Consider the following 144,179-nt stretch of genomic DNA (forward strand, 5'->3'; position numbering starts at 1 on the left):
CAGAAGGCTGGGAAAGCTTCATGAAGTATCGACTGTAGATTGAGAACACATCATTCCATCTTTCTTCCAGGCATGCATTCACGCAACAGTTTTTGCATGTTACTCTCTGCAATGCCCTGGTTTTGGGAAGGCAGGGAAATGCCAGTGATCGAATCACATAGATCAACACAGTCTGTGGCTTTATAACTCTCCCAGCTACTCTTTTTTGTGTATGAATTGGAAACAAGCAGGGAGTGCCAGGACATGGAGCTGAATGAGCAGTGGACAAGGAAGCAAGACAAAACTCTGAATTAGAAAGAACTGTGTCTCTGGACCAAAGCTCTAAGCACAAAAATGCAGAGCCCTATCAGAAGAAACCTGCAGGCATTCTCATCTAGTTGTCTGCTATATTGTATCTTACCCTACCAGCTACCAACAGTAGCACCTTGAGGGTTTGGCCTACCACAAGCCATTCAACTTGTCAGATCCTGTATTGCCAGTACCCACTCCTCAATTACCCATGCCTCCACTGATGTATCCGTTATCTGAGATCAATACACTTCACTCTTAAGCACCTTGCTCACATCTCAATGTTTACTGATTATTTCTTTTCACCTTTTGAATTGAAATACACATGCAATCAGCTATATAAATATTAATTGTACATTTTCAAGAAATTGACAAATGCTAAAATGTTGTTACCATCATTCAAGGTCCCTCCTTGTCCCTTCCTAAGCAATTGCCTCCTTCAACCAGAGGCAAGTATTTTGTAAAGTGTTTCCATTGATGGTTAGTCTCACCTGTTAATGGAGGTTCAAAATAAGTAGAATCATGAAGCATGAATTCTTTTAGGGAAGCCTTATTATTCTGAGATGGCTAAACAGCATTGCCTTAGAAACAAAAACACTGTGAATGGGCCAAAGATGTACATCTGCCTGGAAACAGCTCCCCAACCAGGTGGATCTCCAGCTTTTCCACCAGGCTGTTCCCACCTGGTGTCTTGTGTGTTCTATCTAGTTCTGTAGCAGAAGCTTCTATAGATCTGTCGTCGACTGCTCCTGACAGATATGGAGAACACAGGCGCTCTAAATGAAAACAAACTGCATGTTTCACTAGGTGTTTTGTAGTTCCTGATACAAAACAATCATCTTGCTATACAGTTCTTTTTTATTATTGAGTGCTTTCAAAAGAGATGGAGAATATTACATCACTCTAAATGCACGTGTTTTTTCAATGAAAATTTTATTGGGCACTTAATAAGTGCCAGGCATACTAAGGCTGGAGTATAGTTCCCAAAGTCCCTGTTCTGTATATGTTAGCTCCAAAAGAGACACATTACAAATAATTATATATGAGGGGATGTTAAATTCTACAAAGAACAATAAAACAGATAATTGGATACATATATGTATATATGCACATATACATATATTTGTTTTTTTGAGAAGGGTTTCCCTGTGTAACAGCCCTGGCTATCCTGGAACTTGCTCTAAAGAGCAGGCTGGCATCGAACTCAGAGATCTGTCTGACTGCCTCCTGAGTGCTGAGGAGGCATGCAGATTATGCATATATATTTTATATACATAAAATAGATTTCTTTTGTGTGTATGCATGTACATAAGTGTGATCATGTGTGTATAGATGCACATATACATGTGTGTATATGTATGTGTACATTTGTATATGTGTATATATATCACCACACCTGGTATTTTTGTAAATCCTGGGGATTGAACTCGGGTCCTCACACTTGCAAGACAGGTGCTTTACTAAATGAGTATTCTTCCTAGCTGAGAAATATTTTTTAATCCCATGATCCTACTTGTACATACAGAAGGGATTTAATGTGAGGCTTCCACACTGCATATAGAGTACTTTGATCATATCCATACCTCCTTTCTTCCAATTCTTAATCCTACCATCTTGCTCTAGTAAATGTTACTCTACTTTGAGGTTAGCTTTTGTGTGTGATGGCGGTTTGAATAAAAATGGCCCCCATAGGCTCATATATTTATTTCCTAGTTGGTGGACTGTTTAGGAAGGATTTATATGTGTGGTCTTGTTGGAGGAGGTATGTCATTGTAAGTGGGATTTAAGGTTTCAAAAGCCCAGACCAGACCTAGGCTTTTGCTCTCTCTGCTTCCAACTTGCCAATAATATGTAAGCTCCCAGCTACTACTCCAGCATCATGACTGCTTGCCTGCCACCATGCTCCCCACCATGATGATCCTGTACTCATCTGAAACTGTAAGCAAGTTCCCAATTAAATGCATCTTATAGGTTGCCTTCATCATGGTGTCTCTTCAAAGCAATAAAATAGTAACCAAGACAGTGTGCATATAGCACATTTTCTCAATCCATCCACTTGTTGATAGGCATTTGGCTAGCTACATATCTTAGCTGTTGTGAATAGCATAAACAAAAGAAATGGGTATGCCCTTTACATGTCAGCTTCATTTCCTTTGGCTACACAAGCAGGAGTGGAATAGCTGGATCCCATACATGGTCATTATACAGATAGGGTTTTTTTCCAGGTACCTTAAACTCATTTTCCACAGTGGCTACACTAAGTTCTCACTGACAATGTATAGCATTCTCTTTTAAAAAAGATTTCTTTTATTCAGCCCAATGTTTTCAAAACTCATCCGCATTCTTGCAAGTATCTGCAGTCTGTTTCTTAGCATTGCTGAGCAATACTTTGCTTGCTGTTTTCTGACTATTAGAGATCACATTGTTGTGAGTGGTATTATAGAAATCCTCTTCAGGTTATGTGTAGCCCTTTTCCTTAGGTAAATACCTAGGGGTAGAAATTTTAGGTTGTAGAAAAGATGTGGTTTAGTTTTATAAGGAACTGCCAAACTGGTTTTGAAAATTGTTTTATGCTCCCACAAGTAATGGATGGGGAATTCAATCACATGGGGTTACTTTTGCAGCCTTCTGCTTCATTCATATTCACAGCCCTGTCTTGCATCTATGAAATGGATTTGCCTTCAGACTTCTAAGGGGAAGCCTGGTTTTAGTTCTTAGCTGACCCTAAGTCTGATGATCACTAAATGAACATCCACACATGTGCTAAAATGTGAGCATCATCCCTGTGGAATAATTGGTTTTATTGAACGTGCATGTGTTAAGCAATTTCCATGAGGAATCTCAGTGAGTCTTTAATGACAACTCTGTGCAGTACGCACATTCCCACTCTATATGTAAGGAATCTGCAGCCCAATGGGTGAAGAAACTAGGATAGGAAGTAACTTCACAGATGGCCAATCTGAGCTTTGAACCAGATCTTCATTACCATAGCTTTATAATACTGCTATCTATTGTCTGTGTACAAAGGATAGCAGGGGGAAAGCATTTCCAAGTATAAGGTCTCATGGGCCTTCTTATTTTACATATAGCTGAGAAAATGAAGGCAGAGATAGAAAGGACGTAAGTTAATAGGGAAGCCACCAGAATCCAAATAAATCATTTCCCAGGCAAGAAATAGTTCCATTCCACTTCACAACCTCCTTCCATGCTTTGGGCAATTCTTGATTTTATTTCTAGCTTGTTAATAGTGAGGAGGATCTACAAAGCATGTGGAGATATTTGAAAGAAAGGCATGCCTCTTAAAGAATGAAGACTAACCTTCCGGAACTTTGCGGAAGACATAGGTCATAAATGACATTGTTAGATTTCTGCCAATTCCTGCCTGGGCATTATCTGGAAAATGTTTCACCTACCCACCCAGTCTTCCTTGAACAAGAGAAGAAAATGTGTGGCTACTTGGAGCATTCTGTGGGAAAGAGTGGGAAGTGGGAGGGTGAGGAGCACTTTTTCTCTTGGAGTCCTACAGCGCCATCTGGTGGCGGACTGGGGTTTTCACTTTCTTCAGTTTTTTTTTGTTTGTTTTATAACAAGAGCCTAGCCTAACCGTCCTTTGAGAGGCTCCACTCATCAGCTGACTGAAACAGATCCCAACATTGGCTGGAGCTCGGAGACTCTTATAGAAGAGTTGGGGGAAAAATTAAAGGCCCCAAAGAGGATGTGACCTCCACAGGAATAGGGGGCTCTCAAGACACTGAACTACCAACAAAATAACATATACTGGCTGGACAACAACCCCCTCTCCGCGCGCCCCCAACATATGTAGCTGATGTGCACCTCCATCTTCATGTGAGTCCGTCAACAACTAAAGCAGGACTCTCCCTAAAGCTGTTGCCTGTCTGTGGAGTCTGCTCCCCTAACTACATACAATGCCTTGTCTGGATGTGCCTCCCCTCACAGAGACTTGATGTGCCAGTGTCAGGAGATATCCAAGGGGGCCTTCACCTTCTCAGTGGAAAAGTGGGTATGGGGGACGGGACTTATGAGAGGGAACCCGAAAGAGGAATAGCAATCGGTATATAATGTGAAAAAATTTAATTGTTTTAAATCATTAAAAATATAATTGAAAAGGAAACAATATTTCTAGTCACTAGAGCCCAGAGAAAGGACTTTCTCTGGTCCTGCTATGATATGGTTCTTGATATGATGAAGCTAAAATTCCCAAGAGGGCAAGGAAATGGCAGATGCCAGCCTGACCATTTTAACAAAGGGGCACGCTCAGAACGCTGGCAGAGGTCTGTAGCAAAGCACGGCAATTAGGACTAACAGATTCAGCCAAGCTGTGATGGTGGTGCGTGGCAGCATTCTGGAGGAAGACACAGAAAGAGGCAGATGGACCTCCGAGTTTGAGGCCAGCCTGGTCTCCAAAGGGAGTTCCAGGACAGGGCTAAACATTCTCTTCTTCACGCGATGGCGAGAACCACCATGCTTACCACGGGAGTCTGAGGCAAAGGCTGAACACGCAATAGCCTGGCTCAGAACACTGTGTATGTGGCTGTGGTTACTTCCTTCTCAACAGGAAGGCTGTGGGGCTGTGGGGCCAGGAGGGAGGCTTCTTACTGAACCTGGGGGAACTCAGAGCATACTGCCCCCAAAGGGAACAGTCACTTTCAACTCTTACCAAAATCTAGGTGTTACGCTAACTCTTGAATCTCCATGCTGATCCTGGGGGGTGGGGTGGCGGGGACAGGGGTAGGTACTAGTTAATACACCTGCTTTACAAATTTGAGAAGTTTAGAAAAGTTAATTACCTTTCCTGGTGTTACCCAGCTAGTAAAAAGACAGCCCATAGGTTTCCCTGGGTAGTATAGGATCACAGCCTAGCTCTATGCACTGTACTCTTTTGCTTACTTTAGCAGGTGATGAAGAAAGACAAAAGACATGGGCTCTTGAACTGACTAGCCAATGGACTTGCTAATGGAAACTTCCAAAAGATGGTGCCAGCTACGTGGCATATAGCAGAGAGTGATCTAGCTGATTCTGGGTCATCTGTTTCCTCCTTGGTCCTGTTTGTGAAGGTAGTGGACAGAGGATTTTCGAGAACCTGCCAACACTTGACACATTCAAGAAACATGCAGAGGTCACTTGCCTTCACTCTCACATCAGCAGGGAAAGTCTCCATGTTGCGGTAGCCGGAATCTCGGAGTGCTTTTGAGTTGGGAAATGACCCAGGAACATTTAGGGATGATTGAAATCAGGCCCTAGACCATGAGAAAAATTGTTCCCGCTCCACGCTGAGAGAAAATGAAAACCAGTTGTGTCAACTGCCATCAGTCTGAATTTGGACTTTGTTCTTAGACAGTAATGCTTCAGTGGCTCCTGAGTCAAGCCAACAGTGTGTTAAATTGTGATGGGGCTTGATCGTTTGCCACTGCCTCAAAACATGGAACAATTCTGGCTGCCTCTGCTGCTCTCCAAACTGCCGAGGACACAACACGAGCAGATTTGATGGTACCCCTCCCCTGGAATCTTTAACATGCCAGGCTACCCACGCTGAACTCAGCCTAAGTCTTACTTTCCCTTATATATGTTGTGTGGCCAGCACAGATGCAACTGTATATGAGACCAGCAGAGTGCCAAGAGCCTATGACAGCCTGCTTGGGACCACAGACCATACATTATCATGCTTTTCAACTGGTGTCTTTTTTTTTAATGGCTCAGTACATGTGATAATAAAAATTGATCCCCTGGGAAAAGTGGGTAAGAATGCAAGCTGCCCAGGAGTCTGGGCCACTCTGAAGGTAGAGGTTATCAATATCTCAGGTACATATGGAATCTCTTGGAGCTTTTTGGGGTATGACCTCAGTCCATGTAGTCCTCCAAGGCTGTTGGCATTGAATGTATATTCCTTGTTACCAGCAAACTTTGAGGAGATTCACTCTTGCCTCTTTTAAGTTGGTTTAATACCAGAGGTTTTCCCGAAGAGTGTTAACAGATACTGAACTACAAAGGGTCCTCTGCCTTTTCCAAGTTCTGACAGGCAGAATTGTTAGCTCAAATAGTGCCTGTTAACATGTGATGAAATCACAAGACATTTTGTCTTCTGTAGCATCTAGCAGGCCTAAACCAATGCTTGGGTATACTTCTGAAGTGGTGTGACTTAAAACAAAGGAAATCAAATAGGTTTGGAGCTTGGTGGGACTTTAAAACAGAAATGGTTTTGTTTCCTAAAGCAGTCCAGTGCTGTGCTATGCTGTACTTCTCTTTTAAAATGTTTGGGGATGGGGAAATAGGGGGGTTAATCCTAGCACTCATGAGGCAGAGGCAGGTGGCTGGTCTAGAGTGTTACATTCTATAGCAGCCAGTGTTACACAGAGAAACCCTATCTGGAAGAAAAAGAAAGGTTTAGCTATATGTGGTGGTGTACACCTATAAGCCAAGGACATGAGGGGCTGAAAGAGGATTCTACATTTGAAGCCAACCTGGGCTATAAAGAAACTTTCCCACCAAAGGGAGGAGAGACAGACCCTATTTTCCATCCTTAGCACTAAATAATAAATAAAATTTTAGATGCTACATTTGAGTAATGCCCAAAGTCACCAAAGCAGAGTTACAAATAGAGGTGTGCGTGTGCGTGTGCGTGTGCGTGTGCGCGTGCGCGTGCGCGTGCGTGTGCGTGTGCGTGTGCGTGTGTGTGTGTTTTCATCTCCATACACCTTACATGTATACATATATGTATGTGTATGGAGATGAAAACACACACATATGTATATATATGTATATATGTGTGTAAATATTAGCCTAAAATTATTAGAATTTACCAATAATTACACCCTAACTATGCCTTGTCCCACAGTTTCCATGTTACAAGATATTCAACTCACTGTATTAAAATAATAGTTCTGAATTCAAATAAACCAATGTAATGAATACAATTTATGAAAGATAAGTTAACCACTTAATTCCAGATATCCAAGCCGCACTACTTAAAAAGCCTAGGTAACATTCAAATTTATAGACTTTTTTTTATATTGACATATAAGAAAAAACAAACTGGCTTGATAACATGGGTGGATTTATTTTTATAAGATTCAAGTGCAAACTTAAAAATAAGAACAAAGAAAGCTTTTCAAGAGTCAACACAAAAATCTAAGGAACAATCCTACAATCGTGCATTTTAACAGAAAATACAAATATGAATATAAAATGTATAACTACATTCAAAATTAAAATGTATCTCTCCAGTTCCCAAACGCCACACAATCTTTTAACCTGTTCTCAGCTTCTCACTGTAGAAACATTTGTCATATGCTACCAGGAAAATATAGCCAAAGATATAGTCAGTCTCTATGAATAAAGAAACAGGATTCTCCCTCGCTTTGGACTCTATGAATCTTTCATCTGTATTTCATTTCTAAAAAATCAGACAATCATACCTTCAGTCTACTTAAAAAAAAATGAGTACAAATATCAAAGAAATAAAACCCTTTCGTGTAATTAAAGCAAAAATCATGAGTGTTCAACTTAGAAATGCACACACTTATAATCAATAGTAAGCACAGCTTTATTTGATGGCTAACATGTAATAATTGTGAACAATTTAAATAGTTATAAAAATGGAGATCAAAATCTTTAGGCTCAAATACTTAAAAAGTCACTATGAATATGGAAAATAGTTCTGTTTACATAAACGTGTCTATTTTTGATGAAAATTCAGGGGGGCAGTGGCATCTCCCTGGTCCCTTAACGTGTTTGGATTTTCATGAAGAATTAGCAGCACCCAACCTTGTGTTAATTGCGTGATTCTTAAGGACCTAGTTGGCAGTGTTCCAGCTTCGGGAGATGGGAGTGGGTGGGGTGCAAGTATCTTAAATAAGATAGTATGCATGCACTCACATTTTAAGATCACCATTCCAAATGGGATACATATATTGGAAAAGCCTTAAAAAAAAAAAAAAAAAAACACCCTTGAAGGATAAACAGTGCACTAGGAGGAAGTAGAAGCTGAATAGTAGTCTACTTGATAATTAATGTCTTTTCACGCTTCAAAGGCAAGATGGTAGCATGAGAATACTCACATATAACTTCAGGGAAAACTTGCCTCAAATTTTATTTTGCAGAACACTGAAAAGAAACTTTTACAAAAACCTTCGCTGTTGCTTATAACACCAGATGATTTTTTTTCGTTATTACCACCATATACATAACATTTAAATAATTTCTTTATAAATATTTTAGAGCACAAAGAACTCATTTTGTTGTAGTGGTGGCCCACATCTGTACAACGCAATGGAAGCAACATATATATATATATATTATATACACACATACACATGTGTATGTGTGTGTGTGTGTATAAAATGATTATGAAAAAGTGCAAAGAATAACAGTATTAAGAATTTTTGCTTTTTACAGTAACTATGGTCCAAGTGCGAATATCTATCAAGAATATATAATTCCAGACTTTAGCTAAAGATTCAAAAAGAAACTCACACTCCAAGTTACTTCACAGACAGTCCTTAATCAAGTAACTCTGCCCTTCTCCCAAATCTAGCATTTCCAGTTTCTAAAACTCTTCACAAACAGGAAAAGTGGTAACAGTGTTTTCTTCCCTTTAACTTCCCCAGGCTCATCCAAGACATTTAATCACCCGTAGGTTTGAACAAGATTTTGAGGAAGTCATGTATCATAACCCGCTTTGCTGAAATTAAAGCAAAATGAAAGGCTCTCTGAAATGCACACTACTGATCAACAATCAATCAGCAACAGCAAGCAGACCATAAATTACAAATGTAATTTAATACAAGCACATTTGAAAACCAAGCCCTGTTATCAAATTTAAATTCCAAGTCTAAATCTCTTTCCCAGGTTCAGTGCTACACAAGGATCCTAATTTTGAATACGTAGGATTCCACCAGCGTTCTAACAGAAAGGCAATGAATCTTGTTGAATTCTGATTGACTTTCTAACACATTCCCATTGGTCTCACTCAGTCTTTAACCACATTACACACAGAAAGGTCACTTTTAAAAAGTGAACATTCCTTTTAAGACATTTAAATAATTACAGATGCTGGCTTTAGTTCTCAGCTTCCCTTCATTACATTATGAGATATTTTTGGTAGGTGTGTGTTGTTTTAGTCTTAACTTCAGGCACTGTAATTATTCACAATATTGCAATGACTCTATGTCTGACCTATATGACAATTATGATCTTAAGATAATACCTTCTAAGATACTGATACCATACATTATGACTGATCTTTTTTCCCTTCAAGATAAATGGTTGGAAGAGGATTTCAAAGCCTGGTGGCGCTTCTGCTTTGAGTAGTGTTAATACATAATTTTGTCATCATTATTATAGAAACTTCTGAACTAGGAAGACATAGACGCTGGAAGCTGTAAATTTCTTCAATTCTATCTATTCCAAGTCCAATTTCTTTACTTTAGCATGGAGTATCTTCTCTTCATAAAAACAAGGGTATATAAGGCTACTTTTAAAAAACAGAATTTCTGCTCTAAACTTAACACAGCTAAAGGGAAATGTCTTTGCAATCTCAGCTTCACTAGGACTATGCAAGTTAAAGTAGACTCAACTATTTTAACGACTTTTGGTTGTTTTTATTTCATGTCTTTAGAAGATACACCTTATATTCTAACAAGGAGATCAACAAAGGCTTAAACTCTAGAACTAAAAACCATCAGGCCACCTCCTGTGCAAATGGAAATCAGAGAGCCGCATTTTATTTGCCCCCATACATTCGCTCAATGTCTTTGAGATAATGGTTCTTCAACTCCTTCCTTTTCAGCTTGAAGGCATCTGTTACCAAACCAGTCTCGGGGGTCCATGGCTCTGGGCTTAACCGAACCTTGATCGGAATTTCAAATCGCTCCAATTTCACTGAAATAAAAAAAAAGAAAGAAAGAATGGTAGAAGAGAGGCAGGAAAGAAGTAGAAAGGAGGAGAAAGAGAGGGGGTTAGAAAACAATGAATCCAATATAGAATTTTCAGAATTGATGGCCTAGGTGATGCAATAAAAGAAAGTTTATTTATTTATTGGTATGTCAATTAACAATATGCACACTAATAGGCAGCTTTGCTTACACACATGCACACCCCATCTTCCTCTTAGAACCTTCTTTATATCACTGTTCCTCTGCCTGGAGTGGTTTTCCATCCAGAGGTGTCTACTAACATCCAGAATTCCTCCATTTTTAACAAAAAAGACTAGATTTTTTTGTCATCATGCACACACACACTTTCATATTTTATGAGCACACTTCATTCGATGCCTGTATTTCCCTCCACACATATTCTTGGTTTGTCTCAACCACTACAACGCAAGCTCCATGAAAGGTCTTTGTTTTCCTGGCTGTCAACTATAAACTAGATCAAGAGTCCTCAATAAATTCATACAAATCTATTAAGTCATTCCATACAAAATTAAGCCTCCTGGGGACTGGTGAGATGGCTCAGCGGTTAAGAGCACTGACTGCTCTTCAGAAGGTCCTGAGTTCAAATCCCAGCAACCACATGGTGGCTCACAACCATTCATAATGAGATCTGATACCCTCTTCTGGAGTTTCTGAAGACAGCTACAGTGTGCTTACATATAATAAATAAATAAATCTTTAAAAAAAATTAAGACTCCCAAAATATAATCCTTAAAAGCTGTATTATATGATCAAATGTGAACCAACATAGTATTTATTTGGTATAATAATAGTGCTTAAATAGTGTAAGAGTGAACACAGTACATACAGTGTGGGAGTTACACAAGTCAGAATATGTTAGGAGAAATATAAGAAATTCAGAACATAGAAGTAGCTGGGGGGTGGCATATACCTCTAATCCCAGCATTCAGGAGGCAGAAGCAGGTAGATATCTGTGAGTTTCAGGCTAACCAAGCCTACATAGTCAGACTCTGTCATAAAAATAAAAGTATCAATAATAAAAAGAGAACAGGGTATTCAATCATATTAGCCTATTTCTTACAATGCCCCAAGGTATATATTAACATAATCTCATTATAAAAATTCTAAAGGCCAGACATGCAAGCATGTGAGCTTGATTTTCTTTATTAGACATTTGCTTTATTTACATTTCAAATGTTATCCCTTTTCCTGGTTTTCCCTCTGAAACCTTCCTATCCCCTCCCCCTTCACCCTGCTCACCAACTAATCCACTCCCACTTCCCTGTCCTGCCATTCCCCTGCACTGGGGCATTGAGCCTTCACAGGACCAAGGACGTCTCCTCCCACTGATGACTGAGAAGGCCATCCTCTGCTATATATGTGGCTGGAGCCATGGGTCCCTCCATGTGTACTCTTTGGCTGGTGATTTAGTCCCTGGGAGCTCTGGAGTTACTGTTTGGTTCATATTGTTGTTCCTCCTATGGGACTGCAAACCCCTACAGCTCCTTGGGTCTTTTCTCTAACTCCTCCATTGGGAGACCTGTGCTCAGTCCAATGGTTAGCTGAAAGCATCCCCCTTTGTATTTGTCAGGCACTGGTAGATCACCTCAGGAGATATATCAGGTTCCTGTCAGCAAGCACTTGTTGGCATCCGCAATAGTGTCTGGGTTGGGTGACTGTATATGGGATGGATCCCCACGTGGGGCAGTCTCTGGATGGTCTTTCCTTCAGTCACTGCTCCACTCTTTTTCTCTGTAACTCTTCCTGTGATTTTTTTTGTTCCTCCTTCTAAGAAGGACCGAAGTATTCACACTTTGGTCTTCCTTCTTTTGAGCTTCATGCGATCTGTGAATTGTATCTTGGGTATTCCTAGCTTCAGGGCTAATATCCACTTATCAGTGAGTACATACCATGTATATTCTTTTGTGATTGGGTTACCTCACTCAGAATGATATTTTCTAGTTCTATCCCTTTCCCTAAGAATTTCATAAATTCATTGTTTCTAATAGCTGAGTAGCACTCCATTGTGTAAATACACCATTGTTTTCTGTATCCATTCCTCTGTTGAGGGGCATCTGGGTTCTTTCCAGCTTCTGGCTATTATAAATAAGGCTGCTATGAACATAGTGGAGCATGTGTTCTTATTACCAGTTGGGGCTTCTTCTGGATATATGCCCAGGAGAGGTATTGCTGGATCCTCCGGTAGTACTATGTCCAATTTTCTGAGGAACCGCCAGACTGATTTCCAGAGTGGTTGTATCAGATTGCAATCCCACCAACAATGGAGGACTGTTCCTCTTTCTCCACATCCTCACCAGCATCTGCTGTCACCTGAGTTTTTGACCTTAGCTATTCTGACTGGTGTGAGGTGGAATCTCAGGGTTGTTTTGATCTGCGTTTCCATAATGACTAAGGATGTTGAACATTTCCTTAGGTGCTTCTCAGCCATTTGGTATTCTTCAGTTGAGGATTCTGGTTGCCCTTGCATTTGGAGCATAGATGTTCAGAATTGAGAGTTCTTCTTGGTAGATTTTTCCTTTGATGAGTATAAAGTGCCCTTCCTTATCGTTTTTGATGAGTTTTTAGTTGAAAGTTGATTTTATCCAATATTAGAATGTCTACTCCAGCTTGTTTCTTGGAATCATTTGCTATGAAAATTGTTTTCCAGCCTTTTACTCTGAAGTAGTGTTTGTCTTTGACACTGAGGTATGTTTTCTGTATGCAGCAAAATGCTGGGTCCTGTTTACGTATCCAGTCTGTTATTTTGTCTTTTTATTGGGGAATTGAGTTCATTGATGTTAAGAGATATTGAGGAAAAGTGATTGTTGCTCACTATTACTTTTGATGTTATTTTTATGTTTGCATGTTTATCTTCTATTGGGTTTGTTGAAAGATTACTTTCTTGCTTTTTCTAGGGTGTGGTTTCCCTCCTTGTGTTGGTGTTTTCCATCTATTATCCTTTGAAGGGCTGGAAGTGTGGAAAGATATTGTGTAAATTTGATTTTGTCATCCAATAGCTTGGTTTCTCCGTCTATGGTAATTGAGAATTTTGCTAGGTATAGTAATCTAGGTTGGCATTTGTGTTCTCTCAAGGTCTGTCTGAGATCTCCCCAGGATCTTCTAGCTTTCATAGTCTCTGGTGAGAAGTCTGATATAATTCTAATAGGTCTACCTTTATATGTTACTTGACCTTTTTCCCTTATTGTTTTTAATAGTCTTTGTTTAGTGAATTTGGTGTTTTGATTATTATGTAACGAGAGGAATTTCTTTTCTGGTCCAGTCTATTTGGAGTTCTGTAGGCCTCTTGTATGTTCATGGGCATCTCTTTCTTTAGGTTAGGGAAGTTTCTTGTATAATTTTATTGAAGATATTTACTGACCCTTTAAGTTGGGAATCTTCACTCTCTTCTATACCTATTATCCTTAGGTTTGGTCTTCTCATTGTGTCCTGGATTTCCTGGATGTTTTGGGTTAGGAGCTTTTTGCTTTTTGCATTTTCTTTCACTGTTGTGTCAATGTCTTCTATGGTATCTTGTGTACCTGAGATTCTCTCTTCTATCTCTTGTATTCTGTTGGTGATGCTTGCATCTAAGATTCCTGGTCTCTTTACTAGGTTTTCTATCTCCAGAGTTGTCTCCCTTTGTGATTTCTTTATTGTTTCTATTTCAATTTTTAGATCCTGGATGCTTTTGTTCAGTTCTTTCACCTGTTTGATTGTATTTTCCTAAAATTCTTTAAGGGATTTTTGTGTTTCCTCTTTAAGGTCTTCTACCTGTTTTGCTGTGTTCTTTTGTATTTCTTTGAGGGAGTTATTTATGTCATTATTCAATTCCTCTATCATCATCGTGAGATGTGATTTTAAATCAGAGTCATGCTTTTCTTGTGTGTTTGGGTAACCAGGGTTCACTTTGGTAGGAGAAGTGGGTTTTGATGATGCCAAGTAGCCTTGGTTTCTGTTGCTTATGTTCTTACACTTGCCTTTCACCATCTGTTTATCTCTGGTGTTAGCTGGTCTTGCTGTCTCTTACTTTGGCTTGTCACTCCTGCAAGCCTGTATGTCAGTACTCATGGGAGACCAGTTCTCTCTGGGAGGAATTTGGGTATGGAGAGCTGTGGCACAGGGTCAGTTCTGGGGTACAGACAGAGACCAGAAGGATCCTGCCCCTAGCTGATCCTGTGTCCTAATGGCTCTGTGAGTATTCCTCTTGGGCCAGGAATTTGAAGAGAAGTGGTGGTCTTACCTGTGCTCACAGGTGTATAGGCACTCCTGGGAGACCAAGTCTCTCCTGGCAGTATTTATGTATGTAACTCTGGGGCACATATCAGCTCCTGTTCCAGGTCACCACTTGGTTCCTGTGTCCTGAGGGTTCTGGAGTGGGTTCCTCTGAGTGCACTCACAGGCCAGTCCACACTCCTGGGAGGCTCCCTCCGTCCTAGCGCTATTTGGATATCTGATTTTTTTTTAATAGAATAACTTAAAATAAAATTTGTGAATACTCCCAAAGCTACTACCCACCAGTCTTGGTGACATTAGAAAATGCTTTGAGAGAATACAACGCTGAATATGAAAAAAATAATCTCTCACATATTATGTAGTATAGTATCATACAACCTCAAATAATGCCTAAACAGGTAGAGGAAACATAAAACTTGCCTGAATTAACAATCTCTACTCTTTCCTCACATTATGGCTCAGTTATAGAAAAGAACCTGAGATAACTGCCCCCTGAAGCACACACATCTGGATCAAGGGAAATCTCAACTACAGATCCAGTTCCAAAAACTTTCATTTCCTTTTACTCAAAAAGGTCTAATTCCGGAAACACTACAAAATTTGTACACCATTTTAGTTGTACACAGTTTTTAAATGTCCCATCATTATTAACTACATTGCCATTTAAGGCATAACAAAAAGGGATGCTTGGGGGTGTCATTCTGAGAATTCCCCATCATTAGAGCATGTTCAAGAGAGAAACAGACGATCACACTTTCACACAAGAATAAGAGTAACCTCCAGCAAATGAGAAAGAAGAGGACTGAAGAACCAATAATTTCCCATGTGCATGTTCTCTGAATAAAACTGAACATTATAAAGGTGATCCTGCAGGTGGCAGCATATCTATGTTTTTGCTGTTGCTGTTTTTAAAGTGAGTGTGTGTGTGTGTCTGTCTGTGTGTCTGTGTGTGTGTCTCTCTGTGTGTGTGTGTGTGTGTGTGTGTGTGTGTGTGTGTGTGTGTGTGTATACCACGGCAGAAGGAAGGAGCTAGATTTCCCAGAGCTCCAGGATCATGATTATCATTCAGTATCCAAATAATATATTTTTTAATTACATATCTCACTCCAAGAACAGGAAAGTTGTGGGAGCCTAGTGATTCCTGGGATTTTTTCTTCTGCTTTCTATATGCAATTACAATGCACCTTGACATTCCCTAATTATCTTCACAGCTAAATACACAGTGATATTAGCATCTTAATAACTAAGGATAACTGGGGGGATGCCTCCAGTGGGCAGGTTATTGGTTGAAATAGTTTATGAGATACCATATTAAAAGAAAAATCAGAACATGTATCTAACAAGGTTCTGGGAGCCTGGGGACAGTAACATAAGACTTATTTATAAATAATAAAATTACCTTGAAGAAAGCATTACATACCTAAGCACCTTTACAATGTGAATAATCAGAAAATGAACTTTGAAATTTAAAATATTTAGAGTGCTCAGGGTTCAGAAAGTTCTTGGGAAATTAAGATATTGAGGTTGGAAAAATTGTTATAAACTATATTTTAAAACCTAAGTGAAATCTAAGTTGCGTTTTGAAGTAAAAGAAGAATCTGGCATCACTACTGAGGAAATGTCTATGATAGAAATAAAAGCCACTGTAGCTTTCCTGATGAAATTAGAACCATTTTGACAAAGAGAGGGGAAAAAAAAAAAAAACTTCTGTAATACACTTTCCTTTTGACCCCCAAATTCCACATCTAAGAATTCACACCAAGAAGAAAATTACACACAGGCTGACGAGATGACTCAGTTGCAAACCTGTTTGCCTCGTAAGCATGAAGGACTGGGCCTGATCCCTAACATCTACATGAGAAGCTGAGCATCTCAGAGATGGGGAGGGAGAGCCAGGCAATCCCTAAGGAAACAAAGTAGATGGTCCCCAAGGAATGAGCTCCATCCTCTATATGCAGAACTGCACTCACCTGAACATGCATACATACACACAAACCAAAACTGTCACTCAAGAAAATAGTTTTGTAGAAAAGATGTTTCTTTAAGGGGGGTGAGAAGTACTACTCATCTAGAAATAGAATGGGTTAAATATTTATTTTCTGAAGAAAATAAAATCTAGGAACTAAAGATGATGATGAAATTATGTAGCTAGTGACTTAAGAAACCGCTGGTGATATTGACAAGAGGAGTTGATGCAGAGGGCAAGCAGAGGTCACTCCAGCCAGGGGACTTTAACTTACTTCCTTATAACTTTCTATATTGTCTAATTTTTTGTGATTACAGCTAACTAGTAATTAGAAAATTATTACTTTCATCGTTAAAATAAAACAATAAATCAAAAAACATGTAAACAGCTTGAAAGTTGGCATAGAAAAAAAATAAAAAAGAAATAAAAAAGAAAAAAGAAAGTTAGCTGGGTGTGGTGGCGCATGCCTTTAATCCCAGCCCTCAGGAGGCAGAGGCAGACGGATTTCTGAGTTCGAGGCCAGCCTGGTCTACAAAGTGAGTTCCAGGACAGCCAGGACGACACAAATACAAAAAAAAAAAAATACAAAAAAAAAAAAAAAAAAAAGAAAGAAAGTTGATATAGGGAAATACTAGGCTCCTCTCTACTGCTCGTAGGACATAAATACCTTGTTCTCAAAGAACAAGAGTATGTATTTAATTGGTAAGTTGATTTTACATACACACACATACATACATACATAACACTCATTGAGATTTTTAGAAAAAGAAAGGATATAAAGATGTTTTAAAAGGACTTAGATGGAAGTACCAAAGAGTGGATGCAATCAAGATGCATTGTACATGTGTTTGAATTTTCTAGTATAACGCACAAAATAATTATTAGGTGACTTTTATGGACTTCAACAGCTTAGCAATTTCTTACTTACTGGCATTTGCAGCTTCTCGAATTTCTTTCAGTATTTCAGCTTCCATGGCGGGATTATTGCAAATATCAACCCAAGATCCTTCTACCCCCTTCTGTTGTGCCAAAAGAGTCAACTTTTTCTGGTTAGGAACCACAAAACTGATCACATAGGACTGGTCACTGAAAAATATACATATTAAGGAGTAAGCAAAATTATTCACGTTATTCAATGTAACAGTAAAGTATTAGTAATTCTAAATATACATATTATATAATGTTAATAAATAAAGAAAGTGGCTCAATCTCACAGGCTTTTGACTTAGAAAAAGTTGGACTGAAAATTCACCATGTGCTACCTATGTGAACTTTTGGGGAAATTATTCATGCTGAGTCTTAATTGCTATGGATCCTATATGAAAGAACTTGTAGCATAGGTTAAATCAGAAAATAAACACTTAGCAAGACATGGTAGATGTCTAATAAAAAACTGTAATAAATGAGTTTCAGGAAAAGACCTTCATGTTGTTATATAAATTCAAGAACTTTCATGTTTATTTTCCTAGCCACAAAGTTCTAAGAGACTTTTGATGATATCTGAATGTTTACACACAATCAAATTTCTTTTATAATGTTCCTTTTACTGTTAAGTATATGAAACACAAAACAGAACTATTTTTTGTCTGGCGAGATAGCAATCAAGTCTGATGACCTGAGTTTGATCTCCAGGACCCAAATGGTGATAGGAGAGAGCCCGCACAAGGTGTTCCATATGCGCTTCCTCCAACAAACACAAAAGAGATGATAGAGAGATAGATAGATAGATAGATAGATGGATGGATGGATGGATGGATGGATGGATGGACAGACAGACAGACAGACAGATCAAAGAGTTACCTTTTGGCAAAAGCACAGATGTTGTCGATCAGTGGACAATTCTTCAGTGCAGCTTCTACTTTCCCAAGAGATACATATTCTCCTGCTTGTAACTTTACCAGATCTTTCTTACGATCTAGAATCATAAAAATATGGATCATCAAGTTAAATCAGAGACATTGGCGGTTATCTCTTGGGAGGCCTGAGCTCCTCTGAATGGAGATGGGGGGGAGTGGATCTGATGAAGAAGAAAGGTGGGAGGCAGCTAGGGGGCGTAGGGGAGAGCTATGGTTGGGAATCCCAGCACTCAAGAGGCAGAGGCAGGGGGATTTCTGAGTTCAAGGCCAGCCTGATCTACAAAGTGAGTTACAGGACAGACAGGGCTATATACAGAGAAACCCTGTCTTGAAAAAAAACCAAAAAAAAAAGAATTGTGCTTTCTATTAAAAAATACAAGCCCACAGTTTATAGCACTGTGGCATACATAATTCTGGTTTTATTTCAATTTATTGCCTTAGATTTTATTTATAAAGATATTTCTTCTAAAATCTTGACATATATGTATATATGCATATGTACATAAAATTGAATATAAATTTCAATATATAGTTTAATAAATACATAAATATAATTATAATATATAAAATTGTGTGTATGCATATATAATTTTCTAAAGCATACTGACAAAGAAAATGCATCAAATATTAACGATTCAGCACTCAGGTGTATAAGGTAAGGTCATCCTAAGTTCTAGGCCAGTGTAGCCTCTTAATGGTTCAAGTTCAGTCTGAGGTATGACTGTCTCAAATCAGTTTTCTCCAGTAAGTGACACCAGATATATCAACCACATACCAGAGCAGGACACATTTCTAGCAGTAGTTAGCCAAACACACAGACACAGACACACACAGACACACACACAGACACTCACACACACACACACACACACACACAAGATACACTTGCTTCTTCTCTTTTGTCTTACTGGCTTTTTCGGTTGTTTTGACTTTCATTTTGTCTTTTTCTTTTAAGAGAGTGTATAAAAGTTTGAGAGGGCTCAAAATTAGGTAGGAAGGTGAGGAAGATCTGGGAGGACTTGGGGAGGTGAAAACACAATCAAAATAGACTGTTTGAAAAAAGTTTAATAAAAACATACTTAAATAAAGATTAGCTAAAGGTTATACACAGCTGTAACGTCGTGTCATACTCCTGAATATTACGAACTTCTCCTACTCAGAATTCCAATGACATTAAGGGCAGGAACAGAACTTGGAGCATTAGATTAGGAACGGGAGCATCATCAGCTACAGGCTGTGATGCTTGCTATTTCAGCTCACCTCTTTCCATCTCATTCACATCCGTGATAATGGTGCCTTCCCCACAGAAGCATGTCACAGTCTACTCCATATAAAGCACACTCAACAAATGCCAATCCCCACATTCCCTAGTTGACATTTTCTTTGTAAAGTGACAGTGCTGTAAGAAAGTACTGTCACAGGACGGCTCATCTTGAGTAATTATTAGCCTGCTTTAAATCTTTTCTATGAATGATGTGTTGCCTACCAACAGCAATAGTAAGGAAGACAGAGGAGTAGGAGGATGGGGGAGGAGGGTTGTGATCAAAACTCATTGTACTCATGGATGAAAAAATAGGTTTTCTAAAAAAGACTGTGCCAGATCCTTTTCGACAAAAGACCCTCTCTGACATTCTGCTAACCCTAATGGCTTCCTTTTCCATTTTAAACCTGCAGCAACAGTGGGCACGTGCATTATACATGTGTGTTGATAATATTCATACAGATGGATCACAATTGTTTAGTTTCTTCCAGAATGCACAAATGTAAGACTACATTCAAGGAAATGGGATAATAAAAATAATCCTCTAATACACATTGGCCAAGGGTGGGGGTGGGGGGTGGGAAGCATGATGACCTGAGTTCAAATCTCCAGCACCCACATAAAAGCTGGGCACTGGCACAGGTGTTTAAGCTCAGTGTTGGGAGAAGGGCAGAACCAGGTCGATTCCTGAAGCTCATTGGCCAGCAAGCCCAGACAAATGATGAGCTCCAGGTTCAGTGAAAGACTGTCTCAAAAGACGCCAGAGAGTGATTGTAAAAGACACCCAGTCCTTCCACCTCTGTCCTCCAGGCTTACCCACACACCGATGTGCACAGACACACACCAAGTACAAACACCATACACACATGCAAACTGAAGAGGAGCCAGGCGTGGTGGCACATGGATAGAATTCCTATTCATAGGAGTCTGACGTGGAAAGCTTGTGAGTTCAAGGCCAGGCTGTGCTACATAAGCTTATAGCTCGGTTTTGTTATCTAATACAAAACACGTCTCAAAAACCAGTTGTACCAGTAGAGGATAAAAGGGAGCTTAGGATATACATGCATGGTCCTCCTCTGGCATAAACAAAACCCTAGCTTTGCTCCACAATAGATGGGAATAGGAAAAAATATGAATATGATTGTCTAGGAAAAAAGTTCATCTTTTTTTTTTAATGAATCAGCAGATGAATGGTAAAGATGAAGACAAAACTTCCCAGGAAATGACATTCTGCTCAGATACTGTAAAGTTGAGCCACAAATTATGTGTCACTAGAACTATGACCAAGTAACTGTATCACTAGAAGACAGACTAGACCCGGATGAGTAGCCCTTACGGCTAGTTAATGTTTAAACCTTTGCCTATTGAAAGTGAACACAGGATTTCTTTTGGAGTCGCTTTTTGGAGTTGCGTTTTGAAGGTAAACATCTACTTCCGTTAAGTCCAGTTTTTAAAAAAAAATAATAATAATAATGCCAAAGCAACACTCACTTTCAAAATAATAGACTGGTGCTGAAGATTGAAATGGTCTAGCTCTTACAGATAGAGCCATAGAAAGGGGTACCAGGAAAAACAGGGGTCCATGATGATCACTGAGAAATTAGGGGTAAGGAAGGCCTAAAATCATATATGCATGCCACCGTAAATAGGTATACAGAGTTCTGTGGAGTTAAGCAAAAGAGGTCTTTCCTGGATTATTTTTTGTTTATTCATTGCTGAATCTATTATCCATTTTTCTGTCCACTTTCCCCTTGCCCTCCTCACACATTGCTACTACTTCAAAAGATTCAGGCACTTCTCTGAGCATCTCTCATTTCTTAACTCATTTGACGCTAGCAGCTGCTCTATGAGGTGGGTGTGTCTCTATTTCACAGATGGAGCTCGGGCACAAAGGGCCTAAGTAAAGGAGCTTGCAGAGAGTTGGAACTAATCAGTCTACCAACCCCCCTGATGGCCTAACCTATGTTCTTATTCAGCCTCACTGAAGCTACAAAATGAAAGAAACTATAGAGAGAGAACGCACTGACCTATAATCTGTAAGCATCCATCAGGATGGAATTCTCCAATATCGCCAGTGCAAAACCACCTTTGTCCATTTTCATCAACACAATAATCTTCTGCTGTTTTCTCTTCGTTTTTAAAATATCCCATGGAGATATTCTGGCCACCGATCACAATCTCACCTCTGGGGTTCGGCTTATCATGAACTGTATAACCACCTATACATTTTTTTTTAAAAAATCAGTTATTATCCTCAAACAAAATTTATCATCTTCTATAAATTCTTTATTACAATTATTTGTGTACGCACCCGCATGCCACTGTGCGCGTAAGTCAGAAAAAAAAAAAAACATTGCAACAGTTGGATCTTTTCTTCCATTATGTGGGTCCCGAGAAACAAACTCAGGCTATCGAACTTGGCAGCAAGTTCAATGAGCTACTGAGTCATCTCAATGACCCTTCATTAATTCTTCAAGTTTGTTATTCTAAATTTTATATTGTGTTTTTGGGAGGAGCTTAGTTTACATTTCATCAGTTATGAGAGTATAATAAGGGAACAATGGGAAGGAGAGCAAGGGAAACTCTCTGACAGGCACCATTGCAAGCCTCCTACCCAAACCTTCCCATGATCCACACCTTCCCATGATACAAACCTTCACGCAGCAGACATAATTAAAGCTAAGTGTTCAATAAAACCATCCCTAAACAAGAGCAAAAAAGGGTTTTAAGTAAGTCTTCAATGTGTTGCTATCAACACTTTTCAGATTTAATGCTCAGGAAAGTTTCAGGCAGAGACACTAGACAGGAAGAAAGGTCATAGCATTAAGCAAGTGAGAAAGGGAGGCCATGGCAAATGGGGAAAACTTTACAGATTTACAGACAATTACTGTCTGGTAGTTATCATCAATTCTTTCTGGCATGGCAAGGCTGTTTAATTATTTGTTTATTTAATAATCCACCATACTGCATGTAATTAATGTATATTTATTATCCTTTATCATGTCCATCATAGGAAAAATTGGTTTGCACCTGACTTCAGATGTTTGTAAAAAGAATTATCAACAGTTGTGTTTATGATTCTGGTTTCTTCTAAATGCCTTGCCTCTGTATATTATATGTAAATATTTACTGTGCAAAGTAACTACACAGATGAATACTGACTGGCAATTGGCTCGCGTCAAGGCCTTGTTGTATAAATGTGTGCATGGTTTCTCCTTCACAGCCCCAGTGTCATCACTAGCAGAGGTAGACTTCAAAAGGTCCCTCATCCTGGGGAAGTTCCAATTAGAAACTTCGTCCCACCTTGCCATTGAGTATTTCCTAAATTAAAAGGGACAGCGGCTAAAATGTAGTCATTTTCCCCGCTGAGCATAAGGAAGTCACAGGAATGGGCAAAACCAAAGAAACCTGCTCTGACAGGCAGCTTCTCACTTCAAGGCAACCCAAGGCTCCTGGGGGCTTTCAGTGCGTCTAGAAATCCCAGAAGCCGGTGCGAAACCCTTACCTTCCTGCCAGTCTTTCAGTTTAATTTCACAGCAAATAAGAGGAGCTCCAACTCTTCCAGTAGTGTAGTCAGTAACTAGAAGAAAAAAGGCACCACCACCATTAGTGCACAGTAGTTCCGACGTGCACACCAGGCCACTAGAAATACTGACTCTAAAAGGTGACAGAAGAGGCCTCAGCCAACTCTACATTTTTTCAGCATTTCGACTCCCGTTTCCACAGTATATTTTTCTTCCCAGGGCTATATTTTAAATAGTTACATTTTTAAAAATCTGCTAAAAGCAAGGGACAAGGTCTACCATTATGTAACCTAGGATTCTAAGACAAAAGAATATCACAAGAATTCCTGTTCTATCACTCACTGCATGTATCAAATTACTTGTCTTTGGCTCCATTTCTTCACCTATAAAAAACACCCCGACTTCATATTTAAAAGTACATGCAGTGAAGACCAAATGTGATGATGAAAGCGGCACTTGCTGCTACTTGTCACAAATAAAATGTCCAAGAGCTGTAACCACTGTTCTCAGACAGCAGCAGCGGCATCATCGGCGGCATCACCATCATCATCATCATCACCATCACCACGTCATTAGCCCTTCCTTAGCAATCTGTGGCTACTCTTAGCAATAATCACATCTTCATAGATGGTTTATTATGAACCCAGCACTATATTAAACATTGCTAGCTAACATATGAAGAATGACCTAACCCATCCCTCAAAGGCCTTACCAACAGACAACCCAGGGGAAAATGTATGTGAAACTGTACAGAGAACACTTGAATGCTAATCGGCATGGACAAGCAATGACAGAAATGAGCTAAGAAGCTAGGACAAGGGTGTCAGTCCTACAGAAAGCATATTACAAAAACCTGGCAGCAGCCTTTACAAAACTGCTTCAATTGGAAAGACTACTAGTTGACTTATCCCAGAGAGTTATGAAATCAATAACTGGAACTTGAGTACTCTTGAAAAGGAGTTAGAATGAGATAACCAAGAAATGCAAGATAAGAAAACTGTAGTTCTGTCTTATAAACTTATACACATGACAGTGAGAATGTCCTTTGCCGGTATGTAGATAGGTTGTACCCACTACATTTAAAAAAAAAAAAAAAAACTAAGGTACCAGGGCATCTTCCCACGCTCACGTCATCCTTTGTAAGTTATCACACAATGTTTTCTATAGTGTTGGGTTCATAATAAGCTATCTAATCAATGAAAACACATGGTGGGGCTCGTGTTTACAGCTGCATATGTATCAGAGGATGGCCATCTATGAAGATGTGATGATTTTAATTAAATTATAATCTGAAAAGATAAAGAAATCCTCTCTACAATGACATATAGGGAGATGTTCATCTTACCCCCATGGGTCCACTATATACCTCAGTTAACAGTCACAAGGACTTGGGCTGCTCCTCCCCTTTAGGAAGGCATACTCCAATCTGTACGTAGAGTAGTTGCATTGCTTTCCTAGTCTCTGTGCCTTTTACCTGGAGACTTCTACACATACGATAGTACTCTAGATACCAGAAGGACCAGTGTAAAACAAACTATCCTTATAAAAGTTGGGCAATGATGACTGGCTATAGCCAGTCAACAGAAAGGGTATTCCTCAAGAAGAAGAGAGAAATTACAGTGAGGTTAAGCCCCAAAAGCTCTGTCAGAGAGATGGCTTGCCTAGGGAAGAAAAGACAGGTATCTAAGATGATAGACGGGTACAATCGCACTAGATCAACAGTATCTTCAAAAAAAAAAAAAACTAGGTAAAGGCATGTTTAGACTTTACACATCCATCAAACAGTGGGTGGGCTAGGACAGACTAAAGGGCTGTCATTTCAGAACAGCTAAAGTAATATAAAGTGCGATGACAACTTTGGCCCAGAGGGAAAGGGCGGCCTAGTGAGAGAATGGGTAGAACCAATTAAAATTAAAGATAGGAAGCAGACTGAGGACTTCAAAGTTGATCAATTCCTGGAATGGTTTCAAAGATGTGATAATACTGACACAACAAATAATTTAGCAATAGGTGGACACTTTGGAATCGGGGTATTACTTTTAGACACAGTTAGCATGAAGTGATAGTAATCTGATTCATCAAAGTTCCTAGGCTGCAGAGGTAGCTCAGAGGTTAAGAGCCCTTGCTGTTCTTGAAGAGGGCGGGATTTTAGTTCCCAGCACTGATTTCGGGTGGCTTACATCCAATCACCTGTAAGCCTAGCCACAAGAGATCCAACACACTCTTCTGGGCTCTGTGGATGCCTGCACTAGTGTGTGTGTGTGTGTGTGTGTGTGTGTGTGTGCATGCACGCATGTGTGCACATGTGATTAAAATGCCATTTTTTATTTAAAAACTTTTCATGCAATATTTTGATAAAACTCTTTTCCCTCCCAACTCCTCTCCACCTCTATATCGACCCAACTCCAAAAAGAAAATCAAAACAAACAAAAAAACCCAGTAAGACAAATCCCCACAAACACACACACACAAAATGTGTATTTTGTGTTGACCTGGGATGGGTCCTGTCCTTGAGTATAACACTCCATTGAAGAAAACATTTTCCCTTTACCAGTCGGTATCAATTGAGCTGATACGCATATGAACTCAGAGACTGGAACAGCATGCACAAGACCTACTCAAGTTCAAACCAGAAAAACAACCTTTAAAAAAAAATGATTCCTATATAACCCTAGTGTTTCTCAACCTGGCAGGATTTTCATGTGCTCAGGAGATATGTGGCAATATTTGGAGCAATATTTGTACAGCGTAGGTGAGCAAGTTACTACTAGTGATGTGATTGTTAATGCCTCTCAGTACACGAAAGGGGCGTAAAACCAAAGCTATGTGCTTCAGGATGTGAAGAGGGCGAAGGCTGAGACACTCTGCCTTTAGGAACTGAAGGTAACAGAAGATAAAACAAAACAGGAGGGATGTAAGAGGGATACTTGCTCCAAGAGTGAAATTCCCCAAAGTGAGGATTGAGATCAGACTATCACCAAACTGTCTATCTATATGCACACCCATAGATTTACATTGCTCTCAACTTTGGCTAGAAACATGAATGGTTAATGCAGAGAACCATAACTGTTCAGAGTGCCTAGTAGGTGTGGGTAGTGCTCAGCTACGGATGGATGAATCAGCTACTATAACACTGATTCTCAGGCTGTGAGTCACAAGCCCTTTGGTAACCCTCAGTCTCCAAAACGATTTACATTACAATTAACAACTGTGGCAAAATTAATAGTTAGGAAGTAGCAACGAAAATAATCTATGATTTTGGGAATCAGTACACCATGAGGGACTGTATTAGAGGGACACAGCATCAGGAAGGTGGAAAAACCAATTCTAGATAGAACTTTCTTCCATCTAATGAGGAACATGTCATTACATCAGAATACAAGAGCCAGAGGATGGGCATGTTTGTCAAATGCTAACTTCTGAACACAATGTGGCTGTTGTACATATCAACTCACAGCAGCTATGCTTCCTATACAAGACCTGCACAAGACTACGCCAGTGAAAATCCCACAGGGTTCCTAAGACCCCACCTTGGCAGAGGAGTTATTGGTAACTGAGAGCTGCTGGGATGGAAAATCATTCTTTGGGAACGTGGCCAGCAATAGGTTGCCTACATCACAGTAGACAATTCCATACCATGTGCATATGGGCAGGAGTAACAGAATACAAAAAATGGAAGGAGAGAGGACTAAGGGCCCTACTGGTAGCTGGAGAGATGTAATGCTGTATGGATATGACCAAAATCTGCTTCATTCATTATGACATTGTGAAAGAATAAAAATAGAATTTTAAAAATTGATCAAAGAAAGAAAATTAAACTATCACGACAGAATTCTGAGGCTTAAAGCTAAAGGGTACATATGATACTTTCAACTAAGTGTTTATAAAGCTAACACAGGGTAGGCTTGGAGCAAACTCTTTTTTGCTTATGAAATGTCGCTATTGCTGAACACACCATTTTAGATACAGGGCCCAGAGGCCCCTGAGCTGGAAGTAACCTGCATGCCTCTCCCCCTGAGGATTAGCTGTCCTCCTATCAGAAGCAGCCATGCTTCCAAAGGAATGAAGAGACCACTAGTCGATGCCAGCTATGATGCCAATGAACCACAAGAATGACCAACATGACAAGATAACTCTATGGGTGCAGCAGTGGTAACCAACAGCTCTCTAACTGGATATAAGACCTGCTCAACAAGAGAGAACCCATGCCTAGTTCTGGAAGCCTAGCCAACTACCCAGGGCTAGAAGTCATGGATCATGGAGGATAATTCACAACCATTAATGTAGTAAGCCAACATAATCCCTAACCACACTCTAAACACTCACAGGTAAGTGTAGTTCTCACCCTTCATCAAAGAAACTTCTCTCTGCAGCATCTGGGAACCATTACAGAAAACTACAACCCATCAAAACTGTGGAACCCAGTCCAAATGGATACATTTCCAAACCAATTCCTGCACCTAATGTTCAGGCAACAGGGCGCGGCTGGGAGGGGAGCCAGAGAATTAAGGAGGGAATTTGCTGTGTGATCATATCTCCTGGTAATGTCACAAGCTACATCCATAAGATCTCACCAATATACCTGAACAGTGACAATGACAGGCATGCCAAATTGGATGGGGAAAAGACAAGGAGGCCTCAGCCCTACAACACAGGACAAAGACAATGCTGGGACAGGGACAGGTCTTCTTCTACAGGGAAAGCACACCAGTTGGATATTCAATACCCAATGCTCAGTCCTGCCAGGCGGTAGTGTATGCACCTTTAATCCCAGCACCCAGGAGGTAAAGGGAGGCAGCTCTCTGAGTTCGAGGCCAGCCTGGTCTACAAAGTGAGTTCCAGGACAGCCAGAGCTACACAGAGAAACCCTGTCTCGAAAAATCAAAATGGACAGTCCTGAAAACATACATAGGAGTAACACTATACGGAATGAGCTGGTTCTAATTGGAAATCTTTATATATATATATATATATATATATATATATATATATATATATATATATATAAAACTATATGCATGTTACAATTTTTTTAAAAAGAGTTTGAAAGAGAGCAAGGAGAGGTATATGGCAAGGTTTGAAGGAAACAAAGAGATAGGGGAAATGATGTAACTGTTATAATCTCAAAAATTTTTAAGAAAGTTATAAGATAACCATGGTCTTCCCCATGATGCTAACACATGCCCAATGCTTACCTTCAGTAACTGTTCCAGCACCACATGATTCTGTCAGCCCATATCCCTGACCAATGGGGCAGCAGAAGCAGACATTCATGAATCGGTGTGTCTGAGGGGACAGTGGCGCGCCGCCAGACAGCATCATGCGGACATTCCCTCCCAGCAGAGCCTTCACCTTTTTAAACAGTATCCTTGAAAAGAAGGGGGAACATGATGGTCATACTGTCACACACTAGTCTTGATACCTGACCAACGTATAGACAATGATAAAATTCTCCAAACTGTGGTGGAACCGACATTTCCAAACCATGATGATAATGGGAAGGTGAGAAACACGGCAAATAATACCTTCATACTATGCCAGAAAAGCATTCAAGCTTTCCCCGAAACCCAAATGTGTAATATTGGGATCATGCTCTGACATATGCTAAACAAAAGAAAATGGCATCGAAGGAAAAACTTAAGTTTTCTATGGAACATTAGGTCTACTTATGAAGCTTCTAATGACAACTCCTACTGCTACACTGTAACTGCTATACTCACTGGCTTACCCTAACTTTATGAACACAATAAAACAGAGAAACACATATACAATACACCTTAAAAATCTCTTTTCTCTCTCTCTGTGTATATACAGTAATGTTGCTTATTATGTTACTCTTAAGCTTGAATGTTTATATTCAAAACTGTATTCTGAGTTTTCTTCAAGAGACCCAATACTTATTTACTTCATCATTAAAATTAGTTAAATTATCAAAGTCGGAGTCTACTGTCTCTTCATTCCTGTATAAACAATAGGATATAGAATAAAGAATAAGTCGAGGTTTTGATCATGGTGATAATCTTCAAACTAGATGAATTTGCCATTTGTTTGGTCTTCTTTCAGGTTTAAAAACACAAAAAACTCATAGGCACATTGACACATGTTCATGGTGCCAGACTTTGAAAAGCTGAGGTAAGAGGGTCATTTGGGTTAAAAAGTTTAAAACCAGACTGGAAAACATTAAAATTTGGAGGCCATACCACACTATACCAAGCAGAACACAATACAGATTCAAAATACAGTGCCCCTGAATATACTTACAGATTACAAAGAGGGGCGTCATAGCCTTTCTTGATTTGCTCTAATTTGTAATCATACCCGATTTTAAATAGAGTTTTCTGAACATAATTCATCTCTTGAACCTTGCTCATAACATTCTTATAAATTCTATCCATGATTTCCTGCAAGAGAAACAACATACTAAATAATATGAAAAGAATTAAAACAATACCAAAGACAGTCTCAAATTGGCAATACCTTGATACAACCTCCTAGAGCAGTGGTTCTCAACCTTCCTAATGCTGTGACCCTTTATTTAGTATAGTTCCTTCACGTTGTGGTGACTTCTCCAACTATAAAATTACTCGGTTCCTACTTCAAAACTGTAATTTTGCTGCTGTTATGAAGCATACTGTAAATACCTGATATGCAGGATATCTGATATGTGAAACCTGTGGATGTCACGACCCACAGGTTGAGAACCACCATCTTACATAGAAATCTCCGGGATAATGGATATATTAATTTCATTTATTATACAACTAATTTTACTGACTTGTTCACTACTTCTAGGAAACTAAAGATAATACATATTCATTAGTATAACATGTCCAATAAACATACACAATCTAAAATAAAATAAAATTTTATTTTAAAAAGAATCAGCACAAGTATACAAGGAGAGCAGAGCAGCCATGGAAAAGACCTGGTTTAAGCAATGGGAAAGGCTGGCCAGCAAGTCCTGGACAGCTGCTGAACTCATAGGCCAGCAGGACATGAACAGGAAAAATCAGTCTTTGAAAAGAGTCTTCCATTGTCCAAATCCAAACAGCAATCACGGGGATGGAGGGACACCTGAACGGTCTAGATGTTTCTATGAGTTTATTTCCAGAGGTCACATGGTCAAGGAGGGCTCTGATCTAAGCAATGATTTAATCACTAATGAGTACATTTCTTTAGGAAGAACTTCAGGGTGATGATTTGTCAGATGCTAACTTTGTGTGGTATAGTGAGTGAGAAGTGTTGCCCTTTAGACTCAGATCTGTCACCAACCTGTCCTGTAACAGTGGAGATGCTGCCTTGGTTCAGTGGGATGCTGTAGGACTTCCTTAACTGTCTGAATAAAATTTAACAAAACAATCTGTCGAGTATATTTCTATCTTAAGATATTGGGACTATGCCTAACTCTAGGTGATGTGAATGTCATCTTCATCTTGAATTTTCAGGCACCAGCAAATACAGGTACACATTTCAATTTTAGTATTTCTATGATTATTTTTTTAGGATTATCTATGCCAACATTTCAAAGTAAAATTATTCTTAAGTGGACACATATACTTAAAAGTATTACATTTTCAAAATTAGAAGTGTAAGCAAGAGCTTGTCCAAGTGACCCTTTGCTATCTGTATGACTATTCTGTACTCACCGGAACAGCGGCCATAAGTGTGGGTTTCAGTACAGTACAATCACCCTTGCTTCCCTTCTTGATTTTGCTGGACTGCATTAATAAAAAGACAAAAGTCATCAGGGAAGATGTTAGCCAAAATGGGACAGGTCTAATTCAAATACTGATAACGAAGACAGAATTTACACATGGTATTTAATCTTCTATTACTCCAACTATTGCAAGTCCAAAGAGTACATGTTTTGTTTTTATCCTGTTGATTTTGCTTCTAGCACATCTCAGTCTTCTATAGCAGAGAAACTGATCCAGGATAATAAGAGAATTGGCCATTTTGGTGAACTGAAAATTTGTATTAAAAATGTACCACCAAATAGAACAGTCAGTACTTTCAAGAAAATGTCCATTTTTACAAAAACCCATTAAAGCATACTTATCACTAAAACAAAATTGAAAGTTAACTTTTAACTTTGATTAATCAACAGGCATATATATATATATCAAAATGACCACTATAAACATTAATTGGAATCACAGAGAAATAATTTTGACAATATTCTGGTTGGTAGCATCATATGGACCATACCAGTGGCCAAGTGGCTACATGCATATATATACATCAATATGTAACATTTTTGAATTTAGACTGATAAGGTCATTTGCTGGAAAAAAATGATAAAAATAAGAATCTCCTATAAAGTAATGTATAAATTTAGATGAGGGCTGGAGAGATGGCTCAGCGGTTAAGAGCACTGGCTGCCCTTCCAAAGATTCTGAGTTCAGTTCCCAGCAACCACATTGTGGCTCACAACCATCTGTAATGAAATCTGACGCCCACTTATGGTATGCAGGTGTACATGCAGATATACATTAAATAAAACTTAAAAAGAAATAAATGTAGATAAATCATGTGAACAGGAAAGAAAAGTGGCTGAAGAGTAGTGAGAGCCATAAAAAGTCAACCGTTTCTCTTTTCCTTTGCTTAAATCGGTTCTTTGGGTAACTTCAAATGTGCTGAAACTATGAGTTGGTGCTGCCTGTTGTTGGGCTTTCTACTATGGACAATAGAGAAAAAGGAGAAGCCTGGTTCAGTGTGAAGTTGAAGGGCTGCCCTTGGAGATCCTGCATTGCTAATCCAACAGAAGTTTCTGCAAAGGTGTAAATATCTGGTATCTGTGATGTCCGGCATGAGAGCAATCGGTCACATAGGTATCAGAAACCTGTAATGTGGCCTGAAATGTGGGTATATAGAACGAGAGGCCAAGGGTAATGGTGACACACACGTTCATCCCAGACCTCAGGAGGCAGATGGGTCTCTGAAATCAATAGATGTCAGTCTGGTCTATATGGAGTGAGTTCCAGAATAGCTAGGGCTACACAGAAAAAAGACCCTGTCCTAGAAATAAATACATACATACATACATACATACATACATACATACATGATCTACACTTTCATCTATTTCTATTTAAAGACATAGGTAGTGGCATGGGTCCAGAATAAATTTAGAAAACAATGAACACCTCTTCTACAGAACCAGCTGGTCCAGAACAGTATGTCAAAGGTTCAGTGAATATACTTTCTAGTACAACTCTCCAAAATAAAATCTAGTACAGAAAGATGAAAGTAGTTATTTCAAAATAACTTTAAAATATGGGCCTAATCAACGCTAATACCATATTACTCATGGAAAGCTATGTTGGATGCCACAGAGAACTTTTTTACTGAATAAACAATCATGAACCAAGACAAATTTTGTTACCTGGTCAGACAGTGTAAGGGGTGAAGAGTATCCAATCCTACAGCCATAGGTAAAGCATGATATCTCTGCTGTCAGTTCCAGCACATGAGCCAAAGGTAAGTAGCCAATATATGTGTCCTTCGGTCTAAAACAAAGTAAGAGAAACATGCAAACCACTCGTGCAAAGGCATCATAAACAAAGAACTTAATCATGAACTCTGGAGTTCTAATAAAGTTGAATGAGCATCTCTCACCCTAGTCCAGGGATACGTTCACACTGGCCTGTCATTCCAGCAATCAAATTGCTATGATGCATCATCACTCCCTTGGGGCGGCCCGTAGAACCACTGGTGTACATGACAATGGCCATGTCTGAAGGGGTTGGTCTACTTGGAGGAACGCTCACTACAGAAAAGAGTACATTTTCTTCAGCTCAGAATTGAATTACTTGACAAGAAGATTATTTTCATTTTATATAATTCTACAAATTTCCAAACCAGTCTGGTTGAATAAGTAAGCATGGTTATCAAATTCCAGTTGATTGAAATAAAGATTTCAAACTCAATCCAGCCTATTTTCAGCTCCACCTGACTAAGCCTCTTCACAGTGTTATATATAGAAGTGGGAAGGATTTTTAAGGCTTTGAAAACTGGAAAGGATAGCATCCTGTGTAGATTCCTTAGCAGTAAATAATGGTTCAGTTCGGGCATGGTAGCACATACCTTTAATCCCAAAATTCTGGAAGCAGAGGCAGGTGGATCTCTGAGATTGAGGCCAACCTAGTCTACAGAGAGAGTTCCAGGACAGTCAGGGCTACACAGAGAAACCTTGTCTGAGGGTGGGGGAGAGCAAGGCATATCACTGAAATGACCAAACTCAAAATTACATACTTAAACAGGCTATATCAAATGCTCCTTCAGTGTGGTCATAGTCATTGGTGGGATCCCAGAAGGAAAAGGATTCACCTGAGGATCAACTGAAGAACCAGACCAAATACACAATATGACATTTCTCATCTTTGCCTATTTTTTAGTAAACATTTGCAAAATGTGTCCTTGTAATATTTACCTACTTGAGTAAACTATCACTACAACATGTATCATAGCTCCACATATAATATTGATTATTATGACACATGATAATGACTCTATACTCAGGTAAAGTAGTATAACAAAAGTATATGGATCCTGGTTATCCTGGAAACAAACACATACATGTCAGTGACTCTTGTCAGTAGTCAATCAAACTTGTGAGGACCGGTAAATATTTTCTAAGATTTTGTGTCAAACGTTTTGGTGAATCATCGGAACTGGCAGTAACAGACCCTGTGGATGCCAACCTCCCAGGCAAGCATGCCCTAATCTCACAGCATCAGCCTGATGATAACAAGCAATTCCCCATGGGTCTCTTATATTCATTCCCGTGCATCAAGCCAAGAGATACTGATGTGTTCAAAGGATGTACAGTGAGATGTATACACTCCAGTATGAACAACAGGCATGCTTACTGCCCAGAACAGTAAAAAGAATAAAAGATTTGGCCTTGGGGCTTCTTTTCTACAATACAAATGCTAACATGATACTCTTTGTAGCCAGACTTTTGGCTACTTTATGGGTTCTTTTTTCTTCCACCCTTTCAACCCACTAGCACTAGATTGGGGGGGGGGGGGAATATAAAGGGGACAGAGGTGTCATTATTGCCAGACTACTTCCCTGATGATTAGGGGCACTGAGTTCCTTGAAGCAAGTTTGATCTTCCCCATCAGGATATCTAACTTCTTGTTGCTGTTTCTTCTTTGCACAAAACTGCCTAATAATCCACAACCAACAGCAACCAACCAACACCCCACAAGCCAACAACAACACCACCTCTCAGGGCCCAGGCATTTATATATTGTCTAAAGAGTCTCCAGAATTCCAAATGTCACACACTCTCAGAAACTATTAGCAGCTGGCAAAACCACAAACTTGCCAGAGCAAGACAAATCATAGTCAGCTGCTGTGCAAATTTCAAGCAGCCTTATATCCCACACATGGGTTTAAAATGAAAACATATTCTTATAATAAATATGTGTTTTGTGCTCACTTCGGCAGGACATATACTTGAAAAAAAAAATCTCACTACAATTCTGACCATTGTTTCCAATTAAAAAAAGAAGCCTGCCTCATCTCTAACCTAAAGTCTGCTTGCTGTCTTCAAGAAATTCGGGCAGGATTGCCTTCTTTAGGAAAAGGAAAAAGAATTTTTCTGTCATGTGCAGTCTTGATTACTTTTAAATCAAAAAGCTCCAGCATTTACTCATGTTACTTTTTAATAATCTGCTAAAATAATAAATATGAGTCCACGAGGAAATTAATTTCGATTGCTTTACTTACAGTTTTCTGGCTTGGCTCCCAGCTCCTCTACTGATTGCATGCTGTGAATTTCAAGCCCCTCAGGGTACTCTGCTCTATTGATAGTCTTATTATCCACATAAATGATATGTTTAACACAATTGATATCTACTAAGGCCGCCTGTTGAACAGAAATAAAAGCCAGCTATTCAATTTGTCACACTATAAAAATTAATATTAACTGAAAGGACTGGAAAATGTTTACTAAGTAAGTTTCATTGTCAATGGTAATTATAAACAAATTCAGCATGCTCTAGTATTGTAAACATAAATATTAAATAAACCATCCATGTCTTTAGGATAAAAACTACTAAAACCAAAACAATTAAAAAGAATAGCAACCATGGTAAGATGCTAAGAGACAGGCAATATAAAGATATGTAAAACTAGATAGCAAATATTTTCAATGGAGCAGGGAAGGAATACAGGTATAGTTTTCTTACTAGTGTATTTTCTCTTTCTGCTTCTTAGCATTCTAATCATAGGCCCATCTCTTAATATCTTAATGTTGATTCTTACCAAAAAAAATGTACTCTTGAAGCTTCTTGGTAACCACAAAGCAAAAACCAAGGATAGGCAAACAAAGTAAAAAGCAACAGATCAAAATCCGTCATAACAGCAAACCACTTAACCATACATGAGACCATAAGCGAGGTAGATAAGACCTTAATAAAACTAGAAAACAAGCCACAAAATTGTTTGCGGTAAGGCACTACATTCCAATAGTTAGCTGGAATGTGCATCGATTAAAAGGAAAACACAGAATGGCTGAATGGATTAAGATTACCTAACTATATACAATCAACTTACTACATCCCTATATGGAATATCAGGTAAAATAGACTTAAAATCAAAAGCCGTAAAAGGAAACGAAGTGACTCATTATATGATGACAAAAGGACTGGGGTCAGCAAAATGATTCTGAAGGTAAAGGTGCTTCCTTCCAAGTCGGATGACCTGAGTTAGATGTCCAGATCACACATGTAAGGGAAGAACCAACTCCCTCAAACTGTGCTCTGACTTCTCGATTTCCATAGTGGTGTGTAGGCGTGTGTGTCCCACCCCAATAAACAAACAAACTAAAGGGACAAGCTGTACAAAAGAAAAATATATATTTTACACACACACACACACACAGAGAGAGAGAGAGAGAGAGAGAGAGGGAGAGGGAGAGAGAGAGAGAGAGAGGGAGAGGGAGAGAGAGAGACCAAATATCTGAGCCCTCAAATACTTTATTAAAAACAAGCATTCAGAAACACAGTGATGGATTTCAATATAGGGACAGCTGAAAACCCCAGTTTGAACAACGCCCACGTGACCCATACATGATATCAGTAACAACAACAAAATCCAGAATTTAAATTGTATCCTAAAACAAACGACCTAATAGGTACCTACAAAACTTCAAACAGCTACCAAATAAACAATTTTCTTCTTAAAATATTTTTAACTCAGTACATAATGTTTCATACTATTATGACATTTTGAATAAAATGTGGTTTTGTGGTCCTCTTGCCTGTTTAGAAACTTTTTAGTTTCCCATAATGCCACTTGTCTGCCTTTGCTTCTATTTTCTACCAACCTGCTTCCCACTTCTTCCCAATATATGGAACGTACTTCATGATAGATAAATGAATAGGACATGAACAAGTTCCAATAAATTTCAAAGTTAGAAATCATGTCAATTAGCTATTCTGATCAGAGTACAATAAAACTAGAAAATAAAGAGCTTAATAAACTACGTAAATATATGAAAGTTAAACAACCCAAACAATGGATCAAAGATGAAACCAAAAAAGAAATTTAAAATTTTTTCTTAAGGGGCTGGAGAGATGGTTCCATGGTTAAGAGCACTGACTGCTCTTCCAGAGGTCCTGAGTTCAATTCCTAGCATCCACATGGTGGCTCACAACCATCTGTAATGGGATCTGATGCCCTCTTCTGGTGTGTCTGAAGAGAGCAACAGTGTACTCACATACATAAAATAAATAAATTAAATTCTTTTTCTTGTAACAAATGAAGGTGGAGACACAAGATATTAAAATATATAGGATACAACAAACATAGTATCAAAGCTGAGGTTTATAGTATTCAAAGTGTACATTTTAAGAAAGCAGACTTCAATAAACCATCATTGTATCTTAAAAACCTAAAAAAAAGTCAACAACAAATCAAACCGAAAACTAAAGCAGAAGAAAAGAAATAACAAAGAACAGAGCTAAGCAAAACAGACATCAATACAAAAGATGAAGGAGACCAGGAATAACTGGTTTTTCAGAAGATTCACAGGGCCTGGGGAGATGGCCCAGTCTGGGAAGAACTTTCAGAGCATTGAAGTGGAACAGGTTTTTTTTTTTTTTCCCCCAATTGTTTTTGTTTTGTTCTTGGATAAATTCCAAAAGCATAGAAAATAGAAGCAAAGGCAGACAAGTGGCATTATGGGAAACTAAAAAGTTTCTAAACAGTAAAGGTTCCAATCATCAGAACAGGAAAAACCTATGAGACAGGATAAAAACACGGGCAAGCCTACATGTGACATGATACAAATCCAGAGACTTAGCAAAGAAGCCAAATGAAAATGGGCACGAGGAGACAGAAATAACCAACTGATACATGAAAAAAAATCTCAGCATCACTAATAATCAGGGAAATATAAATCAAAACCACATGAAATTTCACCCAACTCCCAAGAGCATGACTATCAACAAACAGGCAAAAGGCAGTAGTGAGTCTATGGAGTAAGGGAGTCTTTGCACTACACTGTTTATGAAAATCTCCATTAATATAGTCATATATTACATATAGTACTGAAGAACCTCCAAAGCTTTAAAACAGAATTACTATATAACCATAACGATCTTAATATTGGAAATCCTGAAGGTATGAAATCATTATGCCAATGACATTTATACTCTCCTGTTCGATACTCTACTATTCACAATAGCCAAGGAATGGATACAGGCTATGAATTGATGAAGAGATAGAGAAGATGTGTTACATATATACCTTGGAATACTATTCAACCATGAAAAGGAGAATACATTGGAATACTATTCAACCATGAAAAGGAGAACCTATCATTTGCAACAGTTTGGCTATAACTAAAGTCATTACTGTAAGTGAAACAAGCCAGGCACAGAAAGGTTAAGTAAGGGGCACATCCTCTCTTTCATGTGAAATGTAAGAAAACCTTATGAAATTGACATTGAGGGTAGAACTGTAGCTACCAGGAGGATTGGGAGGACAAGAAAACTGATTCATGGATTCTATGTTACAGCTGGATACAGAACAAGAAGATATGGTTTTACTGCCCAGGAGGATGGCTAAATTGATAATGTACCATATATTTATTTCAAAAAACTAAAAGTGAGTATACTCAATGTTTTCATCATAAAAAATAAAAATGTTTATGGAAACACTTTTTAAGCTGATTTGAACATAACACAGCATAAGCATATATTGAAATAGCACATTGTAACACATATATACACATACAATTTTTTACAAATGGTTGAATATTAAATATACATGTAAAATAATTAAGCTTCATATTTACCTTCAGTTTGCTTTCCAGAAGCTCAACACTAGTAATCAGATAGGAAGCCTCAGATTCATTTAATCCATGAACTACAGCTTCTCTGCCAAGTGTGGCATATAAAGTCACAACTACGCGATAAAAAGGAAACATGAAAATTGTATACTTCAAATTATTCAAGGCGGGCCTTACAAACACAAAAGCACTTTATGATTTGAGCTGATTTCATAGTGTCTGGGGACCTCAAACTTGGCCGTACAAATTCCCAGGAATCAAACTGGGAAAAGTTGTGTCAGAGTGCAGCCCAGCAACGGCTTGCTTGTGGCACATTACTTTCATTGGTCATTGTCCCAAAGAATAGGTAAGCCAGTTTTCTAAAAACCTCAGGATCTCAATCAAGTCAGATGATCAGCCACAAATGTCCTTACCCCTTCCAAGATGGTTTTTACTTTCCCCCAATGGGTTCAATTTCTAATGCCATTGGTGACCTCCATACCTTACCTAGCAAGGCTGGTGGATGTGTTCCAGAGGACTCACCAGACAGCAGCATAAACAGTAAAATCAGTTGCAATTGAGTGACATCTGCTAAACTTACAACAGATGTGGAGATTCAGCCTCCCTCTGCTAACTAGAACTAGCCTATGCATCAGTAACAGGCGCTTTTCTTATTGCTTGATGGTGCCTTATGAGGACCTGTGGGAACATTTTTCTGTAGCATCTATCTTTGTTTGAAATAAAAGTTGATCCCTACCACTTAACCCGCAGTACTTATTTCCTGAAACAACCAAATACTTAGGGTACAACAAGGTGTTCTTCTATGCTCAATTTTTAAAACTTAGTTCTTGAGGTTGTAGAGGCTTGGTGGCTAAGAGACTTGCTTGCTCTTGCAGAGAACAAGGGTTCGGGTCCCAGCATCCACATGGCTGCTTACATCCATCAGTGACTGCAGTTCCAGACTTCTGCTCACCAAGCACACAAGCAGTGCATTTACATAAATAAATGCAGGCATATACTCATACACCAAAATTAAAATTGAAAAAAAATTATTTCTGTACAATGGCAAAAACAAATACTTGCCAACCAGAAACATGCATACCCAGTTTTTCTCCTGTGTCTCTAGTGCCAAATGTTGCTGGCACATGCTTATTTCCTATGTCAAACAAAGACAGATCAACGTGTAAAAATGAAGTACAATTTTGTAAACAATCCCTTTTGTAGTATCATGTCCAGAAACCATACCTTCCACCTCTACATTTTTAGAGTATAATTCATTTCTAATCAAAAAATAAAATTCTGAATTATACCTCCTAAGGTCTCAGCTCCTAAACCAACTCTTAGATGTTGCTATCCTTATTTAATATGAGTTATTAGTTATAGTTCTAATTTATTTAACATTATGTGCATATAATGTATGTGTGAGTGTGTGTGTTTGTGAACGTGGGCACAAATTTGCCTATGGTGTGTTTGTGTTTATGGAAATCCAAAGACGATGTTGGGTATTAGACTTAACTTTCCAACTTTCAGACAGGGTCTCTTATTGCTTTTTTGTTGCTTCCAAGAATTTTCTTGTTTCCATTTCCCACCTTGCCTTAGGAGAGCTCGGAGTACAGACGTATGCTACCTCATGCGGCTTTGTGGGTATTCTTAGGGATTTAAACTCAGGTCCTTGTGTTTGCACAGCACGTGCTTACCCATCAAGCCATCTTCCTAGACACTAGTCATGTTTTATGGACATAATCATAAAGAAAAACACCTAAGGAACACCGTGTGTGTGTGTGTGTGTGTGTGTGTGTGTGTGTGTGTGTGTGTGTGCTCGCGTGCACACACTAAGTGCTAAGGAACAAATCCATAATCTCGAGTATGCTATGAAGATGCTTTACTTTTCAAAATCAGCTTTTTTTAAACAGAAGCATCTCAGAACACACTGTGCATGCCAGCAAAAGGCTCCCTCTCCCCTGTAAAATGCGCAAGGTACTTACGTGGAAAGTTGTACTTAAAGCAAGTCTGTGCTGCAATCATCCACTCTGCCCTGGTCTCACAGAAAATGGCAATGGTGTTCTTTGGTTTCAGTCCCAATGCAGTGAGGCCACTTCCAAAGTTATTCACTCTGCAGTTCACTTCAAGATAGTTTATCCATTTATAATTCCCAAGAATTAACTGTTAAGAGTGAGATATTTTCCACTATCAGAATATGTATTCAAATAAGCAATTAAAATACTATTCAAAACATAGAACTCTCAAAAATCCCATGATGTGAATGCTCAGAAGCTAGGAGACCTGTGAGACTCCATTACCAAGCACCCGAATACAGTGCAAGCGTTCTTAAAATGCACTTGATTACAATAAACTGTACCTCTGTCATTAAAACAAATTTTTAAAAAAGACACAAATGCTTTACCTTCTTAAAAACCTTTCCATTTGGCTGCATTTCATTTTCTTCACTCAGGATCTCCCGGGTTCCAAGGCTGTCCTTCTTCCCAAATTTGGCTACAGCATGGTCAAATAATTTATCCAGAGTATCTGCTCCAGGGATGTCTATGACAGCTAGTGAGTCGAAGTGTGTGACAGAGCGATATGGACTTCCAGGTTTGTCTGAAGTGGGCTTAGCTTTTATTCTCTTTGCCATAGCGTTTTTCTTCTTGGCATTGGTAAGAAAATACCATGGAATAAATATAAGGGCACTGTATATTGTTATTAACAAGTGGACAGGCAGCAATATAATGGTGAGCACATTTAGCTTAAGGTTCATAGTGGAAGGCTTCTAATATGGCGTTTATTTGCTGTTATTCTTTGGCTTCTTAAAGCCTTAGGTTTTTGGAGAAGGCAATAATGGAAGCAGCAGTAAGAGTAGCAGTATAGCCAAGGGAATTCAATTTTAGTGATACAGATAAAAGTTAGTAATCTTTGGAAGCCAGCAATAAAGTACACCTGTAGATAAAGATAATGAACCAGGCAGAGAATAGGAAAAAAACAAAAACAAAAACAAAAAACAAAAGAGCATTAGCAAGTTGATAGCACAATTAATTAAAATACTCAGACCTTTTATTAGTTTCTATCATTGATTCAATATGGAAAGATGAAGTAACTGGCATGAAATGTGAACATTTTCAAGTTTAGTCATTATTGACATCAACATTGTTTGGTGCAAGAAGTTCCGAATTTCATTTTTTTTTTCTGGGTTGAGTTAGAAAAGTACTCTTCTCTAAATCGGGCCTGTAATCGCAATTTCATGCTCTCCTCAATGTATGAGGATGCAAAGAACACCCAAGCAATATTCTATCCTTACTTGTTAAGATAAATTACTAAAATAATACTAATCACCATCTTCTCTAAATGGAAACAATACAATTGTAATTATTTCCCAGTGACTGGATGTGCTTCAAAATGTACCAGTTGCTTGGGAGGAGTACAGATCTGAAACAGTGTTAAGTCCTAGCCCCGGGCCTATTATACTGTAGATATTTCCATACAAAGAGATATATTATAAATGATTAAAAGCACATAGTCAATTTACAGCCAAAGACTGTCAGTGGTTACATTCTACTTCTTTGTATTTGCTGCCCTCAGTCCAACAAATTGTCATTTGAAAATGGGGTGGTACTGTTCCTTAGGGACATTATATACATGCTTTATCTTCAACTATTGTCCCCGGGAATATACATACTCAGGGACTTTTTTCAAAATCTTTCTTTTCAAATTGTACTTTTTAAAATACGTCCATTATGTCTCTAGAGTTTCCATTGCTGTGAAGAAACACCATTACCACAGAAACTCTTATACAGGAAAGAATTTAATTAGGCCTGTATGACAGTTCAGAGATGTAGTCCATTGCCATCATGCAGGAAAAGCATTGCAGGACACAGGCAGACATGGCGCTGGAAAGGTATCTGAAAGTTCTACATCCAGATTGGCAGGCAGCAATAAGGGAATGTCCCACTGGGCCTGGCTGTAGCATCAGAAACCTTAAAAGCCTTCCCCCAGTGACACACTTCCTCCAAACAGACCACGCCTACTCCAACAAAGCCCCACCTCCTAATAGTGCTACTCTCTGAGCCTAGGGGGGCCATTATCTTTCAAACTTCCACACATTAAGAACATATTTTTTAAAATTATGAATGTGGATAGCTTGTTTGTGACTGTCTCTTAAGGCTTATAAAAGAGTAACAAAGCACCTTTGTGACAAGAAAGAAATGTTGGAAGAAGGCTGATGACACAAACCTAATAATCCTAGCAACTGGGAACTAGAGGCATGTAGATCTCTGAGTTTAAAGCCAGCTTGGTCTATGTAGTGAGTTCTAGGTTAGCCAGGACTACATAGACAGGCTATTCCTCAAAAAACATGTTGGTTTAGAACTATTGCTCTATGCTTTAAAGTTAGCTGCTCAAATGTGTAGAAACGAAGATGTAACCAAGTAGCAGAGTAAAGGGTAGATATCTTTAGTAATGTAGGAAAGTGGATAAAGGAAAGATTATTGTATTAGGCAGTTAAGAAATTTCTGATGGAAGAGAGATCCTGGGTGTTTAAAGGCTGAGCTTTGCAACAGACCCTTGACAACTTGAAGAAGTGAGTGACTAGACAGACTTGTCCGAAGAAGGCAATGTCTCAGTTTAGTGTAAATCAGAATTTAAACTTGGAAAGTCCCAAATAAATCATGCAGACCTAAAGTTTGTAGGTAAAGGATGACGCCATCCATTTGGGTTCTTGAGATGGTTTCAGGACTATCTTGAAATCATGTACATCAACTAATGAATCTGTGAGTAGAGTTCATACATTTCACTGAGTTTTCAAAAGATTAATTTCTTAAAGGAAATTAAGGCCTGCTGATTTAGTGTGATCACAAAAGACTATTTGTTCAAGGTTACACCATGAGTTAGTGGCAGAGGCACATACTGAAACTCAGTGGCTTAGGTTTCTTACTTATTTCGCCGCACTGAGGTCCAGTTTGCATGCAACTATCACCAATCACTCTGAACTCTTCTTTTATCTGCTGTTAGTGCTCCATAGCTCAGTGTAGTTATTAAGTGGTCATGCTTTAGGAATGAAGTTCCAGGGAGTTCTGAGTTCCTAGGATATCATAAACCTAGGATAACTTCACCTAGAATAACTCCATGGAACCAGGTAGTGGTGGCAAGATATATATTCATTCTATATCTAGATATAAGTCTTGGTAGAAGAGATGTGCCTTCTACATAATCTCTGGTGCTTGGTACAGAGATACAGATAAATATTCTGCAACTGTACTAAAATGAACTATTGTCTATAAACCTGGTATCCCAGGCAATGAACATGCTTAATTGAGCCAGGAGATCTCAGGTCTAAGGCTCAGTGTGTACCATCAAGAGTGACTTGAAAAGCTCTGCGTTAGCAGCTTTGCCTGTAAAATGGAAATACTAACTGAATTACCTACTTCACCGAGCAACCTTTTGTCTTCCTTACTTAAATCCATGAGTGATTAGAATCAGCCTCTGCCCTGTTCTCGTGTTGCTTTATTGACCCAGCTAAATCACATGCTGGGTCAACCCAAGACTCTCCCTAATCCCCACCTGTTCCCACGCACCTGTGTGTGCAAGAACTTATCATTGTGATGGATGTCTCACTAGATAGTGGTACACAGAAACCATGTATAACTAGTGTACCCACTATGTTTCTCTTCTAAGTTTCCTGCCTTCTCTTCAGATGCCCATCACTCCTCTACATGCTTATTCTTGGCTGCTTTCCTGGCGAGAATAATCCAGAACCAGCCTCCATAGGACTCCCATAACTATCTGGACTCACCTTCATATGTCTACGGCCTTATGCTCGTTTCTCTTCGGTGGCTGCATGAACTATTAATGTTCCCTCTTTGTCTGGACATCGTGGCTTTGTATGCTGCTGCTGTTCTAGCCTTTCTTGATACTATGCTACCCTACTGAATCATTCCCATCCGCATTTCTCTAACAGCACGGCATTCATTCCAACTTAAAAACCATTCCTTTAGATGGGGATGGCGGTATACACCTTTAATTCCAGCACCTGGGAGGCAGAGGCAGGTGGATCTCCAAGTTCAAGGCCAGCCTGGTCTAGAGAACAAGTTCCAGGACAGTCAGAGCTACACCTGCCTCAAAAACAAATCCACATCAAAAACAAAAATAAAGCAAACAAAGAACATCCCTTCTCTTGTAGCTAACTCTCAGGTTTACCCCATTTCTTCTTCTCATTAGAAATCCTTAAAAAGAGCTCTCTGTATAATCTATCACCCAGTTCCCACAACAAGTTGTCTGCTCAGGTCCTCATCATACTCATGTCTTTGTCCCCTACCGCACATCTAAAGTGCTCTGATCAGTGCCCCCAATGACATCTGCACGGTAGGACCGCTCAGTTAAAGTTCTGTAGTCATCTTCCTTTAATACAGCTGTTTTTCTCTCTTCACGTCACTGCTAAGACACCAGACTGAAACTATCTTCCTATTCTCTGGCATTTTCAGTCTTTCTTCTTGGTCCTCATTTCCCTGATCCCTCAATCCTACAGTATCCAATCCTCCAAGTGCTCCCCTAGTTCCACTCACACTTGCGCTGATCTCATTTCGTCTCACAGATTGAAATATCCCATACAGTGATGACTCCCAAGTAAGCTGGAAAGTCTACCGGAAACTTCAGATTTGCATCACCCATTGCTTCCTCGATGGTTATATGTAGCAGCCCATTAAATATCTAAATTTTAGCGTGGTCAAAGCAGAGCCACTGATCCTTCTGCCACCATAGCTTACCCAGCCTTGCATCTCTGGGTATATGCCCTGCTCCTTGAATTTCTGATTTCCCACCCTGCTCTGCCCTCCTCTGGCACACTGTAGTACTCTCACATGTTCATTACTGTCTCTGGGACATACCATATTGTGACTCAGGGCTTTCACACTTAATCTTTCTGCCTGAATTATTCTCCCTATATGTTACGTCTTTGACTATTTTCCATCTTTAAACAAGTAACAACTTTCCAACCAGACCATCTCTAGCCAGCTATTTTAAAACTCCAGTTTCTCTTTACCACCTTTTACTAATATACTATTGGATCATACTTTTTTCATGTTTATTGTCTGTGTCTCCATTAGAATAGAAGCTTTGTGAGGGGGATTGTTGCTGAAACCTCACCAACCAGAACACCACCTCTATGTGTCGGCTATCTAATAAATGTATTAAAGAACATATGCAGAAATGGTCTGAATTATAAACTGAAAGTATGCACAAACAAAATAATCTGAACGTACTTAACTTTTAAGAAAAAAAAATATTGTGTCAAAGTTCTAGGACACACAGTGCTCTTAAAAGCCTTGGTAACTAAAATGACTCTTAGAGAAGTATGCTGCACTTTCCTTTATGAAAAAGTATACTGCACCCCCGTATTATTAGGGTGCAAACTGAATTGTGTTTCCTTGAAGTCAGGTGATGAATGGACTTCTGCTTCAAGATAGCACCCACTGTGGGACAGTTAACTGTGCTTTCAGAGGTTTGCTATTTGAGGTGGGATTCCCCTTCATAAATAGTTATTGAGAAAGCCTTTAAGGTGCTATCTTTACTTTAGAGATATAAGAAACTCAGAGACTGTAAGTACAAAGTTTGCCAAAGCACAGCTGAGCCATCATTGGACTCTAGGTTTATTAACATGCAAGTCTATACGCTGTATCTCTGTTATCTGCTCATACTGGTAAGAGTGACAAACCTTATATAGGAAGAAATACTAGCAACAATTTTGAACACTGATTTTGTCCTTTATCCAAAGGCATTGTATGAGGAGAAAAAAAGAAAAACCTTTAGATATCTAGCAAATCCCAGAAGGTTTAGGAAAGAATCAAATACACTTTTATTTACTTTTGTTCTGATGTCAAATTTAGTTATTTCATTCCAGTTACTTCAAAAACCCCGAGACAGGTTAAACGCAAAAAGCATTAGCCATACATTCAGCTCCAAGGCCCAAAGTAAACACTCCATACTGATTAAAGTCTGTATTTAAAAGAAGAAATTTCTCCACCAGAAGCATGTCACACAATACTAATTTATGATGATTAATGTTGACACTTAAAAAAAAAGTTTAGAAAAATGAACCAAACCAAGCAAGGATCAGTGCATCTGCCACCATATTAAACAACCAGCATTGTGGATCTTTTACGCTAAAGCAGCAGTTCTCAACCTGGGGGTTGAAAACCCTTTTCATAGGGGTTGCCTAAGGCCATCAGAAAACATAGATGTTTATATTTTGATTCATAACAGTAGCAAAATTACAGTTATGATGTAGCAACAAAAACAATTTTACAGTTTGGGGGTCACCCCAGCATGAGGAGCTGTAGCAAAGGGTCATAGCATTAAGAAGGTTGAAAACCACTGCACTAAGGTTTTATAAAATCGTTCAATAAGTCGATCTGAAAATCAACAGTCAACTGTACAAGTAGTATTTTCCTCACATTTTCAAGTCACATATTATTTATGGGTAAATTAAACATCAACTAAAGAAACTTTGCCCACAGTTGCATCTATCAAACACTAAATCAGGTTAAACAGACTTACCACTAAACAGATTAAACAGATAAGAGTACCTGCTAGACTTTAAAAGATTATATTTCTACATAGATGTTGCATCACCAAGATTTTTATAAAAGGGTGGAGTGCTTTATAAAACAACATTTCACACACTACTACATTCTGACTTTGAAACATGAGAATATTCACATACTACATTACAGAATGAAAACCCACCCATATTTGGCAAATAACATGAGATTTTAAGGGGATGCATTACAATCTAAGTTGCTTTACAGCTTAACATTAAAACTTAGAAAATGTTAATATTTTAAGACAATAAATGAATTGAGATTAGCTAGCAAGATCTCTTGCTATCATATAATCTGCAGCACCAAATCATTCCACGAAAAAAAATTATCTATCTATGTATATGTGTATGTATATATATATATATATATATATATATATATATATATATATATATATATATTTCAGACTCCCTGGTTAGTCTCCTCAAACTCAAATTGAAAACAATAATCATGTTAAGCAATACAAAATCATTTTTATCAAATTTAAAATTCTGTTATTAAAACAGAAGAAAACACAACAAATTAAAACCTTGGACAAGCACACACACTGCCCTTTAACCAACATCTACAGATAACTAGTTATTGTTTTGCTTTAAAGTACTCTACAATAACAACTGCTCTTTGAGTGTATTCCTCACAAGATCACCCAAACCTATTCACTTCATCACCTGGAGAGGCGTTAACTCCTGAAGTCGCCATCCTGCCAGTCTCTTCCCAGCTTTTCCCAGGAAAGAAAGCACCCCAGCAGCCATGGCGAAGATGCTCGTGCATGCTCTAGTGTGAGCTCCCTCCCTCCCATGATGCCTTAAAAAGATCCCCAGCAGGCATCAGATGTTTCATCTAGGTCATAGGTTGGTATAATTGGGATCCTATCTCTGTATGTTGAAACGTGGAGATTTAGGAGCCAATGTTACTGCCTACACACTCATATCTATATGTCTCGTACTCGTTTTAAGGGATGAGACATAATTGACTTTTAAATATGTAATATCTCTTCAGTTGTAATTTAAGTCATAATTAAGGGACGCAGAGGAGAAATATACTAGAAGGTGGCACCTACTGGCAAAGCATGATATTACAATCCAAGCTCATTAACCAGGAAAACATCATGGCCAGTCAAGTAGAGTAAAGGAGAAAAGAACAGGGTACACGAGATAATCCCCAAATGCCACTTTTACTTTCACAATTCATTACAAGTGATTTGAACATTTAAAAAAATACTGAATTCTTGACTGAAAGAAAGTCACATACAAAAAAACCCAAAAAAAACAAAAAACAAACAAACAAACAAAAAAAAAAAACATGGAAAACTACTCTTAAAGTTAGCATGTCCACACTAAGGTCAGGAATGGATTCCACTCGGTTCTTGCTTCTTATGTTCATGTTGCTTACCTGGCCCGTATCTCACCAAGGTGAGTAAGGCAAAGGCTATAAGGAAATTATTTTTATTTTGAAACCTATTCTGAGATAGCTGGAGCAAAGTTATGACAAATAATGGACGGCCTCCAAAAGTGCTACAGGGCAGTGTCTGCCTGAAAAACGTCTGAACACAACTGCCAACTTGCTGACAACCTTGAGAGGATTTCTGCCCAAGCCTAGATCAAATGCTGTGTGTCTGTCAGTTGCTACAAATGTGTACCTGTGCGCTTAGATAGGGGTGCAACGTGAAAAAGAAGGTAGTCCTCTCTGGAGAGATAACTACAGAGGCTTGACATACTGACACCCTCCGCCCCGATCCCGCCACCAATGGCAGCAATCTCTTTTCCAAATGAAATGCTAAGCTTACTGATATGCTACCTACTCTGTCAACCAAACAGTAGCACAGAACCTTAAGAAACAGAAAGGTCATTCTGGCCTCCTCTGTGGCCATGTTTAAGATTCTTCTAATGCAAACGAACGAGTGGCCATTGATTTAGACATGTAAGAACATTCAATCTTCTGAATTTCTTCAGACTTGGAAATCAGTCATTAGCATGGAAGAACTACTTCATCTTCTTAACTTATGAACAATGAAACCAATTCTCAAAAGACCAGAAATACTAGACAGGCAACGTCAGAGCTGCTGAGCTGTCAAGTCAGAAACAAATGAGCCTGTCATTTCTCACCTATAAAATTAGAAAGTTGGATTCAGATTTCAACACATCAACATCTAGTTTTGTTTTTAAAGATAAGAGTAATGAATGACAGAGAGCTCTTTTGTTGACAGGGGTGGGTGTTAAAAATATAGCCCTACCACTTACTATGACAAATGCTCACCTCTTCGAATTGAAACTTATAGCCTTTACATTGAAGATAGCTAGCATTAAATAGAGAATTCACACCTACTGTTTCTTTTTGCCTTGCATCCAAGTCCACTGGGTAACACTGGCCTAAAAATCTACATTTGGGAACCACTGAACTAAGTAATTTTCAAGTTCTAAGTCTCAAATAGTATGACTTCAAGTGTTCTGTTGCATCTGACTCTCTGCATCCTGGTCCAGAAATATGCACCTTAGTGAAAGACAATGCCGATATTTAAATGCATACACATCAGATAAATATTCACATCCATTTGACAAATAACCACTAAGGTACAATAAGCTTCAATGTCTAAGATGTGCATAAAGGGTTACAATCAATCAGCAACTGTGTGCTTTCTACCTGGCCCCTTTCTACTTGAGTGCCATATGGGTAAAACTCTAGAAATTACATAAAGTAAGTATATTTTCCCACTTTACTTTCCCCATTATTGCCTTTTTAACATTATAGATATTGGTAGCTCTTCCCTTAATAGCTTCAAAATATGGATACAATTATACATTTTAAGTCCCAAAGGACACATACTTACAGATTTCTTCTTTCACTTTTAAGAACAGGTGTATCTCCTGTGATCTGAGTCTGCAGTGAGAGACAACATTTATTAAAACAGTGACATGGGACATGAATCTTTGCAAAAGAAAGGCAGGTGATAGCACACATTTTCTATGCCCCTTAGCTCAGGATAAGCCAGTTACCAAGGACAAAATAATCAACTACTAAGATCAGTACCTGATTCAAAGTAAAACAGGAGTTCAAGCAAGGGGGATTCTGAATGCTTGTGAGATCATGCCAAGCAAACAAGACAAGGTTTGTGAGCCCAGTTCCTTTAAAAATGTAAAACTACTCTTGTAAACTGTGTGATCTTCCTAGGTGTAGCTGATAGAAGTGAGCCGACTTCAGCTGTTGTTATTCAAGTGCCTCTATGGAAAATTATATATGTGTGTGTGTGTGTGTGTGTGTGTGTGTGTATGTATGTATGTATGTATGTATGTATGTATTTGCCATGTGTGGCCTGTCCTTGTGATTGAACACCTTACTCCTGTGAATCTTACCTCTCAGAGTAAAAAATTGTCTGATGCTCTGAATAAAGTTAGCTATTCCATGAGACTTTGTCTCCCTCATTTTTAAACCCTGCTCTCCAAGGTTTACCCAACTAGACTGGGGCAAGAAGAGAAGCAACACCTAGCACCAAATAGGAAAATAAGAATAGAATGAATGGCTACCCAGCAGAGAAAAGGAAACCGAATCACATTTTCTAATCTAGCCAATCAGAGTTTCCTACACAAGAGAACTAATCTAGAACTCTCCCAGAGTCTCCCTACAAAACAGCACCCTCTGCTCAGTCATTCTAGTCCAATAAATTCACAAGTGATTTAATACAGGAAACCTAAATAGGTTATCACAAGCAGGTCAACTGACTGATGCTGAGAAGCAGAGATGATTCTGCTAAAATTAAAAAGCAAACCTTACTCAGAATTTTTCATGAATATACAAGTGTTTTTAATAAGGAAGTTGAAATAGCTTAGCTTAGCAAACTTTTCACACACTGAAAGAATGTACTTGGTTTGTTTCTACTGAATAATAGCCTGGCAAGATGGAAAAATACAGTGTCAAATGTTTACAATTATGCAAGAAAAAGAACTGAGAAACTCTAATTCACCAAAAACAAGGGAGAAAAACCATATCCATAAAGCTAACAAGAGAGTTAACAAACAAATTTTTCCAAACAAGATCCCAAAGTATTACTAATACATAGCAGTGCTATTAAACTTCAGATAACCTTATACTAGGGAACAGACTCAAAAAACAAATCATTACAGTGTTTGGTTTGGGCCCCCTCTGGAGGGAATCCAGTCTGTTGAACAATAATTTAAAAACATTCTTTGAAAAGTCAAGTAAATACTAAACATGTGATAGCAACTATTGGACATGGTCCAGGTATGAGCTGGTCTCCTGTATTTAGTATCTGACGCATCATCAATGTTAGGTTGAAAATAAGATGTTTCAGAGATGGAGTGGAAAAATATTAGGGAAGTCAGTACATTGCTTTCAAACCTAAAAGTAAACGCAAGCCAAGCCAATTCAAAAACAATTTCCTAAGCAATAATAGTGTTTTATACATCTTATTAAGGAAATAGATAATTCTCTATTGATAAGTGCTCGTGCTTTTTTTTTAAATCTCCTATCATGAAATACAGCTTAAAAGTTTAAAATACTGAGGGCTGGAGAGATGGTTCAGCAGTTAAGAAGACTGACTGCTTTTCCAGAGGTCCTGAGTTCAATCCCCAGCAACCACATGGTGGCTCACAACCATCTGTCACGGGATCTGATGCAATCTTCTGGCGTGTCTGAAGAGAGCTACAGAATACTCATATAAAATAAAATAAATAAATCTTTTTTTAAAAGTTTAAAATATTGATGTCTAAAACAATTGCAGTCCCCGTTATATGTGAATTTTTGAGTTTTACATATTCACAGCATGTATACCAAAATATTTTGTCTAGCTGTTTTAATATTTGTATGCTTTTCATATTTTCATGCAAATTCATTATCTTCCAATTTTTCTATAACATAAGAAATATATAGTTGGGAGCTGGATAAAAGGCCTAGTGGTAGCTAAAAGTTCTTAATGCTCTTGCAGAGGACCTGAGTTCAGATCCCAGCACCCATATTGGGTGGCTTACAAGCACCTGTAACTCCAGTTGTAGGGGTCTAACAATGTCTCCTTTGGACTCCATGGACACTGTCCATACGCACAAATCGGAGAATGCCAGAAACAACAGGGAAAAAATTGAAAGTTGAATCTGGATATTGTCTCAAAGTATCTGCTCACATATGTATTGATAAAATATATTAATATTTATTACAAGTAGAAAAACAAAAGCCAGGTATGGTGGCATACACTTTAAGGAGGTAAGTAAGGTATAAGACAAGTATTCTACATGGCAAGTTCAAAGTCAGCTACATAGTGAGACCCTGTCTCAAACAAACAAAACAATAATACATAGATGTAATAGTTTGTTTTGTTAACAAGCAAAAGTATCTACTTATATTATGTTTCAAAGAAACCATTAACTAACTGAAAAGCTAAAATTCTGGTCCTTGGAAGTGCTCTTGTTAGAGAATTTAATTCACTCCCTACCCAGAATTGTGTCCCAAAGGTGCCTTTACTAGGAATACTTACACTGACACAGGCTAAAATGCCTACTCCTCTTTGAACTCCTAAAGCTCTCCAAATAGTCCTTAAGTTCAATGGTATTATCCTGTGTTATGATCTAAAGAGCAAGGACCAGGTCCTATTACCTCTGTACACCACCATCTTGTAAATAGCATCAAATATTTCATAGGATGGATAACAGAAACTAACTCCTGGTACGAGCCATTACTTTTTTCCCCACAGTTCACATCATCCTTCATTTGTTTTAAACTAGTTTTTAGGTTGGATGTTTTTTACATTCTTTTCAACAGACATTTTGAAAACATACTTAAGACAAAAGCTTATTGCTATATTTTAGAAAGATGAGAATTCACTTTAGCTAAACAAAATCTTTAGATCTTTAGTATTGAACCACAAATTTTATTTCTCATGCTAAAACTATATATGGATTGTATATATCATGACAACAGTAAATATTTCTTTGCATGGTTAAATTTTCAGTATGCTATTTATCAACTTTGAAGCCATATTTACTAATATACTAGAACCATATCTTTATCTAAGCTTACTGACAGTCTAGTTTTAATTTCAAAAGAAACTCATCCCAGCTAGTTAAGTCTATTATTACCTATTAGTTTACATAACTTCTCCCCCAGGCAATTAAACACAGCAAGCTATAGCTTTATTAAGTGTCTAAACTACAAGGTGAGTTCCAGACTTCAACTGAGACAAATTGTGGACAAATTCTACTCCTTATTAACAATGTTGGGGAATTTAGAAACCAAATAAGCAGTTATTTTAGGTATAGCCTTTCTGTGTGTAGCACAGGTTGGCAATCCTAATGCCCCAGCCTCCTAGGCGCTGCAATGGCAGGCCACAAAACACTTAAAAAATACTAGAATAGAAAGAAGTGAATCAGTTTAAAAGGGAACTCTTCATAGACACACCAGCGGAAAAGTAGTTTACCAGGATCTGAGAGGAAAGAAAATAAGGTTGTAGCAGTCAAAGAACATAAAGTTTCAGTCATAATTCCTAAAGACCTATTCTGCAATATGCTGACTAGAGATAACAAGACTGTCTTGTACACTTACATTTTTTTCAGAGGGAACTTTTTCAGAAGTATTCTGGTCAGCCATATGCAAAGAATAAGATGAGAGGAAAATTCAGATGGTGATGGATTGGTTTATTGTACAGACTGTGGTGATGGTTTTGTGGTGTGTATATTAAATATATTCAACTTTTGCCAGGTATTGATGGCTCATGCCTTTAATCCCAGAACAGGAGGCAAAGGCAGTTGAACCTCTGCGAGTCTGAGGCCAGCCTGATCTACAAAGCTAGTTCTAGGATGGCCAAGACTACACAAAGAAACCCTGTATTAAAACACATAGAGAGAGATTCATATTCATTCTCTCTCGCTCTCTCTCTCTCTCTCCCCCCCCCCCCGTTTACATGTCAATCATGGCTCAGAAACCTTAAAAAGATAGGACATTAATTCTTGTCTATTTGTAGAAGACTTGTGTGTGTGGCTATGATGTTTCTCCAACTTACAATGAATGCAAATAAGCATGAGCAGCAGTGAGCATGCACAGCGAGTCTACCCTTTCCTCGATCACAAGGCTTTGTGAGCAAACATTTCTTAAGATAGTTGACTTGAAGGAGCCTAACTTGTTCTGCTATCTGTGGCAGATCCTGCTTGACTGTTTGGAAACAACCACTAGGTAGGAGATGAGCACTGCCATTACATTGCACCAATGCAAATATCCTAGACAATAAACTGCAGAACAGCACGCACTGAACTAAGCTGCTGCCTGGCAAGGTGATGCAAGAAGTATGCTAGACTCCATGGATGAATCTAGATTTCCAAGCTTTCACTTAAAATACTAAAAAATCTGAATAGCACTTCAAGGAAGTGCTTGTTACTTGGTAAGAAAATACTATGGTCGTGTCTTTCCACAAAATTTGTAAGATTTTTTTTTTATCCAGATGTTATAAAAGTCACATAAAACATGTCTTAACCCAGATATAGCTCTCTTGTGAGACTATGCCGGGGCCTAGCAAACACAGAAGTGGATGCTCACAGTCAACAATTGGATGGATCACCGGGCCCCCAATGGAGGAGCTAGAGAAAGTACCAAGGAGCTAAAGAGATCTGCAACCCTATAGGTGGAACAACATTATGAACTAACCAGTACAGCCAGAGCTCGTGTCTCTAGTTGCATATGTAGCAGAAGATGGCCTAGTCGGCCATCAATGGGAGGAGAGGCCCTTGGGCTTGCAAACTTTATATGCCCCAGTACAGGGGAACGCCAGGGCCAGGAAACAGGAATGGATGGGTTGGAGAGCAGGGTGGGAGGAGGGTATAGGAGGTTTGGGGATAGCATTTGAAACGTAAATGAAGAAAATATCTAATAAAAAAGAAAGAAAACACACACACAAAAGAAAACATGTCTTAAATAGCTATAATCATAGAAATGACTAATATAATGAACACTACGTAATTAGAATTTTAGGAAAATATTTGTGACTTCCTCTGTGCAAACTAATAAAAATATATCTTTAGAAACAGGGTCTTAAAGTTTGGAGCTGAGACGAAAGGATGGTCCATCTAGAGACTGCCATATCCAGGGATCCACCCCATAATCAGCTTCCAAACGCTGACACCATTGCATACACTAGCAAGATTTTATCGAAAGGACCCAGATGTAGCTGTCTCTTGTGAGACTAGGCAGGGGCCTAGCAAACACAGAAGTGGATGCTCACAGTCAGCTATTGGATGGATCACAGGGCTCCCAATGGAGGAGCTAGAGAAAGTACCCAAGGAGCTAAAGGGATCTGCAACCCTATAGGTGGAACAACATTATGAACTAACCAGTACCCCGGAGCTCTTGACTCTAGCTGCATATGTATCAAAAGATGGCCTAGTCGGCCATCACTGGAAAGAGAGGCCCATTGGACACGCAAACTGTATATGCCCCAATACAGGGGAACGCCAGGGCCAAAAAAATGGGAATAGGTGGGTAGGGAAGTGGGGGGGGAGTATGGGGGACTCTTGGGATAGCATTGGAAATGTAATTGAGGAAAATATGTAATAAAAAAAATTTTTTAAAAAGTTTTCTGGAAAAAAAAAAGAAAAGAAACAGGGTCTTATAGTTTAAAATACATCCTATTACTGAAAGTGTCACCAACTCTTTACAGTCTAGCACTTACATTACTGTGCATCTATTTCCAGTTTTGCTTGAACAGTTTTTATTAGATAAAACAGGTAAGACTAAATTATGGTTTCATCAAATATAGGGCCAACTCAAATAAATTGATGCCATCAAATTCAAATAAAAAGGAGTACTTTAAATATGATGTTAAAGTGGATAGAAATTGGCCAGGTGTGATGGTACTTGCTTTCATCCCAGCACTCAAGGAGGCAGATCTCTACATTCAAGGCTAGCCTGGTCTGCATAGCAAATTCCAAGACAACCAGGGCTACAGAGAAATGCTGTCTCAAAAAAAAAAAAAAAAAAAAAAAAAAAACAGTAATGTGTAAACTCGAACACGTTTTATCAAAAGATTTTGGTGGGTGCAAGAGATTGCTCAGTGGTTAAGAGCACTGACTGCTCTTCCAGAGATCCTGAGTTCAATTCCCAGCAACCACGTGGTAGCTCACAACCATCTGTAATGGGATTTGATGCCCTCTTGTGGTGTGTTTGAAGACAGCTACGGTGTACTCACATACATAAAAATAAATCTTAAAAACCAAAAGGAAATTTGGCAATGTGTATTAAGAGGCCTTGTAGTGGCTATTCCTGGTTGTCAACTTGATTATATTTGGAATGAACTATAATCCAGAATTGGAAGGCTCACCAGTGACCCTTATCTGGAGGCTGGGAGATAGAAGTTTCTGATCTGGATCTTGGTATGGAGATCTTGAGGCATTAGTGGCTATGGATTCCAGATTAAATCTCTGGGTTCAAGGTCATCCAGGATTAAAGGTGTGGCAAAACACACCTTTAATCTGGGCTACACCTTCTGCTGGAGACAATATAAGGACATTGGAAGAAGGGAGTCTAGCTCTTGCTCCTTCACCTGCTTGCGGTGTGGGACTGAGTAACTGCTAGATCCTTGGACTTCCATTCACAGCTAATACTGAGCCATTGTTGGGAATTGAGCTGCAGACTGTAAATCATCAATAAATTCTTTTACTATCTAGAGACTATCCATAAGTTCTGTGACTCTAGAGAACCCTAACTAATACAGAAGTTGGTACCAGGAGTGGTTCTAGAGTAACAGAAGTACAAGGATGAATCTTTTAAAATACTGGAATTGGCTTGTTGCTCCACCAGCACTTTCAACTACTGAAACCTCTCCAGATTCTCTCCCTCCTGGGAGCTCAGAGAATTTTGAAGACCCATGGTTGAAACTATTTCAAACTTAAAGAAGCTAATGCCCTTGATTTTCTTGATGAATTAGGTGATTCGGTGTACAAAGCTTTCTACAAGATGGGGAAAAAAATCGGAAAATGATTTTACTGGCTGGCTGCTCTTAGCATCTGGGGAAAAAATGATGAATGAAAGGAAGGAGTTGTGTGATAAAATCGAAAGGCTCCAGACACAAGTAAACGATCTAAAAGTTGCTAAGTGTGTCCTTGAGGAGAATCTTCTCTCTTGTAGCAATAGAGCTCAAGTTGCAGAAAATCAAACTGAAATCCTCATTGTAAGGTTGGCTGAACTACAGCGAAAATTCAAGTCTCAGCCTCAGAGTGTGTCGACAGTTAAAGGGTACTAATTGACAAAGAATGGAATCCTATAACTTGAGATGGGGATGTGTGAGAAGACCATGTTGAAGCTGAGAATTTTGAATCTTCAGATTCTCAAGGGTTTGCCCCTCCTGAAGAAGCAGTACCCTCAGCCCCACCACCACTTGAAATAATGCCTTCCCCACGTTAGGAAAGTAATTCTGCAGAGTCTGATAAACCAGCAGTGACTTTCATTGAAGAAATGGCCAGATGTATGATTATTCACTGAGTCATGGGCTGTAGCCAATGGATTGGCTAGATGGTCAGGGACTTGGAAAGATCACAATTGGAAAATTGGTGAGAAAGACATCTGGGGAAGAAGTATGTGGATAGATCTCTCCAAATGGGCAAAGGATGTGAAGATATTTGTGTCCCATGTAAATGCTCACCAAAAGGTGACTTCAGCCGAGGAGGAGTTCAATAATCAAGTGGATAAGATGACCCGTTCTGTGGACAGTCAGCCTCTCTCCCCAGCCATCCCTGTCATTGCTCAATGGGCACATGAACAAAGTGGCCATGGTGGTCGAGATGGAGGTTATGCTTGGGCTCAGCAACACGGGCTTCCACTCACCAAGGCTGACCTGGCTACAGCGGCTGCTGAATGCCAGATCTGCCAACAGCAGAAACCAACGCTGAGCCCCAGATATGGCACCATTCCTCGAGGTGACCAGCCAGCAACCTGGTGGCAGGTTGACTACATTGGACCACTTCCTTTGTGGAAAGGACAGCGTTTTGTTCTTACTGGAGTAGACACTTATTCTGGTTATAGATTTGCCTTTCCTGCACGTAAAGCCTCTGCTAAAACCACCATCCACGGACTGACAGAATGCCTTATCTATCGTCATGGTATTGAGCCAGGCGGTGGTGGCAAACATCTTTAATCCCAGCACTCGGGAGGCAGAGGCAGAGGCAGGCGTATTTCTGAGTTTGAAGACAGCCTGGTCTACAGAGTGAGTTACAGGACAGCCAGGGCTACACAGAGAAACCCTGTCTTGAAAAAAAAAAAAAAGAAGAAGAATGGTGTTTATAGATAGGAGAAAAACCAAGAACAGCAGCATCTAAGCAACACTTCAAAACGGAAATGTCCAGATTGCAGAATTATAGGTGGCTTTAAAAAAAAAAACGTTATCCTTAAATTTGTCTTAGATCTTTTTAAAGCTTCCACAGAGAATATAATCCATGTTTCACTAATAATAAGAAAGACTTTCAGTTAGTTCTAATTTATGCTGATATATTTCTCTGTGTTGATAAGTGACAATCAATATATCATCCCCAAAGGTAAAATTTGAACCAACTCAGGAGAATAAGTGATACTTAAAAAGAAGCCAAGATCTGATTTCAAATATACTAATACAATTAGATTGAATACTTCCTCTGTTTTCTTTTTTTCTTTAGGGTGGGTGAGGAGGGGTTCAAAATGGGGTATCTCTGTGTAGCCCTGGCTGTCCTGGAACTCACTCTGTAGACCAGGCTGGCCTCGAACTCAGAGATCTGACTGTCTTTGCCTCCTGAGTGCCAGGATTAAAATTGTGCACTACAGCCACCCGATATTTCCATCTTTCAACCAGATTTAAAGTCAAATCAACAACCTTTTTCTTATTATAACTATAATGCTGTTTGCTAAGACTAAGCATCCTTGCCATTCCCTCTGTTAAAATGAAACTAACAAAGGCATGGTGTGGCTGCAGGTCAGGGGAAGAGTGCTTACCTAGTAGGCCAAGGGCCTTATTTTCATCCCTCTGCACAAATAAATGAGCAAATACTAGCAAAAAAAAATATTACTGTTGTGGTCCCACGAGTCACCCCAGAAATATTTCAACTACCACTAAATAAATAGATGCCATTAAAAAGCCAGCAACTATGAAGCGTCCCACACACAAATGAAAGTGTTAATAATGTCTGGAGTCCACCGCTCCATCTATCTTTCCTATTAAAACAAACAAGAATACAAATGATAGAAGACAACTACATAATATAATACTTAATAACCCTTTTAATGTCTGTGTGTAGACTACAGAGTATTGCTTTCTACACTGGTAATCAGAGGGTCTTTGAAGGGATTTCAATAGTGAACCCTTTTTTAGTACCTCTTGTTTAATATCTGGCCTCTGGAAACAAACATGAAACTTTAGAGACTATCACTTTACCAAACACAGTCTTGCTTTGAGACACTGCAAGGAAATGTGATACCTTATAAATGTGCCCTGGATGATTTCACAAAGTAGGACGCAGAGAAAGGCTGAATCATTTCTCTCCCTCAAAGTTTTCATTTCAGAATGTTTCAGGCAGCCGTAAAGCATCATTAAGTAATCTCACTTCCTGTAAGGTCAACGGGTCTCTGAAAGTGTCCTGCAGTAACCTCAAGAGGGCCGTGCTGCAGGAAGTTCACAATCCTGACGACTAGGCAAGAAAGCCATGTGCTATGCACAGGAGTTTATTGCAATACACAACAAGAGATTTACTCAAAACAACGTTGCCTTCCACGTTAAAGGAAACTTAGCTATAACTGCACAGAAGTAACACTTGAGAAGCTAGATTCCAAAAACCATGATTTATCACGAAGAAAGGAGAATCAGCGTGGTCACATCTCCAAGCTTCCCAAGAACTGTAGCTGAGCTGTCATCCTACAGTAGAATCAGACTCCTCTTTTAGAAAAAAAAAGTTGTCTCTAGTTATCCCACATACAGAAAATACAGATAGATGTATGATCACTATACTGAAAACACTTGCAGGTTCAAACTCTTCTTTGAATCCATAGTCATGTGTCATACATGAGTAACAAGAACACTAGCTACACAGCATTAACCTCACTGTCTCTTCTGTCTGTCTGTCATCCCCTACTTCTCCTTCACATATGTGTGCACATACGTTATAGTCTTACAAAAGCTACAATTTTAGCTTATGTACAACTGAGCATTTACAATCCACCTAAAATCTACAATAATGCCTTGATTCCAAATTAAAATCTTCATCTTAAAAGGATTAAGGATTTATTTTTTTTTTTGTATTTATATGAGTACACTGCAGCTGTCTTCAGACACACACCAGAAGAATGCATTGGATCCCATGACAGATGGGTGCGAGTCACCACGTGGTTGCTAGGACCTCTGGAAGAACAGTCAGTGCTCTTAACCACTGAGCCATCTCTCCAGCCCAAAAGTTTATATTTTAAGATGAAATAAAACATATGCAGTGGAAGAAATATCTCCATTTAATTTTTATTTTTACATTCATGCAAGTTTAAAAGACAATAGTTCAAATATTGAAACTGAGTTCCAATTTAACACTGAAAATCAAAAAAAATATGTTGACAAGTTAACTTCAGAAATCAAACAAAATTTCTACCTTTTGCAGATTAATGAACATCTTGTGTTCTGGAGGCTTTTTTTGGCAGTAAATAAATAAATAAATAACATAATATAATATAATATAACATAACATAACATAACATAACATAACATAACCAGTTATAATTTCCCATCTATACTTTTCTGGAAACCTTAGCAATGCATATCAAATAATGCTTGTTTGACTACCAGCCAATGACAAAAGACTAAAGCGAATCTGAATGTTTGTAAACTAATGCAGACCCTATAAATGCCAGCTGCTGGAATAGTTAATTCTCTGGGTCTCCAGTGCAGCCTCAGCATGCTAAGAAATGAGAGCAGAGCTCTCACCGGCTCACAGGCACCATGCTTCACCCGAGCTTAAGGCAGCCCAGATGAAAGGCAGCCTGCAGAACAAACAGGGGTCAATATGCCACAACTAGACAACTTATGTTCAACTGCTGGCTGGGCCACTTACTGGAGGCTGGTGACCTCTTAGATCCAGTTACCACAAGTATAAAATAGGGAGAGCACGGCTAGTGCCCACACCTTTTGCCATGATGAACTTATAGTTTCTCAAAAGCAATGACTTCTGGTCTTTCACCTCCTTTCCTAGCACATCATTTCTCTTCTGTCAGGAACATTCTATTCTTCCCTTTTCCGGCTTCCTTTACATCTTCATTTAAGCAGTTCTGGTAGAAAGCCCTCTCTGACTGTCCATCTGTGTCACATGCATTTGACACTGGCCCTCAAAGCACTCTGGAGCTCCGCACTTAAACTTCTACTTGTGGTCTCCTGCTTTAGTTCTCTCATTATTTAAGATGAAGGCCATGCTTCTCTTGATCACCACTGCAACACTGGGGAGCACCATACGGGTACAGGGCAGACTCCAAGTAGATGCTTAGTTAAGTGTTCCTTAAATGAATATTGAATGAAATGACCAGTCAGACAATGGCAAATAACAGCAAGAGGAAATTGAGGAAGAATTTCTAAGCTACAGCTTTCATGCTACGCTGAAGTATGAGCTCTTCACATATTACAGGAGTGTTTCTTCTTATACAACGAGAAGTTTTCCATTAAACATCAAAAGAAGTATCATATTCTTACCAAAATACAAAATAAGTGCCCTTTTGTGCAAAGAACCATAACTTCATAAAGCAGAGCAAACAAGAATCCACTCGGTATGTTTACGCTTATTATTAATATCGTGTCCCATATTCCAAAGTCTTTATTTAAATAGACTATCAGAACCACGTTATACAGCTCGTGTTCAGCTCCCTAAATATCAGCTGAAACACGCAAATATTAGTGGCCTGAGTGGAGGAAAAAAAAACAGAAGATGAAACCATGAACAAAGAAGAACATACAAGAAAAAGTATTTGAAATGGTGAAAAATAAATGCAGCAATAATAGCAGCGTTTCTATACATTGCCACTGGGTGGCAGCACTGTAACTAGCTAGGCAACACAGAAATGAACCTGGAGACAGATCAGGCTGTTTTACAGAGCTTAAGTTGAAAACTCCAGTCAGTTTCTATACTGATAGGCAACACATTCAAGGTTCTGTCGTCATAGGCCTTAAGTAGGTTATGAGACTTGAGGAAGGTAAGTTTAGTTACCACTTTGGCCTAAATATGTATGTCAGTACCCTATTCTAAATGTGGAGATTCTCAGTGGAGAAAGAGGGATTAGAAAAACCTAGAAAGCATTTGCAAAATTCAGGGTGAACCACATAAAAGTATGACAGTCAAAAGTTCACTACATACATTTTTTTTAATTCCACAAACTTAAATAGTTCAATTTGACATACGCATATATTATTAATCCAGTACTACGGCTGAAAGGTAATAGTTCTATTTTTTTTTAAGGTGAAAAAAGCATTGGAAACATAGTTGGCCTTTTACTTAATGTAATAAAGAATTAACTGAACAGAGATACAACAAAGTATTTAAGGTGAAGGAATAACATATTAAAAAAACAACAGATATAAGTAAAAAATTACCAAAGAAAAGACATGTTATATTTAAGTGTAAAAAGGAAAATTTCAAAAATGTATTTAAAATATGTTTGGCAGCCTATCTTTTAGGGAAATCCAGAGTTTGTGAGAAATGGGCTTATATTCTCCATAGAAAAACAGACAAAGGTGTCTATTTAAAAAATGCTAAAACTCAGTTGTCTCTTAGGATTACCCATACTTTATTTTTGTAATTGTCTCTATATATTCTAAAATAAATGTATAGAGTACTTTGAATGCTGTGACAGAAATCAACACCTAGGTAATACAAAGTGAATTCTAGCTTAATTGCTTTGCCACTGTTATGTTATAAACAATGTTGAAATTAGGGGAAACAGTACAAATTATACATGGACTGTAGCACCATCTCTAATATATTTTCTATGGGCTTAATATCGCTCCAAATAAAACGTGTTCATTTAAAAGCAGTAAGATCAGCATTAATGTCACAATTAAAAATACAGATTATCGGTCTGGAGAGGTGGCTCAGCAGTTAAGAGCACCGACTGCTCTTCCAGAGGTCCTGAGTTCAATTCCCAGCAGCTACATGGTGGCTCATGTAATGAGCATCCAAAGCTGTCTTCTGGTGTGTCTGAAGGCAGTGACAGTGTACTCACATATAGTAAATAAATGTATGTTAGTAAATGTAAATGAGCAAGTGGGACTGGAGCGGGCGGGGCCAGAAAACAAAAGTATGTACCAATTGTAAGAATTTACAGTGTATTCACATACATACATACATACATACATACATACATACATAAGACCGTTTTTAAAAAGGAGTCATTTATTTAAGCCATTCCTAAGGATTCATAATAGGTAAACTAAACTCTTGATCAGTAAATCATCACACCTTCTAACATTATAACACAAAACTGTAGAGGCAGCTATGCCATTGAGTCTCCCTTAAATATACAAATGGTATGACTCTGCTGGACCAAGTTTACTGAAGCAAGAAACAAATCCTGAAGGATCCCCTGATTGGTTTGTAATCACCATACCATGGAGAGTTGATTAGGAAATGAATTAAAAGTTAAAATACAGTCTTGACAACTGTTTTCTGTCACATTCAAAAACAGCTACTCTCCCAAATCCTTAGTAGTTACAAATGCATGTGCAAGCATCTGTTCAAGAAACAGCCCATAAGCTGTGCTCTGCCCTCATGGAACTTGGTGTTCAATAAACAACATTTTCAGGAGACAGCAGCCTAATATAGATAAAGAGGTACACCAGGAGAAGGTCACAGACGAGGCAAATCTTCTCGTCCAACTAGATGATTACAGACTTTTAAAAGTTATTAATAATAGCTACTGAGTATCCAGTTATACGTGCTACTGCTAAAAGGTGGGGAGAGGATTATCTGGCTTGCTTACTTAAAATCAATTTTTATTTTAAAAGTTCATTTAAACGTCAGGCCATGAAAACACGTGCACAACAAAGAATGAATATGAGGTTCTAAAAGAGCACAGAGGAATGAAAAATGCCATGTCCAAAAACACAAATAAGGGGCCGGAGAGATGGCTCAGCGATTAAGAGCACTGACTGATCTTTCAAGGTCCTGAGTTCAAGTTCTAGCAACCACATGGTGGCTCACAACCATCTGTAATGGGACCTGATGCCCTCTTCTGGTGTGTCTGAAGACAGCTACAGTGTACTCACATAAAATAAACCTTTAAAAAAAAAGTGATCGGGCATGGTGGTGCACGCCTTTAATACCAGCACTTTGGGAGGCAGAGGCAGGCAGATTTCTGAGTTCGAGGTCAGCCTGGTCTACAAAGTGAGTTCCAGGACAGCCAGGGCTACACAGAGAAACCCTGTCTCGAAAAACCAAATAATAATAATAATAAATTAAATTAAATTTTTAAAAAAGCACAAACTAAAGGTCCTGACCGAGCTCATATATTGACCAGTCAACGATTACAAACAATACCCCACATGGTTATATTATTTTAGGAAGTATAAAATCTGGAATAGTTTAGATCCCTGGTGGAACATAGCCAAGGGAGTTTTTTTTGTTGTTTTTTGTTTTTTTGTTTTTTTTTTTTTTTACCCAGGTATTTAAGATGCTTTACTGTAAGACATATATCCAGAATGCCAAAATCAAAGCTTAGGGCTGAGGGTACAAAGCTCAGTGGTATAGCATTTACATAGCATGCTCTCAGGCACAGAAAAACAAAGTAAAAACACATAAGAACTGACTAGAAATGAAGTGTCCGAGTACTACAAGATCTCATGCAGATGCGAAGCCTTCTTCCATCTCAATGAAATACTTTTTAAGGAAGACGATCTATGTATTCACATACAGTGGCTAGCTAAGAAAACACCCCAACCAGATTCTATGTTGGTATTTAGTGCTGATGAATCCTGCCCATAAACCCAAACACATTTAACTTCTGTGGGATCGTAGATGAAAAGTGCCTTGAAGACACCCCTCCGCATTTATGTCTGTGATCACTTAATGTCAAGTGTCATCTTTCAAGTAGACAGCAATCCAATCCTCTTTGCAACCTCTGTAACCAGTGTCAACATCAGTAAAAGAAAGTTAGTTTGCCTTTTCATGTGTCTGGAGCAATCTGCTGCCTACCCTTCTTCAAAAGCAAGGCCAAGGTCAGCAGCATAATAGGATGTTGTGAAATGTTCTTTCTTACCTCGCAGCCGCTTGAGCTCTGCTGTCTCTGTCACTTGGCAAGAGTGACTTGCAGTTAAGGTTATTTCTTTATTGTTTTAGAGTTACATTTTGCTTATGTTTGTGAATGGTTTGCCCACATGTAGAGCTGTTCACCATTTGCAAACCTGGTACCCATGAAGGCCAAAAGAGGGCACTGGATCCCCTGGAAGTGGAGTTCCAAAGGACTGTGAGCTTCCATGTGGACTCTGGGAACTAAACAGGAGTCTCATGAAAGAGCAACAAGTGTTCCAGACTCTCTGAAGATATTTTAAAAGAGGAATAAATGATGCCATTATCTTACAATTTCCAAGTCAAACATGCCTGAAAGTAGAACTGAGGTTGAGAGCCAGGAGCCCAGTTCAGGTAACATCCGGGTCTTCCATCAGTACTGGGGCAGTATCAGTGAAGCCAGAAGGAAGAACTCTCAAACCAAGAACTCTCAAACCTGGCTGAGAACTAAACTCTAAGCACAGTTACAACCTGCAGCCTCTGAGCTGAATGCGGACGAGGAGAGTTAGGGATGAGGTCCAATATAAAATCATACACATTACGAACTGATTTTACAATTTTTTCTTGCAACTCCCAATTGTGTAGTTCTCAAACATAAACTCTGCCAATGACCACATCTTGTTGCACGGTCCAAAAGGTGGGCATGCTGTAGAGAATCTGTATACATACAGTCCAACTTTGAACTGCTATTTTTCTTTTTTTTTTAAGATTTGTTTATTTTTATGTGCACCAGTATTTTGCCTGCATGTATATCTGTGTAAGGGGGGGTCAGATCCCCTGGAACTAGAGTTACAGACAGTTACGAGCTAGGAATTGAACCCAGATCCTCTGGAAGAGCTGCCCAGTGCTCTTAACTGCTGAACTATCTCTCCAACCCCTTCTCATTTCTTTTCTTTAACTGAGAGGCAGAAGCTAATCCTAGCACTTAGGAGTATGAGGTAAAAGGACCAAAAGTTTGATAGTTTTTTTTTTTAATCAACTGACAAGCCTAACAATTTTCCATCTTTAGTTTATAGTCACTCCTCCTAAACAAAAGAAGTATTTCCCATGACTTTGTAATCAAATGTTACATCATCCAGAAACTAGTTTAAATGGTTTGTTTTCTTAGCTAAGAATGATGCAAAACTAGAGAAATAAACGTCAGCTGAAAAAAAAAACTGTAATCAAAGTCACTACTTCCAAATTAGTTACTTGCTATCTCTTCAAGTCATCAGTTCCATTATGAACGTTAGAGAGTACTCGTTTTATATTTAGTAAATATTTACTGGAGACTATGTTCATGAAGTTTAACACTGCAGAGCCTCATATTGATCCCAACTGCTGTGATAAATTCCGTGACCCAAAGCAGCTTGAGGAGGAAAGGGCTTATTTATTTCATCTACAGCTTACAGTTCATCACCCAAGGAAGTCAGAGCAGGAACTCAAGGAACTGAAGCAGGATCATAATAAAGCCACACTGTTCACTGGCTTGCTCAGCCTGCTTTCTGGAACAACCCAAGACCACCTACCAATGTGTGCCTCTGCCCACAATGGGCTGAGCCCTCCCATATCAATCATTAATCAAAACAATACCCAATTGACATGCCAGTGGGCAATCTAACTGAGGCATTTCCTCAATTCAGCTCCCTTCTCAGATGACTCCAGCTTGCATCAGGTTGACACAACTTGCTCTTTAAATATCATACAACAAACTGAATTGCAAATGTCTGGTTTTCACAATTCAAAGGACACCCAGAGTCCAGATCATCACTGTCACTTCCTCCTCATCTCTGGTAATGACCTTGTACATCATCCACCTCCTCCTTCCTGCAGGGAGTTATCTTGAGCAACGTGGTCCTTCAATTAAAGACTGGGCACAATCACAAGTCTCACCACGTTCAAGATCAACGATAGCTGGAAAACCAAGGATCCTCTATGGATAAAACCAAGATAATATGGTCCTTACAGTTAAAGTTGTTTTGAGAAAAGTACCAGCTAGCCGAAACTTGTTACTTTTGAACCCCCCCCCATTCTACTAAATGTTACCATTTCAGCACTAGCCCACCAACTAAGGAGAAAGACTTCATATAGCCAAAGTATATGGTAGAAATGTAGGGTGACACAGAAAGACAGGAAGTGGGCAGCCATCCTGCAACAAAAGTATTTTTCTCACAAATAGTAGAGCTAGCACCATCCATGGAGCCTTTTTGCCTATTTCTCCCCCACTATTAAAACCTACTGCGCTAGGGAAAAAAATACCGTTTTAATCTTACTATTTTATACACCAGGGCCTGGCAATTACCAGTTATTCAATTCTACCTAGGCAAGTAAGTCCCAAAAGAAATGGCTAAGCTGTAAAAGTCATGTTGCTTACAAACAGCAACAGGGAAAGCAGGGGGGTTCAGTGGGTAGAGGCACCATGTGCAGGCCTGACTGAGTTTGATCCCCAGAGGCCACAAGGCTGCAGCAGAGAGCCTGTTCTCACGAACTGTGCTCAATCTTCCATGTGTGCAAAGGCACACAAATAATAAGCAGAGCGTTCCGGGATAACTTATTGAGTTATCTCCTTCCGGGGTACATATTGAGATCCAATCTCGAAACATACATGAATAAGTCAGGGATTAAGAAAGAAGGTAGGCAAGTAAGTCCCTGCAAAGATTTCCGTTTTGCAGTCATCTCTTCTATAACTGCCCAAGTTTTAAGGGATTACCACCTGTAAGGAAGTAGAGTACCCATCCCTGCTATCCAGGGAGGAAAATAGAAGACATTCCTTACATGCCTGCAGTTGTGGATGGTTCCATACTTTACCCATGCTAGTGTTTCCTTGTCTACACATCTCTTTAGTAAAGTTTAATTTGGAATTTTGGCAGAGAAAGATTAAGAGCAATGGGGACCAGTAAAATAATTTTAACAAGATAGTCTGGCAAAACGTATTTCAAACTCATGAACTGTTCATTTCTGGAAGTTTCCACTTAATATTTTCAGGCTGAATGTGGGCAACTGAAACTCAAAAGTGAAAGTGCAGGTAAGAGAAATTCTTTGGAAAAGATAAAAAAAGTAATAGTTAATGTCTTGGTCATCAACAAAATGTTAAAAAAGTAACACATATGTGCAATATATATATATATATATATATATATATATTAAAGTTAGTTGCCTATAAAAATCCTGGCCTTATATACTTGACGCTAAAAACAAACTTCTAACATTCTTAGGAGATGAGTTGTTTTGCTTCTTTAAAAAAGTATAGCATGTATAATTGTGTTTAAATGAAGATGCTAATGTCGACATTTCTATTTGTGGGAATAAACACCACATGGCTTCCCAATTAAGGGCCGCATAACTCACAAAAGGTGAACCAAAGCCTTACTTTTTCTAGGTTCCAATTGTGGAAGCAACTTGCTTCCAAGAAATTCTATGCTACCTTTGTGTGATGGTTTGAATGAGAATGTCGCTGACAGGGTCAGGAATTTGAACACTTGGCCCCCAGTTGGTTTGGGAAAGTGATACAGCCCTACTGGAAGTCTATCTGCAAGGTGACTCTGGGAGAAGTCACTCTCTCTGCTTCTCGTTCAAGGTTGAAGATGTAAGAATCTCTGAGTTCCCTGCTCCTGCTGCCATGTCTGCTCCCCTACTCCCTTCCATGAGTGATAGATACTTTTTCAGTAAGTTGCTTTTAATCATGGTATTTTATCACAATAATAGAAAAGCAATGAATACATTTTGGGCATAGAGAATCCAAATACAGCCGGGCGTGTTGGCGCATGCCTTTGATCCCAGCACTTGGGAGGCAGAGGCAGGCAGATTTCTGAGTTCGAGGCCAGCCTGGTCTATAAAGTGAGTTCCAGGACAGCAGGGCTACAGAGAAACCCTGTCTCGAAAAACCAAAAAAGAGAGAGAGAGAGAATCAAAATACTTTGCGAAAACTTGTTGGTCTTGTTGTTTTGGTACCTGATATTCTCTGTACCCCAAATATTCCAAAGACTTTAAAACCATCCTAGACAAACTTTCAGTTAACCAAATTTGAAAGTCTCTGGTTCCAACTCTAAGAATATCATTATGCCTGGCCTACTTTTCCCTACTCTGCTGTTCAGAAACATATTCACCTGGCAAGTGCCATGACTACTGTTCAGGTCTATCCTTTCAACTATTCTTTTAACCTACTTCTTGACTTCACAGCTTCTGTGGCCACGTGGAACACAGTATCATTTAGATTCTTCTTCCCAGGGCTACATTACTGTGCCTTCTTTCTTGTCTTCTAAGCCACAACTGGCTTTTAAGCTCATTCACCAAGTTCCTGTTTCCTGTCTGAGAGATCGCTTAAGCCCTTTGTTCAACCTTGAAGCAGCAGTGACTAACACATCCTAAGCACAAGTAAAGGTCGCCCTCCTCTCGGCAGGCAGTAGTTCACTTCTCCGGGTCTTCTTAGATGAGTGATCCTGTATAAACCTGCCATTACTTTTTCATAGCACCGCAATAATGTATCCATATATTAAAGGAAATAAGCACAAAAACTAAAAGAAAGCAGGGGTTTCAGTATGCCTCCACCCCTCATTAGCGTTATCCACAACCACCAGAATTCTCCAGAAACGTTTCAACACCTTTTCTCATTGGTCAAGTAAGAAATATAGACCTTTAAATTAATTCTCCTATACCTGCTACCTTATTAGTCTAAGTCTGTTACCTTATTAACTGCACCTATGAGTGAAAAATCCTCCTGATATGAAATCCAACTCCAAAAGACTAAGACAGATAGCCTTGGAAAATGGGCTCGTTCAATCATAATTTTAAAAAAATATGATTAGCTATAAGAAGTATTCACATGAAAAACCTTGTCTACACAGAGAAACACTGTCTCCAAAAAAAAAAAAGAAAAAGAAAGAAAGAAAAATAAAGTTAACAAAAGATCTGAGCATGGTATTAGATAGTCTTGTTTTTTGTTTTTCTGGGTTTTTTTTGGGGGGGGGGGGTTGTTTGTTTTTTGAGTCAGCATTTCTCTTATATAGCCCTGGTTGTCCTGGAACTCACTCTGTAGACCAGGCTGGCCTCAAACTTAGAAATCCACCTGTCTCTGCCTCCCAAGTGCTGGGATTAAAGACGTGAACCACCACGCCAAGTGGAAAATTTAGAAGATTCTCCATGGGAGAAAAGTTACGTTTTATCAAAACACCTGAATGTTCACTCAGTATAAGCTATTACATTTGCCATATAATAATTGTTAAGTATCTTCCTGTGGGCAAATATTTCTTACTAACTTACACAACTACCTAGAAAAGAGCAATTTAAAATGTTGACTACACTATAGATTTATATAGAATAACAAGTTTCCTCTAATGCCACTCCCTCTTCCTCTAGGGATAACTGTTCTGCACCGTGTTATCAATCATACCTTTTTTATTATCTACACATGATAAGAGTTGTTTGCCTTTAGATAAGTGGAATCGTGAGGTATAAATGCCCCATGACTCCTTAATCCATACTGTAGAATGCCTCTGTCAGTTCATCTAGGTCTCTCTGAGGGGAATCTTTTCTTCCGTACAAATTCTTTATTGGTCTTCTGAAACACTCTGTAACCTTGACTGGCCTAGAGCTCACTTTGTAGTCGACCTGCAACTCAGTTCACAGAGATCTGCCTACCTTGCCACCAAAAGCTAGGATTTAAAGGCATGTGCCACTACACCTAGCAAAATATGTGTACATTTTTAAGTGAGAGGATTCAGGTATTTCTTATTAAAAGGTTACATACTGTGTGAGTGCCCATTTGCTCAAGGTATTATATTTCATTTCTAGCAATGTATCTTTTGCAAAATGGGTTGTATCTTTTGCAAAATGGGTTGTATTCTCCTAGTTAAGTAGATAAACTTGAAGATCTTTTTTATATTCTTTGCTTTTTTATCTATCTGGAAGATTCCATTTCATAACCCTCTACTTCTTTTTAAAATGTACATCCATACTTTAAAAAAAAACATTTTCTGCATATCTTTCTCATGGATCAATAGGCTCATTACATATGATGCTTATTATGCAGAAATCCTTATCTAATTTGAATTACAACAGTTAATATAAATGGTCAGTTCAACTGAAAAACTATTCTTACTGTGTCACAGAGCAAACATTTCAGGTTGTTTTCATTCTATTTTATCAGTGGCAAAGGTACACTCATTCGCCAAACTCCAGACATAGGGCCAAAAAGCCAAGATGTTTCTCGTGATTGGAAACAAATTTCACCTGAAGCCTTGTGATAAAAATGTCAAGGACTGAAGATACCTGCAAAGCCATGAGCATGTAGACAATTTTCAAATTCCTGTATTTACATTAGACATATACTGTCTAACCCATACCTAATTATCAGTAATTATTTTTAGCAATTTTCATTCACCAACTCTTCCTAAAAAACTCAGGGTCATTCACTACAATGAGCCTAATATGATCATCACCAGTTGTAACCAGTTACCTAGGTGTTGAGCTATGTTTTCTTCAATGGGCACACCCACCTCCATCGACTCCTGTCCACATGATGCAAAGCGAATCCCACACACTGTTATCATTTCACGTGTTTCAGAAAAACTGTCAACTCTGTCCATCTGTATTTTTATCAGTTTAAAAAATATTAAATCGGGGGCTGAAGAGATGGCTCAGCGGTTAAGAGCACTGACTGCTCTTCCAGAGGTCCTGAGTTCAATTCCCAGCAACCACATGGTGGCTCACAACCATCTGTAATGGGATCCAATGCCCTCTTCTGGTCTGTCTGAAGACAGCGACAGTGTGTCCACATACATGAAAAAAATAAGTAAATCTTTAAAAACTATTAAGTCATATATTTTAAAACCCACTACATGGAAACGTAGCTCAGCGGTGAAGCCTTCGCCTAGCATGTACACCAGGTTTCATCCCCAGCAAAACAAAGGCATACACACCAACAATATGCACGACCACGTACACATGTTCAGTAGTAGTAAAGCGTATGTGCTCAGCTTGTAGGTATACAAGCACACTGGACTAACAGCAACTGTGCAGTTTATAGTGTCTTTTAACAAAGAAATGAAGGTCATCCTCTAATACAGTGAATCAGGTAAACCCAAGTTCCTACAGCACACCCAGAAGCTGCCCCTGCCAAAATCTGCTACTTTCCTTCTGACTTTGTTCTGCTGTTTTTATGTTTTTCACAACACTTTTTTAAAAAATGCAGTTATATCTTTAAAATGTATTTAATATGCTTCTGCGTACGATGACATCCACTTCCTTCTAAATGTACAGCCAAGTGTTCCAACTTCATTTCCATCTTCAGTCTGACACTTAGGACATTTAAAAGAACTGAAGTGTCAAGTTAACAAAAGAAGGAAGTTGTGCAAACAAAATAATAAACCACCGTGGAAGTTCAAATTGGTAGCCTCCTACTATGTACTTTAAAGATCACAAAGCAGTTTCTGGTGCAAAACTGCAGCCATGCCCAGCTCACTCATTACCAGTCTGGCTTAGAGCAACCCAACTGCAGAAGCCTCTATTAGAATCATACTAGTTAACCATACCTGCAAGTTGTCGTTCATACCCACGCCTCAATAACAAAAACTAACCTTACCAGTTCTCTAACTATGCCTTTAATTCTACTGCCAGGCTTGGTGAAAAAAACTGAATGCAGTCTTGCTGAAATACAAGCAAAGGCTAAAATGTCCTTTATAAAACAGAAGAAATTGATCCTACTTAAGGTTGCCTTATCTGGGAGTTCATTAGAATTTTTCTCTAATGGTCCAGAGAGTAAACAGACTTGGAAGGCCACAGGGTCTCTTTGAATATGGCCAGACAATACATAAACGGAGCCATATGGCTGTGTTCCAACTGAAGTTTATTTACAGAAACAGGTGGTGGACAGGAATTGGCCACAGGGAGTGTTTTTCTCTCCCCTGACTTATACCAGTTTGCTCTTTTTTCTTGGAGGAATTTGATACCCCAACTGCACACTTACTGGAGCAAAAATGGTAGTAGCAAAAGACACTTGATTACCACCCTTACCACCATAAAAAAATGAGTATTCTTAAAATTCATCACTAGTCCCACAAGTTCTTACCATAATACAGGTGCACACAATTTTTAAAAAGAGGTGGTACAAGCATCACCTAAGACTAATATTCACTGTAAGAACAGTTGAAGGTTGGGCCTACTGGCTCAATGGTAGAGCACTTGCCCAGCATGTACAATATTCTGAGCCCTATCCCCACAACAAGTAATGACTATAAAAGAAAAATATATAGTATAGACAAATTTAATCGTTTTACTCTAGAAGAACAAGTAAAAATAAAGCCTACTAAGTATATAGTTGAGATAACCTCACTACGCAAAATGCAGGAATATACTTTCAAACTGTGTTTAAATGAGAACAAGGGCTGGAGAGATGGCTCAGCGGTTAAGAGCACTGACTGCTCTTCCAGAGGTCCTGAGTTCAATTCCCATCAACCACATGGTGGCTCACAACCATCTGTAATGGGATCTGATGCCCTCTTCTGGTGTGTCTGAAGACAGCTACAGTGTACTCACATACATAAAATATAATAAATAAATCTTTAAAAAATTATTTCAAATGACAACAAACATCTATGCTTTGGATAATAAAAAAAAAAACTTTGCTAAAAAAAACCTATAGTTTTGCCAAAACACTTTTAATTTAGAAAGTGAAACCCATTGTGTGGCTGTTCTACGATGCATTTAGCAACTGCTAAGGTTGTAAGGATAACACCCATTTTAGTATGGTACAACCATGTATAACCAGATCCACATGCTAAGCTCAAAGTCACTTACCACAGAACACATCTGAGCTCCGAAATGAAACAATGAGCACATTGCTTACAGTAGAAAGAAAGAAAGAAAGAAAGAAAGAAAGAAAGAAAGAAAGAAAGGAAGGATGGATGCAAGGCAAAACACAAAGGAGTACAAGTAAATAATACAAGTATATAAGATGCCCTTGACACCAGAAGCACAGGCCATGTATTTAAAAAAAAAAAAAAACTTAACATTTTTCCTGCAAGCAATGTGGTCACTGTAAACTCCCTGTGAAAACTCCCTGTGAGGACGTTGGAAACACGAGCCACAAAGTGAAAGAATACAGTTGCAAGCCATATACCAACAAAACATCAGTACTTGCACTATACAATGGAACTTTTAATACTTGACAATTTCAAAGAATCCAACAGGGAAGCAGGCAAAGGGATAACTAATGCTATACTCAAGGCCTAGCAGTAGCCTGGTAGGTTGTCTAAGCACCAAGGGATGGCACCACACCCATGCATTTGTGGCACTCAATGGATTATTTAAAAAGGGGAGGGACACAAAGTGGGCGGGCTATATATGGTGTGTGGGGTGAGATAGAGGAGGAGGAGGAGTGAGTGGGGAAGTAAGGTCGCTACATTTTGACTTAGCAGTATATTCTCAGGGCTGACCATTAGGTACTAGAGAACAGCTGGCGTGATCTGTCCCTGCTCCCAGCTTTACTCAGTGACCTGTAGTTGTGAGCAAGGCTGAGGCCTAGGCCCTGCCCATGCTGGTATTTTCTTTAGTGTCTGCCTTATTCAGCTCACATTTGGGTGGTAGCCTTGATGAGACTTTAGGGATATAACTTCTGATGTTGCTAGGAGACACCATCACTTAGCAAACTCCCTGATCCTCTGGCTCATACAAACTTTCTGCCCTCCTCTGGCGATACTTAGGTTGGGGGGGGGGGGGACTCAACAGATTATAGTTAAGTGTGTGTGTGTGTGTGTGTGTGTGTAAGAGAGAGAAGAGAGAGAGAGCAAACATAAAAAAGAGGCCACATATTTTAAGGAGAACAGCAAGGGGTAGACGAGCACATTTAGAGAAAAGGGAAGGGAAAAACTGTTATTAAAAGTACAACCGTGGTGCTGGAAAGATGGCTCAGAGGTTAAGAGCACTGACTGCTCTTCCAGAGGTCCTGAGTTCAATTCCCACTAACCACATGGTGGCTCACAACCATCTGTAATGGGATCAGACGCAATCTTCTGGTGTGTCTGAAGACAGCTATAGTGTACTCATTTTTAAATGTTAAAAAAAAGTACAACCTTAAACCAGGCAATCCATGCCTTTAGTCCCAGAACTTGGGGGAGAAAAAAAAAGCATAAATATAGTAAACAAACAAACAAAAAGTTGCTAATGGGAATGTCAAATGGTAGGTAGCCCTTGTGGAAATCTTTGAAATCTAAGCATGCAAGTACTATATAACCTGGCAATGGTATTGTTAGGCATGGAAAGGTACACCCATACATGGAAAGCATCAGAGGTCAAACATACATCTATGGCATGCTATATATACTACTCACTAGTGAAAAGAACCAGATTATTGATTAAGGATATAAATCTCATGACTCTCCAAGAATTAGGCGAGTGGTAGGAGGCAATCTAAAATGGTTACAGTCTGTGTCCCCATTTACTTAGCTTTCTTGGAATGACAAGAGACCCGAGAAACACATCAGTGAGAGCTAAGAGGTGGCTGTAAGTATAAAAGGGTAACATAAGTGCCCCTAGTGGGACAGAACTGCTCTATGACTTACTTGCCTACAGTGATCCCAAAAAGCAGCAACACATGCTACCAGTGTGCAGAACTAAATAAAACACACAAGAAGTGCATGCTAAAGGTGCTGAAATAGTGAGGCCGGCAGATGCCTTAGCAGTGAAGAGAGCCTGCTGCTCTTGCAGACAAGAGGTTAGCTCCTTGTACCTGTGTTGGGCAGCTCACAATGCCTATGACTCCTGTTCCAAGGCATCGAGGCCCTCTTCTGGCTTGGGAAAGCATCTGCACACATGTGGCAGGCACACATACATACAAATCAAGAGTAAAAATAAAATTTTAAAAAGAAAAGAAAAAATGGTGGAATGTGAATATGGACACCCTGTATTTATTTCAACTTCTTAGTTGTCCTGTTATATACTGATTATTTTTGATAATAACATTGGTTGAAATCAGATTTGGGGTATTATTCCTAATAACTGTATGACAATCTAAAACAATACCAGAATCCATAATCAAAAAAGGAAAATGTATAAAATGTATGATATCAGCCAGCAGCAGGAATGGAAAAACAAAGCTTATTAATTTTCCTAAGGAAAGTCAAGGAGGGGAGGAGAACAAGAAACGCCACAAAGAACCAACAGTAGAGCCCAAGGTATAGTTGTACAACCTTTAATCCCAGCACTCGTGAGGCAGAGGCAGGTTGACCTCCCGGGCAGTCAAGGCTACACAGAGAAACCAAACAAACAGCCAATAATAAAATATGATGATCTCTTCTGCCCCTATTAAGGCTTAACTTTGAGGGGATTTTGTTCATCCCAACTTAAATCTTACTAGTTTAATAAACTATATGTCCATGTGTCTCACTAAAACCACGCCACCCATCCTCTTAGTCTACAATTTCATAGAATAAGTGATGTCCTCTTAACCATCACATCCTGAAGAACAGGAGAGTGGAATGAATTATAAATAGAATGAGTGAGATTTCTGCATATGTTTTTTGGTTGATTGGTTGGTTTTTGTTGTTGTTTGGGTTTTGGGTTTTGGGTTTGGTTTGGTTTGTTTTTTTTTTTTTTTTTTTTTTTTTTTTTTTTTTTTTTTTGAGGCAGGGTTTCTCTGTGTAGCCCTGGCTGTCCTGGAACTCACTCTGTAGACCAGGCTGGCCTCGTACTCAGAAATCCACCTGCCTCTGCCTCCCAAGTGTTGGGATTAAAGGTGTGTGCCACCACCGCTCAGCTCTGCATATGTTTTTAAAATATATTTTTAATTATTATTGTTTAAGACAGGGTCTATGTTGTCCTGGCTATTCTGGAACTTTCTACATAGACTGGGCTGGCTTTGCAGCACAAATCTGCCTGCTTCTGCCTCCCAAAAAGTGCTGGGCTTAAAAGCATGTACCACCATAACCAGCTAAATATTTTTATTTTATGGACATTGGTGTTTTAGTTACATGTTTGTCTGTGGCTCACAGGCATGTCTAGTGCTCACAGAGGCCAGAAGAGGGTGCTGAATCCCTTGAGACTGGGAGCTACAGAGGGAAGAGAGCCACTATGTGTGTGCTGAGAATTGAACCTTGTTCCTCTGAAGAGCAACCACTGCTCTTAACCTCTAAACCATCGCTCCAGGCCCTCTGTTTACACTTTTAAAGTTACTAGCTAATTACAATTTTAAGGCAGTATGTTCACACCCTTACAAGATTCTAAAGGTCATGAGTATCTTCAACCCAGTGTGGTACCCATCCATACCTTTCATCTGCGAGTAGAAATTAACCTAATATTTGTAAAACTCACTCCCTCTGAATTTATGCACTTGAACAGTCGGAATGAATTTAAGAATTAATCATCTTGTTTTGGCCTTTGTTTTGTTTTGTTTTTGAGACAATGGTTCTCCGTGTTGGCTTTGGCTCTCCTGGAACTCACTGTGTAAAGCAGGCTAGCCTTTAATTTAGATATCTGACTCAAACTCAGATTTGCCAGCCTCTGCTCCCCATCTCTGCCTTAGCCTCCACCTCCTCTGCCTGGGCCCCGCCTCCGCCTCAGTCCCCCGCCGCCTTGGCCTTGGCCTTGGCCTTGGCCTTAGCCTCTGCCTCACACCACCTTGACCTACACCTATACCTAAGCCTCCCCAGTGCTGGGATTAAAGTCCTGGACCACTACCCGAGCTAAGAACTAATTAATACTCTATTGATTAAAGCTAGTCTATGAAAACTTTGAGATGATATTCTATCATCTTTGAGATGATATTCTATATATGATATAACAAGATTCAGCCCCAGCCTTAATGTGAAGTGCACTAAAATACATATGTCTTCATAAAAAAAATCTTAGTTTTTTAAAAAACGGAAGCCAAAAGGAGGGGATTTATGGATCATCCTGCCAACCATACAGTCACTTAATTTATATATGTGAAAACTAAGAAAAGTGCCCTGTTCAAGGTGTATATAGCTAGTATAGCTGAGAGGCTGGAGTTGGAGCATCTCCAGAAGTCTGGATTCAGAACAAGATTTTGTTCTTCCTCCACCCATCACATCTCTACCCAACACAGTAAAACTCTTTATATCTGATTGATGCCAAGGCCCTTTATCCCAATTTGCACATATATTGACAATATAATACTGGTTGCTCCATGGAAATGGCAGAGATCATAAATTTGAACAGGAGTCTACCATGTTTCACACTTTTGCACACTCCGCTGAAAAGATGAGCTATGTTTGCAATTTAAGGAAAGAGGCCTCACATTTCAAATTTTGCTTGACCTGCTCAGTAGCAGCACTGTAATTGATCTCCACTTGGTGGTTTATACATTAAGAATATTTGGAAGCCTTGCTTACTGCAAGTACAAAAAGAAAAAAAAACAAAAAACTAAAGTTACAAGTGCAGGAAATGGCTTTCTTGGGTTAACTATCTGTAAAAACATGTCACTAAGCATGAATTTACAGGTTCAAGAGACAAAATATGAGAAGGAACCTCGGTTATGCTTGAATCCAACTGCATGACAGCTGAGCATATTTCCACAGAAGAGGAAACTTAGTGGTTGATTAAAACCATGAACCAGTAAAGCAAACTGCTTACTTCTTCAACAAGGTTCATTTCCCCTTATTCCCATCCCTACCGTCGTTTCTACTGAGTGAGAATTGACGATTTTTTTAAGAGGAAAAGTACGAATGAGCAAATTAATTTCAAAAGGATGGAAAAATGTCTTCGAAGGAGATGCTAGAGTAAAAGGAGAAATGACGTCTGATTTCAAATATGTAACCAGTTAGGCAATGAATCACATTCTCCTAGGTTTTTCTGTCTATAGACATCAGCCAGCCACAGATCTTTTCGGTACTCGAATGAGAGGAAGAGGAAGTGAATAAACCTAATATTAACTATACAGCACCTACTGATCGTGGAGATAAAGACGGGAAGAACACAGGGTACAAGCTGCAGCTATGATCCAGCTGTTTGCTAACATACGTAAAGGTATGGATGCTGAGAGAGTATCTATCGAAAGCGAAGGCACCCTCCCCAAATTCAAGAAAGCAGCTGTTTCTAGAACCAAAGACACCACCGCCGCCGCCGCCACCACCACCCGCGAGCGCCCGGACCCTGTTACAGAGTGTCAAGGGAGGGGACAAAATGGAGCTGAGGTCTAGGGGCGACCTAAAGGTCGTTTGGAGGTCTAGCAGGCACTTGGTGTGCTCAAGTCAACTGAGTCTTGGCAAAGCCCGGTACCCCCAGGAGGAAGAGTTCTCTCAGGCTCTCAGGGTACAGCGGGGGTACAGGGAAGAGCCAGGTGGGGTTCTGGAGGATCCCAGAAAGCATCAGAGGAGATAGTGACGGTGGTTCTCTCCATGAGCCAGCGGCCGCAGCCGGAAAGCCGAGCGCCCACCCCCACCCCCCAAACCCCGACCTCCAGCCGGCTCAGGTGAGGATCCGGGAGCACGTCAGGAATAGGGGACTCTCCGGGGCAAGGGCGCAGCAGCCGCATCCTCCCCAGCCTAGGATCACTCACCGAAGGTGCTGCCTCGCTCGCTACGAGTCTGCCACTGGGTCCCGGCCTTAAGAGGAAGGAAGCTCCTGGAGAGGAGCTCGCGTGCCCGCTAGCTCTGGAGCTGCCTGGCAAGGAGGGGCGAGCCGCGGAGACCAGTGGAAAAAAAAAGAGAGAGAGAGGGAGAGAGCCGCAGCGGCGCGCGCGCAACCCGGACAGCCAGCGGAGGCGGGGTCCGGCGCGAGCCCGGAAAAGACGAGCCCGGAGGGGCGGGCGGAGCGGGGGAGCTCGGTGGTGTGGCTGAGCCCGCCGAATCGCAGGCGGCCTCTGGCTCGGCCCACCCACACGCCCGCCTCCGCTCACTAAGGACGTCACCGCCAAAAAGGCGGAGCCCGATCGGGCTTGCAGCTGCTGCAAAGGAGGAGGGCTGCTTCCGAAGGGTCGCAGGTCGCCTAAAGCCTCCCTTGAGCCCGCAGCCACCATGCCGCTCCCGCAGTGCTGGGCAAAATAGCCCACGAGGGCTTAGCGCCCAGTAGTCTAGAGCCGCAGAACTGGCCCACGCCCTAGCGGGCTACCCGGGACTCCACCCAGGATGAAAGTTCCCCCGGGGTCATCTTCCAGCTGCCCTTAGTTAGATACCTATCTTTGGACTGCCTCGTGCTTCCTATGGGAGAGAGATCTTAACCTAGCTCCTGAAAGCCAAAGCCTTCTATCCTTTTATCTGTTGCCTTGAGCTGTATTAAGATTCCCTGCTCACTCGGGCTTATGAAATATTTCCTGAAGGCAGGGTTTTGCGCGTCACTCAGCAAAAGAGCCCACAACTGATAAAAAGTCAGTGCAGTACCGTGAGATTCTATTGCTTCTGAGACTTCTTGATAAAGGCCATTTTAATCCCCCCAAGAATTGAGAAATTATTGTTCGTAATAAATTCCAAAAGGTATCTCAGGACTTCAAGACAAAACTGTAATTGCGAATAATAAGCCACAACAAACTACCAAGAATAAGTTGCCAGAAGAAATTCTATTCTTCCAGTTCCATGACCGGCTGCTTTTTTGCTTCCTGTTACGGCTGTTTTACTAGCTACTTTTCATTTCTCTTACAGAATGACTGTGTCTGCTACACACACGTACAATAGCTTGCCTCACATTGCTGGCTTCAGTAGTGCTTTAGGCTTTGTGTGTCATAATCATCTGGGATGTTTGTTCCAATGGGAATACCTGGAGAAATAATCCTCAGATGTTTTGATGTGGGTTTTGATTTGGTGAAATTTTTTAATTTTGGATTTTTAAGAAGCACCCCTGCCGGGCGTGGTAGCGCACGCCTTTAATCCCAGCACTCCGGAGGCAGAGGCAGGCGGATTTCTGAGTTCGAGGCCAGCCTGGTCTACAAAAGTGAGGTCCAGGACAGCCAGGGCTACACAGAGAAACCCTGTCTCGAAAAGCCAAAAAAAAAAAAAAAAAAAAAAAGAAGAAGAAGAAGAAGAAGAAGCACCCCGAATGACAGTATTAGTGTGCCTGGCTGAGAGCAGAAATGTCCAGCTTGTTTGAATGTTGTTCTACAGCTGTAGCACTCATTTCATTTCCAATAGAGCCACCAACTTGGGTATAAGGCACTCATGTGCTTTTCCTTTCACAAGATTGACCTAGAAAGTTCAGGACTTCAAACAACAAACTTAATTGTCATCTTTATTTTTATGAGACCTTGTTGTAATGCCAGAAACAGATAATTATTAGTTGGCTATATAGTCCACTAGGTACCTACAGTGTACAGAAACCTGTCATTTATCCCAGAGTTAATACCAAAAAAAAAAAAAATTGAAGGAACAAACCATCTATTCCTCCAACAAACCTAGAGTTTCGTAATGGAATTAAAACAAAAGTACCACACAGACCCAGTGTTCGATATAAATCAACCTGTTAGCCCAAGCAGAAAAAGAACTTGTAATATAAATACCTTTTCTAGTTTCCTTCATCATCAGTCACGTAGCCCAGACATTTTTAATTAACTCTTCTGAACTCAGTAGTCCTCAGCTTACAGAAGTCCCTCAAAATTTACAAGGACTAAATAGAGGAGAAAAGCTATCAGGTTTTGAGTGTGAGTGTGTGTGTGTGTATGTGTGTGTGTGTGTGTGTGTGTGTGTGTGTGTGTGTGTATCGCACACATATATATCGGACCAAGAAGTTACTTGTATTTTCAAAATCTTTATCACTTAAACTATTAATTAGTGCCCACAATGTCCTGGTCAGCTTTATCACCTACCAGATCTTTTCCTTCATATTTAACCACACCCAGGATAAAGAAAAAACATTACTCCAACAAGAGGTAAAATAGCCAGGCATGGTGGCACACTTCTGTAATCCTGGTACTTGGGGGGCAGAAGCAGGTGTAGATCCATGAGTTCAAGGCCAGCCTGCTCTACAGAGTGAGTTCCAGGACAGCCAAGGCTACACAGAGAAACCCTGTCTTGAAAAATCAAAGAGAGGAGGGGGGAGGGGAGACACTGTGTCAAAGAAGAACAAAACTAAGAGCAGGGAGAAGTGGCACAGGTCTGTGATCCCAGCTCTGTACACTAAGACAGATCTAAGTTTGAGGCCAGCCTGAGCTACAAAAGGAAAGCCTATCTCAAGATCACACTATATATATTGACAATGAAAGGAAAGACTGGAGGGAGGGAGGGAGGGACAAAAGGGAAGCAAGAGAAGCCATCTAAGACTTATGACCCCAGAGCGAAAGACTTATGACCCCAGAGCAAACATTCCTCCCTCCCGGGGCAGCTGTCTGAGGTTTGAGAGCAGTTACAACTTTTTTATGCCTTTTGAGGATGGAAGATTACTGTCTTTGAAAGATGAGGAGACAGATGCAAATGAAACAATGTGTCCAGTCACAAACCTAACTAGTAATAGAGCTTGGAATTCCTACCACTCCCAGAGGCTTGCTGGAAAGTAGACTCAATAACATCCCACCAAAATCAAGTTAGAGACAAAGGAAAAGGAAGGAAAATACAAGCTGCAACTCTCAAGATACAAAATACAACACAAAAAAAAGGCATAGGCATGACAAAAAAAAAAGAAAAAAAAACAGAAGAGGTACTGAGAAGAAGGACTGAGGACAGTAGGACAGAGAGACAAATAAGTGCATACACTATTTTATACATATACAAATATGTATAAAATGTCCTAATGAAACCTACTTCTAAGTATGCTAATGTTAAAAATTCATTTCAAAGCCCTTTTTCAAAAAAGTATAGAAAAATAAAGCTTCTAGAAGCTAAATGGAATTGAACAAGGCCGCTCTGTTAGCAGATTTTTAAATGGATATTTAGTGCCTGGTAGCTTTGCTCTCGTGTAATAAGAAGCTGAAACAGATAGCCAGCCTGCTCTTGGCATTAGTTATTTATGGAAGGACAGAAAACAACTGTTCTTCACTACGTACCAAGTCTGCATCTTAAACTTACTTCTTGAGTTACTAGAATAATAATTTCCTCCTGGAGCCCAAATACAAGCAGCAGGACTTTGTGATAATATTTGAATATACAAATTATGTTAGAGTTTGCCATTAACAAACTTTATTTTTACAGACCTGATAACCAGGCAAAATATTTTCTTTAGTGGTGTGTGTGAAGCAACTAGTGAAACCAGAAACCTCAGGAGGTGATCTCACTGGGAACGAAATAATAAACTAAACTTTTTGACTTTTCAAAAGTGCTCAAAATCAGGGCTGAAGGCACAGTCCAGTAAGTCTCTGGGTTTGGTCTCCTCTATCAAATGAAAACCACAAAAATGGTCAAAGGTATACTGATTAGATATAAGTATTATTTTGAACATTGTTTTATCTTTTCTCATAGTCATTTATTTTTATCCTGATATATTTCACTGGTCTTCAGACTCACTGCACAAACCTAAGCAAATGGAAATCCGTCTAATGCTTTAAAATAGGACGTTTAATGATGCTGATTTGTCTAGTGACTTGGGTATTGCCAAGTTAATCTATAAAGACAGTAGGTTTTAAAATATATAATATTGTTACTAATTTCTGGAGCATTTCAAACACATGGAGAGTTTGATCATATTCACCCCAACACACACACACAAACACACACACTTCGCCATAACCCCTCCTGGATCTACCTCTCCACTTCCTATCCCCTCTCCCAACTTCATCTCTTGTTTTTATAACCCACTGATTCCTATGGGTACCACTTATGTACTCATGTGGTGGGACCAGTCCCTAGGGCTTGCTCAGTTTACTAGGGGCCACATCTTTTTTTTTTTTTTTTTTTTTTTTTTTTGGTTTCGAGACAGGGTTTCTCTGTATAGCCCTGGCTGTCCTGGAACTCACTCTGTAGACCAGGCTGGCCTTGAACTCAGAAATCTGCCTGCCTCTGCTTCCCAAGTGCTGGGATTAAAGGCGTGCGCCACCACACCCAACTAGGGGCCACATCTTTTAAAACAACCAGCTCTCCTTACTCCAGAATCTATCAATTGGCAATACCCTACCCCACCAACCCCAAGGCCACATGGACTAGCTAGAAATCATACAGGCACTCAGAGCTGCAGGCACTAGAGTTTTAATGGAACTTTATTTCAGTTTCTCTTTCGAGACTCCTTCAATGTCCTTTTTAAAGCTAACTCCGAAGCTCCCTAAATAAATATTGGCAGTGTTCCTTGACAAAAAATGCTTTAGCAACTTTCCAAAGAAGGAAAAAAATATATTGTTCATAAAGCCAGGAAGAAGGGGGAGAGGGAGGGAGGGAGAGAAAGAAAAGAGATGGGGATAAAGAGGGGAAGGGGGGAGAGGAGGGGAGGGGGAGGGAAGGGGAAGAGAGGAGGAGGGAGAGAGAGAGTGAGAGATGCTAGAAGTCATCAAATCTGTAAGAAAGTTATCTTTGTGCTTTTAGTCTGATCATATTAGATAAAAAGATCACCAGTCTTTTAAAAAAAAAAAAAAAAAGATTTATTGCCAGGCAGTGGTGGCACACGCCTTTAATTACAGGACTTGGGAGGCAGAGGCAGGCAGATTTCTGAGTTTGAGGACAGCCTGGTCTACAGAGAAACCCTGTCTCGAAAAAACAAACAAACAAACAAACAAAAAAGTTTTATTTATATGAGTACATTATAGATATCTTCAGACATACCAAAAGATGGCATCGGATCCTATTACAGATGGTTGTGAATCACCGTGTGGTTGCTGGGAATTGAACTCAGGAGAGCAATCAGTACTCTTAACTGTTGAGCCATCCCCCCAACCCAAGATCACCAACCTTGTAACTCACTCAAATCCTCTATCCTTCCCCTCTAACACACAAGAAGATCCCATAAGTCATATTCTTGTTTGTTTGTTTGTTTGTTTGTTTTTCGAGACAGGGTTTCTCTGTATAGCCCTGGCTGTCCTGGAACTCACTTTGTAGACCAGGCTGGCCTCGAACTCAGAAATCCGCCTGCCTCTGCCTCCCGAGTGCTGGGATTAAAGGTGTGCGCCACCATGCCCGGCAATTATATTCTTAAATGGCTAGTAAAATAATACCTTTTTAAGTGTGTTTTCCTCAGAGTCACCCATTATTATAGCTGGTAGATCAATGACAGGGGCAACGAAGTAGGAGGGGAAACCACCTGGGATGTGGACTTGGGCCAATCATCCTACAGCAAGCCATGCAACCTGTTTCTCAATCTCAAGCTCTTCACCTGCGAAGTGGAGGTAATAATATACCTCACTTACAAGACCCATCAGAAGGAAAATGAAATGAAAATGTACTCATAAAACATCTACTTGCAGCATTTGTGTAGAAACGGCAGCTATGGGTTACTGGTGTGACTTTAATATGAAATGTACCACCCGGGGTCAAGTGTCCAACTATGTCCCTTGCTGGTGCCCTTATTTAGGGAAGCAGAAGGAACTTTAGGCCACAGGCTCTAGCTAGAGGAAGAGGTAGCTCACAGAGGGGCTAGCCACTGGTCATCTGGGCTCCTTGAGCTTTTCGTTTCTCTGTTTTCTGGCTGCTATGAGGTGCTGCCACACGCTCCCACCTCAGTGATGCTCTGCCTCTCTGCATAGAATCAACAAAAGCTTAGGACTATGAAGGGAAACCATGAACACAAACAATGCCTTCCTCTCAACTTGTTTGTCAGGTACTTCTTCACAGTGAGGAAAAGTCCGAGACAATCATCAGGTGCCTCACTTACACAGGAGAATTTAAAAAGAAACAAATAAAAGACGCTACACCAAGAACAGCCATTCTTCAGGTTCTTAATTATCAGGTGACCGTTTCTTAAACCTGAAGTCTAAAATCCTTGAGCTACTTTCTTCACAAAACTTTGTCTGACCATAAAGCCCCCTGTACCTGACAATTTCCAAACACTCCCTTAGTTTATGGATTATATAAAATATGTCTAAATTGTCACTCTGCAATCCTTCAAACTAAAATACTATGATTTAAAAAAACCTCTCTTCTTCACTTTGGCCCTATAAGACACATGGCATAATGAAAGTGTCTGTTATTCAAATAGAAAACATTTAGCAATATGTTTAAATCATAAACACTGACATTTACCAAATGTTTACTCTGTGCCAGCCATGGAAACAAACACATTAGTCCCTGTACTGCTCACACAGGTCTATAAGGTAGATAGTGTTCTACTGATTAGTTTGTTTTATGGCTTCTTGTTGTTGTTGTTGTTGTAAACTTGACACAAGATAGGGTCATCTGAGAAGAGGAACCTTAACTGAGAAAATGTCTCCATGAGAGGCCTGTAGACAAATCTGTGGGGCAATAGATATTTATTTATTTATTTATTTATTTATTTATTTATTTACATGTGTGGATGTATAAGTCAGGGGACAACCTTCTGTCATGTGAGCCTGGACTTTGAATTCAGGTTGTCAGACTTGACAGCCTCTACCCACAGAGTTATCTCTCCATCCCCATTCTCATGATTAATGATTGGTGTTGTGATCATAAAAAGATAAAGGAATATAAGAATAGGTTCTGTGGGGGGTGTGGTGAAGTATGAGGGAAGGAGGTGCTGAGACATCCCTCCCCCCCCCCCCAGGGACCAGCCACACATGAGGGTATAGCATAGAATAGAGTTTATTCAGGGCATGGGGTGGGGGAGTTAAGAGAGTAGTAGAGGCCAAGAGAGGCAGAGAGAAGGAGAGAGTAGAGAAGTAGACGCTGGCCATGACCACATGGAGAGAGGGGGATAAGAGAGTGGGGAGAGAGGGGGAGCAAGGGGGCAAGAGGCAAGAGAAAGGCAAGAGAGTAAGAGGGGGGAAACAGCCCCTTTTATAGTGGGCCAGGTCTATCTGGCTGTTGCCAGGTAACTGTGGGGAGGAGCATACCTGGCTGTTGCCAGGGAACTGTGGGGTGGAGCTTAGACAGAATCCTAACAATTGGTTTGGGTGGGTCCAGCTCACTAGGGATGGTGCCACCTATGTGCAGATGGTTCTGGATAGTATAAGAAAGCAGGCTGACCAAGCCATGGGGAACAAGCCAGAACATAGTATTCCTCGGTGGCCTCTGTTTAGCGCCTGTCTCCAGTCTCCAGGTGCACTCCTTGGTTTCTCTTGCTGATGTGACCTGAAAGAAACCCTTGCATCCCCTAAGCTGCCTCCAGTGTTTCTTCATAGTTGCAGAAAGCAAACTAGGACACGTCTATTTCTAAAATTTAAAAAAAAGGTGCAAAATCTTGAATACTCATCACTTTAAGAAAACATGAATGTGAATGAATAAATATGCTTTAAAAGATCATTATCACATAAACCCACCTAAAAGAGAAGCAAAACTTCTTTTCAAACAGCCTACTTCCAAGAACTGAGCCTAGGTCATCTGCAGGAGCTGAAGCAATCTTAATGGCTAGGATGTCTCTCCAGCCCCTCACATCCTACTTCTATGTTAGACCTTTTTCACGAGAAGACATTTAAAACAAGTATTTTAAAGGTGTATCTATACATTTTAAGAGCATCCTTTCTCAAATGGAAAGGCTCTCTAGGCTGGTAGCTTCACACTTTGTGGATAACCTCAACCTGAGAGCTTGTTTCACTAAAAACATTTGAGAGTTTTGCTTGAGGCCTGCGAACATGCATGGCTCCTTCATCTATAATGATGCGTTGGTCTTGCAGATAACCAAGATTTAATCCCCAACATCCAAGTGGTGGTTCACAGCCATCCATAACTTTGGTTCTGGGAGCTCTGATGCTACCTTCTTACCTGAACAAGAACCAAGCATGTATGTGGTACACATGCCCACATACACGCAGACAAAAGAGTCACCCAAAAACTGAAATTAAAAAAAAACAAATAAAATATTTTTGCTTAGTTTTTCAGCCTTAGAAATAATGCTCCAACGAACATCCTTGCACATGGATCTTTGTGATATCTGACTAAGCTTCTTTTATCTATGCTTTGGATATAGTTTAATGGTAATGCTTGTCCAGCCTGCACAATACCCCAATATTGAATCATCACCACTGCAAAATCAGAAAACAAAACCTCTTTGTAAGGGGAGAAACCTCAGTAAGTGGAAATGATGTCAGAGAGGATGTGCATGCTACATTCTAAAGATCTTGTCAAACTGTCTGGGGGGAAAAGCCACAGCCAGAGTGTGTGAGTGCCAGTTTCTTCATATCCTTTCCAAAATTGAAAGATAGCTATCAGAAAGGTTTGCTCATCTGATAGACAGGAAAATGTTCCTTGCTGTCTAAGGAGCTTTCATATGCCTATACTAGACGTCTGGAGGCAGAGGAACAAGGATTTTTCTTTTCATTTTTGATTTTTCAAGACAGGGTTTCTCTGTGTAGCCCTGGCTGTCCTAGAGGCCCAGGCTGGACTTGAACTCAGAGATCCACCTGCCACTACCTCCCAAGTGCTGGGATTAAGGCCATGCGAAAGGGTGGGGGAGGTACTGGTGGCCCTGCAAATAGTTGTCATGTCATGTTTGTTTCTTTTTGTTTGTTTCAAGACATCATTCCACTATGTAGCTCTGGTTATCCTGGTGTTGGGTTCCAGATGAAAGCCAGGGTGACCCCGAAAAAAGAAAAAAAAAAAACTTTAGATACAGAAGCTTAAAAATGAAAGTTTTTTGGTTTTTGTTTTTTGTTTTTTGTTTTTTTTCTTTTTTCTGAGCACTCAGGGTGCCAGCTCCCAATCTGACCCTGGTCCAGGAATGGAGATTGTGCAACATTTTTAAAAGATGTTAACAAAAAGCAATGGGATTGCTGTGGGGAGCTACAATGTTATCTAAGGGAATAAGGGTTGGAGACAGTGCTTTATCCAGGGACCTTGGCTTCAGGGTCCTTAATTAGTTTTCCCAGACCTTAGGTCCGGAACTCAGAGTGATAAGGGGACAGAGGAGCAGGTCAGCTACACACTGTTCAATTAGGGCATAGGAAGCAATTGGTTACATATTTTATAACTAATGCAACTTGGTTTAGATAACAGCAATTTCTGTATTCTTTATCAGTTAACAGACAATCAAGAAAACATTTAGAGAAGTGGGAGAGGTGTTCATTCCAAGACCTGGAAACATGAACTCTTTGACCCTGCCAGCAAGACCGAGACGTTGTCCTTGAGATGGACAACCGTTCACAACAGACGCTGTTCCGCTATAGGGAAGTTCTCAGCAACCCTGGGGCCTGGGACCTTGAATTTAGTTTCTCCCTATGATTAAATGGAGTCTGAAAACAAAATGGTAGTACTTAGAATAAGTTTCTTTTGCTTGTTCCCAACTCTGGAACTCAGTATGTAGACCAAGCTGGACGAAAGCTCATACTAGAGACCTGCCTGCCTCTGCTTCCCTAGTACTGGGACTAAAGGCAAGAGTCACTGAACTCAGTTTAAGATGTTCTTAAAATCGTGTTAAAATTTTCATCTTATGCAATATTAGTATTTCATAATTCTCTAACATGTATGTCCCACATAATCTGTTTCCCATACCACTTTGTGGGATATTTGAGTTTGTCTTTAAAATTGTTGATAACTTATAAGCTATAAGTTATGACTATCTTTGTTCATAAATTTGTGATTCTCTTTACTTTTGAAACATTTAAAACTCACTGAAGAGCAGCATTTAAGGTAATTGACACATATTAACAGAACATTTGGTTGGGTGCAGTGTTGCTTGCCTTTAATCTCAGTGCTCCAGAGGCAGAGGTAGGTCTCATCTACAGAGGGTTCCGGGCCAGCCCAAGCTTCACAGTGAACCCTGCCTTTAAAAAAAGAAAAAAACAAAAAAACACAAGCTGGGCGTGGTGGCACACGCCTTTAATCCCAGCACTCGGGAGGCAGAGTGCAGGCAGATTTCTGAGTTCGAGGCCAGCCTGGTCTACAAAGTGAGTTCCAGGACAGCCAGGGCTATACAGAGAAACCCTGTCTCGAAAGCAACAACAACAACAACAAAAACCAAAAAAAAAAAAAGCCCAACTCTTCCTCTAATTTTTTAAAAATATTTTATTTATTTTATGTATGTGAGTGCACTGTAGCTTCAGACACACCAGAAAGAGGGTATCGGATCTAATTACAGATGGTTGTGAGTCACCATGTGGTTGCTGGGAATTGAACTCAGGACCCCTCCAAGAGCAATCAGTGATCTTAACCACCAAGCCATTTCTCCAGCCCTCTTCTTCTAATTTTCAAAAGAAATTGAAAAATAATTTGTCATCATTTTTGAAGGGTCTCTGGCCAGCTTGAGTTGTTGAGCACAGCTCTGTCAGACCTTGCCCTACTCCCTTATTCCCTCCGCCTTGCTTTAAAAAATGTTAGATTACATTCCTGAAGCTAGGCCCCAAGGTCTAGTCCCATATTTAGCCATTTCTTCCTCCTGAGGATGACTACCAAATACTATCAAAGTATTGTAGCTTAGCAATCAAAAGCCTCCTTTGATCACCTAATTAACATGAGCAATTAAACATCTCATTCTAACCTGTTGCTTCCCCTTGTACCTTTATAAACAACCATTTTCCTATGTGCCACGGGTGTCTCCTCTCTATCCAAAGGCAATCTTTTGTCTCACTCTAGGACAAATAACCCTTACCCTCTTCCTTGTCCCTTTCTCCTTCTCCCTCCACCTCTATCTCCTGTCTTTGTCTCTTATTCCCTGCCCTTTGTCCCATCTGGGGCAAATCAATCTCCATTTTGCTGAGAACTTGATCTTGGGGTTCCTGAGCCAATGCTCTTCATTTCAATCTTAATTAGTAATGGCCAACAAGAAAATAAATTTACACTCTAATGCTATAAAGTCTCCTATGCAATTAAAGAACAAAAAAACAACAAAACAAAACAAACAAACAACAAAAAAAAACTCCATTTCATCCCTCAAGAAGACCAGGTCAGTTTCAACTGACCTAGACCCGTGAGATCTCTCAAACACTGAGCCACCAACCAGGCAGCATACACCAGCTGATATGAGGCCCCCCACACATATACAGCAGAGGACTGTCTGGTCTGGCCTCAGTGAGAAAAGATGCACCTAACCCTTGAGAGACTTGAGGCCTCAGGCGGGCAGACCCAGAGGGGCATGAAGTCTGGACTGTAAGAAAGGATTAAAGAATAAAAACAAAACCAAACAAACAAACAAAAATTCCGAGCCGGGCGTGGTGGCTCATGCCTTTAATCCCAGCACTCCGGAGGTAGAGGCAGGCAGATTACTGAGTTCGAGGCCAACCTGGTCTACAAACTGAGTTCCATGACAACCAGAGCTATACAGAGAAACCCTGTCTTGAAAAAGCAAAAAAGAAAACAAAAACAAACAAACAAACGAACAAAGATTCCATCAGCCAGCCTAGTGGTGCATGCCTTTAATCTCAGCACTTTCGAAGCAGAGGCAGGTAGATCTCTATCAATTTGAGGCCAGCTTGGTTTACCACAGTGAGTTCCATGACAGTCAGGGCTGCATAAAGAAACCTTGTGTCAAAAAAAAAAAAAATCATCAACCAAAAATAGTATTTGTTTCAGAGCAAAGAGAAATAATTTTCTTGTTTGAGTTTGGGAGGTATTTCCTTCCCTCCTAGGGATAAAATATACTTTAACATTATTCTGGGGAAACAGTGAGGAGAGAAAGCTTAGTTAAACAGAAATCACTGTCCTTAAATGACAGGTCAACTACAATTTTGTTTTCTTCTCCTACATCCTGGTTTTCATCGGCTTTTGCTATTTGGGGACATAAGCAGATTGACCAAGGTCTGAAGGAAAGATTTGCAGAAACACAAGGAAGCTGTTGATAGAAAGTATGTCTGAAAATGAACATGGAAGAATAGCCAAGAAGTAATAAAAATATTGAGAACTGATACAGTCTGCAAATAATGTAAATGAAATCAGTCCCATCCCCCCACCCCCTGTACATTTATCTGATTGTAGCTTTCATAGCTTCTTTATCTGATACACTGAGATTTGGTGTAGGGGAAATAACACGATCAAAATATATTGTATGAAAAATATTTTGAATTTCAAAACAAAGATATGGAAACTTAAAAAACTGGAAATCCATCCTACCTAATGTGACGACTATGTCAATTTCATTCAACTGAGATGGTGTTTTCCATTGGCAATTTGAGCCTCTGGTGAGCAAGCAGTCCAGAAGATGTGATCTGCCTAGGGAGGATTATGTTACATTTAGGTGCAGCAGAGGGAAAGCTTGTCTAGAGTCTTGGTATTATAACAAAGAGATAATGGTAATGAGTTGACCCTCATCTGTGAATCCTACATTAGAAGGTATGTAGAGGTCTCATTGGTGGTGGTCATTGGTGTGTAGAGGGGATTCACATTAGCATTTTTATGATTTTTCCTACAAGCAAAAAGGGATGGGAGGAAAGCATTTAAAAACCCAGTACCTCCCTGTAAAGAACAAAAACACACCTTCAGATCTTATGAAAGTTGAAGTGACATCACTTAATGTCATAGAAGTTAGGGAATGAAAAGACTGGGAAAGTTCTAGAAGATGCAAAATATTTTATCCACTGACTAGAATATATAAGTATGCCCTGTCAGAATCAGTTGTACTATGTTTGATAAACAAACATATATAACACATATTGCAAAACACAGATAAGAACCTCAAGGCAAAGAGCAGCTCAACACTAATACAATTGTATCAAGTCACTCTGCCCTAGTATACAAAACAAAAGGAGGTCTTGTGCTTCAAAGTCTATGTTTTCTAGGCTTGTGCTTTGGTGATTCCAGTTTAACTGAAACAGGTTTTCACTTACTACAACTATGATTAAGAAACAATACTCATTTGCCTTTGAAATGTGAAGTAACTAACAGTAAACCTCTCAAGTGGAATTTTAGGGCTGAAAAATACTTTTAAAGATTGTCTATAGTCCAAATTCTTTATTCCTTTACAAAGAGTCTTCACGAAAGTATGTACTATATGCAATGTTACAGGGAACTTACTTCAGAACAGGAAGAGGAAATACTCGTTGTCTCTGCGCCCTAGGCTCAACATTCAACCTACTGGACCATACTGCCTCCCTCCTACTACTAGTGTCTCAGAGTTTTCACAATTTAACCATGAGCAAAATTTGTACAAGATCATTTGTTATACTAAGCTTGCTTAGATTTTAAAAATGGGTAATAACTAAGGAAAATACAATCTTTTCACTTTCTGTGAAATGCGTCTACGGAAGCAAATAAATGTTTGTTTGTTTTAACACAGGGTCTTTTTATTTTGTAACCTGGGTTTTCCTTGGAACTCTCTATGTAGACCAAACTAGCCTTGAACTCATAATGATCTGGCTGCCTCTGCCTCCAGAGTGCTGAGATTAAAGACTTGGGCCACCATACCCACCTGAAATCAAATAAACTTAAAAAAATAATAATAATTTCTTCTCATTGATATGATTTTAGGAATCGCCCCAAATTTCCCAGATTATTCATCTTTTATCTGCACGTGCTCAACAAAGGCTCATTCTATGTTTCAAAATCCTTTGTACGCCATGGACTTATCTCCATAATAGTCAGTTTGTCCCAGATGCTATTGCTTCTATTATTTCAGATGTATCATTTCATTCTCGGTGTTAGTCTAGCTGTGTCAGCAAATAGTCCAAGCCTGTATGCTTAATATCAAGAAGGGACTTTTGAAATGTTAATTAAAGCTATAGAATTCTTGGGAATTAGGGACAGGAGGACATTTGTGCTTCTGGAAATATAATTTTCCTAGCACATTCTCATTTGCTTCTCATCTTTTCATCTTCTCAACTATATAAAAGAACTTGTGAAATCTCAGAAACACTCCAAAATAGGAAGTTATCTACATTGAAATAAAAAAAAAGGAATCATGCAACAACAACAAAAAAAAAAAAGGTTATTCGACATCGTTAGTCATCAGAGAAAAATACATGAAAAGGACAACAGGTGAAGATATCATTTCATATACATACACATGGATGACTAAAGAATATTGAAAAATATTACCTGAAAAATAACAAGAATTGGTGAGGATATTTTAAAAATGGAATCTTCCTACATAGCTGCCAGGAAAGCAAAATGGTGTAGCTGCTTAGAAAGTAGTTCATTCATTCCTCAAAAAGTTAAAGCTAGAATTACTGAATATCCAACATTCCTGTTTCCAAATGTTTACCCCAAGTAACTGAAAATGAATGTGAACAAATGTACACATATGTTCATAGCAACACTATGTACAAGAGCAAGAATGTGAAACTAGATCACATATTTTTGAACTCAAATATCTATCAGCAGGTAACTGAACAACCAGATGTGTTGTACCTATTCAATGGAATATCTACATCCGTAGAAAGGAAATAAAATGAAATACTGATCTATGCTATGAAATGGAAGAGCCTTGAAAGTAAGTGGAAAAAGTCAGGCACAAAAGGTCACATAGTATGATTGCACATGTAGAACATCTAAAATACATTCGTAATGACAGAATGGAAAATGGTAGATGCTAGAGGGAGACTGCATAATAGGCAAGGATTTTTACTTTGGGCTTCTGGGCAGGTTTTATGATGAGAGGTTTGACGACGTACAAAGTCATGATACTGTTTAAAAATATTTAATTTTATATTATTTCAACTTCTCCTGTATAATTATGTGTTATGAAAAGAATCTGCATTGGAGTCTTGAAGCTAAAGATTTATAACTTTTTTTTTCCAAAAGCTCTTAAAAGTCTGAATATGTGGCACATGGCCTATAATCCCAGCACACCAGGGGCTCAGGCAGGAGCACTTAAGGCCATCCTGATTACATAAAAAGTTCTAAGCCAGTGCTGTGCACATCCACAAAGTGAAACCCCTGTCTCAAAAACGAATAGTTATTGAAAGATATCCAAGAAGACATTGTCGATAATAACCCTTCAGAAAACAAAATGTAGAAAAGTAACTTTCTTGGGATGAAATTGTGTTCAATAAGATCTAGAATGATTGTCTTGCTCATTGACCTTGGCTTGTTTCTCATTTATAACTGCAAATGTATATGTATTCATATATGTGTGTGTGTGTCTATGTATATCACTTCTTATTTTTTTTATTTATAAACCTAAACTTAACTCTGCAATCCAACTTGACTAGGAGAGGAATGAGGAACGAGGAAAATATGCAACTTAAAGAAGATCAGTGTGAACACAGATTACAGGGAATTACGAGCAGAGGGGGTGGTGGCGCTCTCCTGAGCTACAGGAGGAATGGTCTGGTGGGTAAGAAGCCAGCTAGTCAAAAGAATCGGAGTTGTCCACAGATGAAAATGGTGACCTTCTAACTGGTCTTGCCATTCCTGAACCCAAAACGCTTCCACGATGCTCATGCCTTCTTTCACCTTCCCAAAGTCTACATATTTGCCATCCACCCACTTCACAGAGCAGATTTGGAGAACAACAGCAGCAACAACAACAAAACATGAAATGGTCCAGCATTTGCCATGGACAATTTGCCAGGACCAGTATACATCAGGATGAAGTCCTCGGCCTCAAATTTCCCTCCTTTGCTGGACCTGCTGCCAATGCCATTATGGCGTGTGAAGTCACCACCCTGGTCCATGAATCCTGGAATAATTCTGTAAAAGGAGGAACCCTTATAACCAAATCCTTTCTCCCCAGTGCTCAGAGCACGAAAGTTTTCTGCCATCTTTGGAATTTTGTCTGCAAACAGCTCATAGGAGATTCAGCCAGAGGGGTCACCATCAGTCGTGATGTTGAAGAACACGATGGGGTTGATCATAGCTGCAGCAAGTGGAATAGGGAACAGTGGGGGCAGCAAGCAGTCTTAACCACTGTTCATCTCTGCAGCCCCACAACACTGAAGTTATAAACACCTCAGTGAGTTCTTCATTTACATATAACATCAAATACAGCTATTTTAAGATATAACATAAATTGCATATTACATATTATGCTCTTGACTTATTTACCTTTACATTCATAAATTTTAATTGCTGCCAAGCCTTTTGACTTGAGTTTGATTGATCCCCTAGGGCTTACATAATGAGAGGAGAGAACTGAGTTCTGCAAGTTGTGTACACACACACACACACACACACACACACAGAGAGAGAGAGAGAGAGAAAGAGAGAGAGAGAGAGAGAGAGAGAATAAAAACACTTCAATTAATGCCAAATGTCCCTGGTTGTAAAAGAAAAATCTCCTTCTGTTTATACTCACTATATTATATCATTATCTTCTTCATTATAGTAACCTTGACAATATTTTTCTAACTTAAACTTTTCCCTGTTGTCAAAAAACTCTATTTTTTTCTTTTTAAAGATTTATTTATTTATTTATTTATTTATTTATGTATTTAATGTATGTGAGTACACTGTAGCTGTGCAGATGGTTGTAAACCTTCATGTGGTTGTTGGGAATTGAATTTTTAGGACCTCTGCTCACTCTGGTCAACCCTGCTTGCTCTGGTCAACTCCACTCTTTCAGTCCCTGCTTGATCCAGCCCAAAGATTTATTTATTATACATAGGTACACTGTAGCTGGCTTCAGACGCTCCAAAAGAGGGCGTCAGATCTCATTGTGGGTGGTTGTGATCCACCATGTGGTTGCTAGAATTTGAACTCAGGACCTTCGGAAGAGCAGTCAGTGCTCTTACCTGCTGAGTTATCTCGCCAGCCCCCCAAAAAACTCTTGATGTTCAATGTTCAACAATTATTCTTCCAACTCTCTGTGACTCCTTCACTAACAGCTTCTATTTTCTTTTTTTCTTTTTATTAGATATTTTCTTTATATACATTTCAAATGCTATCCCGAAAGTTCCCTATACCCTCCCTCTGCCCTGCTCCCCTACCCACCCACTCCCACTTCTTGGCCCTGGCATTCCCCTGTACTGGGGCATATAAAGTTTGCAATACTAAGGGGCGTCTCGTATCTCTAGCTGCATATGTAGCAGAAGATGGCCTAGTCGGCCATCACTAACAGCTTCAAGATCATTCACAGTTTTCAATTTTGTCTAGTCCTTCACAACAATTAAAGCTAGTGATTTAATGTAATTTCCCTCCTGAGTAATATTATCTTCATTCACTATCTGTTGCAGTGTGAGGAGGAAAGCCTTACAGGTTACAGTCCATCATCAGGGAAGCTAAAACAGAAACTCCTGGCAGGAACTTGAAGGCAAAACTGAAGTAGAGACCATAGGGGAACACTTGCTCTCCATGGCTTGCATGGCTACCATTCTTACACAGGCCAGGCTAACCTGCCCCGAGGATATTTCTACCCACAGTGATCCGGACCCTCCCTTATCATTCAAGAATCAATAAAATGTCCTACAGTCAGGACCCACAGACCAGTCTAATAGAGACAATTCTTCAATTGATGTTACTTCTTCCCATGTGACTCTAGTTTATGTCAACTTGACAAAAACTAACCAGAACACTATCTAACAAAACAAGTCTGTGAATTTGTCTACTTTAAGATGTAAATTAATAGCTGAACTTTTTTTTTTCATTTAGGGAGTCTACATACTTACATGACAGACTACAAAGAACTTTCTATATTTCATTGGCATTGCAATAAGTGCAGTTTAAGAATGATGCTGTCTTTCTGTTAATGCTTCTCTGTTGCAGAAAGACAGTCCACTCATTTGTGGATGAGCATGTCTCAACTATAGGAATGATGTCTGCCAAACCCAGCACTTTTCAGTCCATTTCTCTAGTAACTGTGCAGAGAAAGCCATCTTAACTAGTAGTTAAGGTTTAACTCAAAGTTTGATGATTTTTGTGTAGTGATTTCTCCTTTTATATTACAGTTCCCCTCTTTGATTTGTTCTTCCTCTCTCTAGTACAAGCAGCCTTCAGTGTAGAGCAGTATCGGTTAAGCTAAAGCCAGGACTGAAAACTTGTCTTAAGTCAGTGACACTTCCTCTATGTCTTTCTTTACACATAAGACTGTCAAGTGAGACTTTGGGGCCTAGGCTAGAGAAAGACTGATAAGACGGATTTTGCTCAGGGCTTCTCTTTGCTGAGTATACAGAATGAGAGAAAGAGAACCAGAAAGAAAACTGGGGAAGCAAAAGGTTGGTATTTTGACTGATTCTTTCATTTTGAGTCCCCAGAAGGACTTAATATAGCCGAATGCTGAGGGAACCATTATAGCTGGTCTTTCTTCTTTGTGAGTTCTCCTCACCACCACCACCCAGCCACCTTTATCCCTAAAATTTCACCCCCTGTCACTAGATAGGAAAGGAAGAAGAATAGATGGGAGAGAGATAAAGATCTATGAATTGAATTGTTCTTCTTGGTTCTTCTTTGAGCACAACTACTAACAAACTGAAACCATCCCCCACCACCACCATACCACCACCGATGACCAACGACCACCTACGCTACCTCTTGGGGCCCTAGCATTTATATACCATCTGAAAAGTTCTCAGAATTCCTAATGATCACACAATCACAGAAATTATCTGCAGCTGGCAAAACCATGCCTCTGCTAGAGCACGAGACAGATCATAGTCAACTGCTTTGGACAGTCTGAAGCAGCACTACATCCCCACACCAGGGATTAAAAATGCAAACATATTCTTATAATATTTTTGTGTTTTTAAAAGAAACCTAAATTCCAGAATTCTCACTACAAACCTTTTTTTTTTTTTTTTTTTTTTTTTTGGAACTTTCCATGATGCTGGGATCAAATAATCACATTCATAATAGAAAAAAAAAATATGATACAGTTGGATGAGCAGCCCCAGATTCCAGTACCTCAGAAGCTAGAAACTGTGTGGAATTTGGAAGCCAGTGCCATGAACACACACAATACTGTTTACACAAGGGGCATCAGGAACAGAGGTACGGACAGCTAGCAGACTCTAGTGTGAACATCTTAGTAAACCTGTTGCAACACATGTGGTTAAACCAGCCAGCTGAACAAAGCCAGAAAAAAAATACAACCAGAGTCTGTTCTTTCATGAATAGATGGAAGCTTGCAACTGATGTAATCTGGGCTTCATATGATCCCATTTCGCCATCTAGAAAAATCTAGGATATTTAGGTCATATGAGTCTTGTTTTCTAGGCGGCAGTCTTAAAAACAACAGAGACTGGTCAGGTACAGCAGTGCACATTTATAATCCTAGCACTTGAGAGACAAAGGTAGGTGGATCCCTATGAGTTGGAGACGAGTCCAGTCGAAAGTTATGTAGTGAGACCCTTCCTTCAAAAAAAAGGAAGAGGAGGAGGAGGAGAAGGAGGAGGAGGAGGAAGAGGAGGAGGAAGAGAAAGAGGAAGAAGAGGAGAAAAGAAAGGGAAAGGAATACCATGTGGCTTCTGAGCCATTACCCTTTCTGAAAGGCCTTCACACTATCTTGCCTAACAACATAATAACTGGCTATTGCTCTAATCCTTTGTAAATACCTCTCCATTAGTGTTTGCCACATAGTCTCCCAAATCAATAGGGATATTCTGCCTTCAGAAAAGTCTTCTATCTTATATTTCCTTTGTCCCTCTTTATAAGCTGCGTATCATTCTACAAACAAATTGTGCAGAGAGCCCCTTTGCTTCTCTCAGTTCATAGTATTTCTTTTGTGAGACTTGATATCTGAGAACCCAGACTGTTGCTACTTTTAGATAACAGTATCTTTTTATCTCGTTTTTTGGCTTGTATGCCTAATGCAGAAAACCAAGCACTCAAATTATATATTTATTAGTTATTTTACTATTTACTTTATATCCTGCTCACTGCCCCCTCCCAGCCACCCCCTCCCACAATTCTTTCCCCATCCCGCTTCTCCTCTGAGTGTGTGTGGCCCACTAGGTATTCCCCCACCGTGGCACTTCAAGTCTCTGTGAGGCTAGGTACTTCCTTCACTCCTGAGACCAGACAAGACAACCCAGCTAGAAGAACATAGCCCACAGGCAGGCTTTTGAGACAGCCCCTTCTCCAGTTGTTTGGACTCACATGAAGACCAAACAGCACATCTGCTACATATGTGCATGGTAACCTAGTTCCAGCCTATGTATGTTCTTTTGGCTATTGCTCTAATCTTTGTAAATACCTCTCCATTAGTGTTTGCCACATAGTCTCCCAAATCAATAGGGATATTCTGCCTTCAGAAGTCTTCTATTTTATATTTCCTTTGTCCCTCTTCATTAGCTGAGTATCCTTCTACAAACAAATTGTGCAGAGAGCCCCTTTGCTTCCACTGGAGTTCAGCCTCTGAGAGCCTCAAAGTTTCAGGTTAGTTGACTCTGTTGGTCTTCCTGTGGAGTTAGTATAGGCCACAATCCTTCCTCCTGTTCTTCCATAAGAGTCCCCAGGCTCCATCCACTGTTTGGCTGTGGGTGTTTGTATCTGTCTGAGTCAGCTGCTAGGTAGAGCCTCTCAGAGGACAGCCATGCTCCTGTCTGCAAGCAGAACAGAGTATCATTAATAGAGTCAGGGATTGGTTCTTGCCCATGGGATGGGTCTCAAGTTTAGCTGGTTATTGTTTGGCCAGTTCCTCAGTCTCTGCTTCATCCGCTGTGCCTGCATTTCTTGTAGACAGGATAAGTTTTGGATCAAAAGTTTTGTGGGTGGGTTGGTATCACTACTGTTCCATTGGAGTTCCTGCCTGGTTACAGGAGGTGGCCTCTTCAGGCTCCATGTCCCAAATGCTGTGAGTCACAGCTAAGGACACCCCCATTGATTCTTGGGCTCCTCCCTTGTCCCAGGTCTTAGTCTCTTCCTGGAGATGTCCCACTTCCTCACCCCTAGCAATTGCAGATTTCTATTAATTCTCATGGCCATCTGGTCATTCCTCTGTCCCTCCCCACACCTGATCCTGAACTACAGGCAATAGAGAGAAACACCCCCATTCCTCTCCCCAAACCCTCTCACACACAGTTTCTACCATCCATCTGCCTCTTATGACTATTTTATTCTCCCTTCTAAGTAAGATTCAAGCATCCTTGCTTGTGCCTTCCTCCTTGTTTAGCTCCTTTGGGTCTGTGGAGTGTAGCATGGATATCCTGTATTTTATGCCTGATATCTGCTTATAAGTGAGTACATACCATGCATATCCTTTTGGGTTTGGGTTACCTCACTCAAGATGATAGTCTCAAGTTCCATACATATGCCTGCAAAATTCATGATGTCTTTGCTTTTAATGGCTGAATAACATTCCATTGTGTAAATGTACTACATCCTAAAATGAGTCACCAGTATATGTTATAGAAATTTAATATACCATGCTAAGATATTTGTGGAGACAGGCAAGTGAACACTAGTGCCAATTTTTATTGTGATAAAGCAGAAAACCATATTATAAAAAGGATGTTTCAGGGTATTTGAGTAAACAGATGTGGCATTAAAGCTGCATTAATCCTGTGGTGGTTTGAATAAGAATGTTAAACACATGAAACTCAAGAAAAATGAAGACTGAAGTGTGGACACTATGCCCCTCCTTAGAAGTGGGAACAAAACACCCATGGAAGGAGTTACAGAGACAAAGTTTGGAGCTGAGATGAAAGGATGGACCATGTAGAGACTGCCATATCCAGGGATCCACCCCATAATCAGCATCCAAACGCTGACACCATTGCATACACTAGCAAGATTTTATCGAAAGGACCCAGATGTAGCTGTCTCTTGTGAGACTATGCCGGGGCCTAGCAAACACAGAAGTGGATGCTCACAGTCAGCTATTGGATGGATCACAGGGCTCCCAATGGAGCAGCTAGAGAAAGTACCCAAGAAGCTAAAGGGATCTGCAACCCTATAGGTGGAACAACATTATGAACTAACCAGTACCCCGGAGCTCTTGACTCTAGCTGCATATGTATCAAAAGATGGCCTAGTCGGCCATCACTGGAAAGAGAGGCCCATTGGACACGCAAACTTTATATGCCCCAGTACAGGGGAACGCCAGGGCCAAAAAGGGGGAGTGGGTGGCTAGGGGAGTGGGGGTAGGTGGGTATGGGGGACTTTTGGTATAGCATTGGAAATGTAAATGAGCTAAATACCTAATAAAAAATGGAAAAAAAAAAGAATGTCCCCTTTTCCCGTTCTCTTTGGTTCTCGCCCCGTGCAGACGGACGCCAGAGCTGAGCCTGCGTCGCCATGCCTTGGAAAATTGAGGAAATCAAGGATTTTCTGCTCACATCCCGGTGGAAGGATGCCAAGTCTGTCAAGATCAAGAAGAACAAGGATAATGTGAAGTTCAGGGTTCGCTGCAGCAGGTACCTTTCCACCCTGGTTATCACAGACAAGGAAAAGGCAGAGAAGCTAAAGCAGTCCCTACCCCCTGGTTTGGCAGTGAAGGAGCTAAAATGAACCAGACCTCTGCGTGTGACTATTAAAAACCCTGAAAAGTCCAAAAAAAAAAAAAAAAGAATAGGAATGTCCCCCTTAGGTTCATATCGTTGAATGCTTGGTCATTAGAGAGTGCCACTACTTGACAGGGGCTTGGAAGTGTGGCCTTGTTGGAGAAAGTGTGTCACCAGTGTCGGCTTTGAGAATTAAAAAACTCAAGCTAGGGCCAGTATATCTCTCTATTGCCTATGGATCTGAGTGTAGACTTCTCAGCTACATGCCTGCCTGTATGTGACCATGCTTCTTGCCACTTTGATAAATGGACTAAACCTCTGAAACTATAAGTAAGCCCAAATTAAATGTTTTCTTTTATAAGAGTTGCTGTGGTTATGGTTTCTCGTCACATCAATAGAATATTGACTAAGACAAATTTAAAGGTCATCAGAGTTTAATCTTGAGTTTCTTTAGTAACTAAATTGCCATTGCACCTAAGAAATTCATGAAATCAAAGAGAAACCAGAATCCTTTTAAAGAGAAGTCCTTAAATAAAAGAAAGTGATTTTATACTATATCTGATATATAAATATGTTCCAGTGGCTTCTACATAGCAAGCCCAAGCAGGTAACCTCTACCTAGAGAAGTACTATACAGTCAAGGTGAAGTAAAGTGAGTTCTCTCTGGTTGCAGGCTTTCCTATTCATAGCAAGAAACTCTCCTGCATGACAGACAAAAATCAAGCAAGTTGAGAGCATACAAAACCTGCTATGGACCTTCTTCTGTACTGGTTGGTATGGGTCAGATGCATACATTATTTGTATCTCTTTCATTACATACCACATAAAGCGAAGGAAGCATGTGTGTGCACACACAGAGGAGATGGGGGGGTGCTGAGGAGCAGACTAGAAATACCAGAATGTATCTTCCAAAGGCTACAGTGGTGGGGAGCTTCATAAAAAAGCCCGAATTTTAGCTGTACTCTAGAAAAGATGACAGGACAATCATTTGGCAGAAGATAACAGTATAAACAAGGCTAGATACTGGGAAGGAACAGAGTATGTGGAGAAGGAAACAAAGTTGCTCTCACAAGAGCAAAATACTTATGCTGAATAAGTCTGATAAGACATTTTGGATCTTCAGTGGTGGCAGTTAGAACAGAACTTTAGAAATTTGAACAAGGAAAGAGGAGATAAAAGGCCACTAGATTTTCTTATACATCTGAGCATAGATAATGCATCACCAAGGGAGTCTCCAGCCACTCGTTGACATGTGGAGGACTCAACCAAGAATGTTGTCTTTTAATAACACAAGGAGAAGGCATGATGATGTAGAAATTGAACAAAGTATAAATAAATAAAGTGTGGCTTGGGTTATAGCTTCTGTATTCTGAAAGCAAACTATTGTTGTTGCCTTATGCTGATTTTGATATTCTCTTCTTATGGACAACTTTAATACTGCCAAGAAAAGATAAGAACTGTTTGTTCAGTTGTACAATTAATTTTTTTTAACAAAAAGTCTACTTTTCTAGCCTGTCGGTATTTTACTCTTCAATATAGATCAGTATTTTCCTGAATTTTGTCTAAGAGTTGCAAAGATGTCTGTATTCATGTTATCACACAGCCCAACAGATATTTTCTGTTACTCTGCCAAGCAAAGAGAGAGTGCAAAAGTTAACACTCAATCCTTCTATGTTCTCACAGTGAATATGGGGTTTGGGGACTCTGGGAACACTGTAGGGATAAATGAAGAGCAGCCATTTTCAAAAAGGACAAACTATTCTGCTTTTTACAAGGCCTGTCCTCAAGAGAACCTATTAACAGAGGTTGACCTATTATACTGCTATTACAGTTTAATTATCTGGGAAACAAAAATACAGAATGTCTCTAACTCTAGTCAGTCTGACTCACTCAAGATTGAGGGAGAAATGTGAGATTTATAGCCCAGGGGCAAGGAATCACTAATAGACTAAAAGTTAATCATAAGACTAGAGAATATTTCCCTGCCATATCCCACCTTACCATCAAATTCATAGATGCTCACTAACACAAGTTTCTTTCATGTTTGGATTTTAGCAAAAACTTACAAAACATGGGGAAGGACAAAAAGTAAAATTTGAGAGACAGAGCAAGTATCCTTGTATAATGGCAGAGAAGTTGGAATGTTCAGATTGTTAATTTAAATAACTATGATTCATATGTTAATGAGTCTGGATGTAAGAATACATAACCAGTGTCATAGTTACTTCTCTATTGCAGTGAAAAGCAACTCTTATTAAAGGAAGCACTTAATTGAGGGCTTGCTTACAGTTTTAGAGGGTTGTTCCATGATCATTGTGGCAGTAAGCCGATAGGCATGGCGCTAGAGCAGTAACTGAGAGATTTACATCCTGATCTGCAGGCAGAAGGCATTGAGAGAAGAGAACACTGGGCCTGTCTTGGGCTTTTGAAACCTCAAAGCCCACTCCTACTTACACACTGAAGTGGAAACTTCTGGTTACTTTGGAAAGTCAGTTATGTCAAATGATGTTTTGCTGGGCACACAGGTGAAAGGATGTCTTCCTGAAGCAGACACAAGTGAAAGGATAGTTTGCTATAGCAGACATGTGAAAGGATATGTGTTGTTTTGAAAGAATATAACTATGACCCCGCAAACATTGGGAGCTCAATCGTTGGTTCACTTTGCTCTGTCTCTCTAGTCTTTGCTGACAATGTGAATGTATTGGTTTGCCTTACATTGTGTTACTGAGCTTCACTTGTGGTAACTTCATAAAGAGAAAAGAACTGCAGCTTCTTGCTGTTTCCTAAGACTCAGGCCAGCTGGAAAGCCTCACAATTTCTTCTGGATTGAACTGCTCTTGCTGATTCCTGTGAGGTGTATGCCCAGTGGGCTGGACTGCAGCTGCTGGTTTGTGTGTGGTGTTTGCTAATGGACTGGACTGAGATCAACAGAGATTGGAATCTCCTCAAAGAACTATTTCTAAACAGGTCCACTTCCCTTGTATCCTAATAATCTTTGTTTTCCACTACCTCTGGGCTAAAGGGGAGGCTGAACCCTTGTTAAAGTAGGCTGTGAAAAATTTATGCCTACAACACATCTCCCCCATGAAGGACTCACCTACTCCAATATAGCCATATCTCTGAATTCTTCTTAAACAGCTCTACTCCCTGATGAATATGCATTCAAATGAGCCCATGGGGCCTTTCTCATTCAAACCACCACAAAGAGTAATAACAAATGAGTGACCTAGATATATATGCTTATGGGTAATATGCATAGATGTCATGTGGGAAGCGAGGTCCTATCTCTGGAACCAAGACAAATGGCTAAGCAAATGAAAGCTTGAATAGATGGACAATATGAGAAAGAGATAAGAGGAACAGAATTTAGAGAATGAATGCACACACACAAACACACACACACACACACACACACACACAGGGGTTTATTAGAACAATTTATAGGCTGAGCTCTAGCTAATACATTAGTGATTGTCTAAGAATCCGGTAGTTGTTCAGTCTATAAGACTGGATGTCACAGTTGGTCTTCCAGTAGACGCCATAAAAGTAGGCTCTAATGCCAATGAAGGAATGGACTTGCCAGCAAGGTGAGAAAAGGCAGGCGAAACCGAAAATCTTCCTTCTTCCTTGTTCTTACATAGTCTTTCAGCAGAAAGTATGGCCCAGGTTAGAGGTAGGTTTTCCTGCTTCAAAAGATCTGGGTTAGAGGTATGTCTTCTCCTATTGAAGACTCAGATTAAAGGTATGTCTACTTACCTCAGAGATCCAGATTAGAAGTGGATCATCCCACTTCAAGTTAAGCAAAAATCCCTCAGAAGTGTACTCCTCTATTTTTTTTGGGGGGGGGAGGGTTCAGTTAATTCCAGATATACTCAAATTGACAACAATATTAACCATCACAGCCTTCTCAGTAGAATGGACACAGCTATGGCAAGAATTGCTGTGCTTAAAGATATGTCAACAGACACATCCCAAACTGAAAAGTGAAGTGAAAAATCCCCTGCAGAAAGCATAAGATGCAGTGTTTAAGAACTTTGAGTTAACTATAAAGCATACGGCATAACTGCACAAAAGAGAACGGAACAGAAAAAGAATTAAATAGTGAATGTCAAGCATGTGTGATGTTTACCATTGATCTTAGTGCTTACTATGGTGAAGTAGCAGAATCTCAAGTTAAAGAACCACGAAGTTATCTCAAAATGACTTTAAAAAAAAAAACAAGATTGGTGTGAGGCATCAAGCTGTAGACTCAGTTTAGCGAACCTCTGGAAGGATGAATATCAAACCACTGCATCTAGGCATAAGATATTACAAAAATCAAAGGAAGAAAGAATACCTGAAAGAATTCAAGAGGAAAGAGAAAAAGTTCTACACATGCAACTCAGCTATCTTGGACTCACTCAGCTGCTCAGGCTGGCCTCACACTCATGATCCTCCTGTTTCGTCCTCCCAAGTCCTGGGACTTGGGTGTCTACCACCATTTTCAGAGATTAGAGCTATATCTGATTGTCTAAGAAATTGTGTAAATAAGAAGTGAGCACACTGAAATATTTAAACATTGCAAGAAAATAAAAACAGCAACCTAGAATTATTTACCATGCAAAAATTTCTGTCAAAACTAAAGGTAATATAATAGCTTCTTAGACAGACAACGTTAAGGAAGATTGTTAAAAGTAGCATGCTTTGCAAAGAAAAAGTGTTAAATTAAGTTCTTCAGGTAGGTGAAGAGATGATTTTGTGGTGAAGACCACTGACTTCTTTTCTAGAAGACCCAGATTTGATTCCTACTACCCACATGGAAACTAACAGCCATCTATAAATACAGTCCTAGTTGCCCCAGTGCCCTATTCTGGCTTCCTTAGATAAGATTTCTACATATGGTATATACACACATTTAGGAAAAACAGTCATACACATAATGAGTGAATGAATGAATGAATGATATTAAAATAAGTTCTTCAGGAGGGTGCTCCCCCACCCACCTGCCCACTCCTGCCCCACTGACCCTACCCTGGGGCATCAAGCCTTCACAGGACCAAGAGCCAGTGAAGGCACGGGGGAGAGGGTGGGATTCGGGGGGGGGGCTCCTAAGAGAGGAAACATTTGGATCTGCATAAAAATAAATAACATTACAAAAGGAATAAGTGATGGCCAGACCTGCAGGCAACTCTCTGCCCCAATTGTCAAGCAAGTGTCTCCACAATAGCAAACAAATGTGTGATGGAGAGGTGAGAAAGATGGAAGAACAGTGTGTGCCATGTGGAGGGAGGCAGAACTGAAGACACAAAGGCAGTAACAGGTGTTAGAGAGGACTGATTTGACAGTGGAACAAGTCATTGCCAAATGGGGTCCTCGGGGTGGTATGTATCAGCCTGGCACTTCCACAGATGCAGACTCGGTCCCCAAACACACAGCCCTGCTGCGGGATCTCCCTGACTATCAGCACGATGGAGGCCCAAAATGAGGTACGGGCCACTCTTTGGATTTGACCTCCTCGAGGGACTACAGTGGTCCATGCTGCCACCAAGGGGCATATCTGGGTCAGTGGTTCTGATGCATCTGGGGTCCGGGTTGACGTCCATGGCCCATATTAACCACAGAAGTTTATGCAGATGTTCATGGTCTATGCTGTAGCTTGAAGCCATGTTGATGTCCATGTGCCAGTCTGATGCTAGGAGCCAAATTGATGTGAGTGACCTGAGGCCATAGTAATGTCCATGGTGCAGGGTGCCTCTGAGAGCCTTGTCTGGCATCATAGTCCTACTACAGCTGGGAGCCAAGTTTGTAGCCTGTGCTGTTGACAGAAACCATGTGGAAGCCCACAATCCATGGTCCCGTTGACTGTCAAGAGCTAGGAAGCTACTTTGGCAGACATATTCATGACTGCAAGTACACAGCGGAGAAAGAGGACCATAGAAGGCTTTGGTGACAACTTCTATCTCCCCAGCCCACTTCTCCCAAAGTAACCTCCTAAAATGAAAGCCATCAAAGAGAACTCTTAAAAATTATGATAAGGATACTGAAGTGTAGCTGTCCACAAGTAATGGCTTCTGGTGGTAGAGAAATACTCAGTTTTCTTTAGCAGGTGGGTCAGTGGGAGTTTGACCATGCTCCCGTGAGAATATAGACAACATAAATTAGACTTGTTTTTTGTTTTGTTTTATTTTTATTTTGTTGGGGGAAGAGGAGGTCACAAGGGTGGTGATGGCAGACATGGAAGGACTAGAAAGGGAGTGTAATCAAGATGTATTATGTAGCTGGGTGTGGTGGCGCATGCCTTTAATCCCAGCACTCAGGAGGCAGAGGCAGGTGGATTTCTGAGTTCGAGGCCAGCCTGGTCTACAAAGTAAGTCCCAGGACAGCCAGGGCTATACAGAGAAACCCTGTCTCGAAAAACAAAAACAAACAAACAAACAAAGATGGAAAAAATAAACAAATAATAAATTTTGGAAAAAATAAATAAGACTAAATAAAAGCTGTTCATGATTTTACTTGATCTACTAGATAAAACACTTGTTCAAAAATAATAGTGGCAATGTATTAGATTATATCTGTACATATAATATATGTTTATATCTCTGTATAATACATAGCAGTAATAAAAAAGATACAAAGACTTTGTACTATATATGAAACAGTGGAGTATTATTCGAAAGTGGCTTGAGCCAGGGGGGTGGTGCATCCCTGTAACTCTGGCATTTGAGTTGATAAAGACAGAACCAGGAGTTCAAACTTAGCCTAAGTTGCATAGCAAAAGCAACCTCAACAGAAAGAAAGCAATTAAATATACAATAAGCACATAAATAAAGGTGAAAGGATGAGTTATTTATAAAAATTATGTAAACTCTAAAGAACACTACCAAACTTTTTAAAAATGTAATTGACATACTGAGAAAAATATAAATCATATAAGACACTCATTTAAAACTTTTAAATGATGGGGGCTTGGGAGATTGCCAAGCAGTTAAAAGTACTTGTTGATCTCGCAGAGGATCTGGGTTTCAGTTCTAGAATCCACAAGACAGTTCATAACTGTCTGCAAATGCAGTCCCAGTGGGTCCAACATTCACTTCTAGCTTCTATGAGCTCCACAGACATACATGTAGGCAAAGCATTCATACACATAAAATAATAAAATTAAATTTAAAAACGAAAATAAAAAAAAAACATCAAAGAGAGAGTGGGAGCCAAAACTATGAATGAGGGCAATTAATAAAAAATAGTAACAAATATAGTAAACTAATCCAACTATATCAATAATTAATGGGCAATGTTCTAGATACACTAATTAAAAAGTTATATTAAAAAAAAAGCCGGGCATGGTGGTGCATGCCTTTAATCCCAGCACTCGGGAGGCAGAGGCAGGCAGATTTCTGAGTTCAAGGCCAGCCTGGTCTACAAAGTGAGTGCCAGGACAGCCAGGGCTACACAGAGAAACCCTATCTCGAAAAACCAAAAAAAAAAAAAAAAAAAAAAAAAGTTATAAAACTGTATGAAAAAAACAGAACTCTACTATATTTTATCTGTAAGAAGCCTGCCTTGGTATATGTGAAGCTATCATAATGAAATCTGTTACTATGTACGTTAATTTAATAATTAATTTTAAAAAAACATAAAGGAGGCTAGGTATGATGGTGCACACCTTTAATCCTCAGAAGGCAGAGGCATGTGAATCTCAGAGACTGAGGCCAGCCTGGTCTACAGAGCAAGTTCCAGGACAGTCCAGGCTACACAGAGAAATCCAATCTTTAAAATATATATATGAAAGCCAGGCGTGGTGGTGCATGCCTTTAATCCCAGCACTTGGGAGGCAGAGGCAGGTGGATTTCTGAGTTCAAGGCCAGTCTGGTCTACAAAGTGAATTCCAGGACAGCCAGGGCTATACAGAGAAACCTTGTCTCGAAAAACCAAATATATATATATGTACATATAATACATACATATATATATATATATATATATATATATATATATATATATACATACACATATATATGTATATATATTATGGTTTTGTAATCTCATATACACATATATGAGATTACATACATATATCATATATATGAAGCCTATTATAAATATAAAGACATAAATTTGAAAGTGTGAAGAAAGATATAAAACTACCACCAATTTAAACAAAATCTTTGGAAGCTATGTTAATTTGATAGAGTTGATAGTAAAGAAAGGAAAATTGCCATGCTTTAAAAAGGCATTACAAAATAATAAGAATTCAAAATAATAAGAATTAATTCTTCATGACTATATATCAATCCTTAATGTGCATTGTGCCTGTAACATACAATATATTGGTAAATTGTATAGCTTGAGCTTTTTGTGGGACTCCAAATAGTGGAAGTGGGTGTGTCTCTGACTCTTTTGCCTGCTTTTGGGACCCTTTTCCTCCTAATAGGTTGTTTTGTCCTGCCCCAATATGGTATTGGTGGGGTCCCCAGTCTTAGTGAAACTTGAGCTACCATGTTTGGCTGATATTCATGGGAGGCCTTGTCTTTTCCGAGGAGAAACAGAGGAGTGGATGAGGGAGACTGGAAGGGGAACAGAGGGAGAGGAAACAGCACTGGAGTTGTAATTTATGTGGAAGGGCAGGGCTGAGAGGAAAGGAGGGAGATGCTGCAATTGAGATGTAAAGTGAATAAAAAATAAACTATTGAAAAAAGGAGAAAAATAAAGAAAAGAAAATAATAAAGCCACTATGAACCTCATAATAAGTAAATAATAGATAAATAAGTAAATCCATTAAGACTATAAGAGATATAGAGACTTGACTTCTCCATCTTAAATAGCCATATCCAACATGCAAAATCAGTAATATATGGTTAAATTCTGTACCATCATCAATCAGTTGGCTATAATTGATATCTACAAGGCAGGCACAGTGACAAAAGCTTGTCATCCCAGCACTTAGAAGGCAGAAGCAGGAAAATCCCAAGCTTAATTCTGGGGTTCACAGTAAGACTATCTCCAAAAAATGATGCCTATAAATTATCTCACCCAACAATATTAGACCATATACTTTTTACCAAAAAATGAGTTTAGCATCTTTAAAATCTCCAGTTGAACATCTTTAAAATCTTCAGTTGAAACAACAGATCACATTCTGAGCCATTAAATACATGTGAACAGATTAAAACAATAGAAATAAGAAAATGAATGCACTCAGACCCCAGTGAAATTGAGTGAATGTCAGAAAGTCCAAAACATCCATAGATTAAACAACAGATTTCTAACAATATATAGAGTACAGAGGAAACCTGAAGAGAATTTTATGAGTACTTTGAAGTAAATGAAAATGTAAATGAAAATTAAGTTGTGAGATGGAGTTAAAAAAAAAGTCTTTGTTCCTCACAGGGCAATTTTAGCAATACATGTGTATATTTGAGAATAATAATGATTTTAAAACAATAATTTAACATTTCACCTTGGGAAACTCAAAAACAGGAAATAGAATTGACTTCAAAGAGAGTTGAAGAAATAAAATAATAAGCATTAATTAATGAAAATTTGAACCGGAAAACTGATAAATCAAAAAGAACAAAAACTAGATCTTTGGTATTTATGTTAGATATGTCTCTTGATACACTGCCTGAAGAACAACAAATGATGATGCTAAGTGCTATAGTAATAAAAGCAAGGATGTCACTGCAGAGTCTGTGGACATCAAAACGACAGTGATGGAGTACTACAAAAACTGTGATATCTTAAAAAGAGTTGACCAATTCCTACCTATAATCTGCCAAAATGCATAAGAAGAAACATACAATCAAATAGAAATAGACAATTTTAAAACTTACTAAAATTGAATAAGTAATCAATACTTTTCCAAGATAGCAGCACGGTCAAATGGGTTCACTTATAAACTGGACCAAGTAATTAAGGAAGAAATTAAAATAATTTTCTCTACTCTCTGTCACAGGTCAGCTTTATCCCAATATTCAAATCAGACAGACATCAACTGAAAATAAAACTATAGACCAATATCTCATATGGACATAGATATAAAACTCTTCAATAAAATATTAGCAAATAGTATAAAAAATTATACACCATAGCCAGTGGATCTATACTAGAACTATAAGCCTGGTTTGCTATTAGAAAATCCATGAATGTAATACATTCCCGCAACAAGCTTAAAAAGAGAGGAAAATGAGTTAGTCATATCAGTCATCAATGGGTACAGAGAAAGTAATTCACTAGCTATGACTCCATTTGCAATAAAAACTTGCAGTATCCTTTGTGTAGGGAGTCTGTTCAACAATATAAATTTGCCCTAAAGTCAACAGTTGGCTTTGGGCTATAATGATACATCAGTGTAGATTCAGCAGTTGTCACAAAGCTCTAGTTTGGAGCATGGTGTTAGTGGTGAGGACTGTGCACATTCAGGGTCAGGGTGCATGTAAGAACTCAGTATTTTCTGTTTGTTAAAAGTCTATTATCTATCTATAAGAAGGGAAAAAGTTAAAACTAATTAGTCCAATGGCACAATTAGATGACAATATTTTCAATTATTTACATTAGAAATTCCAGTTAAACAACTGTGTTTATTCTTCTCATTACACTGGTATTTAAATTGGCAGGAGCATTCTGTTTCAGTCGTAGGAGATACCATTATAAAACCTAGGAAGCTATCTGAACTTGGGCATGGATATGCAATTCAGTCTGAACGGCTTATGGAAGGATTAAAAAGCTGAAAACATCTACTGCTTAGTATCCGTGAAAAAAAGGTACTAATCCATTTTACTGGAACATATCCAGTCATTCATTCCCTAAGTGTTTATTAGAAAAATGCTATGTACTTTGTGGTAAGTACTGGAAACCCATGGTGAAATCTTGACCTCAAGAAACTTGCATCTAGTGAGTGGAGTCATATAGTAACATATGAAGACAGAGAATACCAGCCTTTGGGGTCATCTACCCCTTTCTGAAGAAAGGTTGGGTGTCCAAAGCTGAGGTCCCTTAGTTTGTAGGCACTTTGGAAGGGCTATTATTTTTAGCCAGACAAACTCCTTTACTGTGTGACTTGACAGAGCAGGAAGTGGTTTGACTGTTTTTAGAGGCAGGATCCACATAGTCTCATAGAAAGAACGGCTGGGGCTGGGGTATGACTATAATCTCAGCTCCTGGAAGGTAAAGGCAGACTCTGCAGTGACATCCTTGCTTTTATTACTATAGCACTTAGCATCATCATTTGTTGTTCTTCAGGATCTCAGAAGGTTAAGGCCAGCCTGGGCTATGTAGTGAATTCCAGCCCTTCCTGCAGTTCTCAGCATAACACTGTTTCAGAAACTACAGTGGCATAACAGAAAACATGGAAGGTAAATGGAAGGAAAGAGAAGAAAAGAAATGTAGATAGAGGGTGGACAAAAGAGAATGGGGAAAAAACTTTGCTAAAGGGTTAGTGATGTTGCCTTTGACAAGGAAGGCAAGGGCTATGGCTCTTTTCACCTGACTGCCACTCCCTGATATTGATCTATATATTCCTTTGTTTTGTTTTGTTGTTGCTGCTGCTTTTGATGTTGCTATTGTTGCTGTTGTTTTCCAGAGACAGTGTTTTTCGGTGTAGCCCTGGCTGTCCGGGAACACACTCTGTAGACCAGGATGGCCTCAAACACACAGGGATCAATCTGCTTCTGCCTCCTAAATTTCGGGATTAAAGTTGGGTGCCACCACCACCCAACTTATAAATCCTGTTGAATAGTAATAAAAAAAAAAGTTATCAAGTAGCCATACCACACAGTTCAGTGACACCTTATAACAGGCCAACTGGCCTAGTCAGGGAACCAAGGGATGCTATCTTAACTATCTTATTTAAGTTTCTTAAACTTGAATCTGGAAGATAATTAAGATAGAGCTGGGAAATAAACAAAACAAGCAGTCAACTCTAATAGGGACATCCAAATACACAAAAGGTCTACATCCAAAGGGAGCAAAATGGTTACAAATGCAAACATCAAGTGGCTGGGATGGCCCATACCTGTCCTCTCAGAAGATTGAGACGGGGATGTTATAACTGTAAGGCTGGCTACGAATATGTAATGCGACTCTAGTTTTGGTTTGTTATTAATTAAATATAGTGTGGAGATTAAAGGAGCTCAAGATGAGGCTGAAAAACAAGCATATGTCAGATCATGAAGGGCCTGATAAGCCACATACATTTTTCAGAGAAATTTATGTTCCTTTCATTTTTACCAAAATGCAAATTCCCAGCTTGGATGTGAAAGGCATTAAAATTATAATTTTGTGTACAAGATGAAAATAATTCACTAAATTTGCCCTTTTTTACATAAAATAAAATGTTAAAGTTAAGCTTTAAAAAAAATTGTGTTGCCTCTCCAATACATGGCTGCCATCGTGGACACAAGTCACGTGCAGTTCATCAAGCTGGCTAGGGTAACCACAGTGCTGGGCAGGACAGGTTCGCAGGGACAGGGCACGCAGGTGCCAGTGAGATTTATGGATGACACCAGCAGCTCTATCATCCAAACCGTCAAAGGCCCCTTTCGAGAGGGTGATGTGCTCACCCTATGGAAGTCAGAAAGAGAAGCTCGGTGGTTGCGCTGACCTTGCGGCTGGGCCCTGGATATCCACTACTTACTTGGCCCATGGAATGACCTGCAATTGTTAAATAAAGCATTTGTATTTTTTTTTAAAGAGTTTTGTGTCTATGGTCTGAGCATGGTAAAAGGAAGCTATGTCAGTTTTAACATGAGGATACTCTAGCATTCATCCCAATGAGAACAAATGGAAAGGGGGTGGACATAGATATGAGAGGATTATGGAGTGCTGCAGTAGTCTAGGTGACAGGTGATGGTCCAGTGGTGTCTATGGAGACAGACAGAAAGAAATGGATTCTAATTATTTTTAGCAAGTAAAAGGCTTTAACAAACCACAGTTTGGGGCAAGGGAGAAGAAGAGGTAGATATATAAGGATCCCTAAGTACAACTGTACAGAATGAATGCTAGAACAGGCCTCTGAGACAGGGAAGGAAGCTATTTGCCTCTGAGGGTGCTTGGCGGCATCCCACAGCAGAGGTCAAGTGTGAGCAGCTGAGACATTTGATTTGGAGGCTGGAGAGCACAAATGAGCACATCATGTAATTCAACTGTACATAGTAGGAAAAAAAAGTATAGATGAAATTGGAAATAACTGAGAATTAGGCCTCAGGCTTTGTCATAAAAGAAGTTTCCTGACTCATGGAGTATTTCTCCATTTATGGAATCTAGAAATCTGGAATTCTTTGTTCTCCTTGGTTAGTCAAGATTCTTTTGGCAGTGTCTAAAAACCCACTGTCTCCTATGCAAGTCAGCATCTCATTTGTTGAAGGGGACTGTGCCAGTATGGTTATGTTCACTCTTTACCAACTATCACTAGGAAAATGCTAACATACAATGGGTGGAGATGAAGGAAACACACATTTAACTTGTCAAAATATTGAGCAAAGCAAACATACCAAGCTAGGATTCAAAGTGACTGAGCTGCCAGAGCTCTGTTTGCCAGGAGTGAATAGCCATCCCTCGTTATTTTTCAAGTTGGTTAGTGTCCTACCCAGCCAGCTCTTCTTTGAGAATAGAGCTGTGCTTTAGAGTGTTAGGCTGGCTTCCTCCTCTCTGAGAAACAAATTTAACAAAAAAACCAAAGGGGGGAAAAACAGGGGATCCTCCTTTGTTAGCTCACAAGTTTATGCACTTGGGATGTAAGAGAAACAAGTTAATAATTTGGTTGATTCAGAATGTTGCCCTCTGAATCAAAATGTTACTCAATGATTTGGGGGAAAGTGAGTGTGTTTAGCGTCAGGAGTCTGAGCCTTGTATGACTCACATACTGAATGATTGTGGAACAAACTATACAAATTCCCTCCCTTTACATATCAGCATGCAACCTGTCCTCCCCAAGTCTTGGCTGTTTATGAGAGTCCAATGAGATCAGAGTTCGGAAAGCGTTTTTTAAATGTCAGACATTATCGTGCCAAAACCCAAGCCCTCTTCTGAGAGCTGGCCTGTTGTAATGATAACTGATCCATGCATCAATTCCTGTTCTTTTTTTTTTAATTTCTGAATCATGTTTCCTGTGAAAGTGAAGACTTCTGAGCTAATTCAGATAGATGCAAGCTGTTTCAACCACCACAATTAAATATCAAGCTATCTAAATAAAACATTCCTAATTAATCATCCAGTTCACAAATGGAAACTCGAAAACAAAAAGTATAAAACCGAGAGTAGTTTTTATCATGTTATAAACTCAAAAACTTTGACCCAGCTGGAGGTCAGACAGTTGCCAGCTGTCTCTTCGCCTTGTCTCACTTCCCTCTTCCTTCAGTTGGCTTCATCCCTTTCAGCTTCTGTGTTTCCTTCAAAGCCTCTGTTTTGATGACTGCTGTTCGCTTTGAATTCAGCTTCCTGACATCTCTCCCTTCATTAAGATCTCAGCAAATGCTATACACTATAAACTATCATGAGGCTAAATACCTTTTCTTGCATCTAACATTTTGTTGTTGTTGCTGCTGTTGTTGTTTTGCAATGCTAAATATAGAGCCCCCCCCCTCTCTGTGTGTGTGTATGTGTGTGTGTGTGTGTGTGTGTGTGTGTGTGTAGCCTGTGTCTTTTAGGCACACATTCTACTAACTGAGTATGCCCCAGTCTCTGTCTTTATTTTACTGTAGTCTTCCTGAAAGAATGGAAGCTCCTGGGGAGGGATTTACAAGGACAGAACTGGAGGGGGGCTTGAAAAAGAAGAATGTAAGCTCCACAAGAGCAGAGCTTCCCCCCACTGGATTGTTCCACTGCCATACACTAAGCACTTAGACCACAGGCTGGCACACAGTAGACATGCTTAAATAAAGTAAAGGAAATTCAACAACATAAATAGCTGTTGAATGAATAAATCTACTGTGTCTTTGCCTGAAAAAAAAAGTCCCACTTTATACACTACCTGACTACCAGCAATCTAAGATAATTCAAATAGGACATCAAGGAGTTAGCAAGACAGGTCAGTACATAAAGGCACCTACCCCCAAGGCTGACCTGAGTTTGATATTCAAGATCAATATTGTAGAAGGAAACAAAGGACCCCACAAAGTACACATACACAATAAGTTAAATAAGCAAGTAATAGAATGGGTCCCTAAATAAGGTATGTCTCTATGTGTAATAATTTGCAAAAAATATGGAAAGCAACACCAGAGCTTTTATATATTTTTATAGCAAAAGCACTTTATGCCATCAATACAAAAGAGCAATGGAACTCTTGAGTTAATGCAGCTATGTTGAAAGTTGCTGTAGTTTTACAAGTTTCTCTGTCATTAAAACATGAGGCTGTTGATGGAAATTGGACAAACCTTCTGCATGTTCCTTAAACCGGTAGCCTTACCAAATCAAGTATTTGGGAATAGCTACTAGTATCATTAGAATAGATAGGCTTGCATGATGGCTGAACGGGTAAGAGCACTGACTGCTTTTTTGAAGGTCCTGAGTTCAAATCCCAGCAACCATGTGGTGGCTCACAACCATCCATAATGAGCTCTGACGTCCTTCATGGTACGTCTGAAGTCAGCTCCAGGATAGTAGTAATAAATTAATAAATTATGTATAGTAATACAAAAATTTTTAAGTTTTCTTTAAAAAAAGAATAGATTTTCTAAGAACCAAGTTTCACGATAAAGTGTAAAAACAAAGTGTGTCCATTACAACACAGAGTACAACAAACATGGGGACTTAGTGGTATCAGTGCTGACTCCAAATTATAGTTATTATCACAGAAAACAGAACGGAAACTTTGTGTGACCATAAAATAAGAGAACTCATCTGTTAGGATAGAAGATCTTGCTTTTGTTAGAGTTTAGATAATTAGAGTTTGCTTGTTTGTTTGTTTGTTTGTTTGTTTTTGCTTCTGTTCTTGTATCTTCAGATCATACGAATAGTTTATGGGATGAAGAGACGGTCTGTCAGAATACCCCATTGAACTATCTAGAGACCATAATAACTGTGATTAACACATAGAAAGAAGCCAACCATTAGTTTTGAAGTCATGATAGAACTGTTCTGAAGAAAGCTGTTAAATCCTATCAAAAAACTGAATAAAACTGGTTGGATACTGCAGTCATGCTTCATTCAATGAAGTGTGTTTACTTTGGTTTTAAGCTATACAGAAATGGCTTGATGATGCTTTTTTTGCATTATTTTCTTACTGCTTGCTTCCATTCTGTTTTAAAGGAGCAGTGATCAAAGTTTCAATATATGTATACTTTTGCTTAATTGGAAAGATGTAACTAGATCCCCAGATTGTAAAACCAACACCCAGAAGCATTTCTGTGCTCTGAAATCACACTCTTGGTAAAGATTTCTTTGTTTTCTTCCTCTTCCTCCTCACTGTCATCTTTCTTCCAACAATAATAAAGACATTCATTAATTGAATTATATGTGTGGGACACTCTACAGAGCATTAGATTTGAAAAACCCTCCTATATCCTAACCTCAATTGAGTAGACCTGTTTTAAAAGTATACCATGGTAAAGTATCTTTTGACTTAGAAATCATGAATAAAATGGCTCTTTTAGAGAAAAGGTCTCAAGTAGATTAGAATGCACAGTGGTTAAGAGCATAGAGTTTTATCTTGAGCAAGATCTCAGGTAGCATTCTTTTCCAAGTACTTGCACAATCAAGGTGACATCAGTATATAGCATAACTTTTGTGTCTTTCTAGCTTAATCAGTAGCAAAAGAATAAGAATAATGCTCTGTACAATACAAAGTTGTGAGGAATCAATGATGTACGTAATCTGTGCAAGGTGCTAAGAAATGCTGAGTAGATGCCACAGCTCAGGGACAGAATGCACGCCGTGTCTGCCACCTATGAGGAAGGAGAACTGTTAAGTACAAAAAAAGCAAGGGAAGAAAGGGGAAAAGAAGTGAAAGGAAAGGAAGAGAATGGGGAGAGAACACAGACGGAAAGAAAGAGAGAAAGAATAAAAAGAAAGAAAGCAGAAAAACAGAGAAAATTTTGCTTAGCTGTTATTGTGCAAAGGAGTAAAAATTAACCAGCTGTGTATGGGTTGAGTCTGACTACAAACCAAATAGAGAGACTCTTTTGGGAAGATGGCATGGAAAGATTAGTAGTTGCCTATCACCACTCTTGTGGCAAGCTTTCAGACACAATGACCATTTTATTTGCTTAGCTAACTAGAAAGGCCAGGGATATGTGGAAAGAAGAACATAGATGCATTTCCTGTAGAGGAAAGTGTGTCACAAAGCCAGCACTTGAGAGGTAGAGGAAGGAGGAACAATAGTTTTAGGTTACCCTTGGCTGCCTAGTGAGTTCAAGACAGTCATACAATACACAAAATGCTGTCCCAATAAATACATTTGTTTGTGGAAAGCAGGGGTTAGCAGACATTTTCTCAGAAGAACTTCTTTCAGTTAAACTTTTCTTTGCAGAAACAAACTAGAAACTGGTACAGGAGTTTAGTCAGTTTAATCATGTTTTAAATGACTATTCTAGCCTGTAAGGGATCTAACGGCTTATCACAGATAATAAATAAATTGCAGAGGAGATATGGGGAGTGAGAAGAATTTAAGAAATGTAAGAATAAGTGGGTCTTATCCTTGCAATGACAAGAGGAATATTACAAGAGGACCATTTAGCCTCTTCTTCATTTAACACGTACTTACAGCACACTTATGGTCAAGTGCTGGGCTGTGATTGGTAATGTCTACTGAAAACAGATCTAGGTCCCCTCATGTAATTTATAATCCCATCAGGTGAGAATAGGAACAAACATTGGTCAAATAATCGCACAAACAAATGCAAATCTATGCTTATACAACATCTTATAAGTGGCTTCCCTAAAAATGTCAATTGAAACCCAGGTCTGATTTTGTTCTACGTCAGCATACCACAAAGATACCAGTACTGCCATTTTTTTTGTATGACATTAGTCACAATAGATAAAATGTAGAACTAGCCTATATGCTCATCAACAAATAAATGAAAAAATAAAATGCTACACACACAAACACACATGCATACAAGGTGGAGTTTTAGTCGTTGATATAGAAAAAATTAAAAGGTATAATACAACCATTTTATCATTTGAATAGAACTGAAGGTCATCATGCTAAGCCAAATAACCCAAATTGGGAAACACAAACATTGCATCTCTTTCCTCATCTTTTTCTCTCATGTGGAAACTTTAAAAACAACAATGTAGACTTAGAAACATGAAATGTATAATTACAGAAGGGTAAAGGCATTAGCAAGAGGAGAAAGAAGAGGTCCAGGTGGAGAAAGAGAGATTGAGAAAGGGTGGTAGGAAGGGTGGACATCACCAAAGCAAGATGGAGGTGTGTGTATGTGTGTGTGTGTGTGTGTGTGTGTGTGTGTGTGTGTGTGTGTACAGACACACACATACAGGTTCATTGAGAGATTTGAGTTGAGAAAAGATACCCAACATCCCTTTCTGGATTACACATGCATGTATGTAACTATGCTCCCCCTACACACATATGAACGCATACATCTACCATCTCCCCACACACAAAGTGTTATTTAAACACCCAGTGGGTTATTTTCATCTTTAAGTAAGCCACTAAATGTTTGTATTTTAGATGCTTGTCTTCATGACTATCTATAAGTCACATAGGGAAATAATTATAGGTGTAAAATATTCATCAGAACCCAGTGGTTGAGAAATGCTGCTCTCTTAGTCTCTCAAATATCACTCTTATCAAAACAATTTTACATTTTAAAATCATGCATTATATATAATTTTTTTTTATTTTTCCAGTTCTATATCTTTCTTGTGGTTTCTAAAATAGCTAAGAATTTAAAAATTCTTCTAAATAATTCTAAAATTCCTTAAAGTAGTGGCTGGAGAGATGGCTCAGCATTTAAGACAATTTACAGCTTTTGTGTAAAACTGTTTATAACTCTAATTCCAGAGGATCAGACACCCTTTTCTAGCATCCATGCATACCAAGACGTACATGTGGGCAAAACACAAATACACATAAAAATACACAAATCTTTAAAAAAATCTTAAATACTTTCATATGATCAGCCAGTTTGTTTCTTGTGTTTTCTTAGTATGATGTTTTGAAATAACAAAATGGAATTTTCACAATTTTTGTTGGTAGTATATAATGGGTATTTTTCTATACCCCCACTATATTCCTAGTGTTCATTTCTTAATGTTATCACTGTTGTTTTTGTTTGTTTGTTTGTTTGTTTGTTTGTTTTTCCTTCTTTGTCATCTTGGTAAGCTGAGAATTAGGTTGTACCATCCCAGTTGTCTACAAAGGTGAGAACACAGAATCCTGTGCTCCAACCAAAATGTTGCATTTTCTGAGAAAAGGCATCAGTCCAAATAATGTCACACCTGCCTGAAAACTTTGAGCCCTTAACAAAAGTGTCTTAAGTAAAGACAGCCCTCACTTTGATCATGAACTGTAACAACATAAGAGTAGGGGCATTCTCCATTCCAGAGAAAGCCTGTCTGCAGAACGAATCTGAGAAACAGCAAGAAAAAATAAAAATAACTGGGCAAAAAGAAAATCCTGGCAATATCTAGTTTGTATTCTACTCTCTAAAGCTGTAGTACCTGGAAATTATTTCTTTCAGTTCTGCCAGGAACCACCTAGTTCCATGAACAGTAAATTCTCCTTTGTGCTAAAGTTACCCTTCCAGTTGGAAAAGTTTGAGACAGTATGCTAAGGAAATTGTTTATTCTTTTGATTTTTTGTTTCTTAAGAATCTTGAGGATGCAGGAAAGCAACGACTATTCAAAAGACCTGTTTAGATGTGTGGAATTAGACTTAGAGAAACTCAGAATGTCCAGGCTGAAAGAGGTAAAAGAGATGGGGAGGAAGGAAAGAAAAGGAAGAGGAGGAGGAAGAGAAAGGGGAGGAGGAGGAGAAAGGAGGAGAGGGAAGAGAGAGAGAGAGAGAGAGAGAGAGAGAGAGAGAGAGAGAAATCTGCTTTTTTTTTTAAGTCACAGACTTCTCTTAGACTCGATGTTTCACTCAGCTGAAAGCAAAGACTGGCAAGGCTTCAGGCAGTTGCCACATAGTAAGCAAAAAGGGCTCCCACACAACTAAATGCTCCGCAGTGGCTAATTTGGCTGGCTTGTGAAACGCCTGGACTATTAGAAAAGCAAACCTCTGGTTATGACTGTGAAGGACTTTCCAGAACTGCTTAGCTCATGAGGGCTCTGAACTAATGATGGATTAATCCCTCTATGGCTTCCAAATATGATGGCATTATTGGGAGGTGCTAAACAGTAAGGCAGAGGGGCTAATTGGAATTAATCAGCCAGTGAGGGTAAGTCCTTCAAGGCTAAATATTGCATCAACTTCTCCCCTTTTCTCTGCTTCTGGCCACTCTACCCACACTTCTCTTCACAACAGAATGAAAACTCTGAAACCCTGGACACAATAAATCTGTTGTCCCTTAAGTTGTTTTTGTTAGGTATTTGGTCACAATGACATGGCAAGTAACTAGTACATGGTACTCAGTAGAAAGCATATGTGACCAAACTCTCCACACACATCCAACACCAGGGGTTGGGGGGCGGGGGGGGGTGGGGGGGAGATGATGCTCAAATAAGAAAGTCAAATGATTTATCTGTAGCATATATACCATGATGCCTCCAGATACAAACCCTTTAATACCATCTTAGGAAAAGACTAACTTCTCCTTGAATGGCTATTCTAACATTTCCCATCTCTGGAGTTATATTTGAACATTGTGGCTAGGGAAAGCCAGAGTTTCCAGGTGAGGTTTCCTACTAGGTAGTGGATTGTTTGAATGCAAATACATTATAAGGCACACAGCAAGAGGCAGATAGTAGCAAGAAAATCATTTTCTTTCAATTGTTAAAATAAAAACCCTCTCCACTCATTTCAGAACACTCCAGGACAGTCAGGCGTAGACAAGGAAAATAGCTGAGTTTTACTTATCACTGAAGAACAAAAATTATTCTTAATTTAGAAGGAGAACTTGCACTTAATATTCTTTATTTCATGCTCAGTTCTACCAAGGACCTGCCAGATGGCCTTATTTTGGGTGAGAAATACCTTATTCATCACTGAGCTTTAATATAACAAAATAATAAATCTCTTCTTATTATTCCTTATGCCTTATTCCTTTCCCCTCCCATTCATCCACCACTGATGAAAAATCATGGGGTATCATAATTATTAAAATTACAACTAAACACAATAGTATATATTGACACCCCCCTCTTCCTTAAATGTCACTAAGCCCACTCTCTAATAAAAACTAATTTTAGTCAGGTGTGGTGGCACACTGTTAATAACAGCACTAGGGAGGCAGAGGCAGGGAAATCATTGTAGTTTGTTAGCCATCCTGGTCTACAAAGTGAGATCCTGTCTAAAAATAAAGACCACCCTCCCCAAACAATATAAAATATAGGTAACTGTACTGGCTAGTTTTGTGTCAACTTGACACAGCTGGAGTTATCACAGAGAAAGGAGCTTCAGTTGAGGAAATGCCTCCATGAGATCCAACTGTAAGGCATTTTCTCAATTAGTATCAAGGGGGAAAGGCCCCTTGTGGGTGGGACCATCTCTGGGCTGGTAGTCTTGGTTCTATAAGAGAGCAGGCTGAGTAAGCCAGGGGAAGCAAGCCAGTAAAGAACATCCCTCCATGGCCTCTGAATCAGCTCCTGCTCCCTGACCTGCTTGAGTTCCAGTCCTGACTTCCTTTGGTGATGAACAGCAGCATGGAAGTGTAAGCCGAATAAACCCTTTCCTCCCCAACTTGCTTCTTGGCCATGATGTTTGTGCAGGAATAGAAACCCTGACTAAGACAGTAACCAAGGAATTCTGAAAACAGGAGACATAGTCTTCCCCAGGAAATCCCTTAGTTGTTTATCCAATACCAGTGGTCAGTTCTGAAATAATACATACAAGTAGTGCTAAACAACCTAAGCAGGTTATATGTATATATTTAGGTAAATATACATAACATAAACTTAAACAACAATTAAAAATAGAGTTCATAAGTTTGAGAGAGAGCAGGGAAGAGTTTAAGGGAGGAATTGCAATTTCAAAAAATTCACTTCAATGTTTAAAAGAAATGAAAACAGTTTCCTATGTGAGGAACTTTGGTTCTTCTGCGTCCATAGAGAGTGTTCCCTTGATAGCCAACACTGACCTGGTAGTACCTTCAAGGAAATATGGAACATGAATTTGGAATTTTAACAGACCAAGCTGGAAAAAAAATAAGGTTAGTTTAGTTCACAACAGAATAAAAATCTGGTGACTCAGTGAGGCCAAAGGCAAAGGGCAAACTGCCCCTGTGATCCAAACTGCCTCCATTTTGATCCTAAAAACAAAACAGGCCAGAAAGGAGAGAGCAAAATTATTAACTTTGCCTTGCTGAGCAGTAGGTTTAGTAGACACTGGGGAACAATTGGTTAAAGCTCTATGCCATTCAGGAACCATAAAATCATTTTAATATGACCTTTCCTTTTCATAATTAAAAGACATAAATTTAGCTGGAAGCAGAACATTACAGAATAAGAAATGCCAAGAGGGGCAGAAACTGGAACAGTTAGCTATTTCCTTGACAATTAGAAATCTTTGCTTAACCCTGTTGCAAGAGCATCTGGCATGCTTGACTTCCCAGTCGAAGGTACACTCTTAGCTCCAGGGCATCCCCTGCTTTCCCCCACCTCCTCAACTCCAAGTTAATATAGGACACTGAATCAATTCGAAGACTTCTTCCCTTACGAAGGAACATTGCAGATGTTCACGGAGACCTACCCATTCATTAATGGAGGCTAGACCTTTGGCTATGACTACTTAGCTCGTGTGTGCCCTATAATTTACTGGGACAGTCACATCTGCTTCTCAAGGATGACTCAATGTTACCTGGAGGGTCAAAGTTTTCAAGGCCCTCGGATATTTCCATAGATTTTTTTTCAGCTTCTGGATGAAAGAAAACACAAATACCCAATTATTCTAATTACTAGAAGATAATGCAGCCTGACTTATTCAAATTACCTATCAGTTTGAAAATATTTGATACTAAAAATTGAAAAAGGAAAAGCAACACTGAAAAGACAGTACTTGCTTCATAAAACACCGCTGGACTTATGCTTGGCATTGCATTTATTTGGAATCTTGAAATAAATATTTTTAAAATGTCAAAAATGATGATTGAATAATTGGATAAAAAATAACACTCAACAATTTTCTGCATGCAAAAAAAAATATCACCTCACCCACAGAAACATTCCCAGATTGAAAGTGAAAGTGTGGAAAATGATATCCAAAATTGAAAAAACAATCTGGACTAACTAAACAGAGATGTTACAAAAACAGATTTATGCCAAAAAAAAAAATCAACCAGAAGATAAGTTATTTACTTACTAGTAAAGGGACATAAAAAAAAAACATCAAGAAGACATAATAATTAGAGAGGGGGGGAAGGAGGAGAGAGAGAAAATAAGAGAGAGGTACAAAATGTGCCCTAAATATGATAGTCTAATTTTATAAAATAAACATAACCTCAAGGAACATATAGGCACTCATATGATAATATTGGGCAATATTATGTATAGACATTCAACACTTGACTCTTTGAGAGGTAGATCAGTAGGGCTGAAACAGCTCAGTGACTAAAGTATACTTACCACACAACCATGCAAACCTGAAACTGGATCCCTCACATCCATGTAAAAAGCAAAGCATAGTGACTTATACCTGCACTTCTGAGCATTGGGAGGTAGAGGCAGAAGTATCCCAGGGGCATACTGACCAGCTAATACAACATGTCAATAAGCTCAAAGTTTAGTGAAAGGCCTTGTCTCAAAAACCAGGGTAGAGACAGGGATAGCCATGCAAGCCTGGAATCCCAGCATTGGGAGGCAGACAGATTTATGTGAGTTTAAGGCCACCGTAGTCTATGTAGTGAGTTCCAGGACAGCCAGGGCTACATACTGAGACCCTGTCTTGGAAAAACAACCAAACAAACAAAAGTTGCCAAGCCATAGAGGAGGCAGACAGCCAATGTCAATTTCTGGCCTCTAGACATGTGTGTATGGGTGTGTACGGCCCATACTGAGTATAACATTAAAACACACAAAGGAGATAATCCAGGTTAAAAATAATGAAGAGATATTATAGCTAAATTATACCCGAGACCAAAAACTATAGACCCAACAACTAAAGAATACCCTATCCAACAGCAAAACGATTCCGAATGTATAATTTTCATCAGCATATGGAAGAGTTTCCAAAAGAGATCTTATTTTAATCCGTAAATCGACTTGATAAAAGCAAAAATAGTCATTTCTGGTGTCTCATCAGAATAAAATAGAGAGCTGGGGAAATGGCTTGAGGGTTAAATTGCTTACCACATATGTCAGTTGCCTTTCTGTTGTAGAGTGTGTGGGGGTGTTTACCTAAATGTATGTCTGTATGTCATGAGGAGACCAGAAGAGAATGTAGGATAGCCTAGGAACTGCAGAATGTTGTGAGTTGCCATGTGGGTGCTGGGAATTGTGCCCTCTCATTGTCAGGCTAAGAGTAGTGATCCATAACTTTACCAAAGCCCAAATGTTGTGCTGTTTTGAAACTTCTTTCAACCAACTACTTGGTGCTTTCCTTTTGAAGTCAGCCTCACTGGAATTATCAGGATGTGGTCAGAAACAGTCAAAGATGTTCGTATTTAAAAAGCCTCTAGTTCAATTCCCAATTGAGTCTTTGTTCTCCTTGGAAACACTGTTAAGCACAGTCTTTACTGTCTTCTTCTTTTTTTTTTTTTTTTGATCAGCATCCTGCTGTTCCACGGTACCACCCAAATGGACCACAATGCTTTGCTTTAGGCACTCTAGCGCTTCCCATCCCATCCAAACAACTGCAAAGACTTTCTACAAACCAGTTCTGAAGGGTACAAACCATAGGGTCTGCCTGCTAGTCACACCAATATGCCCACTCACTGGTACCATTTTCTCTGTAGTAACTACGTGTTGGTTTTGTTGTGCTAAAATATCTGACCAAAAAGCAAGTTACAGAAGGAAAGAGCCCTTGACTCACTGTCTGAGCCGCTGTAGTCCCAGCATGGCTTGGAAGGCTTAGCCTTGGGATAGATACCCGCTCACATTGCACCTGTAGTCAGAGAGAGCACAGGGAGATGCTTGCTGGTGCTCCACTTGCATTTTCATGGATTCCTTTTCCTTAAGTCCTGGCCCCTAATCCGTGGAACAGTACTATTCATATTCAGGATGGGTCTTTCCTCTTCAGTTACAGGTCTCTGCAGGAGGGTGCACCTGGTCCTGCAGTGATTTGATATGCCAGAGTGGAGTGGTGAGGGTGGGGGATTCCCCTTCTCAGAGGAGTGGGGGAAGGGGGAGGGGGAAGGGAGGAACTGACGGGGAATGGGAGAAGGGGTGGCTGCTATTGGGATGTGAAGTGAATAAAAAAATTAATGAAAAAATAAAATCAAATATAGACAAAATATTCTCTGAGAATGCCCTTTTGGACACACTGCATAGATCTCTGCAGTCAAGATTGACCACCATATTTAAGTTCATTGCTGCCCTGTTTACAATGGCCAAACCCAATCACTGGACAAATAATGTGGTATCTACATACAAAATGAAGAAATTGGTTTTGTTTTGTCTTGTTTATTTGTTTTGCAGGAAAATGGATGGAAAGTTGTGTTAAACAAACCAAATCAGATGTAGAAAGGTATTCCATGTTTTCTCTCATGTGTGGGAAGTAGAATAAAAAACAGTGACATGAAATTAATAGAGGAAGTGCCAAGGAAGAGTAAAGCTACAAGAGGGAGGTGGACTGAGAGACAGGGCGATACAGAGAGGTCCAAGGGAGGGTGAGTATGACCAAACTACAATGTGGCTGTGTTTGACATGGCAGAGTGAACCTCAGTCATGGGTACAGTTTATCCATTTTATAAAGATCACTTTTAAAAGTCTCACTTCATAGTAGCTTCGAATTTTTTTTTTAATAAGTGGAAAGGTGTTCCTTCACAATCGTATGAGTAGCCATGGGCAAAGTAGCATATCCCAGTGACACAAACATGATAGTAAAGCACAATGGAGCAGTGAGGTTGGCGCTTCTACAGGAGGTTTGTGGGAGTTTCCTGCCTGTCCCTGTTCTCAGCTCTCTCCACATCGATAAGCCTTCTCATTACTCTACCGAGTCTTAAGAAAACAATCAGTAACATCTCTTTTCCTCTTTCTAATCTGAAAGCACCAGAGATGTGGATTCCACACTGACATATGGCAGTAGAAACCATCAGTTATAAATTAGGACTGGAGGACAGTGATGAGAGCTATAGCCGCAACTCGCAACTCTATTTTTTTTTTTTTGATACCTTGCCTCACCCTCAAATTAAGAACTCTCACCCACCTCAGGAACAAGCTTAAGCCTGTCCCACAGGCAAGGAGCAGACCACAATAAAGACCTTAGAAACAACACCTGCAAACTTCAGGGCAGAGCAGAGCCTTTTCTTCCTCTCAAATCCATTATTCAGACGTCGCTCTTGGGGCAAGGCCACAGAGATACAGTGTATCTTTAGTATATGTGGCACTGTATGCTTCCTCAATGAAACAGGAGGGACAATGTGTAGGTGGTTGCTTACATGGAAATCCAGGTCCATGCATTATTATTTGAATCACCTCCCATACATATATAATTATGTTTTAAAGGATGAGCCACATATTCGCACATTTGAATCTAAGTGGAACTTTCAGAAGTGCACATCAGTACAAACCCTTCATTAAGACCTTAATAAAATATGTCTTCTGCTCTTCTAGTGGCTGCAGTTTCTGCCAGTAAGGAACATGTATACATGTTGATCTCATAAAATTAATTATGACTTTCTGGTTCTTTTTTTTTAAGTCATGCTAGATACATTAATTATGCTTAACTAACACATGATGGAATTTCTGAATCTGGGTGGTATAATTGGAATGAAGATTTGCCTAAGATGAATAACCTTTCCATTCACTTCAATCCCACCAGTGAATATTCTGCTAAAAGGTGACTCTATCAACACCCCCCTAACACTTATACAATGTCTGTCACACCCCGCCCCACCAGATATGGCCTGAATGACTACACATTCTAGATTCTTCCCTCAACTCTGGTAACTGTACTTTTCTTGTTTGTACTCAATGAAAAAAAAAAGTAACTTGCTGGATTAACATAAGTCATCCATTTTTCTAGTTTTGCCTTTGCCTTCTCTACTTCCACCTTGAGATTATAAATGGCATGTGAGTAAAGCCTGCTCATTTGCTCCAGCCCTGTGCAGTCCGCCAAGAGGAATTTAATGACTACCTGGATCCCAACGATGAAGAAGATTCAAACGGCATTACGAATGGATGGCTTTCCAGAACTGCCTACAGGGCATCCTTCTTGAGTCTGTTATCTCTGCATTCTAGACCTTATAGCCTTCGCTTGTTAGTCCTCTTTTAAAGAGTCTGCTGCATTTTGAGAATATTCCAGAGCCCTTTCCCAAGAGCAGCAGTATTAATGATGGGGGTGTTACAAAGAATAGAACATGCCAGGGGCATCTGGAAGCAGGAAGGCTTTAGATCTCAGACCATACTGTGTAGGTGGCTGCATCTGGGAGGGGGGGGTGGGTATTTTATGTATTAATATGTGTATCACATCATGTAAGTAATTATAGTTTAAAGGTCAAGCTACATATTTCTGTCTTTGGATGTACATGTGGTACTCATAAAGTTATTACTGCACAAAACCCCATCAGGACCACAATAAAATGTTGTGTCTGCTCGAACAGGACCCCTAGTTTCTGAGAGCAAGAAAAAAAATTTATGTTGATTTCAGAAATATTAATTACTATTTCCTGTTTTATTTTAAAGTCTGTGTTAGGTTTAAGTGTGAACAACTAATGATTGAAATCTCTGGGTTTGTGGCTCATGGAATTTCTCAGACTGAAATGTACTTACCACCATCTAATACTTAACAACTTCCAAACCCCAACATTTGATTCCTCTTAAACTCAAAATTACCCTGGCTTAGAACGGCCCTCCCTGAATGACTTTATTACATAAAACTGATCTCCAGGAGCAAATGATGCTGCCAGCTATGTCTAACCCCACTGTCAAAGCCTTGGACTGTTTCCTGTGCCACCTTATATGTGATTATGTCTGTAAACTCAGAGCATAACTCTCCTCATGTATATTGTGACACTGTTACAAAATACCACAGGCAAGCATTCTGGGTAAACTACAAACAATGGGCATTTATTTGACTAGTGTGCTGTGAAGAATGGGAAGTTGAAGACCAAAGGGCTACACGGGGTGTGTGTGGGGTGCAGGGGATGCAGGGAGGGATGTCCTTGCAGCATCCTAACATGGCAAAGTCTCTCTGGTGAAAGAGATTATGAGAAAGAATAAACAGGAGCTTATCAGAGTACACACTTCCAGGCTATCTAATTCCAGTCTTTCATTTCACTTGAGCAACTTTATTACTCTTGAAGTGGAAAGAAAATGGTCTTCTGGGCCTTTCCTCTCCTCCACCACGGAGAAAGACACTTTCTTCCCCATTTATAAATTCATTTCAACTTTCCTTTACTCCATATACACATAAGCGTTGTTACTTCTCATAGGAAGTGGCTATGGCATCTTATTGGTTCTCTCATTAACAAAGAATTAAATATATTCTTTCTAGTTTGCACTGCTGGGCATTGAATTCAGAGTTTCACACATGTGAGGCAAGATCTCTGTCACTCACCTATGTATCCTTAGCTCCTAAAAGTAAATTTATACACATGTTCATTTTTTATATGCTTGCATATAAATTATGATTACCATGTATAAACTTTTTTCAGGGAGAGACTATTTTTTAGGGGTTTGGAGTAGTTAATGGCTTCTGCTTCCTGGCTCTAGAACCACTCTATCAGGATCCACCTATGGGATAAGATAATAAGAATTCTGTTTTGTCTGTCTCAAAGGCTTGCCATAAAACAAAATGAGTCTATGGAAAAGAATTGTAGAAAGTAGAAAGTTTTCAATCTTTCCTCCTCTTCCTAAGAAAATGTTGCCTATGCTTTAAGACCTAACTCTTACTTCTTCCTTCTTCTTCCTCCTCTTCTTCTTCTTCTTCTTCTTCTTCTTCTTCTTCTTCTTCTTCTTCTTCTTCTTCTTCTTCTTCTTCTTCTTCTTCTTCCTTCTCCTTCTTCCTTCTTCCTTCTTCCTTCTTCCTTCTTCCTTCTTCCTTCTCCTTCTCCTTCTCCTTCTCCTTCTCCTTCTCCTTCTCCTTCTCCTTCTCCTGTCGCGCCCGCTCTCGACCAGCAAGAACGACGCGACCACCAGTCCTTCTAACAGCAGTTTATTCAGTCCTGATTCTTCTTATTTATATCTCCCCCGAACCCTGGGCCTCTCACTCCTTTTATACTCTCTCTCATCCACGCACCGCAGGCCACGCCCCCTCGCCAGTCACGAGGCTTCAGCTAATCAGGGCAGCAGGGGCAAATCTCCACCAAATTGGATTCACCTGTATCCTGGTACACCTGCACAGCACTCAAGATGTTTGTGTCTTATATGAGGAAGTCAGGTGCAAGTCATATGACTTAGCTGCAGTCCCTGGCGCCTTTGGGACTGCCGCCACACCCGCTCCCCACATTCTCCTTCTCCTTCTCCTTCTCCTTCTCCTCCTCCTCCTCCTCCTCCTCCTCCTCCTCCTCCTCCTCCTTCTTCTTCTTCTTTTTTTTTTTTTTTTACGAGACAAGGTTTCTCTGTGTAGTCCTGGCTGTCCTGGAACTCACTCTGTAGACCAGGCTGGCCTCAAACTCAGAGATCCGCCTGCCTCTGCCTCCCAAGTGCTGGAATTAAAGGCGTGTGCCACCACACCTGGCTTCTAACTCTTACTTCTAATATATAAAATGTTGCTTCAGTAGTTCCACTACTCTCACCCTTCTCTGAATTGACAATACACTGATAAGAACTTGTGATCTATAGATAGACCTTCATTTCCTTACCCTCAGCCCATGAGTGTTAGTATAGTTTAGTTGGGAATAAACCAGCCACTTTTGCTGATATGAAAACTACATAAAGAGGAACAGGGTTTCCTAAGCACAAAGTTGATGCAAAACTGTGGTGAAAAAGGAGCTATGCTTTGCCAAACTCTTTCAGAGGTAAAAGTAGCTGTGATCCTAGACTCCATCATGTCAAGATATGCATTTAATTCATGTTGAAATTGGTATATACTCAGGGGCACAGGATGGTGGAAGGGGGAGAGATTTCAATGAGCTAAACTTGCCAGTTAAGTTTGTTCAGTCTTAGCCGGAATGATTGGATGACATAAGCTAGCCTTGTGGCTAGTTCAGCATGTAGTTTTATGAGTTCTTCTTTCCAGGTTATTAAAAGTGGGTTGAAAAAAACTAAAGAGGTTATTTAATACTTTATTTATTAATTCCATCTGTAATGTTATTTATTTATTTATTTATTTATTCCAATGGTGATGTTTTTACTGGTGTGAGCAGTGTTTAAACTTTCTTTGGATTCCTTGTTACACCTACCAAAGGTAGGACTCTAATAGGGTAGAGTGTTCAATTGAAATGGAATATTCCCGTCATAAACACAGTATCTGCTTTTTGGATGATATGCATTTAATTGAAGATGATGATAACGAGATTGAGGGTGGTCAGCACAATCATCACCAAATGGGAAATTATATGACAGGAAGCCTAGTTTCAGGATTATTCTGCTTTCAGAAATATGAGATTACTAGCCAATTCTTATGGGACTATGTGGTTCTGGCTTTAGAGTCAAGGAAAGAAAGAAGGGACTGTGGAATCTCTGTGACTACATCGAGAACAGGCATGTGTCAGGATATCCCTGCAAAGAGACCTAGAGAACCCATTGTGTGAAGCTGTGAAGGTGAAGCCTGGATTGCCTTGGAGACCCCAAGATTTTGGAGATGCTACATACCTAGGAAAGAGGCTGACCAGGTCTAGAACAAGCCTGAGAGGGAGGGAGGAAGGGAGGGAGGAAGGGAGGGAGGGAGGGAGGGAGGGAAGGAGGGAGGGAGGGAGGGAGGGAGGGAGGGAGGGAGAGATTGCAGTCAACAAAGCTTAAAGGAATTAGAGATCTGAAGAGCACTTTGACATCAGACATGGAGATGCCCTGCTGGATTTTGGAGTTTGACCTGCTGGATTTGGGTTTTGCTTTGGTCCAGCATTTCTTCACTATATTCTCTTTTGGAATGGTCTATTTTGTGCTATTGTATGTTGGAAATATGTGATCTGCTTTTTTTTTTTGTATTTTATGGGGGCTTGTGATTAAGAGATAGCCACAAGTCTCAGAAGAGACTTCAAACTTGGACTTTTAAACAGTAGCGAGATAGTGATAGACTGACTATGGGCACTTTTGAGGTTATACTGAAGGCACTTCTGCATTATGATATGGCTACAATCCTATAGGGGCTGGAGGTGGATGGAATGCTAATATATTTGAATGCTTAGTCACCAGGGAATGGAACTCTTTGGTTGCATAAGAAGGTTTAGGAGATGTGTCGCTGGGGGTGTGCTTTGAGGTTTCAAAACCCATGCCTCCCTCTCTCTCTCTCTCTCTCTCTCTCTCCCTCCCTCTCTCTCTCTCTCTCTCTCTCTCTCTCACTCACTCTCCTCCCCTCTCCCTCCCTCCCTCCCTTCACTCACTCAATCACTACCTTTCTACAGATTAGGACATAGGTCTCAACTACTTCTCTAGCACCATGGCCATGCAGCCATGCTCCCTGCCACGATAATAGACTAAAACTGTAAGCAAGCCCATAATTAAATACTTTCTCTTAAAAGAATTGCTATTGTTATAGTGTTTCTTCTCAGTAATCAAACAGTTACTGAGACAGTCATGATAATAGTCACCTTGACAGTATGTGACCTTTGGAAATCCATTTCACTTTTTAGTAGAAGTTTGTGGGCCTTGTGACACACACTTTTAATGCCAGCACTCAGGAGACAGAAGCACATGGATCTTAGTGTGTTTAAGCCCAGCCTTGTCCATGATATAGTGAGTTCCAGCCCAGCTAGAATGACAGTTTGACCGTGTCTCAGAATCAATCAATCAATCAAGGCAGGAAGGCAGGAAGGTATTTTGTTTTGGTTCCCCTTGTCCTCACATCCCATACAAAGGATACATGGGAAGCCAAATATATGCTGAGCATTCAGTGAATTTACAACCACATCAAGGAACACAAGGCTTTGAGAAATGTATAGCCTACACAGTAAGTAGTGAGCAATCTACTTATTTGTCTAGTAAGACATGTTGCCTACTCTCTCAAGGTTACTTGTTTGTTTGTTTTTAATATTTTTTATTACATATTTTCCTCAATTACATTTCCAATGCTATCCCAAAAGTCCCCCATACCCTCCCCCCCACTTCCCTACCCACCCATTCCCATTTTTTTGGCCCTGGCGTTCCCCTGTACTGGGGCATATAAAGTTTGCATGTCCAATGGGCCTCTCTTTCCAATGATGGCCGACTAGGCCATCTTTTGATACATATGCAGCTAGAGTCAAGAGCTCCGGGGTACTGGTTAGTTCATATTGTTGTTCCACCTATAGGGTTGCAGTTCCCTTTAGCTCCTTGGGTACTTTCTCTAGCTCCTCCATTGGGAGCCCTGTGATCCATCCAATAGCTGACTGTGAGCATCCACTTCTGTGTTTGCTAGGCCCCGGCATAGTCTCACAAGAGACAGCTACATCTGGGTTCTTTCGATAAAATCTTGCTAGTGTATGCAATGGTGTCAGAGTTTGGAAGCTGATTATGGGGTGGATACCGGGATATGGCAGTCTCTAGATGGTCCATCCTTTCGTCTCAGCTCCAAACTTTGTCTCTGTAACTCCTTCCATGGGTGTTTTGTTCCCAATTCTAAGGAGGGGCATAGTGTCCACACTTCAGTCTTCATTCTTCTTGAGTTTCATGTGTTTAGAAAATTGTATCTTATATCTTGGGTATCCTAGGTTTTGGGCTACTATCCACTTATCAGTGAGTACATATTGTGTGAGTTCCTTTGTGAATGTGTCACCTCACTCAGGATGATGCCCTCCAGGTCCATCCATTTGGCTAGGAATTTCATAAATTCATTCTTTTTAATAGCTGAGTAGTACTCCATTGTGTAAATGTACCACATTTTCTGTATCCATTCCTCTGTTGAGGGGCATCTGGGTTCTTTCCAGCTTCTGGCTATTATAAATAAGGCTGCTATGAATATAGTGGAGCATGTGTCCTTCTTACCGGTTGGGACATCTTCTGGATATATGCCCAGGAGAGGTATTGCTGGATCCTCCGGTAGTACTATGTCCAATTTTCTGAGGAATCACATATTGTATGTATTGAATTCCCTGGAACTGTAGTTGATGGATGATTGTGTGCTGCCACGTGGGTGTTAGGAACCTGTACTTGTTAGTTGTATGTCAACTTGACACAAGCTAGAGGCAACAGAGAGGAAAGAGCCTCAATTGAAAAAGAAATGCCACCAGGAGATCCAGCATGTAAGGCACTTTTTAAATTAGTGACCAATGCAGGAGGGCCCATCCCATGGTGGGTGATGCCATCCCCTGGGTTGGTGGTCCTGGGTTCCACAAGAAAGCAAACTGTGAGGAGCAAGGCAGTAAGCAGCACTTTTCCATGTGCTCTGCACCAGGTCCTGCCTCCAGGATTCTGTCCTGTTTGAATTCCTGTCCTGGCTTCTATTGGTGATGTGGAAGTATAAGCTGCATAAACTTCCTCTCCAACTTTTGGTCATAGCAACAGAAACCCCAACTAGGACAGAGCCAAACCCGAGTCCTGAGCAAGAGCAAGAAGTTCTACTAACCACTGAGACATCTCTCTAGCCCTGATTATATGCTTCCTACCAAATCTCTGAGAAAAGGCTCAGCTAAAGATAAGTGAGTGCTTTGAATTCTTGGTATACTCACTAAAAGTATGGAGGGATATTCAGAGACCATGGCAGGTTATGGCTCACAATAACTAAAGAATTATAATTATTAACTGGTATAAGGAACGAGAATAAAAGAAGTATTCATCTATTTCTCCTATTTATATCCATATGCTTCCTAAGCTGTATCTTATTGAAAACACTGAATTTGTTCTTTTGGGGAATTACATAATGATTCCAAGAACAAGGAGACTATTCTCTCCCATCCTCTGGTTTCCTCTTTCTAGCTGCTGTCTGCTTTCTCTTTGCTTGCTTCCTGTTTTACTTCAACCTTCTCACTGTCTCCAAATTTGTGTTGCTTGTCTCGTTTGTTTTCTTCTGAATATAGGTATTTTGAGCCCCCCTCTGGATCAGATGTGCATTTTTATTAGGTATTTTCCTCGTTTACATTTTCAATGCTATCCCAAAGGTCCCCCATACCCACCCCCCCAATCCCCTACCCACCCACTCCCCCTTTTTGTGAAACCTGGGGCAGTATCTTATCTGCCAGTATAATATCTTGGCCCTGGGGCATTGACATGTCCACATTAATCAGAATGAAGTATCAATTATTTTTTGTTTTCTTTTTTATAATTTATGTGTTTTTACCTTATGTACATTGGTGATTTGACTGCATACATGTCTGTGTGATGGTGCCAGATCTCCTGAAACAGGAGTTACAGACAGGTGAGCTGCCACATGAGTAATGGTACTTAAACCTTGGTTCCCTGGAAGAGCAGACAGTGCTCTTAAGTGCTGATCCATCTCTCCAGCCCTGAAGTACAAATTATTAAGCAAGCTGTGTCTTTTTTCCAAAGAAAACATTGACAACTTAGGATCAAGACAAACCCCACTGAGCTACTAGGAACACTCGTCTGTATTTTGCTCAGGTTTCTTCATGCCCTGTGTGATGAACGCTCAGCACACTCAGCAGAAATGTTAGGACGGACAGCGAGCTTAGATGCTGACTGTTTATTTCTGAAGACTGCCAATGGCAAAACTTCACATGGCAAGAAGGCTTTAGTAAATGGTTCTGGAGGTTAAACATTCCAAATCATCACATTCTTCTTCTAAGGAAGGGTCGGTTCTGGCATCTTCTGGCTTCAGGTAGCCCCAGACATTTGTTGACTTGCATCTGCAGGACTCCAGCCTCAATATTCATCTTTACATAGAGTTCTCTTGCTCATCTTTGAGAGATAACTCATCTTGCATTATGGAGCCAGTGAGGAGTTCAGGGTTTGGGTTTTCAGGAAATACTGGATCCTGGGGACTCTAAATTATCAATGGATCTGTAGTTTAAAGGGATATTGGGACCTTGTAGAAACTTTAGTAGGTAGGTCAATTTGGAGGAAGTAGGTCATTCAGGACCTACCCTTAAAAGGAATATTTTGTTACTGCCTCCCCTATTCCCACTGGCAACCATGAAGTGAACAGCACTGCTATACCACACACTCTTTACAGGATGATCTGTCTTTACAGTCTCAGAAACAAATGACAAGGACTAATGCCTTTGATTTTCTCAGGTCCATCATCATCATCATAGAAAGCTGACTAGCAAAGACAATATTCATGCACGAGAGAGTTTGCTGTGGAAAACCTTGGAACAGCAGGCACGTCATGGCCCTATCAATTTAAATGATCCAAACCAAGGCTAAAATACCTGACAGAGTACAAGTTTTTGTTGTTATTTTGCTTTGTTTCTGATTATTTTATGAGCTGGTAGAACTGTTGGTCATTTCTTAGCTAAAAACCTTCTCTGGCTAAGGGATAGCTAATGTTCCCTTGAGTTGGTGAATCATACAGGTAAGTCAGTGCTTCCTGCACAGTATTTAAGGTTCAAAAGTCAAAACCTCTGGTCAGGCAAACTTTCCCTGAATCCTCTTTAATCTATTTTTTTTTCTTTACTGAGTGTGAAGTTAATTTTGTTTATTTGTAATGTTCCCAATTAGAAAATAGTTCTTTTCCCATTTCAATTCAGCTACAAAACATGTAGAACGGTTACATCAAGTTAATCTCTGTCACTGCATGGATTTAACAGTGTCATTTTTTTAAAAAGTACATGTAGTTTTATTATGGGTGCCTATATGTGTAGATACACAGACACATGCATAGTCGGTAACCCAGGTTTCTGGCGAAATCCGGTCACCTTGATATTCATTCTCTGCTGTGGGGCTTTGCTGTATGCCTCCCCTGCTCCAGTCTTCGCGGGTGTGGCTCTTCTTGGGCTTGACTACCACCGTGTCATGAGGCATCATCACCCCAGACTCTTTCCACAGAGATTCCAACGGGAAGGCAGTCTTCTTCCTGATCTCACTGGGTGTCCTCTTCAGCCGCGGTGAGAGCCTGGACTCCGTACTTTTGTTCTTCGTGCCTTGACAAGCCCTGGCATAGCTGTGACACTGCAAAGCTCTGCTGCTTGGAGAGGCTGCATCCGGGCCCCCCACCCCTGGGGTGGGGGTGAACTCAAGGAAACTGGGGTTCCCAGGCACCTTTGAGGATCTTTCCTGGGGTTCCCTCGAGGAACTCTTCTTAGTGCCAGGACTCAACACAGGCAACCTCTGTTTATCAGCTTTAATCTTCTTGGCCTGGGCCTCTTCTGGAAAGTCTTTCCCCTTTAGATCCCGGTGGCTCTTCCTCTGGCTATGCCGCTCCGTTTTCTTTTTAGTAAGTTTTGTCTTCAAACGATCCCTTTGCTCTCTCATTTGACCATAAGCCATTAAGAGCAGCCAAGCAGCAGCCTGGGCACTTTGCTGTTTGGTGATCTCTTCTGCTAGGAACTCTGGTTGATCACTTGGAAGTTCAGTCTTCCAACATGCCTCTGAACAGGGACACAAGGAAGCCAAACTCTCTGCCACAAGGAAACAAAGATGGCTTCTACTCCAGTTCCCAGCAGAGCTCTCCTTTCCATCAGAAACCTCATCTGCATGGTCTTCAGAGGACACACTCCCAGCAGCCTTCTGGGTCTCTGAACCCTCACCCGCACTGGAAGCTGATCTTACAGTAGCCTGCGGCTCCAGACTCTTCCTTCCTTTCCCTCTTAACCAGTCCCAGGAGGTCTGCTACATGGTCAGGGGCAGCGAAATGAAGAACATATTACTTTAGAAAGAAAAAAGGAAAAAGAGCTACTTAGCTCTTGTCTTTTTGAAGGCTGGAAATCCAGAGATGATATGGAAGGTACTATCTCTGTCTCTGTCTGTCTGTCAACAGTGTCATTTTTTTTTTATATCAAAGAAAGGTGCCCACTCACATTTAGAACAATTGTATTCCAAAATTTTAAACTATATAAAGGAAAAAAGAACTAAAACTGATAGTTTTTTGAGTTCTTATAATTTAGAGAAAGATTGCAACACTCTTAAAATCAAAAGGATCCTAGAAAAGTAAAAAGTAATCCTATGCAGCATTTATTTTTTTCTCTAAAATTTCAAAACTCCATCAACTATCACAGTTAACCTTCTTTCCTGTTACAGTAGAACTGGAAGTTAGTTGATCCATAATTTCTACCTTCCTCCTATATCTTATCTACTTAAATTTCAATCTCTTTTATTTGCTACATAACACGCATACCCCAACAAGTAGTTTGGCTATAGCCCAATACTTCTATGAGTGAACTATATCCAAAGCTGCTGCACCCAAACAACATCATTCTAATAACTATCCTATCTTTATTTATTGCATAGTTGTGCTTTACGAATGTGCTACCCACTGGTCAAAATGTCCTTTCCTTGGATCATGAATACCTATTGAACTGAAAGTTCTGGAAACTTCCCAGATCAACTGCTGTGCTCCAGTGAGTCTGCCTCTCCCTGGTGTGGCTCTAGGGTTGCTAGGTTTCTGATTTACACAAAACAGTCTACTATTTGAGCTACTTATCTAGAAAAAAAAAAAACTGATGCACAATAGCCCTGTTCATGCAATTAAGTACACTGTAGCATTATTGTACTGATTATATATATCATACAAATCCAGAATTTGTTTTAAGTGCATTTCTATGTCATATCTCCTTAAAGCTAGAACTTCAGATACTTACCTAATGTGGTCAGGCAATTTGGAGATGATAATATATAATAATACTATCTAGCCTATTCTCCAGCCAGCCCTGTCTTAATATATGAAAGACTATAGAGCCAAACCTTTAGCCAGTTTGTACCTAAGTTGGATGATAAGAAATTCACATTTATAAAAGTGAAAAAAAGACATAAATTGTAGCTTTATCAACAATGAACCAGGAGTATAGGGGGTAGCCTAATAGACATATTTGGATATGCAAGACCCTGTTTTGTTAATCAGACATTTTTGTAGAAACATGTATAAACAATATAAACATGGTTAGCCTAAAATTGAAAAAAAATATGGAATAGGTAGAATAGTTTTGAAAAAAAAAGAACTCTAATTGCAAAAGTTTATTGGATACCTTCTTCTAGAACAAATTATAATTAATGATTTTAGACAACAACCATGTGTGTTATGTACAGTTCAGAAGGCCAGAAGTCTTAAACCAATGTCACTGGACTAAAGGTGTTAGCAAGGCTGTATTGGCTTTGGAGGCACTTAGGGAAGTTCTGGTTCCTTGACTCTTTTCAGCCAGCTGTGTACCTTGGCTTGTGCCCACAGTGTTGTCTCTCTCATGTCCAATTGTATGGTTAAATGTCTTCTCTCCAACTGAATGTCACACCTCTTGGGTAATCCAGGAATATCTTCCCATCTCAAGGTACTTAACTTATTCCCATCTGCAAAGTCTTCTTTACCATGTTAAGTAACATATTCCCAAGGAGTGGTATAATCATCTATGAGGTACCATTTTTCAGCCTGCCATATTAAAGTTATCAAGCATGTATAGGATTTGGTGCTGGAGAGATGGTTCAGCGGCTAAGAGCACTTGTTGCTCTCTCAGAAGAACCTAGTTTGAATCCTAGCATCCACGTGCCAGGTCACAAGCAACTGCAACTCCACTGTCATGGGATGTGACATTTTACTGTGACCTCCATGGGCACCATGCACAGGCATACATGCAGGCAAAATACACATACACATAAAATAAATAATTAAAATTAATATATAAGACTTGCCAGATGTAATATTCATGTATAATCCCAACACTTGAGAAACTAAAGAAATAAGGCTGAGATTTCCTAGCTAGTCTATTGTCCACTGTGAGGTTCTATCTCAAAACAAAAGAAGAAAGCAAGCAAACAAAAAAAGCTCAGAGAATATATGGTATTGGTAAAGGAATGGATACAAGGATCAGTAGAACAGAGCAGCCCCATCCCCGCCAAAATTCGCCCAACTTAACCTGGCTATAGAATAGAAACAATTCAGTGAAGGAAAGGTGCTATTTTATTTTGTTTTCCAGTAAATGGTATCAGAGTAATAGATATTGAAAAAACCCTGGTTGAATCCCCGTAAAAAGTTAAATAAAAGCAGACAATAAGCTTAAACTTAAAGTGTAAATCTATAAAGCTTTTAGGAAACTAGTGGAATTTTATTGGGATAGAGAACTAGGCAAAGCTCTCTTAAGCTTGATATCAAAGCATGCTTTGAAAAATGAGAACTTAAAGAAGCATCAGCAAAACTAAAAATATCCACTCTGGGGGGAAAAGCATTTCAGCTAGGCATGGTGGCACATGCCTTTGACCTCAACACTCAGGAGACAGATACAGGTGGCTCTCTGTGAACTCAAGACCATCTAGGTAGTGAGTTCCAGGATAGCCCGAGCTGTTTTAAAAAGTAAATTTCCTGTAAAGACAATAAAATGATAAGTTGTATAAGAGGGGAAAATATTTGTAAACTATATAGTTGACAATGACTAGTATCTAAACTGTATGAAGAACTCTAAAAACGCAAAAGTAAAAGAAGTGTGGGTGCTGAAGAAACACATTAAGAACACTGGCTTCTCTTTCAGAGTACCCAGATTTGATTGGCAGTCCCCACATAGTGACTCACAACAATCTGTAATGCCAGTTCTGGGTGACCCAGTTCCCCCTTCTTTCTGCTGATGACACTAGGCACACACTACAGAGTGCTCAGACATACATGCAGGTAAAACACACATGCACATAAAATGATGGAATATGAAAATTTTTACATGGCCAAAATACATGAACAGATGCTGCATTGGAGAATAGTATGCAGATAATACATAAAGCCAAGAGAAGTGTTTAATACCCATTACCCAATGTAGAAATAAAAATTAAGTCACAATGAGATATTGCAGCTATCTGGATGGTTACATTTTAAAAATAGGATCAAATGTTGACAAGAAGATAGTGAGATGGATCACAAGTACATTGCTAGTGGAGATGTAAAATGTTGACATTCAGGAAAGCAGTGTGACAGTTTCTCATAAAGGAAAACCACAGCTATCATGCGACTGAACAATTCCACACCTAGGCATTTATCACATAAAAATGAAGACTTACATTTGCAGCAAAAACATGAAGATGAATGTTTCTAGCAACCCCCATTCACGAAAGCACCCCGCTGGAAATAAAGCTTGGTGTGTGAACGTTTAAACACTCTGTGGCACATTCATACCATGCAATACAACTTGGCAAGAGCCATTCTTCCAAAAAAAAAAAAAAAGAAAGAAAAAGAGAGACAGACAGACAGACAGACAGACAGACATGGAATGAATTTCCAGAGAACTATTCTGAATAAAAAAATTTAACCTCCCCCAGGGTTACATACTGGAGGAATTCCATTTATGTAACTTTTTACATTTTTGTTATTCTTTTGACTTCTGGAGACAGGGTCTTGCTGTACAGCCCAGGCTTATCTTGAATTCACAACCACACTGCATATTTGCTTCAATCACTACAGGTATGCTTTAGTTAAAGCTTAATCAGGGCCGTATCATCCATATGAAGCTACTTCTAATGATCCTGCTTTGATGTGGTTTCTAGGGATAAAACGTAGTGAAAAGTAAAGGCGGCTTTAAGAAAGGACATATGTTGTTCTGCTAAAGGAGTCTGCAACCCTATAGGTGGAACAACAATATGAACTAATCAGTACCCCCAGAGCTCCTGTCTCTAGCTGTATATGTAGCAGAAGATGGCCTAGTCGGCCATCAGTGGAAAGAGAGGCCCCTTGGTCTTGCAAACTTTATATGCCTCAGTACAGGGGAACGCCAGGGCCAAGAAGTGGGAGTTGGGGGGAGTGGGGTGGAGGGTATGGGGGACTTTTGGGATAGCATTGGAAATGTAAATGAAGAAAATACCTAATTAAGAAAACCAAAGCAAATACAACAACAACAAAGGACATAAAGTTGAATTTTGTCAACCATTTTCTTAGGGGCCTTATGAACAGCCAGGAGTTCATGAAACAAGCAAAGATCTCTAAGCCAGAAGGCCATTAGAGGCTTTTTTTCTTGTTGTTGTTTTGTTTTGTTTGTTTGTTTTGTTTTTGTCTAAGATATCATGAACTGCTGAAATACAGTATTTTCTGTGTTCCTGAGGACTATCAATTGTGGGACAATGTGCTGCGTCATGCCTCTTGATATGGCACACCAATGAGAGAACTCCTGAGGTATTTTTGCCAAAACCAAATAAGGCCAGCTCAATAGTCACATAGCTATAACCACCTTGATTATTGGACTTCTCCTGTCTGTGCTACACCTCAAATGACTCTTGAAAATGGATGCAATGACATGACTTTAATCACTATTTAAACTTTTAACCTTATAATAGCCAAAGAGAAAGCTGGAATACAACATATTGGTAGATCCTAGCATATACGTATGACATATTTAATTCCCAGGACTATAAGAAGAGATTTGAATGCACATTTTTTTCCTAAGAAGAAACAGGTGTAGCTAATAAACATATGAAAAGATATTCCACGTCAGTAGGAAAAGAAATGTCAATCACAACTATAACAAGAAGTTAGGCCTGGTGGTGAAGGCCTATAGCCCTAGCTATTTAGAAGGCTGA

General features: G+C 39.6%; 1 protein-coding gene and 3 pseudogenes across 6 annotated transcripts; 2 read left to right on the forward strand and 2 right to left on the reverse strand.

Moving 5' to 3' along the window:
• Positions 1 to 7,343: 7,343 nt before the first annotated feature.
• Acsl4 (acyl-CoA synthetase long-chain family member 4) lies at positions 7,344 to 80,153 on the reverse strand. 6 transcript variants are annotated; one of them, NM_001033600.1, is made up of 16 exons: positions 79,656 to 79,886; positions 49,738 to 49,787; positions 40,730 to 40,966; positions 40,311 to 40,488; positions 38,353 to 38,462; positions 34,779 to 34,917; positions 32,658 to 32,808; positions 32,425 to 32,548; positions 30,686 to 30,757; positions 29,301 to 29,440; positions 28,235 to 28,407; positions 23,021 to 23,095; positions 21,543 to 21,734; positions 18,199 to 18,313; positions 17,327 to 17,484; positions 7,344 to 10,185 (listed from the first exon to the last, which is right to left on the reverse strand). In NM_001033600.1, the coding sequence occupies exons 3-16, from the start codon at positions 40,955 to 40,957 to the stop codon at positions 10,028 to 10,030; spliced, it is 2,013 nt and encodes a 670-aa protein (NP_001028772.1). In that variant the 5' UTR covers positions 40,958 to 40,966; positions 49,738 to 49,787; positions 79,656 to 79,886; the 3' UTR covers positions 7,344 to 10,027. The 6 variants fall into 6 exon arrangements, with proteins under 6 accessions (NP_001028772.1, NP_062350.3, NP_997508.1 ...); NM_019477.3 differs by having other exon boundaries at positions 40,730 to 40,969; NM_207625.2 differs by having other exon boundaries at positions 40,730 to 41,259.
• On the reverse strand, positions 95,094 to 95,804 carry Gm6067 (predicted gene 6067; annotated as a pseudogene).
• Positions 102,042 to 102,358, forward strand: Gm7123 (predicted pseudogene 7123; annotated as a pseudogene).
• Positions 114,666 to 114,887, forward strand: Gm15031 (predicted gene 15031; annotated as a pseudogene).

The sequence above is a fragment of the Mus musculus genome, chromosome X (genome assembly GCF_000001635.26).
Source record: "Mus musculus strain C57BL/6J chromosome X, GRCm38.p6 C57BL/6J".
NCBI classification, from domain to species: Eukaryota; Metazoa; Chordata; class Mammalia; order Rodentia; family Muridae; genus Mus; species Mus musculus.

Excerpts from the sequence above, each read along its gene's own strand:
- Acsl4 (NM_207625.2), bottom strand. The coding sequence starts at position 41,080 with ATGAACCTTAAGCTAAATGTGCTCACCATTATATTGCTGCCTGTCCAC. Across the intron at positions 40,489-40,729 it reads ATGGAAAGGTTTTTAAGAAG|TTAATTCTTGGGAATTATAA; the intron begins GTAAAGCATTTG and ends CACTCTTAACAG. Across the intron at positions 32,809-34,778 it reads GGGAGCCAAGCCAGAAAACT|TGAGCGTTCCTCCAAGTAGA; the intron begins GTAAGTAAAGCA and ends TCTTTTCTGTAG.